Source organism: Acanthopagrus latus, chromosome 7 (assembly GCF_904848185.1).
Source record: "Acanthopagrus latus isolate v.2019 chromosome 7, fAcaLat1.1, whole genome shotgun sequence".
Lineage (NCBI taxonomy): Eukaryota > Metazoa > Chordata > Actinopteri > Spariformes > Sparidae > Acanthopagrus > Acanthopagrus latus.
Genome location: NC_051045.1, coordinates 20,971,332 through 21,111,331, shown reverse-complemented (window position 1 = coordinate 21,111,331; position 140,000 = coordinate 20,971,332). Strand labels below are relative to the sequence as shown.

The following is a 140,000-nucleotide window of genomic DNA, read 5'->3' as shown; positions in this document are numbered from 1 at the left end:
AGCTGACAGATGTGTGCCAGCTGTTTGCATAATAAATGAAGAAAATAACACACAAAATGCCAAGAGATTAAATACTCTTACTTCTATTTTCTTTACTTAACAGAAAAATAAAACCATACACCGTTTGCATTCAAGTTCCTCTCTTCTCCTGAACTCAGGCGAGCTTTATTGTCTTGTTAACTGAACGTTAGACACACTTCATTCAAAGTTGACATCAACAAAATAAAACTTGTCACGTCCCTGTTGTCAAACTACCTGCTGTCCGTCTTGGAGGCTGTGTTCAGTCCCAGTTGGTGTCCAACAGTGTTCAGTGTCACGTCAGGCTGCCACATCTGGTTGAGCTGGGCACCGTCGCCCAGGCTGTGTCCCCCTGTGATCTGAGGTCCTGCTGAAGACAAACTCCAGGGCCGCTGCCTCCACATCTAAATGGACGAATTAGCTGCCGGTAGTTTGCTACAGCCGAGGATTGCTAGCAGAGAGCAGCAGCTGTTGTTCCTCAGGTGATGAGCCGCCCCGTGTTTTCAAATTCTGGCCATATCCTACAAATTACACCATCAATCCTACAGAAAGGTAGCAACCCATCTGATACAGACCAATGTTATTTAACAAAACTGAGAGTCTACAGTTTCATTAGCAGAAGCTAACACACACTGGCGTCCTGCTAAAAATCGCCAATTGGCCCCATTCCCGCTTCCCACATGTGAGGTAGCCCATCTGTGATTTTTATCTGAAGCATTACGTTGTACATCACTGACGTCACGTTTCACATCACACTTGCGCTGGAAACAGTTAACAGAAGGGAAAACAACAACAGACCCATTGTTAAAGAAGCATCTGGAGCGTCAGAACCCCGCAAAATGACTCGTTTCACCATCAGAATTTGAGTCATTCATTCTAATAACATTTGGCAAGTCTAGAAAAACCGCAGTTAGCAGAAGTTAGCCAACAAAGCTGGGAAGTTGAGCTCTTTTGGCTTCAGAACGCCACTGAGCAGCTTTTATTGTAATGAACAGGGCTCCACCTCCAACGCTTCGATCAAAGCAGGCCTGAAGTCACACAAACCTGTATCTACTGCAGAGACTGATGACCAACAGACCCACGTCGCCATCCATCTGTAGTGTATTCAGCGAAAATCTCTGATACCTCAGATATAAAATATCACTCTCTGAGATCTTTCATCCATTTATTCTCAACATATCAAAAACATCCTGACACATGTTCCCGTAAAGGCAGCAGATTCTCTGATTCACACAAGCAACACCTTTTTCTACGTGAGCATTTTAACACCTCCGCTAATACCATCAAAGCCCTCTGTTGATCAGCGCACATCAACAAAATCATGTCATGTCAGAGCTTCCTGACCGCGTGTGTTTGTGTGTGTATCTATTTCTGTCGACAGTGGAAATGACGCACTTTGTTTATGTGTCATTTCACACCAACTCACCGAGGCCGTTCGAGTTCATGTCATCGATTTTCCTGGAAAGAAAAGAAATCATGTAAAAACTTCTAAAGTCACGAGGTATTTGTATTGGTACTCCAAATGTGTTTTCAGTAACTGATTGAATAAATCGTATGAAGGCTTTAAATTATTAATTTAGTTTGGCCCAAAGCTAAATTTGATAATTGTTGTGATTTTCTATTGGTGTGTTCTTGCTTCACTAATTGCTTATTTTTCACTGGAATGGGTTGAAATTTGTCCAACTGAGGATACTTTGCAACAACTGATATTATTTTCTTACACTGGAATGAAGAATCTTTCATTTTAAGAGAAATTGATATCCCCTCTAGTTTTCAGTTTCTTGCAACAGAGTGTTGATTCTATGTATTACTGACACAGTGCTATCACAGCCAGAAGCTACTTTACGTACCAACACCAGAGCACATAGTCATAATAGGTTCAGGCTCAAATTCTTCTTGGAGAAGTTTGAAAGTAAAGGTTCAGACATTTGCCCTAATGGTGTAACATTGTGTTGCGGTGCATCAGCCACTGTTGTGAACTCTGTCGTGTTTCCATACATCACCGCTCTGGCGGGTTTCACAGAGGATGTATTGGTTTTTTCACTCCCCCTGAATGTGAGCAAACAGACTGTTGCAAAATGGTGTGTGTGCCACTGGGAGAAAACAATCCACTGGAAAAATACTTTCAGGTTGAAAACACCCCTGGCTGCTGAGTAATTGTGTAACTGAGCTTAAACAAACCAAGTACATAAATGCAATAAAGTGAGCTGATCCACAGCGGCTGTGACCGACAGAGACAAACTGTCTGGGTATGATTGCGTCGTGATGAGACCAGACGAGCGTCACATGAAAAGAAGACGCCACTGGGATCATTTTGGAAAATCTTAACTGATCTTAACAATTGCTAATTGGCTGCTACGCGGCCTCTGCAGAGTTAACACCACAGATCTGAGACACTTTGGGATGAGGTGAGATGTCTGAAATGTACAAATAGATTCACGCCTCAAAGCTGTTTGGGGGAGGGATGATGTAAAGAGTGAAATACCAGATTCGACAGCAGCCGATCTGTGAGAATTTCGAGGAGCGGCTTTTAAGAAACAAGCACTTGAAGACGGAGGCGAGCGATGCCCCATCTGTGTGTTTCATGGAGAGGCTCAGTGGCAGCAGCAGCAGACAGAAACCAGACACAACCTGCTCACAGCAACGCTGTAATTTGTCGTAGCGTTCTTATGGTGATGTATGCTCAGTGGAGGACACATTCAAGAAGGGAATCTGCAGACAGTGTAACTTATTTTGAGTGAACAGCGCAGATATTGTTCTTTGGAGGTAGCCACAATCACACCCTCTACCAGGTCCTAATATTTAGCACAAAGTGGTTTCCTCCACAGTGAAATAAACAATCCGACGCTCTGCTCACAGCGAGTAGCCTGAAGCCGAAACAGCGCTCAGCTCCAAAGTGCCTGTTTGGCACGTTTCCCTCTCCTCTGCTGCTATTTGCAGTGTTGGCCACAGTGGCCGTCTCTGTTGTCAGACTGAAACCCCTGTGAACAATACAACACTCTTGTTTTGGTTTGAAGAACCCGAAATGTCACTGTGCTGGTCATATGTTTTCTTCTCCTGCAGTGCTAATGCGGTGCTGTTCAAGAGCACTCTCATTCCAAACGTACAGTGATGCATCAGGCAAACGAGCTAATGCTGAACTGCTTCCTGTTCTGTGCGTCAGGGCAAATTAACTTAAAGTGGCTGTAATCACATTTTTTCATATATCCCAGTGGATCACATGACTACTTTTATGGGCAATAATCGCTGGTTTTGATGAACCCACAGAGTAATCACACAACTCTGCAGGTTGCAGCTTTACTCTTTTTTCAGTTTCTTTCATTTTAATTTTTAAACACAACAGGCAGCTGTTTTTAAGCTCTGTATGTGAGCACCGGATGCCAGCTGGCTGATGATTGTACAGCCAACCTGAATTGGAGCCTGACTAACACTCTATTTTTGGGGCAGATGCCAATAATTATATTAGGATGTAAAAAATTCACATATCCACATATTGACCCATTTTCTATGTACACAGAATTTATACATGAACAGACATTTCATTGTTATCAAATCTTTGAGACAAAGATATGTAACAGAGAGAGGATCATTAGGAAGATCACTAGAAATGTAATAATTATTCAATGTTATTATAAATATTAAGCATCTTTTTCTGCATTTTAATTATTGCATTTAAAGATTGTCTTAATGTCGACATAAATGCAGATAGCAATATATATGTGATGGCATATACCAGTATCTGCTGTTACTATCAATATATTAGTTGGGCTCTGACCTTTACAAACTGAAGCAAGCGTCACTAGTCGTATCCTTTTCAGTAATTAGATGCTGGTATATTTTGTGATTTAAAGCCTTTCCCAGTTCAAAATGTCCCTCCCAGCAACTTTGACAGTAAGTGAAATAAAAAGGAAAGATGTTCACCTCAGGTATATAATGAATAAGTCTAGTGCTGCTACAACAGTCAATGGGTGAAATACAACACCGAACAAAAAAAAAAAAGACGATGAGACTGCTGAACAGTTTCTTCCTCGAGTCGAAGTGAAATCACTTGTCACTGCTGGTGAGATCAGCAGCAAATCTTCTCTCCTTATTTTGTCAAGTCGTGTCTTAGTCATCAGATTCATCGCTCAGCAACACTCCTATCCCCAAAGACAAACTTTAACTTTCCTACAAGCTTAGATAAAATCTAGGCCTCTTATACACCTGAAAACAGGTCTATGCAACCATCATTTATACATAAAATATATTATGCATCACATAATCGCTATTTCCTGTATGTCTAATATTGCAGGGCTGCTTTGGTCCCTGCTGTGTGCATTAGTGAGTAATTACAGGCTGCAGCCAAACTGTCCTGCCTCTATTTAAAAAAGGGAAAGTGAGTGCAAAGTAATGGAGCCATTTATGAACAGTTTGGACGGATATGAAGGGGAAATGAGTCAAATTGTTTGAACCCGCTAGCTGGCGAGTAAACAGAAAAGCTGCAGACATAAAGAAGAGTCATTTTCATCCTGGTGTAGAAGCAGCAAATGTTGTCTGGGACTCTGGCAACGTTCGAATGCTTTGTTGCTCTTTACTGTCGGGCCCAGAGCGCCTGGTGTCCACTCCGAGCCACGATTCTGTAATTACAAACAGTCCGCTTCGGTGCCAGGATGCAGACTGGCACTCATCACGACAGTCAATGTAAGCACCCACACTTTGGCCTTTGTGCCGTTACACGGCAGCCATCTTAGCTCCAAAGTCCTGCTCTGTGGATGTTGCTCAGTAACTTGTGTCTCTGTGCCAGCTGGCTGACTGGAATGCCACACATCTAACCATGGAGATTTTATGGAGGGAAACGCTGCGTGTCTGCGGCCAAAACTTGTTGAGTCCAGAGAGGATGCTTCACCAGACCTGGCCGGGTCCAGCAGTGTGTGGCTGTTGTGTGTGTGTGCGTGTGTGTGTGTGGTAGAGGGGCAAAATGGTCTTTGTGCTTCTTTTAAAATAGAATTCACCCAGTGCGACTTTTACACACCTGTCAGCCTTTTGTTGTCCCTGTCCCATCTTGTTAATACCATGTTTCAGGGCATGAAATTCAGAATAAACAGCAACTTACAAAGTTCAGTGTAGTTCATGAGGGAAGTTAAATATATTGTCTTTATCCTGTTTCCAATCCAGTTTATGTCAGTAAGTAGAAGCCATTTTGTTTCACATGACCTCCCAACATTTTAGAATCAGGGTTGTACATCATTGTGCAGTACCTCTTGTTGTCATAACGTTGAGATTCAGTTTTGTTGTCCTGTTTTATTTTGTAAGGTTCTTTCTTATGTGTCCTGTTGTGTTACTTCCTGTCTTTATCTCATTTTCCCTCCCTTGTGATTGTCCTGATTAGTTTCACCTGTTCAGCATCCTTCATTTTTAGTCCACATGCTTTCTCTATTTCTGATGTCGATTCTGTTCGTGCTTTGTTACGTTTTGAATGTTTTGTATTTCCTTAGTTCTTGTTTTTTTCTTCTGCCTGTTGTTTTTGCTGCCTGTTTTCTGTTATTGGCTTATATTATTAAGTTACTTTTTTGTCCGCATTTGGGTAGTTTTTTGCTACTATCCTAGGAATGTTTTGGGAATTGCTGGAAGTCTTTGGCATCATGTCATAAAGTTATTGTATAAAAGAGACATCATGGGCCAATAAAATGCAAGCGCCTGTTATTTTGTTCACTTATGTCAATACTAGGCTCAAGTAAGGAGCTGACTGCCCAATTATCAAGACTTTAATCAGCATTATGGTCATAAAATTGCAGCAATCTGTTTTTAAAACTCTTTCTGGCTCATCATCAGCGTCTGAGATAGAAATGATCCCATCTGTGATCACATGGTTAAAAATCATACTTTCTTTCCTGCTCACCTCTCTCCAACACATTACCTTGAAATTTGACACTTCCTCCACCAGTTGGTTAAAACATCCAATTTATCTGGCTCTGTGCTTATGTATCCAAGGATAAGTTGTGTGTGACAAAAAAGTTAAACAAACTGAATGCCCTTGCGATACAGTGCAATTCTCTTGATTATGCAATTTTCCAAGTGTACGCACAGCTTTCAGACTATTTTTGCATCTCTGAGTGATCCGCGGAGCTCGACTGCATAACACACGAGTCATTACCTCCTGAAGAAAAGCCTCACATTGTGTTGTTATTGTGTGCAGCGGTATATTTCAGACAAAACAGAAAAACTCACAATTGCATTTAAATTACAAGGTTCCTTTTTTCCTTGGTATCGTTTGTTATTCTCCGGCCCCCCGAGGCTCCTCCATGCCCACTTTTTTGGCATCTCTGTCCACCAGAGTGTAACAGCCAGCCATCCAGCCAATGAACCAGGAAGCCAGCTATCCTGCCCGCCTGCCAGCTCTCTCCTCTCAGGCCGACAGACAGCGGAGGAATGGGCTGGCCTCTAGAAGCTAATGGTTCATGCCCTCCTCCCAGGGCTGAAAATGAACTGGAATGTTGTTTACCTCAAACACACCAGGCCGCCGCGCATGGAAAAAAAAAAAGAAAAAAAAAAAAAGATCTCAATACAGAAGCTGAAGCCTGAGACTCAGGTAATTTTCTTGAAGGGTGAGGCATGCTGGGGCCTCGCAACAATCTCATTGATACCTTCAGATCATTTATTTGATTTTGTACCAATTTTTTACAGACAAAACAAAAGTAAACCAAGTGTGACAGCTTGAAAATAGATTCAAGTCTAACTCTGGGCTCAGTGTGTTGGCGTTGTCAGCAGCGACTTAGCCAAGCACTGTGAAAATGAAAAGATCAATTCCATTAAGTTAACACAGCCAACAGTGGAGTAGTTTTCGTGCTGCAGAACTCAAACATAACATATCTGCATTGGTGTATATTTATTCCTCTTTGCACCGTGTCCTGCTGAAGACAAAAACTGTATGTGCTCGGCGCCTCAAGTGACACGAACATAAAGCTCTGATTGACTTGAAATAATCGTCCTCACTTGTAACATTTTCTGTCTGTCTTTCAGAGAGGGCGCAGGTGGAGTGATCCTGGCGCCGCACATGACATTTGACTAAAACTTCTGGGTTGTCTTTTATTTTTCGAAGAACGTGGACATCTATCTTGACAACCTTACAATATCTGTCACTGAGGACAGGCGCCGTGACCCGGCAAACACATTAAAGGTGACGGAGGGGCCATCTCGGCGCCACCAGAGACATTAGATTTGGGTTCCTTGTCCAAAATTTGAATTGAAGGAGCCCCAAGTGGCATTATACGCCAACCGGGGGCATTTTCAGAAAGACTGTTGATGTCTGTGTTGATGTATTTAGTGCCTTTCAGTGTCTATCATGCAGTATGGCTCATGGTATTCACACATGGGGCCCGACGTAGCATTGAGAGCCCCGATCACGACTGAATAGGGAGACAATGAAGGTGAAGTGGGAGGTCCATTCAGGACCATTCAAAGGCCTCTCACAGCGCACACAAGGGTTTTGAGTTTGATGATGAATGTTGTCTTGGAGGTCAAAGGTCATTTGTAGGGCCACAGAGGCGCGTGTCAGAGCGGAGTCAAGGTCAAGATCAAGAGTGTTTATGTGTGACTTTGTTGTCGTCGGACGTTCAGAAAATATGGTAACACGAGAGTTGTATTTGTGAAGCTCCAAAATCATGAGCTTGCACAGTTATTACTCAGAGGTACAGCAGATTTGATGTTGCGGCAGGAAGCCAAGGAAGAGTGGTTAGTATTCTGTGAATGAATGTGAATATTCTCAGGGCTTAAAGAGGAAAAATTACAAGAAAAAACTCTCAAATTTACAAGAAAAAAAGGTCATTATTGTCTGAGATAATAAAGTCATGAGCTTTTGGGGAAAAAAAAAATATCAGAAATTCACAAGATAAACTTAGATCAAACTCATCACACCCCAGAGGCAAATGCTGGCCGTGTATTATACCAGCAGTCGATGACCTAATCAGATAATACTAATTAGACTTTTTCCTTCCTGATTTAATGATAAGGAAACTCTCTTGACTGCAGCCTAGAACAACTATACTAAATACTATACATACTAAAACATTGTCTGTGACCAGTAATGTCATCTCATCCAAACCAGTATGTTGCTGTCTTCTGTATAGGGCCAATTCAAGTCAAACGTAAGTGTTTGTTCTGGCCTGTGCCCCACCACCATGTTTCTGCACACCACCTGAAAATGTTTAAGCATCCCTGCTGTAAGACACCATCAAAACTCAGAATAATTCTGATCTCACTCAGATCAGAGACACTGGCTCGGCTGAGCTCTCCAGTCGAGGATCCAGAGGTTTTAGTGCAGGTCATGCTCCTAGACGTGGTTCTGTGTATACAAGACTAGACTGGGTTTCTGCAGACGTATTCTATATTTCCACATTGGCATACGGTCACTGCCAGACGAGGACATTTCCATCACACAGGTGCGTGGATGAGGCCAGTATCATTTGAGCTTTGGGTTTTTTGGGACTTACTGAACAAAGTACAAATGAAAACTCGATTTTGTCGCTTTTCAAGTTTTTGTTGTTTTCATTGTAACTTCCCTTGCAGTTGAAATTTTTACGCTTTTGGAAATCTGGCAAAGTCGTGGACCAAAAGAATCTTCCAATGCAATTTGTTAAAAACATATCTCTCACTGCGCTGAAAATGTGACTTTTAATAAGCCACAGAGAAAAGGCGATTTCAAGCAAGGATGATTTCTACGCCGAACAACAGTTAAATTGTTCGCTCGCTAACACAATTTCTTTCTGTCCTTCAGCTCTTTATCTTTTAAGTGCTCAATTAACTTTCAGGGTCTGATGTGTGCAAATGAGGTGGAAGTGAGTGAACAATGCAACACTTACCAGAGTAGAAACCCCCCCACCCCACAACTGTTCAGTCAGAGCTTGAAAGGGCAGCAGGTTGCGTACTTGTAGTACTCTGGCCGGCTCAACCAGGCATGCGGTGTATCGTCGGTGACCTTCAAAACCCCTCAGACCTACGTGAGACTATCCAGGATCTGGTGAACCTGCCTCCACTTCCCCTGTTGATGTCTGTGAATGTATGACCTTTCACAAAGCCTTTTCAGTAGGTCTGCTTTGCCCCCGGGTCATGAAACCTGTTAGTGTAGATGAACAGACTTTTCCAGGGTACAGACAGAACATCGCAAAATGACTTATTAAAGGCGCCCTTCAGATTGGCGGATGCCTCCGTAACAGGGTTCAGTCACAGGTCCTTCAGATCCATCACTGCCCAAGATGTCAATTGTAAAACAGTAGTAGCCCATGTCTATGCTAGCAGCCTCGTGGAGCTGTAATGCTCACTACAAGCATCGAGACAAAACAGTTGAATTAAAGGTTAATGGAGAGATGATCTTGTTATACTTAGGAAAGTTTGAGGATGACTGCCATCGTTGTTCCACACTTCAGGGCACTTCATCCTCAGTACGGTGGCTGTTTCAGGACGTATCAGCTCATCAGGTTCAACCATTGTCAGCTCAGCTTTTATTAGCATCGGCTATGTGTAGTCTGTTATCAAATGAACGTATCAGCACAATGAACGTACAATGCTAGTTGTGTAAAATTAGCATACCGAGGGTATTCTTTTGTTTAGCCATGCTACTCATACAGCTGCTAGCACTGCTAAAAAGCCAATTAGGCCTGAGCACATTTATCATCCTACTGTTACTCAAGGGGGAACATTGTACATTTTTAATCAACTAAGATGCTTCCAATCATTAAATAAATTCAGCTGTGTGTAGATGGTTGTACGGTTCAGTGGGTCCAGGGGCTCTGGAGCAGTCGGCGTTAGAAAAAGTTGAACTGGCGGTACGTTCCTAACATCAATAAGAAACAAACTGTCGCATGCATCCAAACACATTAGAGCACGTTAGAGCAGTGCGGTGTGGCATGTTCGCGGCGTGCCTGCATGTCACGGTAACCATGTAAATTGCAAGTGAAGCATAAATGTAGTGGAAAGACGCTGGGAAAATAGTGAGTGAATTTCTTGCTTGAACTTCTGATTTTGTGCTCGGGTGAGCATGTCTGGAGGCGGGGACGTGTGCGTGTGAGGCTGTGTGTGTGCGAATAAACCAGCACTTGCGAAGAAGATTTTGATGTTTTTTTATACAGCAAATGGCAGCACAGCAGTGCGTGTTGGTTAACTCGTGCCGCTTGCTGAGTTAAACACCCGCGCGCGCACACATTCACACACCCGCAAAAAAACATACACAAACAGCGAGGCGCCTGCATGAGGTAGCTTCAGTTGAGTCACAGTTGTCTTGTCACACCCCTCCTCGCTATGAACCTGTTTGACCCGGCCACACACACCTACACAAACAAAACACAACGCACCCCAGATGCAAACATGTATTTGTGTCCCCCAAAATGAAGTATGAAGGGAGATGAAACAACACACATTTCATCCTGACACGCGGTAAAAACACACACCTCTTTCCTTACCTCCTGAAGTGTAGACATTCACAGCCCTTGGTGACTCTGACAACAGGGCTCATCTGTCATCACACACACACACACACACACAAGTGGGGGAGAAAATAATGACCAGTGTGTGTGTGTGTGTGTGTGTGTGTGTATTTGTGTATGTGTGCGCGCGTGTGTGTGTGTGTGTGTGTGTGTGTGTGTGTGTGTGTGTGTGCAAACAGCATGCACATTCCTGGAGCCGCTGACCCGGGCTCTGTGGGTAACCATGACGACCACTGCTTCACCATGGAGACGACCGTTACTCCCTTCACTCGCCCTCCTCCTCCTCCTCCTCCTCCTCCTCCTCTCCTGCTCCCTACTCCCTCCCCCCCACCCCTCCCTCCTCTCCTCCCTCGGCGTCTCTCTCCATTCACCAATGAAATCAGTCGATTCTTAATACAGGAGCCAGGTGTTTTCTCTCCATCACTTTCCATCCCTCCTTGTCTTCCCCTTCAAGAGAGTATTGTTAGTAGCTGAGGCGTGATGTATCTCATTGCTTTGTGCCATATAGAGCTCCATTATTGTTCAAAACACATCAGTGAGCCTCGCCGCCGCAACCGTGCGAAGCATTCCTTCATTTCCGTGAACAAACACACACCGTAGTTTATTTTGACACTATCACAGCCGTGCTGCTGAGGACCAGATGTGTATTAATACACCGTTGACAAATGTGCTATTTATTCTCGCATGATGAAATAATTCTGTTTCCCGGCTGTTTTAGGAAATTGTTTGTATAATAAAAAAACAACATATATTTTTCAACTCTGTCTTTATATGTATGTCTTTCATAGTTACTTTGCTTGGAGCTACACAGCACAGAGAGGTTGGCAACATTGGAATGTGATGATAGTTTTGGTATCTTCATGGGATCTGTTAACAATAGGTGGATAAAGTATTGACTAGAACTAGACTCATTCTCACAGATGTTAAAATGATTTACATTCCCACAAAACTTCTCGACAACTTGTGTCAAAGTTGTGTCAAATTCTAACACATTGTCTCCACAAAAAACCTTTTCTTCCCTTTTTTCCCTTTACCACAGACAGCTGTAAGTTTCTCCACAAGAGTTTGATCAAAACAGACAGCGGGAATTATTATGCTCTGAGCATTGGCAGCGTCAGGTATCAGTCTGAGGTGACATTTGTAAACCACAACAAACACTTTCATGGTTACCAATCGGGCTGGTCTGTGATTCTCTATTCCGAAGAATAAAACAGGAACTCACTCAAAGGAAAAAGATGTGACAGTGATGAGTCAAACTTTCTCTTTGCGTTGTCGCTTTCTGTGAGACAACAAGTTTCCCTTTCAACTAATCCAAAGATAAAAAGGGTAAACAGAGTGTGTTAGCTCTCTATTGCAGCCCCTGTTCTTGTTTTAAGAGGTGTAATTTGGCTGTTTTTGCAGTCGTCTACCCTTTAATGTGATAAATCAATTGTTAGCCTCTAAGCAGCGGTCACACTTCTTCTCCAGATGGAAGTGGTGGGTCGAAAACATGATGACTTACTGGTTCCTCGCAGGGCTAATTGGTGTTCTGCTGTACCACTGGCAAGATAAGTGTACCTAGTAAGCTGGCCCGGTCGTGTTAGTCAGCTATAACTGGTACTCTACTGCTCTGCTGACTTCCACCTGATAGATCACAATTGCCCACAGTTTAGTTCAATAAAAGTTACTGGAGAGGGGAAGTAAATCCCTACCTTGCTAACTTTGGTTAGCAAACTTTTAAGCTTGCTACCTCAGCTCGAAAAATAACGCTGCATTTCCAGACAACTTTGAACTTGTTATGGTCGGCCAAGTTTTTTTTTTTTAATTAACTTTTGTCATCATGCACCTGGAAGGCTTAGAGATCAGATGTTGGAAATTTCCTCTCGGAAAAACTGAACTTGTACCATGGACTCCTGTCTCTGACTTCAAACCATTGATTCGTTCTTGACAGGTTTTACTGTGACAGAGAAGGTTGAATAAAAGTAAATGGCATTTGACAGCTAATGGCAGCAAAAAGATTGTATCGTCCTCTATTTTGCTTTTCTTTTCTTTTCTTTTTTTTTTTGCTTTTATTTGCTTTTGCTTTCCTCTCCACCTGTCCCTTTTCCTAAAGTACTGTCAAGATGGTCAAGAGTGCAAATTTGTGTGTCACCAAAACTGAGGCTCCACTTGCCCCCCTTGTGTAAATCCACTTATTGCAGCAATTCCATGGGAATCAATTGATTTCTCAACAAAATTGCACCATTTTCTCGCCTTATTCTAACCCAGAGCAGTTCATGTTTTTTTTTTCAAACAGGAAATTATAAATAAATAAAAAAAATAAAATCCTTTCCTTTATATGCAAAACATAGGCGATATACTTTCACAGTGGTTCTGAGTTGTACCTTGCAGGCTTAACATGGAGGAACAACAGCAACTGCACATCTGTAGATGACGACAGAGGATTGTGACTAAACTTTAGAGCCTCCAGATACACATACGGATTAGTGTCAAATTGATAGAAAATGAAGAAATGAGTGGAGACTCATATCAAATGCAAATGCTTTCATACAGGGTGCATAGGTCGCTGAATGGTGTGATGAATATAAAAATGATGTGAATAATATGTTACGGTCATCATAATCACCTCATCTTAAACCAACTGAGCAGCGGTTAAAGGTCTCGGAGCGACACGTTGGACAGGGCTCTCCACCACAGCCATTAAAATACCAAATGAGCTACTGTCTTTTGGAAGAATGATGTTCCTCCCCTCGGCAAAGATCCAAAGACTTGGAGAATCAATGTCAAGGAGCATTAAAGTGTTTCTATGGACCAGCACTTCATTAAGACACTTTTTGTGGATTTTTCCAGCCCGTCCTCATCAGAGAGCGGGAGGGATAAACTTTTGACTTTCACTCCATACATCTGAACTCAAACATCTGCACTTTATACTCCTTTCATTTCCCAAAACAGGCTTGTTACTTTAGTTGTGATGCATTTGATGATTTTTATTTTTATTTATCTTTGCATGCCGCCTTCCCAGAGTCACAAAACTGATTTCAGCCTGTCAGTCAGTTCATAAGTCCTGGATCTGGATCTGAAATAATAGCTTTTTCTGTGGTGCAGGGCCTACTGTAGTTATGGAAGTATATCGAAAATTTTCTGGCAATGGCCTGATATCAAACAGCGCTATAGAGATTGCCTCCAGCACAATATCAGGCACATTGCTGGGGAGCGTTTTGTGGATTCTGACGATACTACTTTCCCCGCACACGTACACAACCAGCCCACCCACACTTGGCTGTCACTACATCTTGAATCACGACTTCCCGGCCTCTCCACATTAACGTGACTGATCTGAGTTTTGTGGGCGGTAATGTCTGACCTTCACTCAGTGACGTTTCAGTCAAGATGTCCTGGAGGTCTGTCTGGCACAGACAGGGCCGACCGTCGAGGGCGGCTCATAGTCATATAGTTATCAGCAGAGTACATCCTTAGCAAATGTTAAATAAATGGGGAGAAAGAGAAGTCTTCCCTCAGCTGTCCCCTGAATTGAATTGGAGGGAAGAATGATGAGGCGCTGCTGTGTGCGTCTGCAGAGGTGAGCGCGGTCTCTCTTCACCTGCTGTTTCGCTGTGCTTTCAAAAAGTCAATTTTTCTGAAATTTAGAAAGGCAGACTCATTTTAAGATTGATGACTATGAATCCTTGAAATCTTATTAAGGGTACTGAATGGATTTTGTGGGCCTCAGGGTCAGAAAACTTGCACTACCAATAAAACACCACATAAAAAAACCCTTCAGATCGAAGAAAAAGCTGAAAATCTGAGGGTTTTTTCCCCCCGACAGCAGCAACAGAGAGGTCAAATCAACAACTCTGTTATTCAACCTGTTTACTTCTTTTGTTGTGGTACTTCTTCAAAATGTTGTTTCAGCAATTAATATTGCAGCTTTAAACAGCGGCGACTTCACAATGACGGATTCACTTTTCCATGGATGCGTTGAAATCCATTAGGACGGTGTCGTGTTCAGCTTTCACATGCTGTGTTGATATCTGGTGATATTGACACATCCTTCACACCTTTATGATGGTGCGACCTGGAAATGACACCGAATGTGTCAAAATGTGAACAAGCATCAGATGTCTCAGGATGGGTCAGTGGTTCAAGGCCAGTAACGTCACGAGTTGGATTCCAGCCCACTTCTTTTGTCTCATCTCATATCCTGCTCCAGATTGTTGCTTCACATCTGTGTTTGGCTCTGGTCTCTTTGCTGTATTCACATAGAATGAAGTCAATGCATAGAGTGGAATCTCAGCGTAAAGTGCTTAATTTTCCTGGCGGTCCAGAAAGGGTGTACCGTAGATAATGTTTTTTAAAATGGGACAAATGTTTCCCTTCTCAGTTTGTAATCTTGACATCACAAGTAATTATTCATGCAGGAAGCTGTCAAAACAGTAAAAAAAATACTTTGTGATCACAAGTCACCAAAAGTCAAGATGTTGAGACAAAGAAATTGCAAGAATAACACTGAAGTGATTGCACTTTGTGCCTGAGCAGCCGGTCACTCTCAGTTACGCTGTGTTCCATTTCCCCCTCAGAAGATGGAAGTCGGAGGCTGGTGATGAATCATACCCGCGGTGTGACAAGTTGGGATACGAGTTCTAGCCAGGTTAGGGATACAAACACCGAAGCAGCATGCCCTCAGGCAGAAGTTGGACAGGATAGGAATTCATATGAAGTAAATAAGACAGAAGTGCCGATGAACAGTATCACAGCTATTGACTCGTAAAGCTGCCATCTTGGATTTCGTGGTCGGTGGTTGGTGAGGTGCGTCCGACTTCAGGTGGGCGCTCCAGTTGAAAACGCTGACTAGGACCTGTCCTTGTCATTACACTGTTTCAGATGTCTGCTCTTTATCAGGCCGATGTGGTTAGTGTTGACACGGTCCACAGTGTGAGGTGAAGGTGAAGTCTCTGCAGCTCCAAATAAATGTGCGCAAAAGAAGATTTCCGTTGCGTTATTATCACCTGTTTTATTACTGATTGACAGGTGTCTCAGCCTGTCACACCGAGCCATCGGTGGTTGCTGCCTGATTGACGGGTGATTGATCCGAACCTCGAGGCTCCACCAGCATCACACATTTTGAATTTCCTTATATCTGTGGCGGCGCCTTGTCACAATCCAACTCAGAACGTCATTGCTTCTGTCAAGTTTGTTGATGTGGGTTTTTGTTTTTTGCTCCACTCGAGAGGATGAGCAATGTTTCTGAAGCAACTCTGACCATCTGTCACTGCAGGAAATTAAAAGCTTTTCCTGTCTGAGCGCTCATTGTCTTTTGTTTCATGAATGTATCACAATTTCTTTCCGATCACAGAATTTGAAATGCAGCGTAGGTGGCGGTTAGAAGCTTTTGTAACCGGCGTTGCTGTTGATGATTTCAAGGACTAGTTACCGTAATGTCTTGAAATGAATGAGTCATATGATAGCAACAAGTTGTTCTTCATCTTCAAATAATGAAATTCATTTGTGACATTGTGCCTCTGCTTCTTCCTGAGCAGCCGTTTCCACCTTCCTCCGCACTCAAACGGAGCCTCTATTAAAGCCGAAACACCCCGAAAAACAAAAGCACGTACAGCTATATATAGTGCGGTTGTGAAATTTGGGGATTCGAGGCAGCCCGTGCCGTCCTCATTCATATTATTGCAGAGCGGTGGCGTCATGCGCCAACAAAGGTGACACCACAGGTACTTAAGTCTTCCATCGCTGTGTTTTTTTTCCCCCTCTCCCTCCTGTCTCTCTTTTATCTCATCACCTCCAGTCCTCGTCTGCATTCATCTTCCCTGTCTGTTCATCTGCGCCGTTTCGCTCCTCATCACCTCCTCTTTTCATCTCCTGTCAAATGATCTCTGAGACCAGTTTGATCCCCAGACCAACTCCCTCCTCCTTCCCTCCCGTCGATCTGTCAGTCTCGCTCTATTCCTGATTGTCTCCCGTTTTCTTTCCTTTTTTTTCCTTCCACTCTCTCTCATTCTTATGCTCATCTGGCGGCCTGTTTCTCCTTCCTTCGTTTCCCTTTTGTTCCTGCTCTCCTGTCACCTGACGTGTCTTTTCCTCCTCTTCTGACCTTTCTATCCACTCCCATTCCTGTCTTCTTCCCGTTAATCCGACCTTCCCTTTTTCATTTCTCTCCCGTTGCTTTTTTTTTTTCACTCACATTAACATCCCTCCTGCGTCCCTTTCTGTGAAACTTCCACTTTTCTGTGTCGCGCTCTTCATCGCATGAGTTTCCGTGAGTTTTCTTTCTCCATTACGCGACTTCAACTTTCTCCTTCTCTCATCAGAGGTGACGGAAAAGCCACAACGATCGTATGTCAGCAGTTTGTAAATGCTCGTTTTTTCCGGCCCAAAATTCAAAGTGTGAAAATGCCTTTTTGACACTGTTGTCTGGGTTGTTGTGCACGATGCGGTCCTCATCGTCTCACTTTCCTTCCAACGACCTTCCGCACATTTTTTGGGGCTTGTAATTCTCTCCCTCGCTCTCCGCCTTCAAATGCCAGAACTATTTCTTTACCTCTTATCTATCATTTCCTTTTGTGCCTCTCCCTCGTATTGTCTTCTGCCATTAGCTTACCAGTCCGTCTCATCCCGCCTCTGTCAGCTTTCCTTTCAGGCTCTTTGACCCTCCTCCTCCACTTTCTCTGTTTCCGCTCTGTTCCTTTTCTCCTCACTTTCCCTCTCTTCTCATTGACATTTCTCTTTCTCGTGTCTCTTTCTTCCACTCTCTAGGTCTCTCTACCACCAGTCGCCCCCCCATCCCACTATCCCCCCCCACCTGTCTCACACACACACACACACATGCACACACACACACACACACACACACACACACACACACTCTCTCTCTTTCCTCATTCATATTCCACCTGTGTCAGTCTCCTTGGAGTTGCCTGAGGGAATCAAATCCACCTTCAAATTCATCTTTTTATTCTTCTTATTCCCACTTCGACTCAAGGTCTTATTCTTTTCTCTATTCTTCTCCTCTCTGTAGTTTTTTTTTTTCTGTTGTTGTTGTGAGTAAGTAAGCGTAATGGGGCTGTGTAGATTTACTTAAGTTTTTGTGTTGTTTATGCCGGCTCAAAAAAATATGAGAAAAGACTCACGCGAATGCTGTTAAGAGAGTGAAATCAGCAGACACACATCCGTGGATTTAACGTTGCATTATGCGTCTGAATTTCACCCGGAGACGTCTCACTAAAAGCAGAAGAGACAAGGACAAGTTGAATTGTGAGAGGGGGGGAAAAAAGAGAAAAGCACATGATGAAGAAAGAGGAAAATCCTGTCTAGTCTCTGTAGAGGACAGTCAAGGATGCTTGCAGCTTTAAAGGGTATCAGCAGTGTTATTTCATTATTTCCTTTTTTCCCATCAGCACTGGTACATACTTGTGTTGGCAGTAAAGAGGCAAAACAAAGCTTTAAGTGGAGTGAGAGGTAACCTTTTTACTTTGCAAGGTCTTGTTTTTTCAAAGGGCAATAGAAATATGTAATAATATTTATGGAGAGCCTCTACTGCAGGTTCCACATCTCACAGTCTTCATCAGCCAGTAGAGACAGCTCAAGTGTGATCACAGGACTTAACTGTGGAGCACTGGTCCTATTAACAGGTGGCAGTACAATATTACCGCTTTCTCCTATCACTTGGCTTCAGTCCTACATTCAGGTTAAGTGATGGAACCTGCGTGGGCTCTGAATGAAGATGTGATTGAAATCTTTAAAAGCTAGGTTACTTTTATATCCCAAACAAAGAAATGTTCAAGTTTATGCGTGTAAAAGCACGTCCTCACATGTGTTTTACTGTTTGAATTTATTGAATATCTCTGCTAGTGCAAGGGTTACAATTTTAAATTTGTTTCATGCCAACCCACCAGTATGATTTCCAGTATGAGAAAAATATGAGAAAAATATATAAAAGAGGTGGGAATCACAGAGAGGATAGGATAATATCCATGATATGTTGGCCAAAATAACAGTAAGTATTGAGATACAGCGATCAAGCGATAATCAATAGACTGCGAGACGATTGTGTAACTGTACATCATGATATATGTCTGGCAAAAGAATACAATATACTCATTAAATGACAGAGCGCAGTATTGTGAGTGTGTATTCATTCCATTAACTGAGAAGAAACAATGTGTCAAAGCTGCATAGTCTGAGTTTATTGCTTCTATATCACACAAACAGACTGCGAGTGTCATCAATCCAACATAAAAATAGCCATAAACTGGCATAAGGCCAAACTGCCAGGAAGCAGAAGAGTTATGGAGTTTAATTTTTTAAAGCAAAGATACAATGGCTTACTAAATTCTTTTCAATCTGTGTAAATCAAGATGTTAATTGAGTCATGAAATAGTGACTCCGGTCAGTCACATTGTGCCTGTAAGAATAAATAATAAATGTTTGAAAAAGTAAAAATCTGGCACCAGTGTATCGATAATTATATCACAAGAGAATGCAAGACCTTATATTCCTGTATCAATATTTTGTCCTAGCCCTAATCAATTATACTTTATGTCATCATAAAATCTATGTAAATCTGCCCATCCTAATGTATTTCACTTAATCAGGAACAAAAGCACCAGTTTGGGAAATATGTAGTATATATGTATATGTAGTATAAAATGTAAATACTTAAGAAAGAGACTTGTCTTATAGGAGAAGGAAGTTCACCAAAAGTATCAAACAAACCCCTGCACACTGTCTAATTTGCAGAAATACATGTACTTGCGACCTAACAGATGTGCCATAATCAGTAGGACGCGCCAAAGCACCCTACTGAGGCATCACACCAGTCTATTTAAATAGATTCAAACAGAAATACTCTGCTTGGAACAGTGACATTTGTCCCATATGGTTTTTTTCCACCAAAAAGTATAATTACCACATAAAAATTACCCTCATTAAAACACTCAAACATTTTTTTTTATTCTAATAAATTCCCAGAGCCCTGCTTTGTTAAACCATCTGTCCAAAATCTAAAGACTTCATTTACCATCATATATGACAAGAAGAGCAGCAGCAGCAGCAGCAGCAGCAGCAAAAAAAAAAAAAAAAAGCCAGAAACAGTAAATTTTCGACATTTTAGCTTGAAAATGACTAAAATCAATTACAAAGTCAGCTTTCTTGACTACTTCAATGATGTGCACTCTCAAAACTGAGAGTTCACTCCTTCAAACACAGCAGCACTCTGAAGATGTTCTCGTGCCTCTTTTGCTGCATCTAGTGATGCTACAAAATCCACACTCCTCTCAAAACATGTGCACTTTCATCTTGGCAACACAGGACAACTCAAAAAAAAATATTTTAGACAGGATGTGACTGTTTTTGTGAACTTCCTCGTTGTCTTAGGATCCATACCCTGCGGCCTTCATCAAGCTGAGTACCAAACAGGGAGGAAGAGGAATAGCACTTTCCACGTGGCTCTTAGCTCGCTCATGCCTTTTCACTTTTATGGCAGAGTGCTTTAAATCGATCATACCTGACTGGATCCATGCTGGCTCAGTTCCTGCTGTTTGACAAAGGAGGCAGGGAAAGCAAAATAAAGTGTCGACTTCACTACATGCAGTTCACCACGACTTCGTAGCAAACCAGCCTCATGAAAGAGACCAGGTGTATTTCTTCCGCTGTCTTGTGCTTGTTTATCACGATGTCCGGCTGGTCGGCTCTTTCACTCTTTCGCTCTGAGCTTTTCCCTTCTCAAAAGGAGTTGTTTTAACAGAAACTTTATTTAACTTTCTTTCTCAATTTCGATCTAATCCCCACAACTGACTCTATCACACGAGGCCCACTCTCTGTGGAGGTCTACGTCATCTGCTCCTAAGTCAGTAACTTTTCACGCTGTGAATCGCGGCCTCAGGGTGGTGAAAGTCAGCGCTCTGTAAGCTCTTATCTCTTGAATCACAGCGAGTGAAGTGCGCATGTACCACTTCTTATTAGGAGCTATGGCCCAAGATTTTTGTGCCCAGGGCCTATTGACAAGCTGCCACTGGCCGAAATGCTAGGATACCGTTATACTGCTGTGTTCGAAGCTGTGAGTTGTATAAACGTTGGCAGTCGGACAAAGTCTCATGATTGATCAGCGACAGTAAAGATAATGGCTAGTGAAAATCTGGAGGGACATCAGAACGTATTTCAGGGTACATCTAGCGTTAGCTACCGTTAGACAACAGCTAACAGTAGTGTTGTAGTGCATCCAGCACATCTTCAGTTTCAGGCTCAAATAAATTTAGAAATGATTTTGCTATTGCATCGTCACACTATCAAACATTAATATTAGGTTGTGGTTCGATACAAATGTTAGCTGTTCAGAAGATGGAGAAAGTGGTGGTATGATAACAGTTCATCAGATTTGTTACATTTACATTTGTGGCCTGGAACACAGCACTATGATATTTGAGCTTCCAATCAGAGGTATATTGGCCTTAACATTGGATTTAAAAAAATCCTGCCCCCCCCAAAAAAAAATCTTTGGATTTTAGACTGACAAAAGAAACAATTTGGGAATCCTTCATGTGCATTTCTTGCAGCTTTTTTTGTCCAACTTCTTTGATCAAAGGCAAGACTGCCGAGGGTGAAGTGCCTGTAAATGGCTGCACTAGACGGCGTTGCTCTGTTGAATTTCATAGGTATAGACATTATTGTGGGGAAGCTTTCAGGACCTTCCTCTCTAACTGAAGCTGTATCATCCTCATTGAAAGCAAGGAAGTCATTCAGTGCTGCTGGAGGCGAGGGTCTGTTGTGTTGCATTCTGCTCATCGTGGGGGAAAAGCACAACATTCTGTGGGCAGCAACGTGCTCAAGGCTGCTCTCCTCGTCTCTGAGCCACCTCTCTACAAACTCCAGCAACATGAACAGCTTACAGCAGGTCACACAAATAACAACATATTGTTCTTATTAGTAAAATGTGTAGTACTGAATTTTGGTTACAGTGTTATGTTATGTGTTACAGATATACACCATATTGCCAAAAGTATTCACTCACCCATCCAAATAATTGAAATCAGGTGTTCCAATCACTTCTAAGGCCACAGGTGCATAAAAGCAAGCACCTGGGTGTACAGACTGTTGCTACAAACATTTGTGAAAGAATGGGTCGCTCTCAGAAGCTTGGTGAACTCCACCGTGGTACTGTGATAGGATGCCACCTGTGCAACAAGTCCAGTTGTAAAATCTCCTCACTCCTAAATATTCCACAGTCAACGGTCAGTGGCAAGCGATTGGGAACGACAGCAACTGACAGAGGTTGCCAACTTTCTGCAGAGTCAATTGCTACAGACCTCCAAACTTCATGTGGCCTCCAGATTAGATCAGGAACAGTGCGTAGAGATATTCATGGAATGGGTTTCCATGGCTGAGCAGCTGCATCCAAACCATACATCAGCAAGTGCAATGCAAAGCGTCGGATGCAGTGGTGTAAAGCACGCTGCCACTGGACTCTAGAGCAGTGAAGATGAGTTATCCGGAGTGACAAATCACGCTTCTCCATCTGGCAATCTGATGGACGAGCCTGGGTTTGGCGGTTGCCAGGAGAACAGTACTTGTCTGACTGCATTGTGCCAAGTGTAAAGTTTAGTGGTGGATTGGTGTGGGGTTGTTTTTCAGGAGCTGGGCTTGGCCCCTTAGTTCCAGTGAAAGGAACTCACAATGCTTCAGCATACCAAGAGATATTGGACAATTCATGCTCCCAACTTTGTGGGAACAGTTTGGGAATGGCCCCTTCCTGTTCCAACATGACTGACTCTAAACTTGACTGGCCTGTGCAGAGTCCTGACCTCAACCTAACAGAACACCTTTGGGATGAATCAGAGTGGAGACTGAGAGCCCACCTAACATCAGTGTGTGACCTCACAAATGGGCTTCTGAAAGAATGGTCAAAAATTCCCATAAACACTCCTAAACCTTGTGGAAATCCTTCCCAGAAGAGTTGAAGGTGTTATAGCTGCAAATTGTGGACCAAAGTAATATTAATCCCTACAGATTAAAAATGGGACGTCACTTAAATTCATATGCAAGTCGAGGCAGGTGAGTGAATACTTTTGGCAATATAGTGTTCGTACATCCCACAACAATGGCTGCGATCCAAAGGTTTGTTTTTTGCCCCTTTGTTTGACGATTCCATTGTTGCCAGCGATAGTGAAGTGATCTTTATGAAAACGACCTGAAATCACACGTTGCATTCACACAGCGGTGGTGTTTTCAAATTTAGCTGGCTGAGCAGAGGCTGTGCTCCATCATTCCTCCCCCCTTCTCTCCCTCTCTCTGACAGGCTGGTGGGTCTCCTGTTGAGAGGTGACCTTTCTCCTGAAGGAGAGAGAGGGAGAGGGAGAGAGAGAGAGGCAGTAAATGAAGTGAGAGAGGTAGTGATGTGTGTGAATGAGTGAATGATAATTTACCGGGATAGAAAGATAATTGTTTGTGTGTTGTCGGATAGAGATGTGCTTGTGTATACACAGTATGTTAGGATTGGATGGTAGGATAAATGATTAAAGTGTGTGTGTGTGAGTGTGTGTGTGTGTGTGTGTGTGTGTGTGTGTGTGTGTGTGTGTGTGCTTGCGTGCGTGCGTGTGTTTGCGTCTGTTTTGTGACATGTGTGAAAGTGATTGTGTGTTAATGTGTTTATGTGTTGTTGTGTGTCGCACTTTCTAAAATGTGTGAGTGAGAAAGAGACAAAGAGGGTGTGATTGTGCATGTGTGTGCATACCATATGTCGTTGGCTTTGTGTGTGTGTGTGTGTGTGTGTGTGTGTGTGTGTGTGTGTGTGTGTGTGTATGTGTGCGTGTGTGTGCATGTGTGGTTGACTGATGGTAAATAAAGATATTTACAGCATTGTGTCTCCATGTGGTAACCATGACGACATCACAGTGGGAGAGGCTGTCTGTCTCAATGCATTATGACATCAACACACACACTCGCACACACACACTCTCTCTGTTAGTGATTACAGCTGGTAAACACACACATAGTTGCCGCCTGGTTACACACACACACACACACACACACACAAACCATGAATCTACCGCAAAACACACACATGATGCCAAGCTGCAGGTGTGTGGCCCTCGAGCCTGAGGAGAGGGAACACACGCACGTCTGTTAACCTCGCGCACACATACATAGAGATGAAGACACTCTCAAGTGGAGCAGGAAAAAAAACCTGTTACCAGTCAGAGGGAAGCGTGCCGGTCTCTGAAGTACCCTGTGAACACATTGTAGAGTGGTCATATGCTGTGTGTGTGTGTGTGTGTGTGTGTGTGAGTGTGAGTCTTTTTTTGTACATATTTGCAGAACATATTTCGTTTTACTTAAAACCGCCACACACATCTAAATGGTTACAAGCTCTTAAAATGAATCATATTCACACTTATTTAACTGTTTACCCATTTTTATTTATTTATTTTTTTTTACACTTTTTTCACTCTTTGGATTTAATAATGTCAAATTTTATATGGGGGGTAAAAGCCAGAGAATTTGTACATGCTTGTACTGCTCCAGAGGAGGAGGTCACAGGGAGGAGGAGGTCTACCAAATTTTCAGTCACATTACTGGGCAGTTAACATGCATAAAATTGCGCTCTGGATCTCAGATACAGATAATAATTGGATCCAACTAGAATATAACTCCTTTCATTCCTCGCCCTTAAAAGCCCCGGTGCGTAGCAGCCTTCTGTTTAACCTAGACAGTAGGACTCCTCTTACCCCGTAGTTATCACCACTTTGAAAGCGTGGCAACAAATCAGGCAACGACAGCTTCACCTGTGTGTGGAAATCAACTCATTAAACCAGCCAGGACTGATTCAAGATTCACCGCTTGGCACAAACAAGGTCTGACTTATGTGACGACCGCAGTCCACCTTCAACCTTTAAGTACTGATATCTTTAGGTTTCTCTGACTCTGTAACTTTGGTAATGCCCAAGCTTGGTGGAATGTTAGACATCTTTCTTTGCTCCAATACCAGAGATACTGATACTGACTCTGGGTTGAGCTGGTACAAGTTCAGAGCATGCGTATCATCGCAGTAATGTGTCAGTGTCCATAATCGTGATAAAGGGAAATCCTCATTGGGTAGCTGTGTCCACATCGTTCTGTGATACCAGGCCAGCCTCCTCTCTCCTGCCCTACACAGGCTGCTATCAAGTGTCCACAATGAGACCACAAGGCTAATATGACTACATTCATTAAATGCATATGGATACATCCACAGCCTGTACATCTCATATATCCAGCTCACATGTTTCATGGAACGTCATGATAAAGTCATTGTTTTACCCATTCATGGGTTCACTCATGAACGTGCCTGCAAAGTCAGCATGTCTTACATCTGTTACATTATTGATGTTTGGCTCAAACACGGTTCACAGTTTATTCACAGTGTTGACCTGATGTGGAACTTTTGATTTAAATATGCCGGCAATATTATCATCAACGTTTTGTTGCTGCTGTTTACATTCACCCCGACTCAAATGTAAAAATGGAACAGTGCATTCATTTTTAAATTTGCATCGGGGTGTTAATGTCTATACAGTATGTATTTGAATAATTGTATATATGTTCTCCTTCATATAAATATATGCATGTCCATGTTTCTTGCCCCATGTAACTACTTTTAAAGCCACATTCTGACTGATTTTGTGAGCACAGAACTATTACAGATTAATGGTCAGAACTATGAAAATAGAAATCGACATCGCAATAAACTAGAATTATCCATTAACGTCAGTTTGACAGGATCAAACAGTGAGGGTTTCATTATAGAGTAGCAGCATCGCTCAGCAATCAGATGCTGAACGCGGGGCAGAATCGGTCACATGAGAGATAGATATAGACTTTCTGCAGCGACAGTTTCTTTAATGAACCAGAGAGCCGAGCAGCAGCGACACATGAGTGTTTTAAATGAGAGGAGGCACAGCTCTCACCTTTAAAACAAACACCCCTCTCGCTCTTCTTACTTTGCCATCACTCTTGCTGTTGCACTTTCCACCTGTTGTTAAAGCAGTTGGATGCATTTTCAATGCACCTCGTAGCTTCACGCTAACTGAATTAGAGGCAGACAAATCGGGTTTAGAAGAACAAGAAATAAATCTCAGCACTTGATGTGGAAATATCCCCTGGCGTGCTGCGAACATCCCCGACTGATGATATCTAACAGTGTAAAATAATCTGAAAGAGGGATTTGCCTCTGATGATATTGAGGTAAAGACATGTTTCCAAATACTATCCATCACCTCGCCATGGGTGTGTGTGTGTGTGTGTGTGTCTGTGTGTGTGTGACAGAATGTGTGAGATACTGCAGGTGTGTGGGTGGCGGAGACAAGAATTGGATGGAGAGAGAGAGAATGAGAAAGTGAACAAGAGAGAGTGAGAGAGAGAGAGAGAGAGAGAGAGAGAGTGAGTGAATCATTCCCCGCGCAGACCACCTCGACAGCGTGATATCAGATGCATTATTTGATGATTGGATCGCTGGCTACAAAAGCTGATAGATCTCCGCCTGAAATTGATTTCTGTCTGGATGTGACTCTCTCTCTCTCTCTCTCAATCTCTCTCTCTCCCTCTCTCGCTCTCTCATGCGCACACACACACACACACACACACACACACACACACACACACACACACACACACACAGGCTATGAGACAGAAAGCCAGGGGAAACTAATTACCAGTTCACAGAGTGTCTCAGAAACCTGAACCTCAATGAAAACACCTGAAGGACTGGCAGGCTGGCAACTAGAGACAAAATAAATTGGGAAATTAATGTTCTATTATTGGACCGAGTGTGCGCGTGCGCGCGTGTGTGTGTGTGTGTGTGTGTGTGTGGGTGGGTGGGTGATGGTATTTCCACAGGGTCTGATGATTTGATTGCCGGTGACTTGGTCTTTTTCACAGGCAGTTTTATTAATACGCAAAACAATACAGTTGCTCTGTATATTGATGAGTCAACACTGAGTCTGTGAAGTTAAAGAATTCTGGTTGTTAACATTCAAAAATTTGATAAAATAATCAACTGAATGTGCAGAAATATTTTGATGTTATGACCTACAGTATATGTGTTGTTACCTAAAGAGACATCTACAGACGATGGCATGCTAAACTGACAGCCCTGTGCCAGCAGTGTCAACATCAACACTACCTGAATGTTCTGAACTCTGAGTCCGGACTGGCAGCTGCTCTGCTAAATGAGCTCACTCTCTAATGGCAGCCACAGCTAGCAGCAGTTAGCAGTTACTCTGGTGATATGCTGCCCACTATTGATATGGAAGGTTCTTACATATTGCACCTTTAAGATTGATTCAGATAAAGCAAATCAAAACAAACTGTAAAACTCATGAGGCTAATATTTTTCTGTTCAGGCTGTGCAGGATCAGATTTTCATGCCTTGAGCCTAATTTTAGCAATTATTGTTGTTTTATATGTAGCTGTGTGTGTTTGCACCCATATTAGACATGGTGTACTGGTGTGCAGCAGAACTCCATAATGCAGTATTTATATTTGAGTGTGGGTTTTACTGTGTTATATTCTTGTCATAAAGGTGATAACAGTGGCATGTGGGTGAAGTGAAGTGAGTTAAGTACGGCACCTAGGAATCGATCTTAATTTTCAGACTACTGGCTGCACTCCAGGCCTCATTGTCCAGCATTAGTGGCCGACTCCGCTAATACTCTCGAGGCTAAGGAGTATCAAATCCCTGCAGCCAGGTGACAAAATCTTGTGAAAAGCCTTGCCAGAGGAGAGGAGGCTGTTATAGCAGCGTATCAATGCCCATGGTTTTCCAAATAAGCTGGTCACGGCATAGGTAATACTGATAAAAGGATTTCTCGTTATGTCTGGGGGATTTAATTACCACTAAGCCTCGTGGCTGTACCAGCTGTGAAGAGGCCACAACATAGGCTGAATACCTTTGGTGTCAACACAAGAAAGGATGGAGGCCTCACCTGAACCCCGGTGAGCTTGAGTCGCTCCCCACATGTAGAACAAATGACAACCTGGAGCTGTTTTTAGTGAGAATCTCCCTACATTTAACCTTTTCTCAGATGTGCTCCCGATTGGTAATTAATCTCCCGATTTCACGGCATAGCGGCACTAGGCAACCCAGCCCAGAGACAGAGGTGAGCACAGCGCACACAAACGACCCAGCTCTCGTCCCTGTTCATCCCTCCGCTCTGCTCTGAAACAGAAGACATGGACATTTGCCTCCAGTCTCATTTGCTTGTTCTCTCTTCTCTTCTTTTGATTTTTAATATTCATTTATTTCACTGTGAGCTATTCAGACTTGTTTTACCAATACTTGTTTTACTTTCACATCTTCATATTAATTCTATTAATCTTTGCTGTTGGGTTCTATGGGGTGGGGCGTCGAGGGTAGGCCAGAAAATCCCCCTCTGTCTCACAGCCTAATGTTAGCAGAACCCTGCAAACTATTAAAAAACACTAAAAGGAGCCAACTCTTTGGGTGGAATTTAGGTGAAATAATATAATCTATGATTACAATGAACTTGTGGCTTTAGAGAAGCTCATCATCATGCTGCAAAACAGTGTAAATTGCCTCTCTGGGCAGGCTCAATATGATTTGCCCCACACAGAGCACCACAGGTATTAAGGTATTAAAAAAAAAGCGATGATGATGGTGATGAAGACCATTTTCCTTTTGACTTACTATTGACCTAAACACACTGTAAATCTTGGAGGTTTTAAGCTCGGGATGCGCTATAAATCGTCGGTATCGACCGATAAACGTTTTAAAATTGTGACCACCCCAGCAGATTGGAGGCAACTGGCCACTGCCTCCAGGATGCATAAAACCTGTCCAATCCTAGTAATCTGCTGGCTCTTTTTCACGTTACTTTGAAATTCCTTTCAGTTTCTGTCCGGTTTTGTCGCCATTATCTTAATAACTCTGCAGTTTTGTCTCTGCTACATTGCTAGAAATTACTTTTTGTTGCATTTGTTACCTTTATATTCATCTTTATTAAATAAATTCTTTTTATTCAGTTAATCCCTTATATGTGCTTCCCTTAGTTGTTGAAGTGTTAGAGCCAGCCATAAGAACCATGAAATGTCAGAATCGGCCCAGAATGAACATTTCTGCAGAGATGACTCTTCTGTTATGCACACCCGACAAACTGTTGACTAAATCGCTTTCTTAGCTTGCCCAGTGTACGTGTACATTTTGAAAAGCATTGTACGTCTGCATCTGCCAGTGGGCCATCGCTATACGAGTAGACACAATATGTTTGTTCCTCTGCAGGATGGACTTGATGATCTCTCCCTGTGGAAAAATATCGTCATGTAGGCAAAAAAGAAAAATCCAGTGTTGCGCATCCCTAATTCTGACTGGTCAGACAAAATAAGTTCATTTAGGTCATAACTTCCTGCTTACTTTACTGACAGTGGCAACATTTGTTAGTTGCAGCCTTATTTTTTTATTAAGGAAAAAGTCAGATGGAGCAAATCTTGCAAGCAGCCTGAGTTCGAGTGAATTTAAACGCACGTCACCTCCTGCTGCATCTCTGCCTCTGAGTAACATAAGTGGTCACAGTGATGTTGTTACTGGTATGTGTGTGTGTGTGTGTGTGTGTGTGTGTGTGTGTGTGTGTGTGTGTGTGTGTGTGTGTGTGTGTGTGTGTGCGTGGGTTGGGGGGTTACCTCTCTGTCAGAACTCTTCTGTCACACTCGGTAATGATCAAAGCCCTCTGTGGGACCCCCTACCGTACACACTCACAGCCAACCAGCCAACTGGACAGGAATTGCTCAGCCATGCAGCCTGCGCTCCACACGGCTCATACAGGATCTCGCTCACACACACACACACACACACACTTATGCATACACACATACATGCACACGATTCCTCTCCGGTTTTCCGTGTCTTTCATCCCTCCGGTTCCTTCTTTTTTCTTTACATCGTGCTGTGTGTTTCGCCGCCTTTTCAGCTTCAGTTTCCAGTTAAAAGTCCTCTGTCTAGTGTATCCCCTCTTGTTGTCTCCCTCTTTCCTCCTGCAGGCTCATTGTTACACACCGTTCTTTCCTTATACTTCTCGTGCTGGTGTGCCGTTTCTTTTCCTAAATTCATTCTTTGCTCAGTTTGCTGTCAGCGCCAAAGTCTGAGAGAAGATTTTATTGTTTCGCTTTCTTTCAGTTCACTGATATTATTGTAATGAAAGCCCTCTCTCCATCATTTCTGGTATAGCCTCCCGTCTATCCTCGATTATTCACATTCCTGCCTTTCTGCCCTCAGCATGCAACCCAATTGCCAGAATAAATGTTTGTTTTGGTGTTTCTACAAACTACGGATGTGTTAATCACATCATATATTTCTTTATGTTTCAATTTTCAATTTCATGCTGCTGCAACACTGTGGTTGAGGTCGGGTTGGGTTGTGGCAATAAGAACAACTTCGATAGTGTTAGTGACATCATGTTTTGGATTGAAATAAAAATGTATTGGCCCATGTACATGTACATGTAATCTGAATATGACAAATATTCTATAAAATGTTGATATGATATGTATGATACGTACAAATATTTGTGGTTTGCAGAAACCTACAATACCAACAATTTTTTCAAACCTTTCCTCATCAGAAAATCTGGGGGCCACCTTTAACATTTATATTAATTAATACAGCTGCAAAGGAGGAGTGAGGAGAAATAGTATAGAAATGGTGAAGGGTTGTCAAGTTAACAGAGCGCAGGGCTTTCCTTCAGGAGACCGCTGTTTGATGTGATGTTACGTCATGTACATAACATACTTTAAGGTACCAGGGTAATAGATACATGTGTAACAGAGCAAACCGCCATGATTTCCTAAACCTAACCATGAAATGTTCTTATCTAAACCTAACCAAACCACAACAGTACAGCAAAGGTCTGGTACACGTTTATATTTCGGCAGACGCTGACAATTGACTTGTTCAGTCGTTTTGCTGTTAACGCTGTTGTTTTTGGGGTTTTTTTCTGGCAACTACAGTACTGGCTGCAGCATACTTCTCTCACAAATATGAAAACGGGACACAGAGGCAGGCAGCTTTAATGAGCAAATGTGACAGTAAGAAATCCAACAATCTGAAAAGTAAAAAACAAAAGACAGGCCAAAGTCCAAGGAAAAACTATAGAGAATTACAAAACGGAGAACAAACCAGAAAACCACGAGGAACAAATCAGCAACATGGAACACAAAAGGACCGGGGAACAGGTGGAGGAGCACAGGAGATGCATGGACAAAAGCAGGATGACAACAGGACTATATCTTCTATCAACAAAATTCAAATCTAACTACGTTACAATCATGCCAACAAGTAGATATCAAATAAGTTGGATATAACACGCTGTCTGAATGTCTATCAAACGTGATGTGAGTATGAGGTTCAATTAGGGAAAACAAAAAAACACTGTTGTTTGGTTTGCCATTGTTGAAAACAAAGGCTTAATCACACGAAGTTTGATGTTTCAGCCTGTTCCTCGCTTGCAAAATTTAATTTATACTTCAAAACATACTTACATAATTAACTTGCAGTAATTAATTGTTCACAGCATTGGGTTGCTTGGTTTCTTTTTCTTTCTCTCTCTCTCTCTCTCATGTCATAACAACACAGGACTAATACAACACATTATTTCTTATTTCTTCTTTTCTTCCTTCCCTCTCTTCTTTGCTCCTTTAATCTTTCCAGTGGTCCGCTCCATCAAAGGCAGATCAGATTTGATAGATTTGTTTTTTAACAAATGTCTTTTTTTTTTTTTTTTCCTTTCAGTGTCTCCACAGGAACCCCAGCTTCAACACGGTCTTCAAAGGATAACATAAGCCTGACTTTCACAAACAAAATGTTGCCATCGCTTAATTATCACTCTCTGAGAACTTCGAAAGACTCACACTGTGGCACGGGTTCTTCTCAGGGTTGTATTTTATTTTGTTAACAGGTTACAACCCCAGTGAAGAACTACCTGCTGTCTGACTGTCGTCCCTGCGATTATGGTTGAACCCCTCCCTCCCCTCATCACGAACCACTGATTCACGTTACATCTCTTTCGTTTTTAAGGGAGAGCGTGCATCCCACCTCCCTCTGCATCCACATCCCCTCCTCCAGGCCCTGCGACAGCCCACAGAGCAGGGAAACAGGAAATGGAGCAGAGAGACGCGACAGCCCAGCACGAGACTGGAACCAAACCCTCCCACACACACAACACACACACACACACACACAGACACAGACACACACATACAGTAATACACCAAACCACAGGAAGCCCCATTTGATTTCTAACTTGTCGTCCTCCAGAGATGCTTTTCTGCTTTGCTCACAACTGATCATTCCCCACATGTCCAACAGGGTATAGTTTTAAATAGGTTATAAATGCTTTCGGATGCAAAGTCAGGAGATATTTTTGACCTCTTTGGTGGAAACCTATTAGCTACAGTGCTTTCACAGCTCATAAACATGTTGGTTTTTTTTTCCAGCATTTGCCCCCAACCTTGTGTTTGCAATGTTGTGGGGGCTGCAGCCAACTCAGTTGCAACTTACTGCTGTGTGTTAGCAGTATTAGCAGTGAGCTAACGATTTGAACAGGTTAATTTATCAAAGCGTCTGATGATAACATATAATCACTGACAACTACCAAGCTAACTAGCTCCTGTAAGCTGGCAAAGTAAGCGAAAGTTGAAAGAATTATAGCCGGCTCCACTTGTGTGAAGTGAAGTCAAACAAGGTGTTCAAATACATACCTTGCATAAACATTATCAAATTGGCTCTGTTGAAGGGGAAATCCAACTGTTTTACATGTCAAAGTCTGTTTTGTAGAGTGCTATATGTGGATGGAAAATATCTTGTTTGAATCCTTTTGGGGCTCCAGAGGAGTGAACCCACCCGACCTCTGCAGCCCACTCCCATCTCTCTGCTGCAGGCTAACAGCTTGAGGCTGTATTAGCTACCAGCATTACATATCACAATCTCTGGCAGAACTGTCGGTGGTGAAGTTGTGCCGTGGGTAACGTACAGTAGCTGCCAGGTTTGACAAGGAAGGAAAGTGTGTGGAATAAAGAAGTCAGCATCTCTCTTTATTGTCTGCCAGACTTGTGTTATACTGCAGAAGTGCTCTTTTAAAAACATAGGCTAGTAGGTAACATTTTTGCACGAAAATATATAAAAACAACCAGACCGTATACAGAGTTTGTTGGATGGTGTACTTACATCATCCCAAATGTTTCCAACAATGTTCCAACCTTGAGAAATCCATAATTTTATTTTTTTTAAATTATTAGTTATTATTATTTTAATATCTTTTGGTGGTTCAGGTTTTTGGTTGAGTTATATCATATTTTATTTTGTAGATTCTGTCCTTGCGGATGTTCCATTAGTTAATCATTTCCTGTGTGTTTAATCTGTGTTTTCCCTGGTTCATCTGCATTTGCTTGTGTCACCTTTGTATGTAGCCAACTGGTTTGTTTTGGTGCTAAGCTCTCTGATATTCCTTTTCTTGAGTTTTCTATGTGTGGATCTCACTTTTTATTGCTGTTCTGGTGAAACATGACAAACAACAGATCATACATTACACATTGAGAAAGGAATTTGGCTAATTAGCTAGCTAACTAGCCACATAATTGTTTATGCTGCATATATTTGTATCACCTATATGTCACCTATAGACTAGACTGACTGTCAGATAAATTTTCATCTTTAATGGTGGTAGTCAAAAGAGGTCATGTTGCTTTTGGGTTTTTTGCTTTTCATTTATTGTGTTATGTAACATTTTTGTCCATGTAGAAGGTCTTCAGAGTGAAAAAGCCAAAAGTCTACACCAAAGTTACTTTTTCCCACAGAGAACTCTGCTCCTGCACTGCCTGAAACGTCTGGTTTGGAGCTGAGCCTTTATTTCCATAACTTGTGTCCGTCGCTATGTAACAGAATTTATGTTGATATTTATTTTCATATATGTATATATTATAAAATACATTCCAGTCTATCAGCAGACATACAGTTGCGTTATTTTCGATCACACTACACTGCACGCCATGACCCACCCTACTCCTGCATCCTACATCCTGCACGTAATGTTATGTGCACGTGCAGCTCTCACCATAGATCAAACAGAGGCGAGATGTCTCCCTCTGTAGCTAAAACAGAGTGTTCAAGACACAGTGTGAATAGAGGTGCTGCAGCGATGCACCATGTGAGAAAAATCATTAGCTTTTTTTTAATTAAAGTAGTTAAATCTATTCTACTAGGACCCCCAAACTAAAGTATGAATGTGGAAATTAGCATAATATGATCTCTTTAACAATGGAGAGTACTTCGTGATTTCGTCAAACTCTATCTCTTGTTTTCATCGTTTTGAACGAGCGACCCCAACTACAAAATGCTCACATCAGCTCCTCACAACAACACTTTCCTCGGCAGGTTATGTTTGGAGGTCCTACGTGAGGCCATGTTATCCTCATCAAACGCAGATCACTGTGGGCTGTACAATCTCATTTCATTTGACTTCAGATGGGAGCAGATTCAAATTTGATCGTGCCATATCAAATCTATTGGCGCTGCAGTTTTCTCTGCCACTGGAATCGGTGCATCACTCTGCCTTGAGACACTGCCAACCCACCTGAAAGAATCTCATTAGCATTGGTTTCAGCTGAGGCTCGTCTGATGTCTGACAGACTACATGCTGTTTCAGAGGCTTCTCGCTGCTGACGATTTTGGGGGGGAACCAGTGCTGTGCAGGTAATAAGAGGATGAGCAGGGATTCTGAAATAAAAATAGCCTCGTTTAAATGAACGCGTGGCATTTTCTCACTCACTTGTTAACCAAGACAAAATGGGAAAAAATGATGCACTAAACTGCCTGTTAAATAAGCGGCACCAAATGCTCCGCAGCAGACACAGGTACTACCCCCAAAACCTAAATCAGACCCCAGGACAGGACCACTAACCTCGGTCATTCCCAGATTACTATACTATAGCTGGCTGGGGCTGACTGTGCACTGCACCCAGAACAAAGCGGAGAGAAAGACAGTGAGGATAAAAGAGCAAAGCGAGAAACCCAGAGAGGACGATTTTGAAAAAACCTGCTTGTCATCGGCTCTGCGGAGCTGAAATCCCCTCTCTCAGCTCTCTGGCTGGTGAACAAGCAGGGAGCCACAATGGCCAGCAGATTCCCCTGGATTTGGAGCACAAAGGGTGGGCAGTCGTCCACCCAATAACCCTCAAAAAACCCCCACCACCCTGCCACATGCATCCCTCCTCTCATCGCCCTCCGTGCACATGGCCCTCCATTCTATCTGACTGTCGATGGCTGATGCAGTCGCCGGATTCAGTGTGTGCACATACTTGCCCAACAAATCATGGAGATTTTGGCCAACCGTCACTGTCATGCACAAGCAAGAATGTCATAGTTGGAGTAATTGGAGTTTTGCTGCAGGCAAACACACACACACACACACACACACACACACACACACACATTTGTGTCACTGTTTGTGTGAGGACAAGGACAGTGCTTGCCTAGGTGTTAATCCGAGTTCAAATCGTGACCATCATTTCACCCTGAGATCAACTTGCTTAAATACCAATGAGGGTAGTGAAAACACACTGACTTTCCATCAGCTGCGTATGTGTGTGTAAAGTTTAAAACCCTGAATAAGAGTGCGGCTTTGTCCCGGGCTCATTAAAAGTTACCTGCTGCGTCACAGGTGGACCCAGCAGAGGAGGGCCTGTGACCCATTTCCAGTCCTCACCCTTCGCTTAAGAAACTGTCGGCTTCAAGTTTATTGCAGCCAGGTGTTTAGTGCACTTGAGTTTGGCATAATCATTAGGTTGGTCTCAGACAATTAAACAATGAGACGATTAAGCTCAATTAATGACTAATGTCTAATGTCTCAGGCGCTGTTACGATCCTGCCTGAAGCGAAGGTACGGCGATGGCAGCAGGTGGCTGAGTGTAGCACAGCAATGGAGCACCCACTTAGCCAAGTAACAACTACCAACTGTGTGTGTGTGTGTGTGTGTGTGTGTGTGTGTGTGTGTGTGTGTGTGTGTGTGTGTCTGCATTTCTATGAGAGTGAGCCAAAGCCTGACTCTAATCACCAGGATTGTGCCACTTGTGACTGCCATGACAGTGAAAGTAATTGCAGCAGCATTTGGCTCCAGTGCTAATAGAAGTGTGATGAGAAGCCGGGCGGCCGCTGGGACCAATCGCCTCTTCAGAAATGGACATCAGAAGGTCTTTAATACGACTCAACCATGGGTTTAAAAAAAAAAAAAAAAAAGTAATTGCCGTTTTGATGTTTTATTTTCTTCTCTGCACTGAAAGTTCATTTGTGAGGAAAAGGTACAGAGGAGGGCAAATGTTTCCAAGAAGACAGAATAAGGGATTTATTAAAGGAGAGGGTCCAGGTCTAATGTAAAAGAGCATTTAGTAGAAGTGACGTAATTACGTGACGTGAACATCATCGAAAAGCTGCAAACCCCCGCGATGGAGCCATGAGGGAGACCGCAAAAAAATCATACTAGTTTCAAAAATCCTACAGTTGTAAGTATTTTACTAATATGTAAATTTACGTTACAGTAAGAGATTGCACCTTGTGCATTGGAAGCACTTATTTTAACAGAAGATGTCTGTTTTGTATACTTACCTCTGTAAAACAGGAAGCACACATTTCACTTTTTAACATTTTATTTATTCATTTTTACAGAAGTTGTAGCATATTCCTTTTGTGAAGCTAAAGAACTTGTTTAACTCATCAATGTTTTGTAAGTCTGAGCCATGTGTTTATTAAGGTCTGAAATAAAACAAGATGAGAACTTAAATATTCCCAGCACGTTCTGTGATGTAGTATGCCTGCGTATCATAGGAAGTAATAAGAAATGACTCTTTACATTTAGGTAGTGGCCTAGTGAGAACAGGGTGATGGGGGAATCACTTTTATTTTCTCTTTTTAATCAAACCACAGTTTTTGCAATTTCCCACAATTTTTACAAGTTAACGCAATTTCATCGCATAAAGTTGCATAAATATCACACATATTCCATTGCATTTTTTAAGAAAACGTGCTGCATAATCAAGGATTTTTGCCCGCAACCATCACAAAAAAACTCAGCATTTTTCTGGAGGGACTGAGACCAGGATAAGTGGAAGTGGAAAATGAGTAGATGGAATGGAAGACGATTCCTGTGGTTTTGTATTTTTTAACTATGAATCTTGTATATGCTACATCAAAGCCAACAATTTCCTGAGGCACAGGTGTCAGGTAGCCTCCATTTTTGCTTCCATTTATTTCAGTGCTGTCTGATCAGTTTCAGTTCATCCACAAACTGGTTTTAATTTTGTTAGTTTCATTATTCCTTTGTGGTAAAGCAGTTAAAAGGATCATTCTGGAAAGTGTGACAACATCAACATCATCTCGAAGTCGGCTGCTGAACAGCAACCTTTAATCGGCAAATCTGTCTGAAATCAACAGGATCTGTGTACAAATAGCAGATAGCCTTCAGTGCATGTCCTAAGAATTACACCACTTGTTTTTTTTACAGACACCTGGGAGATAATTCCGTCCATTTTGTCTTGTCTAAAGCCGGTGTTTCTGTTTCAGGAGACCTATGTTCATTTTCAGCCAACACAGGCAAACTTTCATGGGATGTCAGTCCGTGAACGTGGCGACCAAAAACAGGTATTTTAAGATAAAACACTGATGTTTACCGAACCCTAACCATGGGGTTTTTGTGTGTAAATACAAGCAAAGCATGAGCACAGCGTTGTGTAAAGCAAAGAGATACATAAAAAATTCAACCTAACCAAACATGAAGTTGCAACGTAAAGAAATGCTCAGTTTGAATTAACGTGTGGTTTGCAGAAACATACTTAGCTAACATTTATTCTGCCAACTGGGTCAGTTATGAGGACCATTCTGTAAATAGAACATAAAACATCTCAAAGTCGACTGCTGAACAGTGACCTTTACACAGAAAGAAGCAAATTGGCCTCTGAGATCAGCCAGGTCTCATCAGTCTGCATATAAAAAATGAGTTGCGTGCAGTGCATATGACCACCTCTGCAGAGAGAAGATCCGCGGTCAGCGGGCTATCGCCATCATTGTATGAAAAATAGACATGTAACAGTCGCAGTTTGGTTAATGTTAGGCAACAAAGCTACTTGGATCTGTAACTTAAATGAAAAATAACTTATGGTGATAATGTTAGCATGGACTTAAGAGCTGCATTCAGATGTATTGTTGAGTCCCCTCAGCTCAGACCCTGGCCCAATATGAGCCCTGGGCTTCATCTTCTGGGGATAATAAATGTCTGTACCAAATTTCATGCAGATCCCTCCAGAAGTTGTAAAGATATTACAGTTTCTCTGATCTTCAGCGTGACATCTCGAGGACGTTTCAAGCCTCCGCATGTTCATAATCATGCCATTCAGAACTGGACAATTACAAATTATTGCCTTCACCAAACAGCAACCCAAACAAATGGGTCAGTTGTCAAAAAGACGAATCGTATCAATAAGAATTTCCTTTGCATTAAATATGTGTCAAGATCAGATGTATATTTCTTGTGTCCCTGACCAGATCATGATAAAACTGTGCAATTAAATTTTGCACTGAGTAGGTTGTTTTTGCTGATATATGGTTTTTACCTGAGCGTGACACAGCAGCGGTCCAGGAAATATTTCCACTGCTCAGTCGCGCCTCAGGGATTTTATATACACCAGTTTCAAGCAGCTCCAAACATTCAATCAGTCCTAAACCCACAGGTTAACCCAGAAATGTCACACAATTTGTTATTACTGCAGTATTATCAATCAAAAAGTCGAAGGGTGCAAGCTGTTTATAGACATTTTTTACTATCAATCCCAACTTTCCTTTTTTACAGCTGCCCGCTTCAAGGCTGTCTAAGCGGGGACGATCCGCCCGGCATCTCATTTTGCCCTGAAGAGACGGCGACGAGAGGATCAGCGGCTCAGCTGACCCACAAAAGGTTAAAAATCTGATTTTCTGCTCTCTTGTAAATGTAACCAGTGACTCATACCGCGCTGCCTTTCAAACCTGGCTCCCACTTCCAAACAGTTTCTGGGCAAATGACCAATGCTATCAAAGAAAAAAGCTTTGATTCCCATGGCATATTTATTGATCATAACACTGCCTTTTGATATGTGCTGCTAGAAGGGGTGCTCTCCCCTGAATATCAATGAAGTCCCACTGACAGGCAGATAGAGTTGGAATATCATCAAGGGCCTATTCATATTTCATATTTCATGTTTTCTATTGCAGCCTATTCTCTTCTGTTGTGTTCAATTCTGCCTCGCACTTTTCATTTTCTGCTGTGTTCCCCCCCCTTGTGCACCCATTTCAATCTTTCCTCACTTTTCCTCCTCGCTCACCTCCTCTTACCCCACTAATGTTGTGTGTGTAATCACGGAGCGTGCCTCAGTCAGGTAAAGGCACCCGGAGATTGTAGGAAACATAAAAACCTAATTCTCCTTGTTCTTTTTTCAAGGGATCAAACGCCTAACGCAATGATCAAATGGCACATAATTTCTTTTTTTCTCGCTACCGTGTTTTTTTTTCCTTCTCATTATCATTCTGGTCTTCCACTAATAATGGTTTGAATGAGAACATATGCAACCATGGAGCCTCACCAGCTAAAGGTTTTACTTTTCTCAGTTCAGGATGTCGGATTGCTGCACTAAAAAAAAAAAAAGGAAAAATATCCATAGGTCCATATGTAAGTCCGTATTGTATAAAATGACATTATATGTATTCTCTTACTGTAAACTTGGTCTAATCACTATAAAAATGCTATGAAAGTGTCAAAACAACCAATCTAAGGGAAATATGCGCACAGCCCTTTTACACAAGCCTTTAAACAAGCCAACAGTATGTCTTTGAGGTTGTGATGTCACGACTATCTAGTCATTTCCTCTAAGCCACACCCATAGCTGATGCTAAAACATAAGGGGCGGAGGCTGCTCAGGCCTCTGAGAGCTGACCAATCATAGCAGATTGGGTTTTTTTTTTTTTGCGGGGGGGTTCTTAAAGAACAGAGCGTTCAGACAGAGGATGAATAGCAGCGCTGAATTCACAGACGGTACATGTTTTTTAACATTACACCATGCCAACATTTTAATAGACACACAAAACCTGACAATTAGCACAATATGGGACCTTTGAAATAAGCAGGTCAAGTAGTTGCTCCTCACTTTTGAAGCACACAGGACACTTTTATTAAAATGTATCTTTTAAACGATTTGAACTGACCTTCCTCTCCTTCTCAGAGGATCACTTTGTATGATGACTTGAAGAGAGAAATCCATACACCATGCACACTTTCTGTTCTGTGCTCTACTCAGACGTGGGAGAATTTCTCTTTTACAGATACAGAGGAATTAAAATTCACATAATTTCCAGGTTGACTACAGTTTGATTACAGCTGTAAAATCTCAGTTACGCTCCACCGCTGCCTGATGCATCATCTTTACAGTACAGAGTGGCCCTCCTGCACATTATGGCACTTGCCAGTGTGTGTGCACAAACTAATGAGTCCTGTTCAGAGTCATTTACATTTATAAACTCAAAACTGAAAATGTATGAAAATGAGAAAAATAACCAGGCCTGCTTTATACTGTACATATTTGATCCTGAGAGTGGCAGTCCTTCTTTTTTATTTGCCATCCGAGAGGCATGACTCTGGAGATGGCAATGTCTGTCAGTTGGCCTAACACTTTGGTCCAGACTGAAATATCTCAACACTACTTGATGGATTGCAATGAAATTTGGGGCAGACATTTACGGTCCCCAAAGGATGAAGCCTAATGACTTTGGTGATACCCTGACTTCTCCCCTTGCACCAGCAAGTCAAAGTTTTCACTTACGTTGTGAAATATCTCAACATCTACTTGATGGATTGCCACAAACTTTTGCACAGACATTCATTGTTCCCCGACAACAAGTTCTCCAAATGAAACGACAAAGAAAAAAAGAAAACACAGTTTTCCCATGGCCTCTAGAAACAACACATAAGGAGGTTTTCTGATGTGACGTCCCTGTCAGCAGGATGACATTATCTGTCTGTGCCTTCCAAAACACTTACAAATCACTGTTTTGTAAAGTTGTCTATTCCTGCTTTAAGAAAACACATGCAAAGATCAGCCCATTTTCACCACATCATTGAAAAGCCCAGTGTGATGTTGCAAAGAATCAGATCAGGGATCACTGTTACAGTACTGTAGCTGCAGTTACATCATTTACTAATTTACTCAATCTGATTGAATTGATTCTGATTATGACTTAATGTTTACATGGATGCTGAATAAAGTGATCCGATAAGATGTGTCTTTACAAGCCAAAAAATGATTTAATCAGAATTTACAGTAACTTGATCCCTTTCTGCTGCAAAGCATCTAATCTAACTGAAATATGGGCACTGGGCACTTTATCATCAGTTAGCATACTTTTAATGACAGAGCAATCACTAAGTTTATATTTTATTCTTGTCATAGTCCTATGAATTCATATATGTTTAAATTTAGGCGATGAGGAAACAGTGGGGTTGCTGGGGTCTGTCCCTCCCCTCAAACTCATTCACGTCACCTGATGTTACCCGTATGTGGTTAAAAATGTGCAGAGTTAATACATTTATTTCAAACAGAGAGAAACAATCTAATTAAGCATTTCCATGGATATTCGTTGCTAATATTCGTTGCTGATCTCCTGATCAGATTATCAAGGTTTACATCACTTCTCTCAATCCAATTAAATATCATGAGATGGTAACATGAGGCATTTTTCTTTCTCTGAATCTTGAGTCCATGTAAACACGGCAAGTGACTGATATCTTATTTGCGCCATGCTCCTCCTATTTGCACTTGTTCCGGGACCGAGTGTTTTGTTATAATAAACCCAGGTAAAGGCCACTTCAGCGTGTCTATTACTGCTCTTGAGTGATGTTTAGGTCTTAAGATGCCTGAAGCCTTTCAGTGGTGCTGAATAGCTTATTTTTGTGTGCAGAAGACACTGCAGTGCCTCTCCATCCATCCATCCATCCATCCATCCATCCATCCATCCATCCATCCATCCATCCATCTTCTTCCTCTATCCGGGGCCAGGTCGTGGAGGCAGCTGTCTGAGCAGGGACACCCAGACTTCCCTCTCCCTGCAGAGCCTCTCCATAATTTGAAATCAGATCTGCTACAGCTTGTTCACCAATTCAGCACTGAGCAGGTCAGAAGTCATTGTATATTTAATTCATTTGATAACCTTGGTGTTTGAAGGTTCAACACATCGTCTGTGCATCAGTTATGAGGGTTAAAGTTACTGTGAGCGGCCATTATGGCTCAGTGGGTCCAAAAGACGTACAAACCCATTGAGGTATAAAATAACATCACGAGAGGCCACACTCATCTGATCCTGTCTTCACACAGGATTTTCTCAGGCGTTGCCTTTTTTAAAGACTCTCCTCATCTCTATCAAACATTTTCTATCAGAACTCAAAACCTGAATACTTGTTGTTTTCTTGATGGAGTAAACATGATGCACTTTAAAGTGAGTGAAAAACATTGGTATCAGTTTCAGCCTTCAAAACCGAGATGAGTTGACCTGTAACCTCAGTTTCCCTCTCTTTCATCCCCCCCCCTTCTGCTAACACTTGGATCAATAAACACCATTTGCAATAATCCTGTTTGCTGTAACCCTCCTCGGAGTATCAGATGGATTGGTTACCACGATCCATTCCCTGCCAGAATCGCACAACATCCATGAATGATGATGAATGAATACCATCCGCCCACCGTGGCCATTATATAGCCCAAAATAAGTCATTAAGTTGGGTGTCTGTATTTTTGTGTACAGTGTGTCGTCAGAGATGGACCGTCTGATACAAACTACTGTTTATGCAGTGAAAACATCCTGTTTCCTTTTGGACATTGCCTGAGATCCAAGAGCTGTTTGTCGGGAGTCCAGCTTAATGACTTTATCAGAGTTCATCATCATCATCATCATCATCATCATAATGACTTTTTACCACTTTAACAAAAGTAAATGTAGATTTTTCAGAGCAAAATGTGTCCATACCCTTTATGCAGTTAGATTTTCACCACTTTTCAATTGATAATCAACATAAAAGATGATGGAGACTGAAAATGTAGAGGGACATTGGGCCAGTTCAAGGTAAAACATACTGCATAACCCAACACCAGCATTCAACCACCTCCTTACTAACATTACCATTTGATTACATCCAGTACGTTTCACTGCCAGCTGAAACAAATGAGTCCAAGATGTATGTTGATATTTTAGAGTCAATTTGCTTATCGTATTATCTATGACCGTCAGACAGTAATGTTAACTAGGAGGTGGTTGAATGCTAGCATTAGCTGGTGTCCAACAGAAGGGAATGTGTTATCAAATTTGTTGTATTACCTTGAACGACTTGTTTCCCTCCAGATTTGTACAATTTATTGTCTTTTCAGTTGCTGATAATGCAGTGAAATAATATTAATTCATGAGATTTCCTGTGTTGATAGAACTCACAACCTGGAACACAGTGGTGCGACATTTGAGGCCTCCCACCCTGAGCATGATGTCAGAGGAAAATGGCCGCCATGTGAATACGGTCTATCAAGCAGCTAAAGAGCTGGATATGTCCCTCAGGAGTTGCTGAAGACCACTAACAGCTAAAAACAGAGTGAATATCGGACCATCAGTGGCCAGATACAAAACTGCAAACGAGTGCTAATGTTTGCCCCTCGCCTGCTGGATGTCTGATGACAAGTTCACTAAATCAACTTACAAAGTGACAAAAATGTCAGTGTTGTGTTCACAGCTTGCGTCTGCTGACCTCAAGTGGCCACAAAAATCTGCCATTGCAGGTTTGACAAATGACAAACAGCACACAGGCCTGTGTGACGTGATCTTCATAAAGTCAAAGCTCATGGAATTACTGAATCTTCTGAACTTGTGCTCAGGTAATTACACATTACGCCCCCCGGTAACATTCTGACCTGCCCTGCAGCATTTAAACACTCGGAGGTGTTTTATTGGCCGGCGTCCCACCTGTCTGGTGTTGTGAGCATCTTAAAACAAACAGCACTGCTTTTTCCGACCGCGACTCGAGCCGCGTGTGCTGTGTCACCTCTCAGTCTTCTTTATAGTCCCATCCGTCTTCCCTTCACTCTATTTAACTCCAGTTTATTGAACTTTATTGAAGCAGGCAGTTCAGAACAAACCCATCTGACTTTAATGGCCTCGAGAGGAGCAAATGATCCTTAGCAGTGGTTTTCGCATTTTAATTTTATTGTAATCAGGAACGAGGACGGAGGGGGGGGGCGGGCTGAGGCTGCCGCGACGTCTCCTCTCGTCAGACACCTCGTTCTCTGTCTCTCTTTTGCATCTCCTCCTCCCTCCCTCCATCCATCCATCCATCGCCCCTTTCTTTTTCTCACCCCTCTGTCCTTGCCTCTGTCTTTCACGTCTTGGCCCTCCTCTCTGCTTCTCTTCCTCTCTTGTGTCCTCTGTCACCTCCTTGATCTCCCCTCTTCCTCTCTTCCTCCTTCACTCACCTCCCTCCCCCTCTTCACCTCCTCACTCACCCCCTTCTTCTTCTACCATCAATCCTGTCTTCCACCCCCCACCCCCCTGCCTGACGCTCCCACCTTCACCACCTCCTCCTCCTCCTCCTCCTCCTCCTCTTCTGCCCGGCATGACGTGGGACCAGATCAAGGAACTGTGTTGCCGGGAGTAACGGGGATTGAGAGCGACGCGTTGGAATGCAACTCCAGCCGAGCCCCTGAGAACAGGAGGAGGAGGAGGACGAGGAGGAGGAGGAGGAGGTGGAGGAAGGGGAGATTGAGAGCAAGTATTTCCACTTCATCCCTGTGAAGTGTTCTCTCGCTTATCCTCTCTTTTTCTCGTCATTCTCTCCTCTTTCTGCCCCCCCTGTCTTTCTTGTCTGGAGACATTTTGGACTGCTTCCCTTTCCTTTGCCCTCCTCTCTCGCTGAAATGAGGCTGTTGTGCTCCGTCTTAACTCCATCTTTTTGCAGCCCCTGTCCCTTCCTTATCTCCTCTCTGACTTCATTCACCTGTCTCCTCACTCATCTATTTTTTCTTTTTTTCACCTTCCACCACATGCTTTAACTCGACTTGGCTTCTGCCTTTCTTTATTTTTCTCCACTTTCTTGCCTGACTTTGGGTTTGGTGTTTATCGGCCGTCGGTCAGGCTGTTACAGCCAGCCGTCTGTTTGTCTGGCTGCTCGCAGTGTAAATGCCAGTGAAAGCGACAGGGGGAGAAGAGAGAGAGAGAGGGCAAACACACGGAGATGCAGATGGACACACACACACACACGCATTGTCACACAGCTCCACACACACACACACACACACACACACACACACACACACTCTCTCTCTCTCTCTCTACTTTATCAGCAGAATGAAAGTGCTTTCTGGCGGTATTTGAATGAGACAGAAAAGAGCCCTATTCAGCCCCTGTGCCCGGCTTTTATTAACACTGCGCGTCACTGAGGCGACATAAGCCTCCCCTCCCTCACACCCTCTCTGTCTGTCTCCACACACATACACACACACACACACACACACACACACACACACACACACTCACATGCAAGCAGAGGGAGGTCTCCTGTTCAGGTATGATGATGCCCCCTCCTTGCTTTTTTTTTTTTTTTCTTCCTCTTCTTCTCCTCCTGTCCCTTTTCTCTCATCCCTCTTTTTTTTCATTGGCTCCTCCTCACTCAGGGGCTTTTGTTACCTCACCCCCTCTTCCTCCTCCTCCTCCTCCTTCTCTCCTTTTCCACCACACCTCCTTCCCTCCCTCCACTCTCTCTCTCTCTCTCTCTCTCTCTCTCTCTCTCTCTCTCTCTCTCTCTCTCTGCCGGTTTGCTTCTGCCGCTGAATGGAAATACGCACAGATGCGTAAAGGGGCGATCAAACTCCACATATCCACCGGAGGCAGCGGCGGCGGCGGCAGCATCACCGACCCCCTTCTCTCAGGACAAGAGGACTGATCAGGGGACAGACTACTATTTTGTGGACAACTGCTCAGGCCTCAAGCAGAAGCGAGCACAAGCCTGGAAGCCCACCTGTTTGAACCCTGTTCGCTCGGATCGCCCGGCGGGGCTGAGGAGCTCCAGCAGCCCGGCCCGGCTGTAGGACGCAGGGAGAGGAGGGACCCGCGGTGTCCCGGCTCGGATGCATGGATGCTCCCTTCTTTTTCTTCCTTTTCTTCTTCTTTTTCTTTTTTTTCTTTTTTACTAGCTGCTGTGTCTCGTCTGTGTCGATCCAGAAATAGTAGCAGCCAGTCTAGAGGTTGGGTGAGGGAGCGTCTGACGCGGTTTATTTGCGGTAGTTGTTGTTTTCAGGGGCGATTTTTTTTTTTTTTTTTTTTGCCTGTTTTGTCTGATTATTATTATTTATTCAGTTTTGTAGAGGGTTTTTTTTGTTTTGTTTTTTGTGCGTGCGTCTCACTAGTCATTTCTATTTTGAGTTTCCAGCTTTGATGCCACTTAGTCTGCTGGAGTCGCACTAATTAGCGCCTTGATTGACAGCTCGGTAATTGGATTTATTTCATATCCGCTCCTTGAAGTTGTGAAGCCTCTTAAGGAGCGACAGGAATGGTTTCACAGGCTTTATTTCTGTAGGAAACAATAATAACATACCTGCTGCAGACTTGTAGGGATACTGGGGGGAGTTTATGCTAATTCTAATGCGGCCACTTTTACCAAATTCTCGGTCCCTTTTTCCAAGTCGTTCCTGGAGCTGTGGGGCCCAACAGTGCGGGACAGATCAGGAGCTTGTGACTATTTTATTTTTTTTTTACTTAAAATGTTCTCCCTCACTGCAGAAACGTCCCTCTAAATGAGTCTCAATCTGTTCTATAATCTACTTTTTTAAATCTTGTGATTCAGGAATATTCCAGAAAAAAAGGGTCCGTGTCCTGCAGAGGGAGGAGGATGTCCACACTCTTGATTAAAGGAAAGCAAGTTGTTTGTCCTGTGAAACATGTGGAATCACCGCTCTCTGTCAGGTGGTTAAGAAATTAGTTTGGTTTAAAAAAAGAAAAGAAAAAAAAAGAAACTGTTAATCTGGTTGAGTTTGCAGCATGTGGTCCCTCTCATCCATCCAGGAGGACAACAGGTGCCACAGAAGCCCACTGGTGGAGCAAATTATTTAAAGGAATTTTGTTTTTAATTCAGTCCCTAACAACTAGATTTACTCTGGAACAAAATGTCTCATTTGACGATTCTTTTTTTTTTATTATTTGCTGCGCAGCTGGGATCTTTTCACACAGAAAGAAAAGTCACAGCTGAAGAGGACAGTCGTGTTCGAACCTGAACGACTTATTAAAAAAGAAAAAACCCTGACATTGCCTATAAAATTTAGAACATGCGCCAAGCTCATCGAGTCAGTGCATGCCTCAAAATAAATTGGACTAAAATCAATTTATAAATGATGATTCTTTTGCATTTTCTACAAACTTTTTAACATTTCTTGTCTTCAGCTGTCCACGCGAGTGTTTCATTTCCTCCTCATTTTTTGAAGGTCTAGACATCCACCAGGGGAACAGGTATGTGGACTGTAGATGACAGCACTTTTTCTGCTGTGTATAATTTGTATCCCATGAAAAACTAAAGGCAGATGAAGTGATGTAGCAGCGATATAAAACTACACATGGCAGAAAAATGACGGACCTATGCTGTAGCCCACCATCCTGACAGGGACTTTCTGCGACTGTACCATCTAAAAGACTAGAGTAAGACGGTTAAGGAATTCAAAAATCTTGCACGTCATTTGTTGGGGATAGTTCAGTCTGATCATCAAGAGCCGACAGCTGCACAGTCAGAAATCCAGCTGCCTCTGAGATGACGATGTGGGGATAAAAAGCCCATTTCTGTTCTTTCTGTGTGGATGTCACACCTGTTGCCACACCTCAACACCGGCTGGCATTACCCATCCTTCATGCTTTCCCTCTGACTCACACAGTGTGTTCTCTGATCAGTCTTTGATCCAGTATACCAGTATACCCAGTATACAGGGAACAGTGTCGTCTTCTATTTGCTCTCTGTCGTCCTCTTTTCACCTGCTGTTACCCTGTTTTCTAGTTTTGCAGGCCCTCTGGGATTTTTATCTCAATGTCTTTCCATCTATCATCTGATCCTGTGTGTGCGTGTGTGCGTGTGTCTGTCCTTGTTCTCAAAATCCAGTCTTCCCAATGCCCAGTGCGCTGTATGGCTTTTTATTCCTATCTGACTGTACTGATGGTTCATATAGGGATGGAAGCCATGCACCGCGCTGGGAGCACAGCGCACTAGACCATGGACTCAAGCCCTGTCACCCTACATACACACACTTACACACACACTCGCATCAACTATATGTATAAACACACTCTCAAGAGCCCACATGCTCACAGGAGGCAATAAATGCATGCGCACAGGCAGGAGACCGTGAAGCGAAAACCTGTCACACAGTCACACGGAAATATGGATGCACATGCACTGCACACATAAACATACATTCATTTATGTGTACGCATGCAATAGGTATGCATATGTGTGGTGAATGCTTTATACACACACACATACAGACAAACACACACACACACACACACTGAGGACAGAAATGGTCCCCTCGGTCCCATCAGGCCCCAACTGCAGTGAGTCAGTCTGAAGCTGTCTGACTGTATCAGCTGACAGACGGCTCTCTGAAGTGAAACACGCACATCTGCCACAGAATCCCAACGTGATCGATACGGATCACATCAAAGCAAAATGAAAATTAAATTGAACTGAAATAAACAGAATTGACTCAGATTGAAGAGGCACAACTCGTTTCACACAGCCCCCTTTGCAGGATGACAAAATAAAAGAATTCGTTCAGTCACGGTATTTTAATTCATTCTTATTCAGGGTCCCAGTGGGGTGGAGAGAGTATCCCAGCATGCACTGGGTGGAAGGAAATGGCTGACACACCGAGAGAAGACTACGGCCACATTCTCACGTCTGAGTCTGAGTCTGAGTCCTCCTGACATTATTGTGAGGAAACCTACGCCAATGCGATGTGAATCAAACTGAAAATCATTTTGTAAGTGAGGCGAGACTGACACATTGTGAAGCTCCAGTTATAAAAAGCCTCAAAACTAAACAATATATTCATTATACCTTCATAACAGAGTAGAATCACATCAGTGGAGACACTTGTCACAGCAGCAAAGGACGCATTATCCATGGAAAACAAAGAAACAGACTGGAACAAAACAAAAAAGTGAAACATCACACTTTTGTCATAGTGTGAAATGGCCGTAAAATAGAATTGAAATAGAAATGGAGACTTGAATCTGTTAAATCTGCTTCGGATGATCTGAAATAGGTGAAAACTTATAGCAACTAATCTGTTTGTGACTACTTATGGCTACTTTTGCCAGATCTGCCCAGCCAATGTTGACTAATGGTCTCATGTGCACTCTGTGGATCCATTCACCATCATACATTTACATTCAGGGCATTTAGCAGACACTTTTGTCCAAAGCTACTTACAATAAGTACATTTGTCACAAGAAAGAAACCATATATCACAACAACATATCACTTTCGATAAAGTAAAAAAGAAAAAATAGGAAAAAATGTCAAGCCCTCATCTGAGCACAATCATCAGACCATCATACCATCACACTAAGTAAATATGTGTCCAAATATGTCCATACATTTGATATTCTTTTCTCAAATGTCTCAGTTATTTTCAGCACATTCCTCAAGGCACACTGACATTCATTTATATTACAACATGATCAGTGCAACAAATCACTGATATATGACTAATATGAGGCTCCATAAATACTTTGTCAGAGACCAAACTTGACTGTGGTTCTGACCTTCGGTAAAGGACTCTACTGGTGGTTTTACATTTAGATAAAGCTTGCATCACACTGTAAATATGGCAACACCATTTTTCAAAGATCTGAATATTTTTTTTAACCTTCAGTTCTTCTCCCATCATTCCCTCTGTTCAAGACGCTTTTTGTCCAAAGTGACTTACAGTAATTCATACATACACTGCTGGTGGTAGCTGCCATGCAAGGTGCCGACCAGCACATCAGCACGAACTCCTGAAGGAAATCCAACACTTTGAACATTAAGTCCAATTGATCTCTGTCGAAAACACATTATGATAAAGATTATAATAATGCGGTCATGCAGGTGAAAGGTCAGACTGATTTTTAAAAGATGGGCTGAAATTAGGAAAATGGCATGTTCAGGTGCACGAAGGGAACCCGCAAAACTGAGTTTATTGCATAGGCTTAAAATGGTTTGCAGGAATGGTAGACATATATGATTAGTGAAAAATCTTTTATGGGCTTTTAATGCCAGCGGTCTTTGGCAGTGTGGATGTATGGACAGTTTTGTGACTGCTGGCCTCATTTTGTATGCATATGTCTGAATGCTTCAAAAACACAAACAAACAGACCCTATTGTTGCCAGACAGCTGTGTAGCCGCCCACCATGACTGTCTCTTTTATGAAACCCCATGAATGTGGTTATTAATGTGTCACTGCAAACACAGTAACAGCTCAAGATGACATTTTTAATATCTGGAGTGTGTGGAGCTGGAACACAGACAATGGCTTCCTCAGTGGCACGCCACATGTGAATACTTCCAGCTAAGCTCCACATACAGCACAACACCGCCGCCTAGCGTCCAAATTGTGGTATTACACCGCTCAAGAACACGCCACATTATATGTGAGGCTGCCCCTTCGATTTGGACAGCGGCAGGGATAAGAAATAAAGGTTTGTGTCCGCTTTACGGTTAGTATAGCTGCTGGGGGTCTGTGAAGGTACATTTTGCCGCTTGGCTCTACTGCAATTAACTGCGGAGAAGAAGACGAAGGAGCGGACGTGACGTCAGAGTCCGGCCCACCACAACAACCGGAGTCTGTCTGTCTCCCGTGTTATGAAAGCTGCTGAGTGAAATGTTGAATAACTGCAGCTTCCTCGCCTTTACACAGCACCATGTGCAGAGCTGAGGGACTTCCGCCGGTCTAGTTTTGCCCAAACGACATTTGAAGAAATAAATTCAGCTTTTTAAAAGTTTGAGAAAGGAGAAAGAGGCGACATGGCAAAGCGCAGAGAGTGTGCAGTGAGTGAGGCCGACGGTGTTACAAAGAAACTGAAGCAGGTGCTGAAAGAGAAGAGCAGCGGAGCGAAAGCTAGAGCGAAGAAGAAAGATTCAGGTATGAAAAGTCCTGCTCTTTACTAAAAAAATAATTGCTAATATATGATTTCCCTCCCTTTTTGCAGCATAGTATGTGTTCGCCTCCAGAAATGAAAGGGGACCCCACATTTAGCTTGCTAAGTGCAGTAGTAACTATATGTATGTGACTAAGTTCCCCTGAGTTTGTGAATTTATAAACTTACTTAGTTTGAATAAGAACACACTTTATAACTCCTTCTAAGTGCATTCTGTTAGATTGTTTGTATGTGACTGTAACGCTAATATCAATATAGACTAGAGTTATCACATGAACATGGAGCCCACACTCTCATTATAATTTATGTTGGTCGTGTTGGTTCAGTGATACAGATCATTGACCGTCACATCAGCCATAAACTGATATATTTTCTCAATATCTTGATATATTGTGACAAACATAGTTTAATCCAGTACTTGTTGTTTTTGTAACCAACCTGTCATACATCAGCTGTCATCAGACAAGTCCTCACACATGCAAAAACACAACCCCTTGTTTTTTTTGTTTTGTTTTTTTTTAAACACGGTTTATCGGAATGATTAATTTAGTTGACAACATATTGTGAGATAATAACCTGTATAAATATATAATCACCGAACACTTCTGACAGTTCAGGAGAGAATTCACCTTAATAAGGCCTCATCATGTGGTGTTCATCTTTGTAAATTGCTTCAGTGGTGGAAAATGTGCACATTTTCAGTGTTGTTTCAGTTGTGTTTATACGAATATGGCTTGCTTTGTTATTGTTGCCACCAAATGCAGAGTGCAGGTGCCTGTACGGGTGATGTGCCAGGTCACTGGAGTGGATCTGCTGGCCCAGATACACATCTGTGCTCCACTTCATCAAAACATCAGCACCAGCATTATGCAAATATGTTCTTTCTGTTGTGTCTGAACTGCAGCATTACTGATACCAAGATGCATGCTCAACAAATGAGGATGTGGTTGAGATGATCGGTAGCCTGCCTTTCATGTTTTTTGATAAGTGATTCATTAAGTATGACTCACATAAACTGCTTTGCTTCCTTTTGTGAAGGAGACCTCAAACACCAGCGCTGTTTTGTTTGATTTCTTTGTATTAGTGTTTACCACTCCTTGGCTTTTAATCTAGAAAATAATCTTTGATCCTGTGACCTCTCACCAGAAACTCTAAAGCTATAGCTCCTTCCTCCATGGACTAAAAGCAGCACCACTTCACTATTTCTAAACACATTTCTTCTTGATTGTTTCCCCAGGGCTCACAATATAAAATGGCAAGGTGGTCTGTGATAGGGGTCTTGCTTGCTCGGGGGTCTTGGTGATTAAACTCCTGGTTTGCATTAATGTGGTTGAGCTTTAATGCTTTTAAATATAGCAGCTTTAAATTACAACAGTTTCAACTGTAAAAGGCAAAACAAGTGGAAGGATGACAATGAAAGATCTGTCTTTTTTCTCACAGCAGCTTTAAACCATTTCCCTCCATCTGTCTCCCCAGGTAATGGCATCACAGGGGAAGAGGAGAAGCTCGAGAAGAAGGTCAAACCCAAACCACGGTCCTCCACAAAACAAGCAACGTCCACAAAGACCACTACTGCCAAAACCAGTAAATACTTCCAGTCACCAGTGAAGGAGGAGGCGACTGATAGTGAGGATGATTTTGACATGGTGACGTCACCACCACCGAGGGTTAGAGTGAACGCCAAGAAAACCGAGAAAGAACATGAAGAAGAAGAGGAGGAGGAGGACAGTGAAGAGGATGATGACGATGATTGGGAGGAAGTGGAAGGTAAGTGAGGGATTAGTAGAAAACTGCACAACACATTTCTATCTGTTGGGATAGAATGTCATGGGAGAATATTGTTTTCATGAGGGGTATGGCATATTTGGAGGAAATAGGGAAACAGAAGTGAAATCACTGAGTGTGTTTTGTGATGATCAGAGCTGGCAGAGCCGCTGGGTCCAGTAGAGCCACCAGAACCTGTCCTGCCCTCTCATTCGGTTGAGATAGAGATCGAGACCCCAGAAGTCAGAAAAAAGTAAGTGGACGTTTATGCCTGTTTTATATACTGAAGATACATATTAAAGATTATTTTGCAAAAGGTTTAATCATTATTTTATTTTTATGACTTAACCCTTATAATCATAATTTTGTGCTGGCCAGGAAAAAGAGGAAGGCAGAGTTTGAGTCGTATCTGCGGCGGATGATGAACCGATACCAGAAGGACCTGCTAATAGACACACACAAGGTGAAAACACACAGATTGCACCCAGCTGTTCTTGACGCTCTTTCCAAATCCCGTGTCTGATTTGAAGTCACCACTCTGGGATTTCTGTCATTACAAACCTCTAATTGGTCTCTCAGGTCCACCTCATGTGCCTGATAGCTGGCGGGATGTTCCGCAACCGTCTGTGCAGTGAACCAGACCTGCTGGCCATCACTCTGTCGCTGCTGCCCGCCCACTACGGCACGGTCGCTAAGGAACGTATCGACCAGAACTACCTCTCCGGACTGCTCAAGTGGTGCGTGCTTGTAAAATATGAAATCTGACTTGTTTGGTGGTGCCTGAATCTCCAGAGTCTCTAATCTCAACTTATCAGTTATGATTAACTAGGTGTAAGCGCCACTGTGTTTATTATTTTCAGTTTTCCTCTCTACTCTTCCCTTCTAGGTTCAGAGCAACGTTCACCCTCAACCCCAGTCTTCCCCATGAGGAGCGTCAGGACCCCCGCGCTCTGCTGGAGAGACGGCTGGCCAGCCTGTCAGCCAGAAACCACCAGGAAATGACTCATGTTGGTATTTTGGCATAAGTGTAGTCCATCTCATGAGTTGAAATGATATGTTGGTGAATGATATTAATTCAAAGGACAGCAGATTTAAATTAGCTATAAGATATCTCTGGTACAATGCATCAAATGGAAATATTTATGTTTAATATCGTACATAGTCCCTCTGTAGATTAAATAATTGAAATGACTCACACACTCCTGTGTGTTTTGTGTTTCTTGCAGCTGTTCCTGTTGGTCCTGAGGTCTCTGCAGCTCTTCTGCAGATTGGTTCTTTCTTTGCAGCCGATTCCTTTCAAACCCCCTCCAGCCAAGGTATACTGACAGTCTGTTACTGAGCCCTTTAGATGATGGTGACATAATTACAGCAGCCACACTGTCAAGGGCTGGAATCTGTACAAATGTAATTCATACAGCGTTAATGTCAACAAAACAAAGCAAAAAGATGTAATTGAAATCAAATTTATGTTATTTTTTCACATTTATCCATACATTTTACCAAATTGTTTTGCCCATTGATCCCTGACTTTTAGCTATGTTACCAAGGTGTTTTACCCATTTGTCAGTTACTTTTAGTCAATAGTTCTCTGCTAGCTTGCTAACTAGTTTTCATACATTATCTCAAATGTGACCGAAGTGTTCATAAGACACAGCTGACTCCATATGTGGGTATTTTCTCCTTATTCAGACTGTAATTCCTATTCTTTTAAATTATTTGTAATACTACGATATTTACACTTTGCCTAATGCCCGGAATGGATATCAGTGGTCTGCACTCTTTAGAGGTTATGTCTGTTAAATGTTTCAGGATTCAGTTAAAAAAAAGCTGATCAGTGGAGGGACAAAAATAACCTCCTACAAACTATTATGTCTTCTTACATTATGTCTGTATACCACAGGCTGATTACGCATTATTGGCTCGTACTTGTGTTCTTATTCACATAATTTGACTCCCCTTTTTGCCTTTCTCCAGGGCAAAGGGGCAAAAATATCTGCTGGTGCTAGAAAGGGCAACACAACACAAGATGCCTCCAAGACCAGCTCCCCTGAGCAGAAGGTCTCTCCTGGCACCAAGAGACCAGCAGGAGGAGGGAAAACCAAGGGAGAAAGAGGAGGCAAGAAAGCAAAGAGGAATGAAATGAAGGAGGAGGATAAAGAGGATGAGGAGAAGATTATAATATCAGGAGGGCAGAGACCAAAGAACTCAAAACGCCGCAGCATTGCCTCAAAGGTCAGCTACAAGGAGGAGAGCAACAGTGAAGTGGAGGAGCTTAGCGATGACGAAGAATTTCAGGTGACCAGTGATGAGGAGGACAGTGCAGATTCAGAGAGTGGGGCTAAATCTACAAAGAAGAAGGGAAAGGGGAAGGGTAAAGCCAAAGAGACCAAGAGCAAGAGAACCGCAGCTCCCAAGAGAAGAAGTGGTGGAGGGAAAACACAGGTCAAGGAGGAGGAAGAGGAGTGGGAGGATGAGGAGGAACAAGAAGATGAGGGAGAACGAACGACGAGCAATGGAACAAAAGGAAGGAGTGGGAAAAAGAAGGAGGGACCTGGAGCAGATGAGTGGTTGGAGGTGTATCTGGACAAAAGTTCCTCCTGGGTATGCGTGGATGTCGAGCATGGTGTCGGGATGCCTCACCTCTGCTCCCAGAATGCAACAGCGCCTCTGACGTATGTGGTGTCGGTGGATGGGGACGGGTTTTTGAAGGACCTAGGTAAGAAGTACGATCCCACCTGGATGACGTCGTCCAGGAAGAGGCGGGTGGATGAAGAATGGTGGGAGGAAACACTCGAACCTTTTCTGGGACCCGAGTACGACAGGGACCTAAAAGAGGACAAGGAGGTGAGATGACCCCTGACATGTAGTCATGCAGACAGACACATTTAGAAATACATTTGGACTTTTTTTCTTCAGTGTTTTTGCAGTAATCACAGCGAAAATGATAATTTTATTGTGCTGTATGCATTTCCAGATCAACATATGGGTGAGATCAGGGTATAATCTGATCCAAAGCAGGAAAACATTTGATCTCCTTGCCTACTTAAGTGAAAATGACAACTAATTTCAGTGCATAAAACATATTTTTCAAGTTCTCTATTTGTGCACAAGCAGCTTCTTAGACTGTTGTTCTTCTTAGACCTGGTTTAACATTATACATTTAATATCAAGCATCTTCTCTCTGTGTTTTCCCTATATTTGGCTTCCTAGCTCCAGAACAAGCTGATGAACAAACCACTGCCCATCTCAGTTGGGGAGTATAAGAACCACCCGCTGTACGCCTTAAGGAGACACCTCCTGAAATATGAAGCTATCTATCCTTCAACAGCCACTGTACTGGGATACTGCAGGGGAGAGCCGGTGTACTCCAGGTCAGTAGTAAATCAATATACATTTAGGTGAATAACTTGACACTGCATGACATGCCATGTTACCTGGGAATGCTGATTTGTAAAATACTATGAGAAGGAAAGTTTCAGACCTCTTATTGGTACTGAAGTCAGTGGCTGTGTCCTAGTTCAGAGTTCAGAATTACTCGAACACACAACAGATGTAAACTCTGCAGCCTGGAGGATCCCGCAGGTCGTTGTCAGAGGTGTTTTAACAGTGTGTTTGTGCCTTGTACATCACCAATGAGAAATATAGCCGATGCCTCAGTCAAATTAATCATGTTGAGAAAAAAGCACCTGAATGTTGCATGAGTTTCGATCTTTGGGAGGTTAGATCAGCTCATTGTGTGATTGATTGGATGTGTGCGCTGGAACATCAGCGGAACGCAGCTAATGTTGACCTGCTTTGAACATCATCGTCCACTTGATGGTGCTGTTTGATTACTGAAACCATCTTGTGATTGAAGCTGTTGTATTTCACACCTAACTGATCGCTATCTGCAGATGGAAACATCTACCTTTGTTGTTGATTGTTGGTGTTTTTTGTAGGCACTGTTCACACTTAATGAAATTAAATGAAAGACATCTTTAAATACAACCACAAGACCTTGAGTCAGTTCAGGGCTAAAGCAAAGAGCAGAATATTACATTCTAGAACAAAAAATGAGAATATCAGCATGATATATGAAACAGTTTCTTGCTATTCTTATTATGTCTAAATCGTCTCTCCATTTAGGGATTGTGTGCACACCCTCCACTCCAGAGACACGTGGCTCAAAGAAGCACGAACTGTCAGACTAGGAGAGGAGCCGTACAAGGTAAGGGAGAGTACTACTCTCAAATGTCTTTTTTCTTTCTCTTGTTTTTTCTTCCTCTTCCATCCATAAATTCTATTCGTACAGTTTGCGTCTGCGTTGGCGTTTGTTCCCTTCAAACTCAATCCCGTCTAGACTCTGCTGACACATTTGATTTACATGATTCTTTGGCTGATGGTTAAGAAAAAAAAGAGGAACAACTTCAGGCACCATTGAATGAAAACTCGGTTACAATCTACTCATTTTAATGTAATAAACCACCACTCCTCCATCATTGATTTCCTCCTAAGATTAAGTGGATGAGCTCTGGTTGATTTGAGCTGTGAAAATGACAATCGACGTACAATCACCAGAGTATAATTTGTAGGCAAAAAATTGCGCTGAGTGTTCAACAGAGCAGGTTTTAAGTCACTTTGTAGCGTATTATTTAGTTTCAAGAGGAAACGTACTTGTCTTTCTGCATTGTAGAGACAGATTTTCAGACATGCAGCTCATGATATGCAGCACTTCCCTCTAGTGGTCAACTATATTTTCTCTCACACAGATCAGGTAGTTCTTTTGCATATCATTCAATCTTAATAGCAGGGCACAGATACTATTGCCCCTGGATCTAAAACTTGAATGCGTGAATTGTTTATGATTCAAATAAACCAGCTACACACTGAACAACATAAAAATTCAAATCACTGTGTTCGGTTGTTGTATGATTTGAACTGAGCAGATTAATAAAACGGTGTGTGTGTGTGTGTGTGTGTGTGTGTGTGTGTGTGTGTGTAACCATGCCTCTGTGCTGGTTTCTTTCAGATGGTGAAGGGTTTCTCTAATCGTTCCCGTAAGGCCAGGATGGCGTCTGAGACAAAGAATGAGAATGACCTGGCTCTGTTTGGAGAATGGCAGACAGAAGAATACCAGCCACCTTTAGCTGTGGATGGGAAGGTAACTGTCTCATAACTGTAAGGAACTGAGGTCATTGTGGTGGAAAACATTAGGATGCAGCAAACGAAATGGAGCAAACATTTCATAAACAACCAGTACATTTAGAAGGCACTGTGAACGCATTCCAAGGAATCAGAGACTAATAGTGACTCATGCACATCACACCAAGTTACCAAAGCTGAAAGTTTTACAACAAATCTTTTTTTTTTTTTACATGTTTTCTCTGTTTCCTTCAGGTTCCCCGTAATGACTACGGTAATGTCTACCTCTTTAAGCCCTGTATGTTGCCGGTGGGCTGTGTTCACCTCAAGCTGCCCAACCTGCACCGCGTGGCCAGGAAGCTGGACCTCGACGCCGCCCCCGCAGTTACAGGCTTTGACTTCCATGGAGGATACTCACATGCTGTGTAAGACAACACTGAGTGAACCCCCAGCTGGGAAGGGATCAGTTATACAAAAGAAAGTAGATGAATGTCATCAGTACAGGAGCCTGTCAGTGGCTTTTGTTTCAGAGTTTAGCTGCACTGTAGTCAAGTCATTGTGTCTGACTTGTTTTTACTGCAAATAGTAGTTGATTTAATTTGATGTTGGACAAGAAATTCTGTTACAGTTACAGCTGATTTGTTTGGTGTTGTTTTCTTTGCTGTTACAATAGTTCCGTTACGTACTCAGGAAAATTCCCTTTTGTCATTCTTTCTATTTGTTCTGCTGCATAGTTTGGTGTGAATATTCAAAATGATCAGTCAAACACCTCAAAGTAAGTCTATAGCTACCTCTTTTACCACTAAGAAAGTCAGAAAATCTCGTGAATGATGATAAAACCATTGTGTGTTTCAGGACTGATGGTTACATTGTGTGTGAGGAGCATGAGGAGATTCTCCGAGCAGCCTGGGTGGAAGATCAAGAGCTTCAGAAACAGAGGGAGAAAGAGGTGTGTGTGTGTGTGTGTGTGTCTGTGTGTGTGTGTCTGTCTGTGTCTGTGTCTCATTTAATGACATGCATGACTGAATTTTCATTGAAGGTGAGAGTGTAAGTTATCATGAGTCTGCTAACTTTCCAGTTATTAAAGCCTGTTTGACACTTTTTCTTCACTTCATTCCAGAAAAGAGAAAAGAGGGCAACCTCTAACTGGACTCTGCTGGTGAAGGGGCTCCTGATCAGAGAACGGCTTAAACAACGCTACAGCAAGAAGAACCAGGGTTTGGGCAGCCTCGCTCAAGGAGAGACTGGTGGGCTTTCATCTGACGAGGAGGTGGTTGAGGGCAGAAGTCCTGGAGCTAAGACTGCCTCTGAAACCCTGGCCATGTCCTGGCCCCAAAACAGACAAGCAGAGGAGGAAGGAGGGGGCGTCAGCGGACTGAAGAAGAAGACAACAACAAAAAGGGAAAAGAAAGGACAAGAGAAACATTTGTTCCCCTTTGAGAAAGTGTGATGTCGACAATCCAAAACCACACTACGGTTGATAACACTCTGCTCTCAAAAAAGTACATGGCTGACTGCTCCTTATATTTGCTCTGGAAGATGTTCATATACCATGATGGTAGAATGAAGTGCGTCTCGGGTGGAAGAGATTTGAAATTGATTTTTGCAAGTTTGGTCAACACTGATACCTTTCAGTGTAACACTATAAGCAGGGGAGGAAGACTGAAAGAAAGAGGAAAGAAGGCAGCTTCCCTGAAGATTGATCCATTCCTTCCAGTCGTGGTGATTGATGCATTAAACCAGCTCATATGCTGTTTTGTCAGCTTTTTGTATAAAAGCTCAACGGATATTCATTATATAGGAAGACGTGTTGACACACGTGCTCTTGTGCAGAACAGAACCGAGTTAAAGAGAAGAAACTCTATATGAATGCGAGAACAGGGAAGTTTTCTTACAGTTTCATGTATGTATAAATGTGACGTAAAGACACGCTGCTGAACTCCTGTGACACGTTTAGCCCTCGTGCAAGTATTAAATCAGCTGAATGCTCCTGATCTCGACTAGTTCAATGCTGGTTTGAGCTTGCTGGTCATGGTTTCCATTTCAGTTGAGCACACAGAATGGCACACACAGCTTTTGTCGACTCAAACTGATGGATTGTGTCACGAGTAAACACAGATACCCCATGTACAAACAACACTACAAACAATAGAGCTAATAAACTTATTTCCCATGGCTTGTAGTGGCCAAATGGAGATGGAAAACTGCCAGCCCTTAGAAAGCTGTGAAACGATCTCTGCTACCAGCTACCGTCTCATTTCATCCCATTCCTTTAAAGCAGGTTCGCCTGACTGGACATTGTGACTGGCTCAACTGTTCACCATGTAACCTGACCCCATGAAAAAAGAAACTTGTACGAATGTTGTCAGGTGAAAACTTTGTATCTCCTGGTTGTTATGTTTTCAACAAACACAGCCTTGTCTGTAGCCACAGTGCTGTGTTGAGTCGATTGCAGCAGTTTTGGGTATTAAATGTTGAGTTTAACACACGAAATCACTAAACCGCAGATAAGAAGTTCCTAATTGATTCCACGCACACACATTCTTGATAAATACAGTTACTTAACTCAGGCTGCAACTTCTTATTCTGTCAGTCTCTGTATCTATTTCACATTTATGTCTGTAAACGTGTTAAGATGATCACTGTAGTTAGAATGGTAAACAATTTCTATGAATTATATTTTCCTAAGAAATATAAGTAAAAATACAAGTAAAAAAGCAAAGCAACCTAAATGAATGTTGTAGTCTATCTTTTTAAGTAGTTTTTGCTATCTGTGTTTGCTTTTAATCCATGTATTGGACTTCTTATAAAACACAATTTTAGGATGATCAAGTCGAGCATAAAAAAATAGTAAAAATCTTGATTTAAAATTAACCAAGTGTCCAAATCATCAACAGTCACAGGTTCAGAACAAAAATAATGTTCAGCAGGGCTTTAATTCTCTCTGCTTTCACATTTCCTTCCTCATTTGACCATGAGGGGATTTTTTTTACTTGTGCTGATCTGAAGGCCACCAAAACAGATTACCCAGTGTCCTTTGCAGGAGTCAAGGACGCACACAACCAGTTCTCTAAACATGATTTCCATCTACTACTTTAACACTTGCATCAACGTGTGTGTGTGTGTGTGTGGGTACATCTGCACGTTTTTTCAGGCAACATTAATCATGCTACATGAAGTCCTACTGATTTTCGACTAGATTTGAACATGTAAAGAACATTTCATAGGCATTCCTCACTCTGAAAGTTCACAGAGAATGTTTTGAATATTTTTATATGTAATTGTGTATCAGTAAGAACTGACAGAGCTGCTGTGAACTTTACATTTTGCATTAGTTGCATCTTCCTCCTCAGAAATTCAAGACCAATTACCAACGCATTAACCCAAGGGGATCAACCCTCTACTTCACTCATGCACAGAGAGGGTAATGCATTGTTTATAAAGCTATCGGTCCTACAGCGTCTGAGATGAAGCACTTTGAGTTTCCATCCAGTTGTAGAGCTGCAGCACATACAGTTACAGTCCAACCTGGGCAAATTATGGGCAAGGGAAAGTACAGCAGACTTTGAATTTCATGACTAAAATGTTCCCTTAAATGTTGAAGTTGCTTTAAGAAATTTACACTAACCCACATGTGAGGTAAAAAGTAACTATTCTACAACACTGGCAAATACATTATTTGATAAAGATTTTAAAAACTTCTGCAGCCCTCAAAATGCTGTTGTTGAAGGGGTTTCGGGTGTGCCATTTTAGAAAGAGAAAATGTTGCAACATTCACACAATGATGAAATATAATGGGATGTCTGTAGTGTGGGGAAATGGCACTGGGGAAGAAGAGACTTTGCAAACATTTTTCCTTCTGTGTTTTGCTGTTTGGGCGTGTGTATGCATACAATACACCCCAAAAGTAAGCATGGCCATAAACTGATTTAAAAACCCGATTTGTCGGCAACTAATTGATGATGAATCCTGGTTGATTTAGGTGAAATGAAATGTGAAATGAAACCCGGAACCTGAAACCATTTAGGGTGCTGCAGCATCTTGTAGTAATGCGTATGCACTAATGGACAGCGCTAATGCATTTACTCCAACTGCTGCATCTTTTCCTCGAGCAGAGAGGGGAGGCTGCCATGAGGGAGGCGGAAGTGACATCAGAGATAAGTACCGTCTATCTTCCGCCTACCAGCCAAGCGAACAGAGAGTAATATCGCTCTTTGGGTTTCCCCACACTAAAACCACTTCTGACTGTCAACACAGGCAGAGTTGACGCCGCTCCGAGAGGTAAATACCGCCGACTTTAACTAGTGTGAATTATTGCAGCAGTTGTTTAAATGTGCTTGTTTACTCCCGAGCTCCAGCGGGCCTTGTTTACATCTCAATCCCCGGACTAGAGTGGATGAGAGGCGTAGGCACAGCGGGAGGGAGCGATAAGGGGGTGGCTAACCTGGCTAGCTCGTATGTTGCAAATTCGTGTTGGAGGACAAAATTGGCGTGTTCTTGGGAACTTTTGCAAGCTTGTTCTGGGAGCATTCAATAATTTAACTCGCAAAGCACGTCGGTTTTACATGCCGTTACTACGCTGCTGAGTACAACAGCCAGCACGCTAGCCAGGGGAGCTAATCCGGCTAACGGTAAATTAGCCTGCCGTTCTGTGTCTGACTTCACAGCCGAACGTCGCGTTAAATAAGTTTATTTGACGCCGGACCAAAATACTGACTTCCAGCAACAACCAAGTCTTTATTTTTACGCTGGGTAATCTCTTCCCTAACCTCCTACTTCCCATCCCCCAAGACGTGTTATCAGACCTATGCTGAGTCGCTGTGATACATTAGCCTAGCAAGATGTGTGTCACCTAGTTTCTGCCTATTTTTAGCCCGGACCGGGCGGAATGCATGCATTCGTCTGTCGCTGGGCTGGCACCGGGGCCGGCTGGCAGGCTTTCCCCGCTAACCTTGTTTACTATTCAGGTGGATGGCGGACAACAGACGGCTTTGGTCTTGTTTCGCTTGGCTCTAGAAACAAATCACACGTAGAAATAAGCCTTCTTATGGCCCGTGGGGTGTAAAAGTTTGTTTGATTCTTTAACTAACGCATGCTGGTGGGTAGACACGGTTTGGCAGGGAGAAAACACACGCATGTAACCCATCCATGGAAAAAAAAGGCACAAAATAGACTTTGATTAAATGGTGTGTGCAAGGGGAACCCCATTCTGACAAGGGCAAACAAATTTGGCATGGCAGTGATGCTGCATAGCATTGCCTGGGAACTGACTTTCCACTGTGCAGTTTTTACATGCGAAGGAATTTGATTGCTCTGCCAAAAGGCTGGATAATGTCAGGGTTAAACAAGGCAAAACATGTCACACAAGCTGTTTTACAGATATAAAACGTCATGCTGTGAGGTTGATGTGAAAGGGCATTTTATTGAATCCCTAAAATTATGACATTTGTAGACAAAACACATGCAGTGATGTATTTTCCAACCCATTTTTTATTATCATCCTGTTATGCAGCTTTGCTGTTGTGTGCTTGTAGTTCTCTTGGTTTTTATTCCAGCTGTCTCAAAGAGGCGTTCTCTTCCCGTTTTGTGCCCCAGTGTTACTGCACAGAGTTAGCTTCAGCTTTGGTTGGTCTGTTTCCCTCATCCCCGAAGCTAAAGCATCTTCAGCTAATCCTGTAAACCGCGACATTAAGCCTTAACCCAGGCCTTGTGTCCTTCACGTGTTATACAGATCTACACTACAGTGGGGTTGAAAAATACAGGCTATGTGGGGAAGTGCACAATTAAAATCATGCCTTTGTCAAGTTCAGTCCGAAGCTGGAGACAGACACAAAGAGCAGAAATGGGGCAGAAAGAGATCCGCACAGAGAAAGTACTGGAACTAATTGTTCATAGCAGCGAAATGCAGAAATTCAGATGCAGAGTAGGCTCAGTGGAGCTATGATCTGTTATACCGTGCAGGCTGGGCGGAAAGGACTGTGGACCTAAATCAGTCACAGCCCATGGTCTTAATATCAAGGCTACACTGCAAAGATTAACTGTTTTTTTTAACAGAACAGTGTCTAGTAGATAAATCAAATTCAGGAAGCACTTCCTTTGTAAATACTAGATTCCGCTTGGTTTAAGGAATTTGACATAATCTATAATGAATGCCAACTGCTTAATAGAAAAGTTAGCTAAAAGTTTTGGCAACAACTGACTGGTTGCCTGTGTAGCCCAACTACAGAATATGATTTGCAATTAGATTATGTGTAAGAAGACTCACATTTCTAATATTGCAGCAGAATGATTTGTGTTGGTGTTTTTTCTTCCCTGAATGGGTGTGTTATCTATGGGCAGAACAGGAAACAAATGTTGTCCCCTACACAGTGCCTGGTGGCTTAAATAAGAGACATCCTAGACTCCACTGACCACCCGTTGTGGTAGAAATCATAGCTTTTTTAATATATTTTTAATAAAAGAATACTGTTGTTATTTGATAGCCAGTGCTGAAGGGAACAACTTTGTTGGGAGTTGTTAGTTCTGGCTAAAAGTAAGAGCAATGGCCAACAGCTACACTTTTTGAAATATAACCTGCCCTGTGAAATTAAAATGGTTGGAGTGAAACTTTAAATGTGTTAAGGAAAATAGCTAAGAGACTGTTGTCAATGACTGTCCAGAGTCTGTAAGCAAGGAGTTCTGCTGTTCTGAGTGGCTTTAGTCAGCAAACTGGTGTTTTCACCCACAGACCACAGGGACAAATACATTTTAAAATTCAGCAGCTTCCAAACCACGTCTAGTCGAAGAGTTTAATAACACACCTCCAAAAAAGTGGTCCCAAATGTGTTTAATTGAGTCTGATGCAGTCTTTGTATTCTCTGGTAGTCAGCATTGTTAATTATATAGATATAGTTCAATAGACTAATAATGTAATATATCAAGAAAACATTATGTGATGCAGTACTGTGGTCATGATCTAAAGAAGTAATGAAATTAGGTCATCTTAGTTGTATATTGTATGCCTTAGCAGATTTATTTTTTGCAGTCGGACATGGAGCTTTGGTATGTTGCAAACATCAGGAACGCAGCGGCCAATTTTCAGGGGGTCACTGAGAATCTGTGGCCCCAGTTTCTGAGGTGTGTACTACACTGTTGGCACCAGTCTGCCCTAGTTGGCTGTTTTTCGGCCACTTAAGAAGCCACACGCAGAAGGTATATAGAATGGTAGGGTGCCATTTGTAACTTTTGATCTGAAATATTCTTGATCAGAATTATAGACATTACAAAGCCAAAATGGTAGACAAACATTTCCTTATCATAAAAATGATTAGTATACCCGCAGTCCTGAATCTTCTGGTTATCCTTTTTGAATGACGAATACAAACTGCCGCTACCTGCTGATAAGGAGTCCTTCCATGCAGGTACAGAATGTAAAGGCTAATTGGCTGCTGTTGTATTCTTTGCAGTGGTCTCAAGTGCAGTATTTCAGACACGCGTGACAATGTGGTGTCAGCACTTAGCCTTCAGTGCAGTTTTGGTGTGTCTGGAGCTGTAGAATCTCAACCCCCACTGATGATGACATCACAAAGTAGTATAGATATATAAATGATTTGTAATATTTTATTTTAGATGTCATTAAGTGTTGAAGAAAAATTGTGGCTTGGCCTAGACTTTTGGAAAAAAAATGCACAAGTTGGATAGTTGGCGCTGTAAGAAATTTTGTACACTGGGGTTTTCTGTGTGAAGAGTAGCTCCTGTCCTCAGCAGACCCAAATAACCTCCCCAGCCGTGGTGTTGCAGATGGCTGGGCTCCCAGTCAGAGACTGATTTAGAGATGTTTTTTCCCCCCCTAATAGGGACATTGTTACACTGAGTAATTATTGGTGTTTCTGTTCAACAATACACAACTTTTGGGAAGTGAGTGGACATTTTCTTTCAGTATAATGGAGGCTAACCAGCTGAGAATAGTTTGGGGACTCATTGTGTTGTTTTGGATTGCTGAAACTGTGTACAAGGGATGTTCTGTAAATACATTTTCATCTTGTCAGCCAAACGCACAAGGTATTGCTCAAAAATTCCTTGTGAGAATGCTTTTATCACTGAGATAATTAAGTAATTAAGTAAGAGTAACTACAGTGATTGTTTGTTGTTTATAACAAACAGATTTCTTTTGTTCTAAATTGTGTCAATGACATTTGGTAGTTATGTCACCTTTTATGTCAGTCGCTTTAAAACTATTTACTATAGATAAAATCAGGAACCAAAAATCTTTTGAATATGGACTGCTGGTCTAACAAGTCCTAGATATCACATTTGGCTCTATAAAATTGTGTTGGGCTTTTTCCCTCTTTTTTTTGATATTTTATAGAACAAATAATTAAATGAGAAAATAATCCTGAGATTAATCCACAATTGATTTATCAATTGTTTTGATTTTTTTCAGCCTTTGCTGGGTCATCATTTTCATACATAACATAACGAGTTTATGACACTGCTTGCATTAGCTTTTGCAACTATTGAGATCTTATTTGGGATGATTACAGAAACTTCAGAGAAAATATAGAGATTTTTAAGTTAGATTTAAACAGTTTATCTCGAAAGATATGCACTGCACTGAAGTTAATGTTTTTAAGAGTTACTTATGATTATTAAAAAAAAGAATATTCAGGAATTAAAGACAGCTTTGATTGCTTAAACATGTTTCCCTCTTCTTTGTCCCTGTTTTTCTCCTTCCTCATTCTTTTCCTCTTCTCTCCTCCTCCTCAGTCTATTTTCTTCTCTTCAGATCACCCTGTAACCAGCTTTCCAAATGAGTGACGGGGAGTGTGACTTCTTCTGCTTCTTCCGCTGCTGCTGAGCGCGGCCTCTACGCGCCACAGACAGACGGGAAAGCAGTGTCTAGGGGACCAGGGGCGCTAGCAGGTGGAAAGAGGTGTGGGAGGAGACACTGAGAGGTGGAGCGTTCAGCAAGCCATTTTAGCAAATAGGAACACCAGTATCCGACAGGTAGGCCAGCCGTCTACCTGTCCGGGTGATTGATTCAATCGACTGGATGTCTGTGGACATGAACAGCCAGGCGTCGGACAGTAATGAGGAAGACTTTGGAGTGAACTCTGAAGAAGAGGAGGATGAGGACGATGGGGGAGATGAGGAGGATCAGGGCGACATTGCCAGCTACTATGAGGGTGTGGCCAGTGATGTGGAGCAACAGGGTGCTGACTCCTTCGACCCAGAGGAGTACCTGTTCACCTGTCTGACATACAAAGAGAGTCAGAGGGTGCTGACGGAGGAGGTTAACACTGTGGCTGCTGCACTGAAGGTGAGTTTGTTTCTGAAGCTAGGTTGTGTGATGCTGCACGTCATTGCCAGTTTGACCAAACTCCGGTTTTGAGATGAAAAAGGGAGTCTGTTTTAAGGGGGAAAATGTTTTTTTTCTATGTTTGTGTGTGCGTGCAGTTTTTGGCTTTTTTTGGGAACCAGACTGACAATAAACTGCAGGGTTAATCCATCAACAGATTTGTCTGACACATAAATGTCAATTGAATTGAAAGAGATAATTTGGGGGATATAAACACACATTTCCTCTGAGAATTTAATTATTTAAAATCTTTTTCTTTAAAAGCTTCTTTTTATAGAATCATTATCTTTTAACAGTATTTTCCATATTGGAAAACATATGTGCCGAAACAGATCTGTGATAGGCCAGTATCAGCCTGCCACAGATCTGTCAGTCAGGCTCTACTAGAAATGTTCTCATGTCCTTCGAAACAGACCTCACTTTCAAACTTGACAGGACACCAATACACACAACTTAAAAATAACCACACAAATGCACTTTTGACTCTGGAAAACGGTGCAAAGACTAGATGTTCTGGTTACTCTGCATGTTCTAAGCAGGTTCAACTTGTATTCTGTTGCCTACTGATCTTTGTCACTAGCATTAAAGTGTTGGGCTGAACACATATCTTTGTTGTTCCTGACATGTTTTTTTCTTCTTTAATAGCACTTCTCTTCACAACAGCTTAGTAATGCTAATAAAATTACTGCAAAAGTAATCAATGGATAAAATCTAAGGGGATAGAACGTGGGCTTCATTTCACTTTGTTTGGGAATACTTACTCTTTGTCGACAGTAGAATGAATAACAGATGTGGTTGGCAGGACAAAACAAGAGCAAAAAATGTGTTCAACTTCTGTCGCAGGTTGTGATTTAGCCCTAAACATGGTGTCTATTTTTGAGCCATTAGGATGTGGTGCTGTTAACCAAATCATCACCAAGTAATTTGTACTGATGATCACTACCTGAAAATGAAGTGATGTGGCAACAAGAAAAGTCTTTTAAAATATTACCTCTTTCCTCCCCAAACAGAAAAGAGATAAAGATGCATTTTGATGAGTGACATCAAACCATTTTCTCCTTTTCTTGTGTATATTAAATGTTCAAACGTATACAAAAAAATAGCGTGCATGGCTTCACTTTGTTGACTGAGGTTATGGCTGTATAAAAATGATCCGCCTGAAACAGTTGCAGTGAGTTTGCTCTCATAGAAGGCTAATTGTGATCTCTGACAGTTTACATTGTTCTGAGTACAAACATTAATGTTAATGCATTCTTTCAGTGACAGTGAAGGAGGTTGACGAATGGTGAACATGAATATCATCCTGAATACGGCCCTTCATACCTCGTCATGAGCAGTTTACTCTGCAGTAACTTTGCTGAGTCTGCATGTTTATTGCAGTAAGACCTTATTTCACACTCTGTTACACACAATCACACCTGAAACCTGCACCGCCGCAACCACAGTCTTCTGTTAGCAACTCCTAGAGGAGCAGGTGTGTTGATGGCATAAGGTGAAGGAGGACTCAGTCATCTTACCTTATTTAAATTGTCGACTTGTAGGCACGTGTAATGTCAATGACTCACAGCAGCCATATACGTCCAGCTTGTGGTGCAAAGTGATACGCTAAAGTAATCCTAGACATCTTCCTATGTACAGTAACCATCCTGCCTCATCTAATATTCACTGTACAGTAACAGCTGAGAGAATCCATCAAGTCATCAGCTTGGAAAGCACCGAGTGACTACATTTCACATTTCCAGACTGAATCTTTAAGTTTGGTATGATATAACAGCCTGAAGCGACATCTTTACATTTATTTTGGTGTCACTACAATGATCAGTAAAATGAACGTCCTCCATTCACAACAGTATAACAGAAAAGAGCTAGCAAATCCTCTTCGTGTTTGAGAAGCTGTTTTTGTTCTTTGCTTAATTACGAGTTTCCATAGATTTATATTATTTTGGTGAAACAATTCATCAAACAGTTGTTTCAGTTCTGCTGGGTTTGAACTCTCCTCCATATTTGGTTGTATTTTCTTGCTAGGTTTCTTCTGTAGCCAAAATAAAAAATGCAAAGTAAACTTTGTGTTATCAGTGTTTACAGCAGGGTCATGATCATGAAGCATTTCCTTCTCATGAGCAGCAGGGTCTGCTTATTATCTATTCCTGTAATAACAAGCAAACTGGGGATATGAGTGCTGGGTGTCATTACAGATTAGCTGACTCTCAAAACAGCTGCGTCACTCATGTGTCACTGAAGCAACATTTCATTGCTTTGAAGTACGATTGAAGCAACTTTTCAGTACTTGCTCTCTTTCTGTCTCTTTCTCTTAGGTTTTACCAGCGGTAGCAAAACTGATCCTGGTGCATTTTAGCTGGCAGGTTACACAAATACTGGAGAGGTACATCTCCTCTACTCCATCCTTGCTCCTTCCTTTTTCATTCTCATTCTTGCACTCTTTTCACAAAAACTTACCCCCCCTTTCCTTTCCCTCCATCATTTTTACACTCACAAAAGTCCATTCTTGCATTCTCAGGTTCTTTCTCTCTACCTCTCATTCCTTTGCACTGTAGTTTAAATGTTTCTGTCTTTAAACCTGAAATGACCAATGGTTCTGTCCATGACCTCTACAGATATAAGTCCAACTCCTCTCTGCTGATGTCAGACGCTCTTGTCCAGCCTAGCAGCACCTGCAGAACAGTCACTGTGAGTAATGTCATAAGCATTGAGACTTTGAGCAGAAACTTTGTGCAAAATTCAGAATTCAAAAACAGTTTGATGTTTATTGAGCACCAGTGCAGTTTTGTGTTTGATGATGTGTTTGTGATTGATGTGTTTCAGGCCCCTCAGTCCCTCCAGTGTGGTGTGTGTCTACAGGTTGTACGGAGAGACTCCCTGCTGGCACTGCCCTGCCAGCACTCCTTCTGCAAAGCATGCTGGGAGCAGCACTGCACTGTCCTGGTCAAAGATGGCATAGGAGTGGGTGAGTAGTGAGAGAGTGTGTGTTGTGTGTAGTCATCAAAGCTGGTATTGGAGTGCATGAGTCACACTTCGTTTGATGTGATCTCCCGTGTGTCTGTGTGTGCGTGTGTGCGTGTACGTGTCAGCTCAGGGTTTCATCACAGTTTCAGCCTTTGATCCTTTTTTGAAGATAATTTTTGCCTGTGTTCTCGTTAGAGCAGCAGTGTCAGCAGATGAGCTCCATCAGTAACTTAATGATGTTTAATGAATGTTTAAATGACAGAAGACACCAGAGATCCTTACTGGTTGTTTGTGGCCCACTCCATACGTGTTTATGTGTATGTGTAACTTTTGAAGATAAGGGAGATATAATATAAGGTTTTGATGACTCCCATCTGGTGTAAACTCCTGTGGGGAGGCACGCTCCCACTTTTGATTATTTGTGTGCATGTCTGTGTGTGTGCTTGTGTCAGCAGGAGCGCAGATGGGTGTGTGGGTGTGTTCACGGATCAGCTCAAAGTTTTTGTACAGTACACTGTATGTGTGTCGTAAAGTGCATACAGACTCCCTGTGCTTTTGGCGTGGGAGCACACGTGCATCTTTATTTCTGTGTGCGCATATTTGTATGCAGTTGTGTCTTTGAGCAACTTTCCTACAGTCTTCATTGGTCCGTGTAACATAGTCCTTCTGGGCCTGATGAGTGTTTCACTATCAGCTGTACAAAGGACACGTTTATGATGACGGATGACCTCAGTCTAGTTTCTGGGTCACTGTAACTAGAAACCAAACAGAACTGCAGGGCGAGAACTCTCAGTCCTGGATGAAGATAAATTGTTGAGATAAGTTTATGTGTTTGTAAAGAAACGCATTAGGTGCAGTAGCAGCCTTTGTTCAGCAGTGTATGTAGACTACTTGTTGCTTCTCTCACTATAACCTGCGAATGATTCAGGATTCCTCTTGATACGTGTGTGTGTGTGTGTGTGTGTGTGTGTGTGTGTGTATTCAGGTATCTCATGTATGGCTCAGGACTGTTCCCTGCAGATGCCAGAAGACTTTGTCCTGCCGCTGCTGCCAGCAGAGGAACTGAAGGACAAATACAGACGCTACCTCTTCAGAGACTATGTCGAGGTGTGTGTGTGCGCTGAGTCTGTTTGCTCAGGTATACGTGTATTAGATAAGACGTCACCGGCATGTGGAAAGGGAGTGAGAAGGAGAGGAAATATTCAAAGAGCCCTTGTGCTTTTTTTTTTTTTCCTTTCAGGAATGAATCTTTGAATCTCCTTCACACCGTTTTTAAATCGGAATCCATTCTCACATTGTTTTGTCACTCTCTTCACAGTCTCTCTAGCCAGCTGGGTTTCCATCTATATACTTGTGCAAATCATTTAATATCTCAAATTGTTCTCTTAAAGGATCCATCTCTGAAATAGCGAAAAACACTTTTTGAACTCCCACTTTGTGAACTTTATTCATTTAGGTTTTGAAAAAGCTGTCTGAGATTTCTGCTTGCAACTGAGGAAAATTGAATTATTTGAAATATTACTCATAAAAATTCAATAGCAGCACTCTTTTCTAGAAACACTGTCCCTGGTAATACACACAATACAATGTCAAGTTCCCATCAGCCCACCCAATTCCTCTAATTTTTTTCTTGGGTTAACGGCCCGTTAAAACTGACCTCCCTGTTAAAGAAAATTGAACAGAGCTGAAATCTTTTAGCAAGTGTCATCAATAGAAGGAGAGTTATCATTACAATCATTATCATGATGCATCCGATCGTTTTGACATTCTTAATGTTATTTAATCTCCCTGTTACTCTCTCTGTACTGCAGAGTCACTTCCAGTTGCAGTTGTGTCCAGGTGCGGACTGTCCAATTGTCATCAAGGTGCAGGAGCCCCGGGCACGCAGGGTGCAGTGTAGCCGCTGCAGTGAAGTCTTCTGGTAGGACACTCATTTCTTAACTATGGTTAGAATTGTGTTGACTCCCTCCTGGCTTTGTGTCAAGGTTTTATCCAATTATCTCGCTGACTCTGACTTTGGATGTGTATTTGTTTCCCTAAACCACTCATCGGGTTATTCAGTTTCCTTTTTGACAGAATTTGAATTCCTTGTGTAGTCTTTTTTTCAATCAACCCAGAAAGCTACATTCTTTGACAAAGTGGATGTTTTCGGAAAAGGTGAAAGAGAAAAGCTCATATGATTCACAGATGGCCACACATATAGTGTGATTAAGTAAATTAAAAGCTTTTTATATACAAAGTTCCCTTGGTTATCCAGGATCTTTAAGTGGCCTACGTTGTTAACCTGATACCAGTCCATAAATGATGTCAGAATATGTCTAGAATTTGTCCTGAGTGACTTGTACATCTGATGCTAGTCCATTAAAACTATTCATCCTGCCTACAAAATGTTAAAGTAGCTGAATATCAGGTCAGTCTTTTATTATTCCACATGGAAAAATTTGGCTTGCAGCCTGGCAGCAACAAGCACACTAAACCAAATAAATCTTTCAATATAATTTTATATGCTTTAGAGCTTTAGGAGGCTTAAACTGGTCAGTTACTGTTAATGTTGTATGTTATGTGCTTGGTAACTGTAGAGTCCTTATATTTTCTTTCTCTTTTTCTCTTACTCAGTTTTAAATGCCGTCAGATGTATCACGCACCCACAGACTGCGCAACGATCCGAAAATGGCTGACCAAATGTGCAGATGACTCGGAGACAGCTAACTATATCAGTGCACACACTAAAGATGTAAGACGGATCTACACATGTACACATGCTGTCATGAACATAGACCACAACTGTTTTTTCAGCATATTTGCTCACATACTGTAGTTTTGTTCACTCACATGGCGATAGAAGATCTCACAGTTTGAAAACACAAGTACACATTACTTATTATCTGTTTGACAGTGCTGAAGCTATCACTCTTCCTCAACTAATTACCCTCATTCTCCTCTAGTGTCCGAAGTGCAATATCTGCATCGAGAAGAACGGAGGGTGCAATCACATGGTGAGTCAGAGCTGAAAATCGCGCTTTAGCAGAACATGGGAATGCTAAAAATATATCCAGAGAGCTAGTCTTCCACTTTAATAGTTTGACACTTGATTATATCACTTTTGAACATATACATATTTATGCATCATCTTTTACATTTCATAGCCTCTATGTGTGACACAGCAGCCGTGTTAAATCTAGCACTCTGTGGTTTTGTGTAAAAACATTCAGCTGCTGATTTGCTCAGATTTATTTGAAGTCAACGTGTGACTCATGGCTGTTCTGTCAGGTTTCTGCTTCACTAATTTGACTTCCTTCTTTTGTCTTTATTTTAGCAATGCTCCAAGTGCAAACATGGTGAGTAGCTTGTCTCAGTGTGATCCACTGATGCATGAAATCCTTCTGTAAGACACTTTGCATTCAGCTATTGGCACCATGTGTGACACAAAAACTAGCCATCAGCCATATCTACAAGATAAGACTGAGAAACCTTAAGATAAACTTATGAAGCTACAGTTCAAGAATTGTTTTTCACTTTGTTCCCACCAGTCATTCCTCTTAAATGGAAAATACACTACCAACCACAGTAAATCTCTGTCATATCTGTCATTAGACAAAAATACCTGAGCTGAACCTTTAAGCTGATTTATGATACAAGTTGGTAAACTCCACTGTCTCATACTGTACATTTTATGTGATGCATAAGTGTGGAGTCCATCATGTGTGTTTTGTGTCTTCTGACAGACTTCTGCTGGATGTGTCTTGGTGACTGGAAGACTCACGGCAGTGAATACTACGAGTGCAGCCGCTACAAAGAAAACCCTGATATAGTCAACCAGAGCCAGCAGGCTCAGGCCAGAGAGGCCCTCAAGAAATACCTCTTCTACTTCGAGAGGGTGAGTTCTTTGTTACATGTAAAAACAAGGTGCAAAACTGCTTGACAAAAGTAAAGTTTAAAAAAAAGTTAAAAACTTTACAAACTCAAATGCTGAGACTGGTGGAGGCATCTGCAGAGCCCATGTGGAATTCAAAGTGCCAATCCCTGCTTTACATGAACTAAAACCAGATGACACATTTCATCTTTCGGATTTGAGGGAGATTAATTTCCAACAGTTTCTCTCCTGCACTCTTGTATAAGAATTTGAACAGATATTTGTGTCAGACAAGCCATCCCATACTGTTTTGAAGAAGCTAACCAACAGAACAGTTTATTAACACACAAGTTCCGTACCAACATAATCCTATTTATACAAAGTAAATATTTCCTTTTGTCTTTAATTCTTTTTTTTTTTTTATTGTATTTTTTTTTTTTCGATCTTTATCCCACCAGTGGGAGAATCACAACAAGTCTCTGCAGTTGGAGGCTCAGACATACCAGAGGATCCAGGAGAAGATCCAGGAGAGAGTGATGAACAACCTGGGAACCTGGATCGACTGGCAGTACCTGCATAATGCTGCCAAGCTACTGGCTAAGGTACTGACACACACCGAACTGCAACAGTGTGTGTTGGTGTGCATTCACATGTAGTAGGTGAGGGATGTGAGGAAGAAATTAAATAGGTAAATTCAGAGAGAGTAAAAGATGGACAGAAAGACAGGCACACAAAAATATAAAATCATGAAATCTTTGTTTGAGATTTATTCAGGAAACTTTGCATTCAAACTGCAATCTATGAATTTACTGTGTACGAAAACTACATGACAAGTTTAACATTGACTTAGAAAACCTACACATCTGAGAATAGAAAGAACAGTGAGCCTGATGGGTAACTTGCAGCTGCAAACACAGAAAGAGCATGCAGTGTCGGTGAGAGGAAACCTTTGTTCATCAGTCTTATCACATCTCTTCCATGTTGTGAAAACTTACTTCTTAGGTTAAATATTATCCATTTAGTCTCATGCAGATCCATGAAGCAGTAGTTTAAAGTTCATATCGACTCATTTTCACAGTGTCTTTCTTAATTTCTACACAGCATGACTTTTAGCAAGCATTTTCCAAACATTCCTCAATTTGTTCAACATCACGAGTGCCTCTTGTTTTTTTTCTTTTGTTTCCAGTGTCGCTACACGCTGCAGTATACGTATCCTTACGCCTATTACATGGAGTCCGGCCCACGCAAGAAACTGGTGAGGATCAAACATGTCTCCCAGCCCATCCTTTACTCCTAACTTCTAACTCTCCTCCTAACTCTAACTTCTCCTAACCTTCCAACTCTTCCCCACCTGTACCTTTTTATAGTTTTGATCCAGTGATGTAATTGTGTCTTCAAGAGGGGAAAGTGATTACCTGACTTTTCTGTTTTTTCGTTGTCTGCAGTTTGAGTACCAGCAGGCCCAGCTGGAAGCAGAGATAGAAAACCTGTCGTGGAAGGTGGAGCGGGCTGACACCTACGAGAGAGGAGTGGTGGGAGGCGAGGGGGAGCTCAGCGCCAGTGACAGAGGGGTAAGAGCTATCAAATGGACTGATTGATTGAGCCATTCATGCAGCCCTCAGGGTGATTTTTAACAACTTTCCTGATCCTATGACAGTTCATCTAGCACCATCATCAGGTCAAACATATAATTTGTCCAACACTTTACTTAATGACTAGCTACCTGCCAAACTAAACTGCCATGGGTCTCAGCTCTACTTCATATTTAGTGCTATACATAGCAAGTTAATATGGTCAACATTATACCTGCTAAACATCAGCTTGTTCACAATGTGATTGTGAGGAATTTAGCATGCTTAAGTTAGCATTTAACCCCAAAACTTTTAACAGTGCTGTAGACATCATCCTATCATATGTTATCTTATTAACTTATTATGTTATTATCTTATTATGTTATCTTAGTCACTTCATTTTCCAAAGGTTAGTTTGAAATACAAAAAAGAAATCCAAACAAGGTGTCTGAAATAATAATATTTTATTTTTTGTTTGTTTTCTCTTAGGATCTTGAGAATCAGATGCACATTGCTGAGCAGAGGCGACGCACGCTGCTGAAGGATTTCCACGACACCTGAAGCTCCATCGCGACTGCAAAGCACCAGCATCTCTCTCCTCTCTTTACTTCCTTCCTTTTTCTTCCTCGCCCTCCTTCCTCTGCTTCCTTCCATGGCCCATCCTTCGGTGCAGTCACATCTGACCCCTTCTTTCTGCTTCCCTACACTCGCTCATTTGCTTCCTCCTATCTGTCATTCCCTCCTCTCACTCCCATAATGCTGCAGGGTCACAGAATGGCACGATTGTATCTCCCTTCCCTCTTCTCATTCTCATTGCACCTCATATACATGTTTTGGCTTCAGAGCATCACATCCAACGTGGTTACACCTGTTGCAGCTATTCAGATCTGATCATAAGGTGAAAACAGTGGATATTGTTTGATTTCACTTCAGACATCTAGAGACTGACATGAGCAGCTCAAAGCAACATGTCGCCTCTTGAAAAGAGTGTAAGAGCTGTTATTCTCCCAACTTTATCCCTGTGGTGCTTGAATGATCATGAGTAAGTGAAATAACACTGTTATGGATGGAAAACTTTTGTTATCAATCAGACTAGGAAGATGTGGGAGATGGAATAAACTGTCATTAAGGAGAATGTTTGCTGATTGTGGATTTGTATTTTGTGGTTTCACATAGACCATAATGGCTACCAGGCTGTTTCTGGCAGTTGTTCCCATGGTACTTACTGTTGGCCAGAACACGTGCAAAGTTTCACACATTTTAAATTACTTCTCCTAAGCAAAAGGTTAACATTACAAGAACTGAATACGGCAAAAGTGATGATGTAGTTTTGGAAGGATTTATGGAAGAAGCTGTTTTGTTTCCAGCAGCTATTGCGAAACCTGGAAACTATGCCAGCAAGTGTAGTGTGATACTGCAAGATGAAAAGTGGCATTGCCCTGGCTCTGTTGGAACAAACTTTATTTTCAACTAGTACAAATACAACTTGACTTGCCAATGAACTCTTCTCAGCAGCAGACTATGAGGATCTTTAATTGTAAACGTCCTATATTTAGATAATATATTCTCCCATAAAATGTGTATATGGTGTGTTTACTGTGGGAAAATGGTGAACTCACAGTCCCACATACTCCTCAAAATACTTGAAAAAAAGAGAGTACAATATTTTGCTACATATGATGCATGTTCATGTACACATAATAGTTAAGAATAAGATGAATGTGTGTTTGGAAGACAACTTTTTTAAAGACCTTGTTGCCGCTCTTTCACAATAAACACACCTTCCTCCGTTGCTTGCTTTAGTACCAAACTGGACCTGCTGCAGCCAATACAGTCATCACATAGTTGCCAATCTTTATGGTCCAAGTAAAACTACTGAATTCTTGTCTTTTTGCATTCTCCTGCAGGTGTTGTTGCTTGATCGTGTTCAGCTAATGTAGATAAGCCAGACCCTCGCCAGAACAAAATAACATTTGCACCTCCACTGATCAGATGATGAAGTTGTTTGAAGCAGCAAGTGTAATCTCAGCCATTCACGCACACTACAGCACCACCTCTCGACATAGCATTTGCACGCACATACCACAATACACATCGACACACTCGCGCTCAAACACTCCACTGCAGAATATAAACATTAACCGTTTACTGTCTCCTCCCCCCCATCTCGTGCTCTTCTTCTTCTCCTCTTTATTTAAATCCATCCCCACACTTCTTTTTGCTCTTGATTTTCTCTTTTCTTCCTGCTCACATTTTCACTTTTCTTCTGGAAAATGGCTGTTGATAGATAGATCGTTTAAAAAAAAAAAAAAAAATGGGGAAAAAAATAACAAAATACAAAAAAATTGTTGTAATTTTCAACGGTTGTACATTAATACAGAAATAGAGTTACTGAGAGTTTTTAAAACCGAACCTCGTCTCTTGTGTGTTCATTACACACACACAAACATACACAAAAGGAAGTGCTAAACAGAATTTTACCAAAATTTCAGTGGCTAGCAGTCGAGTAAAAAAATTGTCCTGCTTAAATCTAATCGTGGTGTTTTTTGCCATATTACAAGAAGAAAATGTGATTAGTTAATAATTCTATTGGTTAAATGTTTCAACAGGAGGTTCCCGTTTCAGTTGAGTTTTTGACTCCAACATTTGAGGAATAACATCTTAGAATGAGGAACATAACCACGTAGAGACTTATTACTGCAGATGAAAATACAACTGAAACATACAAAGCCAACCTTGTTTTCGTAGGCATTTTTTTAAATGTATAGTCCATATTGTGTTCATGTATTGATAAGGAAAGAATTCTTTAAAATTATTATAGTTTACATCATACTGTCCTGCTGTCTAACACATACAGTAAGTACTCAATGTGCTTCCCATCGATTAGATTTGGACTTCTGTCTGTCTGTACATGTATAAACTGTAGGTGTTCTATAAATAGTACTCCAAACATTCAGACTAATTTTAATGTGTCCCAACAGTTGCTGCAGTGTTGATGCATGCTGCACAAACCCAGGCCACCTCTGACCTTATCAGATTGGCACCACCTTGTGTCGCGCAGGGCCCTGGGTGTCTGCCACAGCCTAATATAGTTAGGCATCATAACGTGCCAAGACAGTATTAACTGCTCTGCCTGACCTTATGTGTTTGACCCACTTATACCTTAAGGCAGCAGCATGGCTTGTAGGGAAGGAATTGCACCCTCAAGTGTTTATTCCAAAACAGGGCAGGCAGGCACTTCCTGTTATCAAACATCTCTGTGGGCTGCAGGATGTTTTGAAGCCACTATGATATGGGCTGTGTTTAGACAGTTGCCTTTGTGTGAAATCAGTCAATCTCCAGCAACAGCCCATCATAACATGTAATGAAAGAATCAAAAGAATGTAAATCAGTTGCTGTTTGGATGTTAGGACACTAATGTGTTGCAAAGCATTTGTAGCATGCTAACTAGCCACAAATTATTCACCAGGGCTTTGAGTTTCTAGTCAGAATGACCGCAAGCTGCACAGCTAACTGAGCTAACCAGCTAACAATAGCTACAGGTGATAGCGGTTAGCAGTTACTTTGATATGCTGCCCCCTGTTTGGTCGAGTTAGAGCTTAAAACTGAGAATTGTGCTGAGAAGTTTTATTTTATTTTATTTGTGTGATTTTAAAATGGTCTAACTTTTTTTTTTATTACATGCGTATCATAATAAAAACAGTTTTCTTTAAATAACAAGAAAATAAAAAATAAGGGGGCGGGTCGGCCAGCCGGACGTGACGTCAGTGTCGGAAACGCTGTCACACGGGAGTAATGCACGTGTCGACGGGTGCTGCTGTAAGAAGAACATGAAAGCGCAGCTCAGACTGGCAGAAAGGCCCGAGAAAGGACAAAACAAAACAAAGTGTTCATACTGACACTTTCTGGTCGGTTTCTGTCGCTAACACAGTCAGACAACGGGAGTCTTCCCGGCAGCAGGACGACGGTGACTGACCCAGAGGGAGAGCGACGCTCCGGGCTGAAGGAGAAAGTTCTCGGTCTCTGTTCCCGGGCCTGTGCGTGTTTGTGTACACTGTCTGCACGCTGCCGCAGCCGCGTGTTAGGTTTATTGCTTATTAAAGACTGAAGCACTGATAAGTGGTACTTGGACGTCATGGCGGACTATCTGATCAGCGGGCAGACCAGTTACATCCCCGACGACGGGCTGACGGGACAGCAGCTGTTCAACGGAGGAGACGGGCTCACGTACAAGTAAAGACACCGCGAGCACCCCCAGTCCCCTGACCCGGGCTGCCCGGGCCGCACACAGCAACACCTTCAACAAGCGACTAGTTTGGTCATTTAGCTTTGTATGCTCACAGTAGCCCCTGTGTTTAGCTCGTTTCCACTGCTTTAATGTCAACTCACAGATGTACGCTAGTAGTTAGCTACAAAGTGTGTCAGCTAACAACTCGTGTTGGTGCCACAGTCAGACCGAGCTAACGTTATACACTATCTGTTATAAAGTCATTTAAGATGATATATCTATAGTACATGAATGGATCACGATACATTTCCTCAAAGTCAATAGCAAAGTGGCAGCTGAGCCTGGGTCCATGTATCGGTTCAGCCTGTTTACGGGATGGATCGATCCATTATCTGTTCGAAGAGACTTGTAGCTGTAGTACTTTTAAAATGGATAACTAGTCCCTAGAGAAGGTCAAGCTCCAACACACTGGAGCCTACATTTCCCACAGTGCACCCAACATCACGTCTCATTGTGACATAACCAAGGTTATTTGTCCAAACTTTAGCAAACTCCTACAGTTTTACAGAAGACATCAGACAACTGGCCGCACAGGTTGAACAACACCCATCATGTCAAGTAAACTCAACTCAACTCAACTAAGTCAGTGGAGTGCCCAGCACACATTTCCACTAGAAGCTGCAAGAGCCCAAAGTGGTGTCTTAATGAAATAAGATGAAGACTAGTATGCAATTTATAAGATGAAACCTTTCTGCTATAAGATGTTGCATAATGATATAAAAAGCCATGAGTAGAAGTTCCCTGGTCAGTCCACCGTTCAGTGTCAAAGTTCATACAACTGTTACTCCTGTGTTTATATTAACTGGGTGATCACATTTGGCAGCAGCACACACAAGACAAACATGGTTGTGTTTTAACCATCAGTGACCGATTTGATGTTTACTCTCTGAATTGGTTATCATCTTTTAAATTACGCATTGCATTGCCAACCCACAAGGTTTTCTAGAAAGTGAAGTAACAAACAGTGAGTGTGTGTCTGTAGTCTGAATGACAGCTTCTTGGAAATGAAAGCGAGTACACATTCCTCGTGTACATACGCTGGCCTCAAATTTAGGCCCTGACTTACATGGTTTGTGTTGTTATTGGGAACTGTGTGAACCCTGGCTATATTTAGATCATCTGCCTGGTAGTCCTTTATACAACAAAGCACAGATAGTAATTACATGTACTGACTCAATGTTGACACCCTGCCTTGTAAAATAATATTGGATAATATCTTTGAATGGATTGTGACATCAGTCAGGATTGGACAATATGGCATCCCAATTGGTGCTTTCTCAGAATATTAACACACAGTGAGGTTATTGATAAATAATGACATGGCCAACCTAAAGCATAATGAACCCAGGAATGAGACTAATCATCCATCTTTCTGTAGAATTGTCTACTTCAGCTTGATTTAACAGATGGGCTTGAACACTCTTGACAGTGTATTAAGACATTGTAATGGCTGACAGTCACTCGTCTCACATGGCAGCACAACCTATTTTGGCCCCACGCTCACTCATGACACATAGATCAACAGGCATGGCATTCAAGAGGTTCTCTTCAAAAATATTTCACACATGCACTCGAACTGTAACGTGACACCTTTTGAAGATTCCCAAGAAAGAAATGTTGGTCCTGGTGTGCCTGTTCGAAGTAGTTTAAGTTACAGTTTTCCTGGAATTTCTTCCTTTTTCTATTTCTGAACTGGGAAATATTCACCTAAAGAGCTTACTGTCTTTACTGTTACACACGTGAAGTACATACATGTTTTATTAGGCACATGTTTACTCATTGCGCTGTAAATAGTGTCAGCTCTCTAAACTGAACAGTTGGTAAAAATCTGGTGTTGATTTGAAAAATTGAATTCTCCATTGTGAAATGTTCCAGATTATGACTTGAAATTGTTGCCATCCTAATTAGATTTTTCTTTTTTTCATTCAGCGACTTCCTGATTCTGCCAGGCTACATCGACTTTACATCGGAGCAAGTGGTAGGTTGTGATGAGGGACAAATATTTACCAACATAAAAAAATCTGATTAACGCTGCTGTTGTGGTATTAAACTAATCTGGAATGATGCCCGGGGTGAGAGTCAGGATTATCAGCCGTGTTCCTCCCATCACAAATGTTCCTTTGAATTAGGCTCATAATGCCAGAACAGTAAATAATGGCTTCCCAGAATTTATAGTTGATCCTGGTGTTTTCATTTTAAAGCACATCTTTATAACTTTTGCTGAAAGCTGCTTTGATATATCATCCTGCCCAGGACCTGACCTCAGCGCTCACCAAACAGATCACCATGAAAACTCCCTTTGTCTCCTCTCCCATGGACACCGTTACAGAGGCCAACATGGCCATCGCCATGGCAGTAAGTAAGACACATGAACACACAGTTTCCTTTATTATTTCCCGCAGAGTTTTCCTGCTGTGTATTATATTAGCATGCCATAACACTCACTCACACACTGGTGTATTGTCTCCTCCAGCTAACGGGTGGTATCGGCTTCATCCACCACAACTGCACTCCAGAGTTCCAAGCCAATGAAGTCCGCAAAGTCAAGGTAGTGATGATGGTGTTAGTTATTCTTTTTACTCCTTCATCACTACTTCCATATAGCTCTTATTTGTTTTTTATCATTCGTTCTTCAGTATCTGGAGTCTTTCATGTGATTATGTTTTCCTTTTTTCTTCATTTAATTTTTTTATTCCCTGTCGTCTCTCATCAGCTTCTCTTTGTCTTTGTTTTTCTCAATTTTTATTTGCTGATGTCACTTTGAAAGATATAGAAGCATGTTTCTTCCTTGAATCCCTTGCCCCTCTCCTCTAGACTGTAGGCAATAAAACACTTACATATTCCCTTATTTTTTTTCTTTATTCAATACCTCACTCAAATAACAGGTTTGAGGACAGAGGATGTCATACACTGTACAGATTGTCCACTGAGACAGTGTGATTTAAGATTTTGGGCTAAATAAATAAAACATTTTTACTGACAGTTTTGCACAACAATTTGCACTTATGGTGAAAAATACTTACCGATGTGCATTTTTCTTTCTTAGACAGTCATAGCCCCCATTATCCACCCGCCCTCCAGCAATCCTCTCCCTGCCCATAACAACAAAATCATGATAAATAATACAGATAATAAGAACTCTAGTTGAATAAATAACATTAATACACAGCAAATTTGAACTTTTCCAATTTGTTTTCATATTCTTTATCAAACCGTCGCTTACTGAATCCCATAAACCCTTCTCCCTTCTGTTACTCTCCCTTTTTTGTCCCGTGATATTCCTTTTGATACGCCCCTCGTCCTTCTCCTGCCCCTCCTTATTTTCCTCACGCCCTTCCGTCCCTCCCTCCCCTAGCGTTATGAGCAGGGCTTCATCACGGACCCTGTGGTGATGAGCCCCAACGAGAGGGTACGGGACGTGTTCCAGGCCAAGGCTCGCTACGGCTTCTGCGGAATCCCCATCACAGACGACGGCAAAATGGGCAGCAAGCTGGTGGGCATCATCTCTTCTAGAGACATCGACTTCCTGAAGGAGGAGGATCATGACCTGCCACTGAGTGAGGTGAGTGGACTTGAGACAAAAGACAGAGGCAACTAAGTACTGTGATCTTAAAACTTTATTCATTTATGTTCTCTGTCATTATTTTGACAGGTGATGACAAAGCTAGAGGACCTTGTGGTCGCCCCTGCTGGAGTGACACTTAAAGAAGCTAATGAAATCCTCCAGAGGAGTAAGAAAGGTGAGGAGGAAGTAAACTTTATTTTCTAAAGAATTATTCATGACTCATATGATTAAAACATTTTATTTTAAAAATAATTTCAGTCAAAGAAATATGGTATGAAACCTATATGTAGGCGCAAATGTACATGTGTAACCTCACCTGTCCTCCTGCAGGTAAACTGCCCATAGTGAATGAGGAGGGCTCCCTGGTGTCCATCATTGCCCGCACAGACCTGAAGAAGAACAGAGACTTCCCTCTGGCCTCCAAAGACTCCCGCAAACAGCTGCTATGTGGCGCCGCCATCGGAACTCACAATGACGACAAATATCGGTTGGACCTGCTGGCGCAGAGCGGCGTGGACGTGGTTGTACTGGTAAGGAGAGTTTTGCTACAGGTTTTACAGGTAGAGACTGTTCTTTATCGTCGAAGACCAGCTCACCTTTGTTACTAAGGAATCAGTACTGGAGCTGCTCGTGGAGAACAGACTGACAGTGGGCTCTTCCACAGATTTGTAATGGGTTAGCTCCACTTACTGTAGTAGTAGTAGTAGTAGTAGTAGTAGTAGTAGTAGTAGCAGCTGAACATTTTTTGTGGTGCTCTAGTACATGACTTACTGAATATCAAAATCAACAAGGCAAAATTTGGACACTTGCATTGTCCTCCACTAATCCTGTTAGTTCAAGAGGATCTTGATGTTGTCTACCAGCTGTGATGTGTACATATCCAGACGAAAGATGTTTTGTAAATAGCAATGTTATGTGTTGCTTCTGCACCTCCAGGACTCGTCTCAGGGCAACTCAATCTTCCAGATCAACATGATCAAATACATCAAAGAAAAGTATCCAAACCTACAGGTCATCGGAGGCAACGGTAACTTAACTTTACCTTTATGTCGGTATTCCATGTTTCCATGTGTGTATGCACAGACTGACAAGCTAATGATTAATCAAACTCATGTCATTAGTAAAAAAGAGGAGGGACAGATAAGTTTGTCATCAGAAGGATAATGATGATGTTCCTTCAGTGTGTGCATCTCTAACAACCTCTCTGTCTCCCTCTGTCTGCTGAAGTGGTGACTGCAGCTCAGGCTAAGAACCTCATCGATGCAGGAGTGGACGCTCTGAGAGTGGGGATGGGCAGCGGCTCCATCTGCATCACACAGGAAGGTGAGCGACAGACCGGCAAACTCAACAAACACCACCTGCGTTGCTCCCAACCATGATGTGGTTATTGAATCTGTCTGTCAAAGGGGGAAAAGGAAACTCGTAGTGAAGTGATGTACAGTTTGTCTTTTTGACTTTGGTTCAGCAGCTGAAAGCTATTTGTCTGTGTTGCTTGACTGATTCTCACATATGGACCAGACTACATGATATCAGCTCAGTAACGGCACCACAATAATCATGGTTCAACAATTTGTTGTTATATCCTGTGGTGTGTTTTAGCAAAAGGACTCCTCTGGAGGCTCTGATGGAAAGATGAGCATGTCAGTCATTCATTCCTTCTCTTGTATAGTTTTGCTTCTCTGATTTTCTCTGGGTGCTGTGTCTGTGTGTGTTGACATTTCTGAACCCGAAAAGCCTGATCTGCTGTGACCACTTGGAAAGACAAACTGTAATTGGTTAGATTGTGCAGTTATGGTTGTGGTGAGTCAGTTCCCAGGTTTAGGTTCCCTTAACTTGTTTTGATGTGAAAACCAGTTTGGCCTGTAAATCTAAATCATGATTTATTTCAGAGGTATACAATAGATATTGTTTGTCTTTGTGTTTCTCGTTGTTTCCGACTTGTCTCTTCATTTTGTCCAAGATTCTCTTTTTAATCATCACAAATATTTGTTCTAGTTAATTTTGTGTTGCTTACCGTTTTGTTTTGTTTTTTCATTTTTGTTTGTCATCTTCATCTTGTTGTCTGCCTCCGCCTCTACTTTCTCTTCCTTCCCACCCCGGTGTTCGTATGGTGTGTATTTGTGTGTGTCCACGTCCAGCTCCCCTCAGTATTCCACCAGCAATAAAGCTCCACAGCCCCAAAACCCCAACCACTGTTACAGGATACTCCAGTAAGTTCCCCCCCGCCAACTTTGGCTTGTGCTGGGCTCCCATTGGCTCCACTATCACAGTGTGACCGCCCCCCTCCCCAACTTCACAGCCTGCTGCATCGATTGGTTAACAGCTTTGCATCAGTAGACATAGCAGAGTTAGTGGTTGTAGGTTTTCGGTTTGGTTTGAGGGGTTTTGGGGTTTTGCTTGTTCCTGTGTCCTCACTAATCTGTCAATCATTTTCACCATCACTACCATCGTGTCAGCCAATCACAGCATTCATCCATTTCTAACACACAGCATTGGAGCAGATGTAATGTAGCTCACAGCCACAGGCTGTCTCTGTTCAGCAGAGGTGGGAAACCTGGTGAGCTGGTTGAGACCACGCTACATTTCAGGCAGTGACTTTGTTTCAAGCCTTTTATAGAATCATAATAAATCATTTCTATCAAGGTAGGGTTCAACACGAACTTGTAAGAAGAATATTCTGAAGGCTTGTTATCAAACTGAGAGGACTGCACTGAAGATATTTTAATAGACCCAGAGAGCTGCAGAGATTCAGACTCTGAGTGTCTTTGACAAATCTTGTGTGTCTCTCAAATCAGACTTGAGTGTCCACACTACAATTAGCAAGTGATCAGATTTTTGGATCCAGACATCACCAACATATCTTCAGACAGTTTATTTCAGCGTGACTGTCTGCAGACTTTTGCTCTCCATGTTGTCTTGCATACTGCTCTGCAAGTAGCACTAAGGATTCTGCTCAGCTGCACCAAGCCGCATGGATGCACTTCATCTCTCTGGATTTGATGTTCCCGTTAGGTGTCCCGCGGCGAGTGACACAAAACACACTGTCAGATCTGATATGAGTGGTCCAAGTTGCCAGATTGAGATGCATCTGTATGAATCTGATTTGAATTTTTTTACCAGCCACCTCCGCATCTTTAATGTGGTTTTTTTTGCCACCCAAACTTCCTTAAATAAATGTGTGGATTTGCCCAAAAATGTATTTGGGCTGGTGGTCTGAACATAGCCTTTGTGATCAACTCATGATTTTGTATTTGGTCCGTTAGTGGGTGTGCCACCTTTTTGTTACAATGTGGTTTCCACTGACTGCAGCCAAAGGCCAGTAATTGGTTGCCAGTTTCTCACAATAGTTGCCAATGGCAACCTGGCAACTGTTTACTGCAAGCCCTTCAAGGATGAATCGGCCTTGATAAATGTAGTCTTAGTTCAGCTTATTGTGCCATATTCTAATCTCTGTCAACACATCACATTCACTCTGCATTCAGACATGCAGTTGCATGCCTGCACAGAGCTGATGTTAAAATGTGCTGCCAGCTGTGTGTTCTGCACACACACGAGAAACCTTTTGATTTGTAGCATGGCTGTATGAGACGATGTTTCAGTGCTCAGCTGCTGTGTATAGTTTGAGCAGCTGAGAAAGGATGAAGTGTTTCTATTCCCTCCAGTTTGTTGTTTTGTTTTTTTCATTACGTTTTCATACACGAAACTCATGCAACAGCAAATTCTCTAAATATAATTATGAAACGTAGATTACACTCCAGTTTCCCTTCAATTATTGTTCGATATCACTTTTACAATCCTAAAGATTTTTATGAAATCTGACCAATCTTTGACTCCATTTATGGCTGGATGTTTTTATTTAGCAGTTGTCATTCACTGTATTTCCATTCTGTAATACTTCTCTGTACTGTAGATTTCACTGATATTGGTCCACAGTTTCAGCACTGGTTTCATATTGCAGGCTGCTGTTTCCCTACAACATGAGTTTGCTTGGTTACGCTGTAACAAATATGCCCCCAAAACTGAGTTTTATTCTGTGATGACAGACTGAAATCATAGGATTCTTTTTAAATATATTATACACAGAGCTCCTTTACATGTCCAGTCTTGGGTCATGGCCATCAGTACATAGCAGGATAATTAGGGTTAGATTGGTAAGTACCGTGCAGCCCACAGTTCCCAAGAAGCAGAACAACTAGTAGTGTAAAAAGGAACTGGAATGTTTCTCTCTTTTGCACCTAGTATAACCGACCGTCATTGTCCTTAACTTAATGATGTGAAAGATTAGTTATAAACTTAGAGATGAATCGATTGATTAGCAGTGCTCAGGTGAACAGACTACTTGTGTTAAACGAGTCTGTTGTGGCGTCTCAGTGCAGTGTTCTAATAATCTGCTGATGTGACAAGTTTAACTTCCCTATTCTGTTTTCTTAAACAAACATGATAAGAGTCATGTTTCCACCCTCTTGGCTCATTCACTGTGTGTGATGTTGTTTTTAACATCATTTGAATGACAGGGACTTTCCACCATGCATGCCCATCAAGACTGAACACAGTTGGGACATTTTTGATGTCAGTTCATCCAGTTATGAGCCAGCCGATGTTTCCTGGATCCAAAGGCCATTAATATTTATGTGAAATTCATACTTAGCCAACACTCGATAAGAGGGGTGCAAGAATCAGAGCCACATTCCTGAAAACATTTAATGATGATATGGAATAATTGGCTGGTAAAAATGAAAACACCAATATTTCAATCCACCACTATGTAAATCTTTGTCATGAGCTGTGTGAGCATCCTGCAAACTCTTTCAGGTGAAGGACTGGTACAAGATTTTAGAGCTAGCAGTCATGAGAATAGAAAAATGAAGGCTAACTTCTACGACTGCGCTCGTTTTCTCACATCATTTAATCTTCCTCCATCTCTTCTCTTCCTCCTGTCAGTGCTGGCGTGCGGCAGACCCCAGGCCACAGCTGTCTATAAAGTATCAGAGTACGCCAGGCGTTTCGGCGTGCCCGTCATCGCTGATGGCGGCATACAGACTGTCGGCCACATTGCCAAAGCCCTGGCACTGGGAGCGTCCACAGGTATGGAGAACCACAAGCTAATTGCAATCCCCCTCTATTGTATTGATTTGAGTTAAAAACTGAAATTAAACTATTTTATTTCAGGTTTGACTACACAATCCATTTTTATAACTAAGATTAGTTTCCAGCCTTTTGCTTAACTTCCACTTATTACCTACTCTTTTTCTTTTCCCAGTAATGATGGGCTCTCTGCTGGCTGCCACCAGTGAAGCCCCTGGTGAATATTTCTTCTCTGATGGCATCCGGCTGAAGAAGTACCGTGGCATGGGTTCCCTGGATGCCATGGACAAAAACCTGGGCTCCCAGACCAGATACTTCAGGTACAGAACCACAGAAAACCGACTGCATTGTTGAGATTGAGCAGGGTTTATAGCGAGGTTACAGCAGCCTAGAAGTGACTGAACATCTGCAGGTTAAATCACACCAATCCAAGGGTCTCATTTGTACCCTGAAAGAGAAGAAAAAAGAACGCTGGTTCCCTCCTACACAATATAACCTTGTCTCGTCAGCATGCCTTCAGTCAAGCGTTTGCCAGTTTTTCCCAGATGACAACACATCTTCCTTTTTCGGTTTTCAGTGGTTTTAAGTGCGTTGGAGATAACTTCCTCATGGGTTGGTGGTAGGAAGTGATGATCCCATTAGAAAAGAACAATGGCAGACATTTTACTCAATATGAATGTTTAATCTTTATTTTACACACACGGAGAAGGGAAAGAGTGTCAAAAAGACAAAGTGTTTAAATTTATTCAACTTATAATAGTTCAGATCTTTCGCCACAAGGTGGCATCACACTGACATTTAAAGTGCACACTCTTTGTCACTCATCTCTTTCCTCCCACCTCTCCCCCCACAGTGAGTGTGATAAGATTAAAGTTGCTCAGGGTGTTTCTGGAGCAGTGCAGGACAAAGGCTCCATCCACAAGTTCGTTCCGTACCTTTTGGCCGGTATTCAGCACTCGTGTCAGGACATCGGAGCCAAGAGTCTAACACAGCTCAGGTAAAACCCAGGCAGACACAGACTGATCTGTATCTGCATTCACTCAGACATTTATGGGCAAACAGAAAAAAAAAGATCTATGGAAATATGCACAGAATGTGATGGGATATTATTTTGATACAAGACCTCAAGCTGGCCTTCAGAATAAAGGTGGAGGGTTATAATTATGTGACAATACTGTATTTGTTGTTAAGACTATAAAGACTCATAACTTCAACCTCCACCATAGCACTTTCCTACTCACTTGTTACTCTATATTCTTCGGTTGTGCTTGTGTTGAACTGTATTTCTTCCTCTTGATACCTGCTATGGTGGCTAACAGCTCATCCTCTCTCCTGGCAGAGCCATGATGTACTCTGGAGATCTGAAATTTGAAAAGAGAACAGCGTCTGCTCAGATGGAAGGTGGAGTCCACAGCCTGCACAGGTACACGGGCAATGTAACACACTCAACTTAAAAAATGATTCAACCTTGTTTTTCTGTTTGGCTTCCTATTTCATCTTTAAAGCTCAGTTTATAGTTTCACGTCTCGCACCCGGTCAAACCAGACTTCCTCTTTAGCGCGTCCATTGTGTCTTAACAGGAAACCTCAGGGAGCCACATGGATCACAGTGTGATGCTCTCCTCGCTGACTCTCTTCTTTCTCCCACAGTTATGAGAAACGTCTGTTTTAAGAAGAAGCAGCCAGCCAATCAGCCTGCAGATGGGGAATCCTTCAAACAGACACATTATGCAAACACACTACTGAACTTGCTAGGCCCTCTTCCGTTTAAACTTGACATGCGCACCACTAAGTTCTCATACAAATTCAAAGATAAACACACACATCCACACTGTACTCTTCCAAGGATCCATCGGTCTTCCTGCCAGTGTCATCTATGCATCATCTGTGTTAAGTATAGCTGTTTGTGTGCGTGTGTGACGGAGGGGAACTGAGCATTTATCAATCAGTGCACGTGTGATTGAGTCCTCCAATGCCTTTCATGTTGTGATTAAAAAAAAAATGTCTGGTATGTCCATTTGAAAGCAAAAAAGTTGTCCAACAATAAAGCTTATGTGTTTTTCCACGAGCCATTGTCATCTGTTTCTAAAGGTTTGTGATGATCTTCCATCAAACTACTAGATCCAGTGTTTCAGAGAAAAACTTAACAGGATTCTCAAGACAATGTGGAGACAATTTCTCAGCTGATGCAAGTTAATGTTGGTGGATTCTCATGTTACCTGCAGAGGGGAAGCAAATCCTGAGATAACGTGCTGCAGCTTGTCTTACGAGAAACAGTCACCTCAACAACCACACGTTTCTGTTGACCTGAAAGAGAAAAACCCATCGTTTAACTTCCAGTCTGTGGGGAGATGTGACTACAGTACATGTCATTTGATAATCATTTGGGCACTGATTAGACGCAGTGATGGAATATGATGAAGTACATTTACTCAAGTAGAAATTTCATGTAGTTGGACTTGAGTAATTTCCTTTTCTACTAATGTCTAATGTACTCCGCTCCATTTATCCAATAATTAATTTAATACCAAAGTGCTTTTGTATGTTAATGTGTTTTATAAGCAATCAGTTAAAAATAAACAACTAGAAAAATAACATTGGACCAGCATATATATAGATATTTGCAACACAATATATGTATAATTTACTTGTACTTGTGTCTTAAATACACCTTTACTTCCAGAAAATGACTTGTAATACTTCAGTCTATTTAATATCAGGTATTTTTAGACATTTTCACTTTTACCAAAAGAATATTTTTTCACAATATCTTATCTTTATTATCTATATATCGTTTACTGAAGTATGTCTTTTGGATAGCCTACAACACTGATTAAACATTAAGTATTCCTAAAGACAGACCAAACAAATACAGCACTAACTTCTTCACAGTTTCAGACAAACTACAGGTAGCTTTGGGTCAAAACCTACAAATACTGTAAAGATAAACGCTTCATTGTTTTAGGTCCCATAATTTCCCATTTTCATGAAAAAAAATATTTTGGAAGTAATCATAATTTGTGTTGAGATATTTCAGAAAAAGCTGCAAAAACTGACAGATCGTTTTAAGCCCAGTTAACAATTACTGTTCTCCAGTTAGTAACAGTTGACGGAGGCCTCAGAGTACAGCTGGATAGGGTGAAAATATTTAATTAATGTCACCATTGCATTTCCCCAGTTGATTACTCACACAAAGGCGATTATTTTTCTTAGTTTTCAAAAACTTTAAATAAGACTTTTGCACCTATTTGCATACATACGTTTACATTTTTCAGTTAAAACCTCAAATTAGTAAAGACTGTCAGCAACTGTAAAAAAAAAAATATTTCAGCATATTTTGAAGAGTAAAATGATTTATAAATCAGGCTGTGGATGATAGACTGTGTGTAGATAAGTGGATTTATGTTATCGCTACCTACATGGAGATTTTTGTCTCAAAGTCAAAGATAAACGGCCTTTAAAGGTGCATTATGTGACTTTTTTACTGGCCTTTAGACGAAGAGAGCTCCTGATAAACAGAATAGCAGCCACATGTTAACATCTGTAGTTGTAAACCTTAGAGCAAAGCGGGCCTCTACTCTGAGTTATGGTAGGGTGAGAACAAAAACAGCACCTGACCCATCGAGAGTTCAATAATATAGAATAATGACAAAAATTGTCACTAAAAAAATGCACATTTAATGATATGTCATTTTAAATTCATTATACCTTTAGACAAAGTGGTGAATTGGGTAAATGTTTTAAATAGGCATCCCCATGAAATGTCCCAATTACTTATTTTTGGTTTTACAACATTTCTAATATTATAAAGTTTAAATGTGTCCAATTAGCTTAATTTGTATAAACATTCCAGAACAGAAATCTGATCATACCTAAATTTGTATTTTGGATGTTTTTTTTTCTGCTAAAAAGAATAAATACATCAATGCTAGACTATGCCTCAGTTTATTTTTTAACAAAACATTGATCTTTAACTATGACAAATGTTTTACACTGAAAACAGTGAAATTACTTGCATGTGTTTGATTTATTAATTTATTTTTGCTTTTAAAAAACTCATCAAATTGTTTGGATTGTAGTTCAGCGATGAGTTTGGAATGATTCTCATTTCTTTTTACTTGAGAGACGCAGTTGTTTGTTTGCCAGTCTACTCAGTCCCAACACGCTGCATAACTGCTGAGCTGTTAATATTTAAAGTACCTTCAAGGACAAAGCGTGGGAGTGACGGCCAGGTTTCCTCCATCGGACGACAAGCGGCCACCTTCTCTCCACCTTACATGACCTTGCCTTCCTCCTGCCTGCTGGAGGAGGTCTCCGGGGAGGATCAGGTGCTCCGTGGCAGAATCCACCGGACTTTCCAGGCCTGAAACCCAGACGGGCCGATGGGACTCCTGCAGTCACCCTCTGTTGGTCACACCTGTCTCACATCATCCATCATGTGGCTGCAGATGTTTCTAATTAACACACAGGGAGGGAGTCACATTGCAGAATCAATTAGCTCGACGGAAAGATCAGGGTTTTACATGTGATTCATGGAATAAAGTTACCACCACCACTGACACATTTACAATTTTCAAAGTGTCAAGTGTGCGTACAACTCCTGTTTCAAGTTATTCACATTTCAATGATAAGCAGGTCCTTACTTATGACTGAAATGCAGCTGAAACCAAAGTTCTGCAATCTACATGTCTAAAAACTCACTTTTCAACCAGATTAAACCCATTTTATTTCTTTTCACATGCAAGTCACCAAATTGAAACGTACTTGGACGCACTGCCGTCACCATCATGATCAGTGTGAAGTGTCAAGAACAGTATTACAACTATTTCTATACCCGTACTACTAAAACTACTACTGCTGCCAGTTGTAAGGGGTGGTTTACATTCACTTTACATTCAACAATAAAAACAATTAAATTATACATATTTTAATTAAGAAACACTGTTAAACCATCACAGTACAGCCTTTTTCTTTATGTGCATCATTTACACCCTGTCCATCAGTGCCAAGCACAGACATTCACTACGACCTGTCTACATCACAATTATTAATTTCATCAGTGCTGTACGCCAGACTACGTCAGTATAATATTTGCATTATATCGTATTATTTGTCTATATATTATAATTTGTTCCTATTTATTAATTCTGCGAGTTGTGGCCAGAGCAAGATCTAAACACAGAAGTGGCTTTTAGTCAACACACAGCACAGCGCTGGAACAAACTGCTTGATAGTCTCAGGAATGTAAAAACCCTGGCAGAGTTAATTCCACATCACAAACAAATTGTTTTCAAGTGATTTTCAGTAAATGTCTTGAAAAAACAATCATTATTAATGTTTTTAATTAATTAATTAATATGGACCTTTCCTCATATTTGTATATATATGTTTGTCTTTTATTCTGCTCTTTTTAAATTGTGCTAATTTGGATTTGAATCAGCTGGGTTTTTTTTATTTTGAATTGGTGTGTGTTAACTTTGTCTTTCAAAAATAATTATAATACACCTACACATCCGTTCATAGGAACGTGTAGTTTGCTCTAGGACTTCTTACCTTTTTATTTTATTGTTTATTTTTTACTGTTATTATAGTAAATGGTTATGTTGAACTGTCCTCCAGCTGTTCCCCTGTTAATAATAACAGAGGAAAGGTAATAAAGGAATTTCTGATTCTGATATAGGGAATAAAGTCCCCCCAAGAATTATCATATAATTAATATGATCAGTATGATTTCACACTCACCTCCGATGCCATCTTGCCACACACAGATCTTTTTTATATGTCCGGCGTAGAGATGGAATCTGTCATCTTTGCTCATAGCGCTGAAAAAGGACATGTAGGCAAAATCTCTCTTATTAGAAACAGTGTCAGTTTTCATGCAAACAGATTTTTTTTTATTTCTAAGGGTTGAATATTTTCAGTTACACCTGTCATACACTGGGATGTTTTGTCATTTGTTTCTGTTTTTAAATGTCAGAACCTCAACAGGTACAAAACAAACACAATATATAAACATGTATAAAATAACTGTTGACTGAATTGATCCTTTATGAAATGTACATTGCTTTTAATCTTGATGTGAACGAGGACAGTCATGTTAGAACTGTGAAAGGGCCACACTTAGAAAAGAGACCGGTCACTTCCAGCTCAGTCAAGCTGTTCATACGTACAACAATGAATGATTTTACTGTGAGATATTCAAACAGGAGAATATAACAATCATATATAATAATAATAATTGTATATATAATCAGTACTGGTTGAATTAATAAACTGAGAGAGATGAGAAATGCAACTTCACATGACACCTGACTGCTTCTCTCCCTCACAAAGAAAGGAGCTGAGGGCCGCCGGGTGAAAAGCAGGATGGCAGCTGTTTGCCTGTGTCCAGCCGGGGAGAGGAGCTGAGGAGGGGAGTGGAGAAAGGAAGGAAAGGAGGAGTTTTGTGTGATCGGGAGAAGTGAAAGTGAAATGAATCTCTAGAGTATTTAAAGAGGAAGTTTGGACTGAGAGCTGTTGGCAGACGGGTCCACAGAGGAGGACACACACACACTGCTCTGGGATGTTGGTGAGAATCCTTTTATACTATTTTTTTTTCAAACTGTGTCATAACCGTGAATCATTCTTTGTGATTCTTGAAGTGTTCCTGGCAGCTCCTGGTTCACTTTCACTTTGCTTTCTCTCTGCTGTGTCCCCACTCCTCCCTCTCTGTCTCTCTCCTTCTTTGACTTATTACTTTTAATCTTTGTCCTCACATTCCTCTCATAAAATGTCTTTCACGGCTCATCTTGAATGTGTTTGTTTCCATTTTTTTGTCTTCCGGGCTTTCTTATTAATCTTGAAGTCCAGATGACAAAGTGAAAGCAAGCCTCTGTTATATCTATTTCACCAACTGCCTCTTTTCTTTCAGGGTCTAGTTCCCATTTTTTTTTTTCAGGGTTTCTGAAGCTTTTCAGGACATGAGTAATGGATGCAGCCTTCAGTCGGGGTGTAAAAAAAAAAAAAAAAAAAAAAAGCAATTTTAAACTCTACAGGGAGAGTCCTACCGCGTGAATCTCTTCCTTAATTTTTTCTCTACAGCTCGCTCCTTCCCTTTATCGCTCTATCAGCTCTTCCTTGTCGGGCTGACCTCTCGTGCCTCGTCTGGCTCGCTTGGCTTTCCTTTCAGTTGATAACCAACAGGTTTTTCAAGATGAAGTGTGATACTGTAAGTGATAGGTGTGCATTCCCTGCTGCAGTATGAACTTGTAGAAAAGTTGATGTTTTTCATTTGGGGAAATCTTTCAAAATCTTCCTTTAGACTTTCTCAAAATGTTATTGTTTTCTTATGTCAAATTTATTTGGTTTAAGTTTCCTAGATTTCTTTTTTTTTTTTTTTGTATTCCTGTATCATAAAAGAAGCTGTAAGTTGTAGGCATGTTAGTGTAGATCAGGCTGATAATGATAACAGTTTTTGACTTTTAAGGGGGTTTGATCCTTAAAACCCGTCCTTGGAGATTAATCTGCTCACTATTCTAAGCTTTTATTTAGTTGCAGAATTTAGGAAGATGGTTTTACAGTGGATGTATTTACAGTTTACTCAAATACAGAAACTGTGAGCTGCAGGGTCTGATTTGCTTAAATTTACGTTGCAAAGGCCCAAAATCAAAAATATGGGATGGGTTGTTTTTGTCTTGTTTTAGGTTACACCAAAATCCTACTCTACTGTAACCCTGTTGAAACAAGGAGTAAAAGTTAAGAGTTAGTTTTTGATAAATCACAAATTCAGCTAAATTCAAAACAGCAAATTAATTAATTTTCCAAACTGTTCCACTCATCCGATTTGACATTTTCCCCAGTGTACGGATTAGCTCAGCACTATATTCACATTACATATATTTATAAGTCAAAGCTTTTGATTTTCCTTTCAGTTCAAATGTCAAACCACATCTTACAGAGTCTCAGTCTTCACACTATGTGAATCATTACGGGCTGTTTTGAGATGAGGTCGTATCAGCACTGAGAAACCGGAGAGGACAGAACAAAAGTGAGCCAGAGGAAGTCGAGGTGTTTTTACTGCCGTAATTATGTCACTGAACTTTCTGAGTCCCACATTGGAAACAACGCTCATCTGCAGGTCGTCTGAATAATGTAACGGATGGTTAAGCTGCACTGAGAGGAGGAACGTGGCATTTATATACAACTTAACTATGGTTTGTGATGAGTCGAGGACAAATGTAAGATGTTATGGACTGCTGCAGAAAATTGGGTTTAAAGGCTCAGTCTACCCAAATTACAGAAGGGTTGAGGATAGGGAGGGTTAGGTTTCAAAATAAAAAGGTTAAAAGATATCCACTTTTCTTCTTAACGCACGCTGCTTGTTTTCATTACTTTGAAAAGCTGTGACAAACACAACTCTTCAATTTATAATAATCGTAAAAATGATAGTTTATCAAGCTTTGGTTAAAAGTGATTACACTGTGAGCTTCTGGAAGCATTTATTACTCAATTGTTAATTGTAAAGTTGCAAATTATGCTTATTAACTTTTACAATTGCTTATAAATGGTTTAGGAATTTCAGTTTGATAGCAGTGACAAAACCAATAAATCAACATTCAATCAACTATAAATTGACCACTCATCAATGATGGCTGCGATATAACGTCACCGAAACTGTTTCTTTCATATTAAACCTGATTGTTTTGGTCGATCAGGCCTACCGAGGCAATCCGACTGCTCCCTTGTTAACGACTGTGTCTTTTTCTTTCAGCCGTGTTGACCCGACCAGACCCGAGTGCGGACCAGAAGCTTGTCTTTGTGGGTGGGATTGTAACGGAACCCATAATGCAGCTGTGATTCTGAGCTCCAGCTGGTTATGGGGTCCGTTTCCATCCCACAATGCACAGCACATCCTGGTCAGACCGACACCGAGCGCCTCGTCAGGAAGAAGACACTTGAGCGCAAACGCTTTATCACATCCTCACTTTTATATTTCGTGGCCTCAGTTTGAAATTGAAAACTTTATTGTTCCATCAATGAAATAAAAAAAGTTAAAACAATGAATGTAAAACAGTAACACACTTGTAACAGTATATAACAGTATAAAAGTATCTACAATAAAACTTAACATCTCAGCTGACAGAGCCAAAAGTATAAAACCAAAGTCTCAGTTCTGATTCATACAAGCAAAGTCTAACTGCTCACAAGGTGGACTCAGTTTTGTTTCTCACAAACCAACATGGAAAGTGAAACCAACACCAGCATAGTCTGTGTTTAATGCTCTGCTGTGAACATGTACAGGATATAACCGGGTGCACTGGGTGAAGTGTGATGCAGAAGGTGTTTTTCCTCAATGACACGTTTTCTCCCGGATTGCTGACGACCGTGAACGCAACCGGGAATTTCGTGTCAGCCAAGAATGACTCCTGGATCAGCGCGGGAAATCGTATGGTTTATACGTTTTAATTTACTGACACATTTTTTGCTGTGTTTAGTATTTCTGAATGGATGTTTGTGCTGCATGCGTGTTGACTAGGACCGGCAAGAGAGCACACATTACACCAAGCTTAAAAGTTTCTCTGCGGTGGCTGCATGTCTGCTACTGAGCTGATGTGTATTTTATGTTCCTAAATGGCCTTTGTTCTGTCCATGACTATCTGTATTTGGGTTACTGATTGCCTTGTGAATGAGAAGTGCTATCCAAATAAAGTCAGACTGACTGGCTGAATGAATATTTCTGAAACCCTCTGAATTTTACTGCGCGGATTATTCTTACAATGTGCATCACATACCGTATTTATGACCTGTGCTACACACAGGAATCCACTGAAGAGCAGTGTTTTTTTTCTACTGAAGTGTTACAGAGGTGTACATATATATATATAGGTTTCTTTGGTTTCCTCTCCTTCTGAGAGGACATACTTAGTCAGTACTTTCCTACAGCAGAAAGCAGCAGCTGTCGGTGTGATTGGTTTTACTTTTGCAGAGGAGTGTGGTTCAGTGTTCACACCAACAGATTCAGGTGGTAGAAGAAGAAGTGCGTCCGTCCACACATGACTTTGGGACTCATACGTCTCCTGCCATGTTAACTGAAGGTTATGTCCACACCATAAATTCATATATTTAGCCAATATGACTCAGATCTGATGTTCTGATTCACACAGAGATTTTCTTAAGCACATTTTGAGTCATATAAAAGGGTAACAGGGGTGTCATGATTTTCCTGATCTATTATTTGATTTGACTTTCATTTTATCAAACCTGTCTGAACTAAATCTTAAAGTGAATCAGTCAAGGATTTTTTGACAGTGTTATCAGTTTAGTTCAGTACTCGTCAATGATGCATTTGATTGTGAACATTCACTTAGATCAATTCTCCATTTAAAAATTGTGACACCCATAATATGTAAGAATACATCTTTATATTATTGGTTAGAATTTCGCTATGCTATACGTTACTTTTAATAAGAGTAAACATCCACCAATTCACGGTCCAGAGAGCCAGTTTAATTTATAGTTATAAATGCTTTGACTTTTGTTTTGAAAATGTGTATTGCCAGGAGGTTTGTGTTTTGGACGTGTTCATTTGCCTGCTGGTGGGTTTGTCACCAGGACGACACCAAAGCAACCAAACAGATTTCCACAAATCCTGGATAGACGGTATGTCTCGGCCCAGAACAGACCCCCATTAATGTTTGGCTGAAGGAATGGATCTAGGATCTGGTTCAGTTTCCTTAACATGTGAGATAAGACGTCATGAGTTTAAATCTTGGTTAAGCACTTATGGATGGTTTAAAACTTTGGGCTCTCGAGTTTGATACTGGATTGTACTCAATTGATTGGTCCTTGGTTGAGATGTGTGCTCTGAGTGCCAGTCTAGTTTTCATTTTGCATGGGGAAAATAAATAAATAAATAAAAAAATTACGTTTCACCAAATATTTCTAGAAGTGTTAAAATAGTGCTACAGTTGGCTGTCATCGTGCAGTGTTCATGTCTTCTTTTAGTGTTTTGTCATCGTGCCTTTATTTTGTCAGTTCACGTTGGTGTTGTTCAAGGGTTAACCAGGGCGTGTAGTGTAACGGAGACCTGTGTGAGCAGAGTCGAGGTTAAAGCTGAGATGCTTTCAGTGACTTTTCTTTCCTTACAGTTTTTAAAGAATATGGTAAAAACAAAAATGAATGTGGGCTTAGGCACTCGTCAGCTGGCGGGAGAGAGAGCCTGAATTGCTCCCCCCACCTCACTAACCCTGCGGCACATCGTCATCACTCACACAGGAAGCGCCAGTCACAGACCTGACGATGGTGAAGGTGAAGGTAACCTAGAGAGTATTGTGTCCACGAGTTCAATGTGTCTCTCGTGGTTTTCTCGGTTGAGCCGTTCATGCATGGCAACCAGCTGGTTCATTAGATTGTTCTGCATCTCCTTCTCGTGGTCCATCAGCCTCTGTAGCCGGGCGTCCTCCTGCGCCTGCATGGCGGCGTCCATCTCTCGGAGCTGGGCGACTGTCGCAGACACCAGCGTGGTGACGCTGTCCATCATTGAGGCTTTCTTCCTCTTTGCTGGGACTTTGTGCACTAGGAAAAAGAGAGCAAATTCGTCAGTAAGTGCAAGAACAGCAGCTGTTTTTATACTGGGCAGCAAGCCGCCAATTTGGCCGTCCTTTTAGCCGCTAGGTCCGCAGATTTAGACAGAGGGCGGTAAATTGAGGGTCTGTTTTGGTCCGCTAATTTGCCGCCTCGGAGGGTACACTTATTTCCGCCTCGACTGCTATCTAAATCCGAGGCGTCAATGTGACGGTAATTGTGTGAGATGGGCGGAGGTGTCGATGACCTGCACTGTTGTGCGACTTACAGCCGGGGAGTTTTAAAACCAGGAAACAGCTGATTACAGCAGTCAGAACCCCAACGCTAAGAACCCAGTTCTAAACTCCAATGGGGTGCACTGTAAAGCTTTTATTTTTGAAGACAAATTCATTGTCACTGTTCACTGCCCAACTTCGTGCTTCACATCACATGTTTACCTACCCCAGTGGCGGCTTTTGGAAAAGGAGGAATATTACACCTCTGTTTTGGACAGACAGGGCAGCACGTTGCCGCCTTTTCTATCTAAAGAGGCTAGTGACACCTTTTCCATTACTAGTGTTCAACAAGAGTTTAAGACTTGTAATCATTTAAATACACAGGCTGTGATTGAAATCTTATGTGACATCAGTAAACAGCAGGAAGCATTCATGCGTTTACCTGACTGGTCTGTGCGTTTCCTCCACTGGTGGTCAGTTTGATGGTCTGACAGTGAAGATGAAAAAGGAGTTAAACATAAAGAGACAGTCATGTTTTTGTGTGCTAATACTTGACCACTGTGTGCACTATGACGAAATCTGGATAAAAACTAGGGAGGCACCGATATGTTGGCCAAACATCTGCATCAGCCTGTGTTCACCTTACGACCCGCTGTGGCCGATTTGCAAATAAGATGCCAAGGCCCAACAGTAGTAGCTGATGTTTATCTGTTGTGTACCTACAATAGCTCAGGGCCTGGCAGATGTATCGGCTGGTCAATATTTGCCTATAAAAGGATGTATCTGAATACACGTTGTCCAGTGCGCACTGATGTGAAATGAACTGAAATGTTATTCTTTAGTGCACTGTTATTTTCGACAATAAAGCTGATCACTGGAAAATATCCTGCCTCTGTAACATACCTTTGTCACATGTGTCTGATAACCACATTTTAGGGATCAATGCTGAAAATGTGTGTAAACAGGCTGGAATTTCTCTACGCCCTCTTATCAGAATCTGCATCGGCCCAGAACGCTGAGTGTTGTTTTGGGCTCTTGTACTGGCATTGACGATACAGATTTTACCCAATCGGTGCATCCCTAGTCAAAAACACTTCAGTCTTCATTGCTAAATATCAAAAAAGATGAAAGTAGCATGCACGCGCACACACACACACACACACACACACACACACACACACACACACCTTTCTTAAGGACAAAGCGTGGTGACGTCAATCAGAGCAATGACTTGTGTATGCCACGGTCATCCCTTTGGATAATTAGCCATATACAACATATGACTTTGGTTTAGCACCACTATATTAATCACTCTTCTCAAATATCAGCTTCAAGCTTCACCTGAAGAGGAGGAACATCATTGAGCAGAACGTCATATTAAATTGGGGGTTATTTCAAAGTTAAAGCTAACAAACCATGTGATCGCTACCTCACATAGTGAAAAAAAAAAAATATGGGAGCATTCACAGGTACAGTTGGGAGAAAAGTTGCTGCTTCTACTCTTTAACATTAGTATTTGTTACATTATTTCATTACATGAACATTATAAATAACAGCTCACAATATTAGAATTTTAGAGTGTATCTTTACACATGACAATGGGAGGACACACTGACAAATCATCCTGTGCCCTAATCCTAATCAGAGGGCATTTAAAACAGTATCTTAGGCGTACTAACAGGCATTTGTTTTTGCTGTATTTTAAACATAGCACTGAATGTGCAGTTTCCCCTGACACACCGTTTGCAGGCCTGCACGCAGGAGACGGTGCAGTAAACAACGCTGAGCCACCACAGCCTCTCTTACATAAAACAGCTCTGACGACGGATTGGAAAGGACTCTGAACCTGGACGTGGATTTGTTCCAAGCCTCGGATTTGACGAACTGCTGTCAAACCAACCAGGTCTTGGCGGTCATCCAGGCATCCTCACACATGAACAGCAGACACACACACACACACACACACACACACACACACACACACACACACACACACACACACACTTACTGATGATGGGCTCTGTGGCTTCTGATGGGCTGTACTGCTCGTCCTCGTCGTCCTCAGCCTCCACCGGCTCCAAACGCTTGTTCATCTCCGACTCTTCGACCTCGTCCCAGAGGCTGACTACGACCTCATCGTGCTTCTCACAGATGCCCGACGGAGAAGGAGGAGGAAGAGGCGGCGGTGGGGAAGAGGGCGCGGAGGGGGGTGAGGGACTCCGCTTTCGTTTCGCCGGGTTGCTGGAGGAGGCCTTCCCGAAAGCCCGGTGGCACTGCTCATACAACGGCCAGTCGACGCGGTCGGCACCGCAGCGGATCTTCTGCTGGTGATACTTGGAGTACTGCTTCCTCAGCGCCTTCAGTTTGCTGATCACCTGCATGTGAGTCCTGTACACCCCCCTGTCCGCCAGCAGTTTGGTCATCCTGCTGTAAACTGCAGAGTCCTTCACCGTGCCCGTGATCTGGTGACGGATCGCCTCCGACGCCCGGATGGTCAAAAGTTCTTTGATTTCGTTCTCCTGCCAGTTGTGCATCACAGCTATCGTGCAAAACTGTATCGATGGATCGTTTCAACTTATTACAAACAGCTCCCTTGTATCTTTGCGCTTGGTACGTCACTTTTCTGCGCCGGAACAAGACGGGCTCGGAATTAGCGTATATCCGCTAGCTCGCATTACAACTGCGGACGTGTTCTGGGGCCATGACACAGTTTCGGTGCGTAAACCCGACAAGAATGTCACAAAATGGGACCGTTTGGCGACGTGACCTCCTTATCGGTTGTTGTTATCACGAACAAACACCCCCCACCCGCATTCACCGAGGCTCGCCCTACTCCGCTTCTGATTGGCTCGTGTTTATTACCTCGTCGGTAAGGTTAGGGCGAGCCAATCAAAACGCAGGCTAGGGCAGGTCCTCGCGGAACGTAAATCAATCATTCCTTTCAAATTAGTTTTAAACATAACAATGTTGAGATTGTATTATTTTACGATTAATTATACCACAACAAGGCATAGTCATATTAAAGCACTGCAATAAAACAAATGCTATTTTATTTCACGATCACACACTACAAATTCTGAAGTCTGATCTCAGTGTGTGAGCGCTGAACTTTTCAGTTTCCCACATCACACCTGTGTTAGTTTGCATATTGAACCACAGTAGTTGTGATGTTACGAAGTTAGCGTGTGCTTACACCAAGTTCAAGTTCAGACAAACCTCCACCTTCAACGGATTCATTTATGAACAGCCTTCTAGTATAAAACTGTATACCGGAAAGTTCAGTGTACAGTTTATAAATATTTGCTCTGCAGGGAGCAAATATTTATATTTGGAAACTGGAATCAGTGTGACTGCTTTCTGTTGATAAACCAATAAAATAACTGTAACTCCAGCTCTATATACTGCCCTGTCTACATGGATGTGGGATATACTTTTGGCTTTTTTTCCCCCTTCTTCCCTTTTTTTTTTTTTTTTTTTAACTTAAATGTCCTCCATTTATGCTAAAATATTTTGGTTGGATGATTATGAAAAACCTTGGTTGGGCTTTGGGAAGGAAACCTCTCCTTTCTCGTTGCATGTTTTGTTTGACAAACTTGGGACAGAAGGCAGTATACAGTACGTCTTGTTTGAGACGAGCTGCAAAATATCCTGCAATTTTGTGATTAAATTAAATATCTGACAGCTGCAACTGTCAGACATTTAAAACCCACAAGGGAAGGTCACTTTCTGTGCCATTATTATTGTGAGTAGAAGCAGTTGTGCCTATATTACTTGTGGCACAGCACACAATTGACATGACATTTAATGTTGCATGTACACAACATGGCCATATGTACGAGGACATTAAACCACCCATATGCTGGAGATCTTATTCCAAAACCATGGGTCATAACAGCAGGGCTTCTGTGAAGACGGTCACTGATGTCCTGTAGTGAACTTCATCATTCTTTCAGACAGCAAGTCATCAGAACAGGTTGACTAGTATTTAGATGGCCTTCCGTTTAATTTTACTAAAATCTGTATAATAATAATAATAATAATAATAATAATAATAATAATAATAATTTCCCATCAAAGATCTGCTTGTAAGGTAAACAAACACATTAGACATGTTTTTTCTCCTCATTTGGCCATATACTGATGATTGCAGTTACTCTGCCACACAGTAGAGGGCGCTATTAGCAGTAGGTCCAACACGGAAATTCACCTCGGAAGAAACACGAATTACATGTCAGTGGTTCCGCCGAGCAAAAACAGCCGATGCGGTCCTCCTTTACAGCCAATATCTGACATCGACCAGCGATCAGTCGTTCGGCTGGAAACTTACATGTAACACGGCCGTGTTGAAGCTTAGCACAGCCCGCACCAGCACCGACCAGCGTGACGGCGTTTGGACAGAAGATATGAGCAGGGTGTGGATGTGTTGATAGCCTGGTAGTCAGCTCACCTGTCAGTGTCTGGAGTGGGGATGGAGAACATCGAGGAGTCTTCGCCCCTCCGGATCACTCCCACCGTCCGGGCGCTGAGCTCCGCACTCCGGGGGAAGCGCGAAAATGTCTCCGACTCGAGCCGGGAGAACGGCGAGAGGATATTCCCCGACCCGGAGAAGCTTTGGTTCAAGGAGAGCAGCTCTAAAAATCTGCGTAACAGGGACTTCTTGTCGCCGACCACGATGCTCAACACGCTGTATGCGGACGGGCAGGTTGGTTTGGCTGATAACCTGCGGGGTCTGTCATCTCTTTAACGTCGTTAATGCTCATTTCGCGGTGTTTTATGCAGCAAGCTAGCACAAGTGTCGCTACCATGAGGGGCTCTCAGCTGGAGAAGCCCGTGTTGGGGACGGTCACGTGTTGCTAGTAACACAGCCGGTGTTAGTCTACATTTTATTCATCCACTGAGCAGAATGGGTCTCTGTTGAGCTGCTGAAGGTGTTTGCTAATATTTGATCCAGCGCAGTGATATTTAAAAGAAACGTGACTCGGCCAATAGGAGCTGAGGACGGAGGGGGACCATCTGCTGCGTCCACTCAACCATTCAACTGGCTCTGATCAGTGACACCTGAAGCCTTAACACGAATATGTCTGATTGATGCCCAAATATCCTGAGCTGCTCAGCCTCATTCGCTGGCTTTGCCCCATCATGATCGACCAGACACTATGAGCCTGCGGCAGCAATCATTAACCCACGAGTGGCCGTGTTATGTGGGTCAGACAGAGGCGCGCAGCTGCACGCTGGTTAGGCCTCTTCAGTGGCTCGTTAGACAAGATTTGATGGCGATAATGTCAGAGAGAAAAATGACCTGTACACGTGCATCTTTCTGCCCCCACAGCTGGCACGTTACACCTGTGGGCGTGTTCCTGCATGCTGGTGTAGGAGGAAGTTCATCAATTATTTTTATGTTTCATTATGAACTTGAATGGGGTTTTGAAGTACATCTGATACTGTCCTAACAGTGTCATGCGTGAGTGTTATGTTTTTAATCCATATCTTAAAGGTGCCAATATAGGAGAAGAGGCCACCTGTCAAATTCATATTCAAAACAGCAGGCATCATATGACCAGATTACCCGCTAACTGCTGCTATATGTAGCCACCCTTAGCTAGTAAACTGAGTTAGCCGTGCAGCTAGTGATATGGATGGGAGCTTGGAGAACCAGGGACGTGTTAATATTTAATCCACTAGGGTAGGAGCTTTGGACCAGGATGGGCACGGCCTAACTGGTTAACAAGCTTACTTTAGTAGATATATTGCAACATAATACACAGATATACTGTAAAAAAAAGTCTATTTATTCATATTCTGTTAAATTTTAATTAATAATGAAATGTTTTCAACTAAAATTCTTACACAGAGCCCCTTAAGGTAAGAGCAAAAAAAAAATTAAAATTCAACCCTAAAACAAACAATTTTACTGTTTCTTAGTAATGAACAATATACTAGTTGCAAATGTCAAAATGCCAATTTCACAATACTAGTTTAGCTTTTTAGTTAACAATATTAACTGAAGTATTATACTCAGTTTAGATGCGTATGTAATGACCTGAATTTCAGTATTTTTCTCTCATGTATTACTCATCTTGCATACTCTCACATACTTTGGTCCATGCGTTTGTGTGTATGAGTCTCTAATCAATCCTTCAATTTATCCAGGTCCCACCAGCAGTGATGTCCAGGGTCCTGTCGCTCCGTGGCAGTGGGGTCCTCCCTGTGGCTGGCGGGGAGGTCATGTGCGAGGGGCTGAGGGTGAGGGTGGATCGGGCCGCAGCCTTCAGGGCCGTCCTGGCAGGAGGGGCCACAGAGTACCTGAAGCCCTCCAGTCAGAGGCAAGGCTGTGTGGTGCTGAACTGCCCTGCGTTGCATCCTAAACCCAGCACACCCACCCCTGATACACTGACTTTGGGCCAGCTGAGGACGGTTCTGTTGGCTGACCACATGGGGGAGCTGTTGAGGAGACAGGGGTGAGTCCGTGGGTTCACTCTAGTGGACATAGCTGCTGTTTTGACACCCACAGGTTTTTGGAGAGCAAAAATCAAGTTTAAAGTTGGTATTTTTCAGAATATGCTGACATGTTTAATCATCAAAAAAAAAGATGAGTTGTTTAAAATATACTTGTTTGTTGCAGCCAGAGACTGATAATGCTGTTGTGAATGGTACATATCTTGTCATCTTTCTCAGGTTCGCAGTGTCCTATTGCCCCACGCTTCCTGAAGACAGCGACATCATCACCTTTCTCCGATCTCTGGGAATTGATTGGCCAACAGCCCCAGCCAACTGGACCAACAAGGAGCGAGAGGAGAAGATTCAGGAGGCGCTGGAGAACTCCACCTACAGAGAGAGGGAATCAGAAAGAGGCAGGAGAACCAGCGGAGGAGGAGGGAGGAAGGCAGAGGAGGGGGAGAACGAGGGAGCGCTCCGGGTTAACCTGAAACGAGTGTTCCAGGAGGAGGGGCTGCTGGGATACGACCCCAGCCTTGGTACCTGCACAGGTTAGGCCACAAAGGTTTTTTTATATTAATTAATTTTGACTATTCAATGCTTGGTCATTTTTACTGTGTATAAGTCTTCAGTGTTCTAGTTGCAGGGCACATAATGAGAACAATAACTTGGCTGACTGTGACAAAATTATGTCACTTTGGCAAGTACACACACAACTGAACCCTCAGCAGAGCAGCCTCCTTACATTCTAAACAAAATAGAGACAGGGACACAACACATGGTAACAGATGCCATTACATGTGTTATTTTATGGCAATGTTATTCTTAAAAATGTGTCCAAATATTCCATTCAGTAGCCTAATACAAAAACGTTTGTCTACAAATACATCCTTCCCCCTCCCTATGGGTGCTGCCATTGATGTCTGACGTCAGAAAACTGCTTTTACACAAAGTTGGGTTTGATGGATTCGCCCTGACTTTACAGAACTTCCACAGGGAAGTTTTAATGGACAGATATGAGCGCAAGATCTCTCAAAACATTGAACTACTCCTTAAATAAATTGGCAGTGTTGCATGTGTTACTATACCTTTTAGTGAAGAAAAGATCTGTAGGTTAACAGATAGTTGGTACTGAATAGTTCCTGGTAAGACATTGTTGGTGTCTGTTTCAGTTCACAGCGACAGTGTTTCCCACTTGGCCCAACTGGACCTCGCCACAGCCGACTGCTCAGTGAGACACACACGCACGCACAATCCAGCAGTATACAATGCAACATCAACAATTTCTCATTAAAAACAGACAAAAAAGCACTGATTTGTATATCCTTGCTGCCTCCTTTTTAGGTAGCCATGGCAACTGCGTTACATGTGACTTCCTGTCAGGATGAGTTCCGCCAGCAGCAGATAGCGGTGCTGTGGAGAGCCACTGGAGCGACACATACACAGGTAATCACAGACACTCGCACACACAATCATGTATTGCATTGTGTCCCTATTTTTACCGGTTCTGCTGTGTGTCTGCAGAGACATCTGGTGTGTGGGCCTGTGAAGACACCTGGTTCTCACCTCAGTGCTGCACAGTACCTGCAGTAAGACGCATCACTTGTCTACAGGATTGTCTCTTTTCTTGCTTCTCATCATTACAGTCCTTCTGTTTTTTTTTTTGTTTTTTGGTGTGTCTCCACTTTCTTTCCTGCACGTCCTCCTCCCCCCTCTCTTCTCTGCTTCCACTCGCCCTCTGCACGTCTCCACCAGACAGATGGTTTTTAACACAAACGTCACTCTAGCGAGGATCTTCCCTGCGCTGTAAAATGCAGTTCTAATTAAAATAAATTAAAAGAACGCTAGTGGGCGTTGATGTTGCTTTTCTTCCTCTCTGTGTTGAGGCTGTGTATTTTTAGCGCAGCTGTCTGTGCAACTGAGGCTTCTACTGTTTCTTTCTCCTCTCCTCAAGGCTGAGAAGAGGCCAGATGAAGGAGGCGTCAGAGATGAAGTATGGAGATCAAGTAGAAGGTGTGTGTAAACATAAATAAGTGTGTGTATTTATGTGGACTGTCATTGTAATCGTATGCTCCTGGCTGTTATAAATAACCTTTAGATGAAGTGATTAACTGGAGTGAAACACCTCCTGCTCATCCTCTTGTAGGTCAGACGTGGGATGACATCATCAGGGTCATGACCTCTGCCACTGTCAGATTTGAGCTGCTGTCAACTGTCCACACAAGTCCTGTAAGTCATCATGTGCCACGTGTGTCGCATTGAATAAATAAGACGACTGTGTTTGACTTGATGAGGTTGTCTGTCATCAGTTTCTGTGTGAACCAAGAGGTGATCATGACTGTCTCCTCTTGTTAATAGTAGAGTCAGAATGATTGATGGCTGTCTGTTTAGGTGACATTGGACGTCCAGAGGGAAGGAGGCGTGTCCACCAAAGGTCCCAGAGGAGGGGTGTTCGTGATGTACAACTGTGCCAGACTGCACACTCTGTTCGACAGCTACGAGAGAGGAGTGGAGAAGGGTGAGAGTTGTGATCCGCCAGATATTCTTGTTTCATTTTGCTGATCAACATCACAAACAACCAATAATTTAGACCGCTGTGGCCTGGCACTCCTGCACTACTGCTCACACTTCTAACCGTGACTGCAGTGCACCTGCACAAACAACCTTAGCCAGAGCCAAGCAAAGTCCAAGTTTGTTTTGGTTGTCACACTACTCAGAGTTTTTAATATTATATCAGTTTATAACACAGAGTGTGGCCTTATAAGAGAAGAGACTTTTGAAGTTGGGGACACACAACGGCCTGATGCAACGGCATGCATGCAGTGCTTTAACATACACACGGAGAACTTAAGTTCTCAGAGGAACAACTCAATATGTCTATAGTACTGATTTGTAACAAGTTGAATTCTGTGAATCAGCATCTGGTCTGACTGTTTATCTACAGGTCTGTACCCAGAAATCCCTGAAGGCTCCCAGCTAGACTTCTCTGCTCTGAAAGAAGAGGTACCACTTTATTCTCTTGTAGGCTGTGTTTGGATTTTTCTTTGTTTTAAGTTGTCTCTGTTAGACTACACACTCTCCTCACAGCAAGACTTCAGTGTTAATCCTCTCGTGCAATCTCTGTGTTTTGACCAGGGCGAGTGGCTTCTCCTGTTCAATTACCTCATTACGTTCTCTGAGCTGTTGGACCAATCAGGACAAGCGATAGACTGTGAAGGGGGAGGGGCCAGAGTCAATATTAAGACTGAACAGGTGAGAGCGTTGACATGAACTTATTATTGCTCAGTGGGCACCTTCAGTAGAAATTATTAATGTTGTTAAGCTGTTTTTTCCAACTCGTGAACATATTTGTGTTTCTCAGATCTGTAAATTCCTCGTGTCCCTCAGTAAAGACTTCAGCTCATACTACAACAGAGTCCATGTGCTGGGGGTGAGGATCTATTTACTTTATATATTCATACATGTTTATAAATAAAGTAGGTCTTGTGTACAGTTTATCTATAAATGTATTCATTTATTAACCGAAGACAAATTATTAGCAAAGAAAAATGTTAACTCCAACAGTGAGTTTTTGTGGATGAATGTGTGTTCCCTTAATGTTGCACGACAGGTTAGTGTGTTAATGACCCATTGCCCTGTCTGGTGACTTTTGGGCGCTAGCAGAATGCGATTACTGACTAAAAACCACAGTTCAGTCGGGGGTTAGCAACATTTTCATCGTTTGTGTCTCTCCCTTTATCTCCAGGAGCCGTTGCCTCATCTCTTCAACCAGATGTTTAGTCGTCTGTATCTGTTAAGAGCCTTGAGAGAGCTCTACCACAGCGCTCTGGACACCCTTAACCTCCCCCCCATCAGGCAACTATAGCCTCGACATGGCTTACACATCCTGTGCTCACTGTTAGCCCTACCTCCCCACCTACCCCACAAATACTCACCTATGTTTTACAAGTGTAGCCTCATCACGTACACACTTCCTTTAGCAATTAAAGTTGGCCCTACCAAGTCACATCGCAATGTTTCCCTCTCTTTGGCAGTGTTATGCTACAGCTGGAGACTGTCACAGCAATTATGATATACAGTTTTACCCACCCACTATGTAGCTTCTTAAGCTCATTGTCAGTCTGATAACTTACAGCTGGAGATACCGGAATATTTAAAGAATATAATTAACCAAAAATGATGTAATGTGACATCATTAAACATTTGGGGAGCCATTTTTGTCTCACTGAGTATAAGTGGAAAGGCTGAGAGCATGTTGATGTCTTACAGTAAATATGAAGCCATCACAAGCAGCTGGTTAGCTTAGCTTAGCATAGAGACCAGAAGCATGGCGAATTAGCTAGCGAGGCTCTGTCCCATGGTAACAAACCCCAGAGACTTTGGGATGTTGAGTAATAGTGCAACCCCCGTTAAACAATGAAAATGGGCCCAATCTGTGTCTGAACTACTCCAGTCATGTGACCATACAGTATACTTATATGCCCTTTGAGCTTTAAACTATGATTTTGGTGCCAAGTAGTCTGGACATTGCATTTAATCTGTAATTAGTCGTTTTAAACTTCAGAAATTTCCCCTTTTTTCCCACATTACGGCCCTGCTAAATGTCACGAACAGACTCCACCGTTTGCAAAACATTGAAGTGTCTTAGTCACTGCCTGCAGACATTTTTTGAAGCCTTGATCAACTGTGAGTCCCATTTCATGGATGTTACCCACCTTGTATTTATCAATTCCACATTAATATTTATTGTCAGTTTAAAAAAAAGAGACCTGTACAGAATATATATTCTGCATATGAGTCTTAATTGCTGTGTTCATATTATTATACAGAGACCTTTAATTAGTTATCCTGCTTGACAAATCATAAATGTTCAGTATCAACCAACATGTATCAAATGTAACAGGTGTTCATAAGTTATTGGCAAATGCCACACATTAGCAGCATTAAGGGCATTGTGCCACAACGTTGGGAAATGCATGAAATGGCATGAAAATAATATATATTAAGAGTTTTATGCCAAAAATGTTATTTATAAATTTTGGTATGGGAAAATAATGACCTTAAATGTGTTGCCATTTCAGTTAACTGCTGTCTTAAAATGTGCCATAGCTAGTTTTTACTTTCTACTCCACACTGTTTTGTAAGTTGGTGTAGTTTTTTCTTTTCTTTTCTTGTCTTTTTTCAGTGAATATTTCACTTTGGAACAAACAGTTAATGTGCACAAGTATCAAATATCTTACAAAATCACTGCATGAAATGTTTGATCCTTGCAAATGTTGCTTGTCCCTGATCGTCTGTGGATTATTTTAATGTTTTTTTTGTTTTGTTTTGTTTTTTTTTACAATTTATGGGATGTTTTTAAAATGCTGATTTATTTACAGTGACTGTCTTGTTAACCACCGCTCTAATTACCACAGTATTAAAGCAGTAGAGATGCAGAATGAGGGACTTCCATTTTTTTCCTTTCTTCTACTGTCTCACCCTATCTGTAAACAGATGTACTGTCTATAATAGATATGGTATGTTCCATATGTGTTCTCTTGCTGCCATGTTTTTCTCCCCTCAGGCCTCAACATCTCTGACCTTCTCCTCCCATCTCTCATTTTTTTCTATCTCCCATATCTCCACTTAGTGCCCCTATATCTCTTAATTCTATGCTGTCAATGTATCATATACTCACATATAGAGCAGAAATTGGCCTGTCCTAATTTTAGTGCCACTGGTTTTGGAAGTTCAAGCACTTTTCCACCCATTTACATTTTACAGAAACTAAGAATCTTGCAACCCAATCGCCAGGATAAATTTTGGCAATGTACGTTTCTAGGTTTAATTTCTAATTTTGTGTAGTGAAAACACTGTGTTTAGGTTATGCTTTGGTTTAGGCACAAGAAAACAGTTGGTCAGCATGTTTTTGTTCAGCACAAACTGGCTGGAAATCGTCCCCAGGTTTCCTTAAAAATATCCAGCTGTGGCATGTTTTCAAATATTCCAATGCTGTGGCCCCTTGTTGAAAATGATACTGTTGTTTCACACTTACTGATGTTGAAACAAAGTCTTGAGCTGTGGTCACTGGCTTGGCAGCCTTTTCGCCTGTAACTGCACCTCCTGATAGTAAATTCAGGTCATTAACATGACCTTGAGAATCTGGTTTGGAGAAACATTTGCTGCCAACAGTTTATCCCGGTGACTGGACTGAATCTTTACATGACATTTTACAGCCGGAAACCGAACAGCTTCACGATGACTCACATGGTTTTAGCAGTAGTGTCAGGAGTCCAAAAATAATGAGTCTAACCCATAAGAACGTAGACCCATTTTAGGACTTTTATCGTGGACATTTAAAGATCTTAGGAGTGTTTGTTACAAGTGTGTCACCATGGGTTGCTCTGGGTGAAGAGAGTAATAAACTTATCTTGTTTTCATTTGTGAAAAAAGAAGAATTCTGTAAATGAAAGCAAATAAAAATCAGTCTTGCAACGATGCACAAGCTTACTCAACTTAACAGGACACTCCATCTTATCCTCAACCATCTCTACATACAGTGCATCTCTGACTCAAGTGTATTCACCCATCTAAATGTAAAGAATACTGTCAAACTCTCCTGCACACATCTGTCAGCCCACAGTTTCTGTGTCCTTCCTGTCTGCAGCATTAAAATAACCATGATACTGTCCCACTGTGTATTTGTCTCTTCAAGAAACATGAACATACTTATTCTGTTGTTCTATAGATAAATTCCATCATGCTCCCCTACCACAGACTGCCCCCAGGCTACCAGAGGTCCAGTAATGACCCACACGCTGCACATATATATAGTATATGCTGTTCACAGTGATTCATCACTGGAGATACAACCTTGGTAATGTGACGTGCCATTTGTCTTTGCCCTTTTTCACAGTTAACATCCCTTCCTCTCGCTTGGATTCCTGTTTCCATCCCCCTTTCCTGCCGATCATCACTTCCTTCTTTTGGACCTCATTTATAAAATTGAAGGCACTGACTTGCTTCTTGAAAACCTGAGTTTAATTCTGAATTCAATTCATTTCTGTTCATTTAACAGGCTGTGAGTTTTGTAGATAGTGATGATTTTATTTGCTCTCATGCAAGGATTATACAGTGTAGACCAGGATTAACTGAGAGACAGTTTTGATAATTTATAAATGAGGCCCTCTGCTGACTGTAAATACACATGAACGCTGGATTAGTGTTCTGAATTCAGACTCCTTACTGCCTTTTTCCTCCCATCTCTTCCTGTATCTCTACAAAAACTCTCATTCCATCCTTGTTTTTGTGAGTAAACCAGTATGAAAACAGTTGGCTCTGCTGCTGCGTTTATGAAACATACGCTGTTTGTATTTGTGCTGCCATCCGTGGCAAGACTGTTGTTTCTCCTCGTACTACTTTTCATGCTTAAGTCTTCTATCATGACTCATTTTCCTTTCCTTTGTGTTTATGTTCATTTTCGTATCATTTCATTTCTTCACACTATTTCTTCCCTCGCTTGCTCCCTTATTGCTCCCTATTTGCATTCAGTCAGTGACAAAGACAGAATGAAAGAAAAACGAGAGGAAGCTGAAAGCAGCTTCTTTCCCCAGGTAGCAACGCTCCATAAGATCTGTTTTGTTTTGTATTGATGCTCCTATGTAGCCTAAACGAGCTTAAGCTAAATTTAGTTTTGCCAACTGATTTGTAAAATGACTAAATTAATCTTGAATCTTGAAATAACTGGTTCATGTTTCAGAATGCCTGCATTTCCCCTCCCTCACTGCTTCTATCTAAAGTTTGGTGCCATTATAATGTTCTATGTGGGACAAATCACACATATGCTCACAGCGCTGATTCAGTTAACGTCAGGTTTCTTAAAGCTGCAATATGTAATACCTATATAAGACTTTTTAGTTCAAAATATAATAATTATCAACAGAATGTGAAGAAATTTCAGTTTTGACAAAGACAGGCTGCTGACTGAGAGTCAGCTAAGGAACAACAGACATGCGGCTGACAGAGCGAACAAGCTTATGGCAGCCAGTAGTACCATAGAACGTGACAGAGAGACATGTACTAAGCAGAAGTTAGGAGTTTCTCTGGTGACATGGTGCTCCCGTTTGAGTGGCCTCTGACTGGGGGTCCGTACATATTATATTTTGGTGATATACAGCATGTGTTTATTTAACTTGTATTCATTTTTGTCTCCAAAATGTGAAAAATGTAAAACCCAGAGAAATACGATGATTGGCTGCGACAGCTCTTTAAGGCAGCATGATCAGCATCAGTCATTCTTTCTATCCTTACTTCAACATGTCTAATCTTCTCTCGCTCTCTCTCTCTGTCACACACACACACACACATGCAGACACACCGAGCAGTGCCTCACAACCCTTTCCCTTCTTTACACTAAGTCAAATCTGTGCTTTCCAAGCTACGCTATTTGTACCCCAGGCGCCTGCTGATTTTGTTGATCTGAAACATTTTGGGCTTTTTCTGTGCTGTTGGTCTGAAACAAAGGAGTCAGAGGCACAGTGACATGTAATGGCAGGAATAATTGGTTCTGTTTTAATTAACTGAGTGGCACAGACAAATCAGTTGATTGCCTTAATAATAATGCTATTAGTGGAGAATTTCACCATGGTTAAGGTCACCAGCCGCGATTAGCATGTAACACAGATAGGAGACTGCGCAGGCAATTAGTGGAATCTCGAAATTTCATGGAGAGAAGATGGTAACTGAGCGTCACTGGCTCATCTCGACAATAATCCTGCTGCACGGCCGATTCTTAATTAGCTCAACTAAACAATGATGGAATTAAAGTTTTAATTATCCGTTAAAAAAATTATCATTACAAGCAACTTAAAATAATAGTGAGGGTGATAGTGGCACAGTGGTGTCTTTCCTGAAATGGTCATGAATAAGCATGATAGATGTCAAATGCTGTGTGTGTGTGTGTGTGTGTGTGTGTGTGTGTGTGTGTGTGTGTGTGTGTGTGTGTGTGTGTGTGTGTGTCTGTGACATATTTAAGTAGACATAGTGTCAGTAGAAATAAATTTTCCACAAACAGACCTCCACTTAAATTACTTTGATTACCTTATTTGTCCGTCTGCTAAAAAACTGCATCTCACATATTCCACTAAATATTCAACTAGAATGGCACACAGTTGAGCGCATACCTTTTATTTGGATCTGCATTAGAGTGTACACCAGCCACCTTTATTTTCATCAAGGTCCATGTATTATTACCTGAGGAATATGAAAAAATGTGTGAAAACACCCTGTCTCGCTGTTGTTAGGGAAAGTGAGAAAAAAAGGTCTGTTTTATCCGGATCCCGACCAGAAGTTAATGGGATTTATTCTGGGACAAAACCATCCAGGTTTTGTGGAAAAGTTCAGTAGTTTTGTTGTAAACATGCTGACAGTCCAACAGACAAACAGACAAGCAGACAAACAGACAAACAGACAAGGGCCGGGGGAACAAAAGCACCTGTCCTTCATATGCACCTGTGTAGCTATACGTTTATATTTCAGTGTCTCTCTGTTATCAGTATGTTTGCAGATGTCTTTTCAAAAATGAGGGGAAAGGAATTCACCGGATTCGAGGCTTTTTCAAAGGCAAGATACCTTCCACCTGCTCTGGCTGTCAGCTTCTTCTTCCAGCATTTCATCCTGGATGCTGTCAAGAGTGAGAGATGGTCCACGCCCACGCAGTAATGATCCTCCTGCCAACACAGCACACATGAAGAAACTGACTGTTTCACAAAAGCCAACCTGAGGCATGGAGCCGTTTGGGGACTTGCAGAAAAAAGCACAAGCATAACTAGTCAACATTTAGATTTAATTTGACATAATGGTATAAACTCCTGACATTTACAGCCCTAAATGATGACAGCCCAGTGAGTGACACCCGATAAATGTAGTGAGCGCACACTGCAGATTAATGATGTGTTTCCTTCTTCCCACCACCTGTCCTGACCTGCAGTAATGAGCTGCAGTCAGCTCTGTCTGTCTGTTAGAGGCGGTGTAGTTCACAATTCAGGCACAAACACACACTAACACACGCACAATCACAATCACAAACACATACATTTATTTTTTCATATGTGTAATTCTTTCATATGCAATATTTGCACCCACATTTAGAAGCACATATGCAGACATATACAGACATGCTCTCATCCTTTTTAACCATTTCCTCTCTCCTCTGTGCTGCTACACACACACACACACACACACACACAAACAGTTTTCTGGCGGATGCAGTTGGAGACAGGTCTCAAAGGGAGTGTGTTCAGGGTGCTGCGTGTGTGTGCGTGCACGCGTGCGTGTTTGTGTACATGCACAAATGCATGACTCAGGTGATAAAGAGGTCAGATCTGTCAGATCTTCTTATTTGGGGAATCAGCTGCTCCTGGGGTCTGTTGTGTGCTTAGCAAGAGCATCAACACAGCTGTTCCCAGAGCTCCTCACTCACTGTTTCTGCATCCTTACATAAGATATAGTCAGATACATGTTTCTTTCTGAATATGTAATAATCAAGCATGACTGCACTGCAATTGCCCTCAGTGCATTTTGCTTCTGTCGTTCACATATGCCTTTGTGCATTTTTTTGCATATTACACAATATGTCAGCAAGCATCACGTGCAGTGCATGCATGCCTTATGTCGATGTATTCAACCTGTTCTTGCTGTTTGTTGGCCTCATTTTGTCAGGTGTGCATCATCTCTGGGTGGTTGATCTCCCCAAATGTTCACAATAAACAAACCAACAGCATGTAATGCAGTGATGTAATGTGTCCACAGTGCACAGTGTCTGCCACAAGGTGGCAATCTTCAGACGGGTTTGTAACAGGACTGACACTGAGCCCTGAACCCAGCCAGACACACTGCAAAAAAAGCCAATTTGTGGCATTCTTTTAAACACTTTGTTTCTGTCAGCATGGTCAGATTATGTTTTAAATGTAAACACATGTTCTTTGAAATACATTTAAAACACACCGGTTCATTCCACTAATTTTATTATGAGAAAAATGTTTTTTTTTTAAAAACTGTTTAAATTATCATTATTTTCGTTTTGTAGAGTCTAAAATACAGTAAGATTCTGATTCTGAACTCATTTTTTTGGTGCTCAGCTTTTCAAACATGAGGAACTGCTGGCTACCAGATGCCAACATCTGTCTCCTCATTCCAGTTTACCCTTTAGTTTTAGGGTTGTTTCTTGTTTTGTGTTATGTCATCAGTACTAATTAACTATATAACAGCTGTCTCAAAAGAGCTCCATCAACTCTTCTTTCAATTGTTGTAAGGTTGTAATTTTCTCCATGTTGGGAATACACCTCAACTAACACGTTCACGTTCAGGTGTTTTATGTCAGAAAACTGAAGAAAAGATGAATGCCATTTATAAATAGAGCTGTCGGGGGCCATGAGTGACAAGCTGAAGCAATTAGTCTTTGGTCATTCTTTAAAAAGATAATCAATAATGAACTAATTCAGAAGTTATGAAAGACAGTCAAAGAATTTGAAGCTGTGATTCCCTTATGCTTTGTGACATTACAACAAAAAAGAAGCTCTTCAATGCAACTCTTTGTGCTAGAACTAAGATACATGTCCACAGGGGTGTATTTTGGGGCTGGATTGGACTTGATTTGAGGAACACCACTTGTGTGTTATCTGCTTCAATATTTCAAACCAGACATACAGTAGCTGTTCCTTTGGAAACTTTCCCTTCTATTGAAAAAATCTACCTGAAACAGTTTTTTTTGGGGAGTTTCTGGAGATGGCGAGTCACGCTGTATGCCCCTGATTTGCATTAAGTAATGTAAACCTAAACTTTATGCAAATGCTACTCAACGCAGCCAATGGTGATTTGCATTCCTGCTTACATAGACATAAATGAGAAGTGTAGAAAGGTCTAGTCATGTGGACATTGAACACAAGCTCAGAGCTGAGTTGACCACCTGATGAAGACTGCCAGGCTATTTCACTTGGCTTCAACTAATAATTGTTTACATTATTGATTCATCTGCTGATTATTTTTATGATTAATCATTTAATTGCTAGTCTATAAAATGTCACAATATCATGACAAATGCTCATTGCAATTTTTCCAGCGCCCAAGGTGATGTCTTTAAATGACTTCTTTTGTCCAACCAATAGTCCAAAGTTAGACTCAAAAATTTAAAATGAGCTGCTTTAAGCTGCTGGAAGAAGCTAACGTTAGACTTTCCAACTTGAAAAATGACTGCAACGATTAGCAAAATAATTTGCAACTAATTTGTTTTCAATCAGTTGATCAACTAATCATTGCAGCTTTACATTTTTTGCTCTGTTGAATTTATACTTCCCCTCTATTACCGAAAAAAGAGAAACTTGGTTTTCAACATTGATCAGTATGCTGTTAAAGTTCTGGATGGCTTTGTTCTCACCTCAGCAAACACAGCAAACAGCCGTTAACACGTTAACGCGCCTGACTTTACAGAAGGCTCTTCAGACATGCTCGATGTGAGTGCACCTTCAGACTAAGCGCAAGACAAATTACAAAGAATGTTTTTTTGCAGTGCAGTCAGGGCAGGTCCAGGAGGCTTTATCCTTTTCATCTCCCTCACCGCCAATCAGAAACTCCCCTTTTACTAGACCCCCGCTTGCTTGTCAATCACTCCCCTCGGGCGATAGGTTGGAGCGAGACAAAAGAGGGAGGAGAGCGAGAGAAAGGGAGAGAGGATAAAACAGGAGTGGGGGGGGGGTTGGATGTGAGAGTGGTTGGACGACACGGAGATGGGATGTTTAGAGAGAGCGGAGCATGTAGAGTAATCGCTAAGAGTGGATCCACTGTCTTGAACAGAAATGAATGAATGGGGTCAGGGACGCCCCTGAGAATAAAGAGAGAGAGAGAGAGAGAGAGAGAGAGAGAGAGAGAGAGAGAGAGAGAGAGAGAGAGAGAGAGAGAGAGAGAGAAGGCTTGATAGAATAAGAGAAAGGGGGATAACAGAAAGTAGGATGGAGTGAATGCATGAGGTGGAAATGGACTGAGAGCGACAGGAATCAAAGAACAGCAAGAAACAGAGAGTAAACATGGAAATGAGGAAAGAAAGTGTGCAAGATGGAGAGGAAAAGAAGAGGTGGCAGGAATACAGCAAATAATGGAAGGGTGAGAGAGCATTACACAAAGTGTAACTGGGCAGAAAAAAGAAAGGGAGAGGAGATTAAAAAAGGAAGAGAGGGAGGGGAGGACAGTTTAGAGAGAGAGAGAATAGAAAGACTGAGGGAGCATGTCAGTAAAACAGAGAGAAGAGTGAGTACAGAGGGAAGATGAGAGGCAGAGAGAAAGAAAGACAGATAAAGTGATCTGCAAGTAGGAATGAGCCTCTGGTTCTAGAAATATTTTCAACAATGAGAATATCCTTGTTGAAATTTCCATTGAATTAAATCTTCAGCATATCTAAAACAGATAATAACTCTGCAGTCTCTTGAATAATTATTATAGGTTTGTGCGAGGGTCATCCATTTTAATCACTTCAGCTGAGAAATCATGTATTTTCCACCAGTTTTGCTGCTGAAGCTTGGTCTCTGGGGACTTGGAGGGGCTCACCTTCATTTGCTACATGGATGGCAAACCCTGGCCTGCACTTGCTGCTCCCCATCACGCCACCATTTTGATCACCCATCAACAAGCTGTACCTCAGCCAAACTGCCCTGTCCTAACCACACCCCTCCCTCCGTGCCCTATCCTTAACAACCCCAAAACCCCTGCACCTGACCCCAACCTCACCCTCATCGCTTTGTCTTCTCCTTTTTTCCCATCTGATGCAGGAAAGACTGCATGAAAAATATACAGTCAGATTCATGAAAGGTTGGGGCCATTGTTTATTCTCTCACTCAAAAGGTCTAAACAGAATCTTTGTTTAATCACTGGAGAAGTTTTCTGTTGAATCGTACTCATCCCTGTGCACCAAAGAGCTACATCTCTGGGTCGTACCTCGCTTAACCCATGCATGAATATAAATGTAGCAGATCAGTACCGCTATGCTACTCTATCTATATTACAGCAATTTCTTCTGGTCCTCCATCAGTCAGTCAAATGATGTCTATTGAACTTAGTGTGCATGTGTGAGGCTACACTCTTAGGCATCTGTGATACCTGATATAACACCTGCTATTAACGTGCAATGTGTATTATCTGGTTAATTACATCTCATCACGGACCTTTGCATTCACATTAATGATCAAATCTGGTAGCGGAGCTGGCAGACCTGTCGACAGACATGCTGCTGTATGGGCTGCAGCTTTCTATTGAGGTTGCTTGAGATGGAGATGGAGACGGAGTTAGGTCTGTGAATTAACATCTGTTTTTTTCCTCATTTAGAAAAGATACAGCCCCAGATGCCATATTAATAGCAGCTGTTACTGATGTCTGTGAAGGAGAATATGGGTGTCTTTTCAGCAGTGCTGTGTTTGACAGGTATTTCAGTAAGTGTGTCTGTTTTCCTGTCTTCATGGGTGTGCATATATATTGTGTGTGTGTGTTTGTAAAACACAGACATTCAAGAAGGTAGCAGACCAAATATAAGAGAAAAGAAATAATGGCCATTCAGTACAGTGGGTTGGAAACATCCATTCCCTCTGATCTCAAACAGCAGCAGATTTATTTCCTCTATCCAGGCGAGGAGAGACGCAGCTGGGTGTGACGTCCTCTTCATCTAACCGTCTGACGTATTCACGTCAACAGATACAACATATAACTCAAGACTGAACATAGCTCATATCTTGACAACGGTGAAGATGCTCTATTCTGAGCTGTCTCCGTCCTACATAAGCCAAATATTTCCTTACTGAGTCATCAGGAAAGCTGAGAGAAACAGGAGGATGCTGAAAAGGCATGTGGTCAACCACTGTCATTACACTTTACATAATAAATGTAGCTATGACTTGGGATTTTCTTGATTCGCATCTTGAGCCATCCCAACTGGGGCCTAAATTGGAGAGAGATATCAAAATGCAAGTGGTAGTACATTGATGACTACAAGATGAGAGATACTGAGTGTTTCTCAGTCTGTAAGTCAGCATTTGAGGGTTCACAAAGACTCATGAGAGGAGAATCTGATGTGAGCTTGCAATTTTGATGATGCCCACACTTGTTTCGGAGTCAGCTCTCTTAATTTTCTCCATCTGTTTTGGCTTCTGAGCACAAGAGATCACCAGAGGTCACTTGCCATTTCTGACCAGAAAGCTGCAGGAGGACACACTAACATCCAGATGTCCAGGGCACGTCTGTGTCAGAGTTAACATCTGGACGAGGAAATAACATGAAACATAAACACTACTAAATACTCCTTTGTATGTCTATGTAGGACAGTGTGTCACTTATATATTCATGCTTTTATGCCTTATTGTTTCTTCTAAGGTTTCAATTATCGTGGCTGTTCAGATCTGCAATCCATTTGCCATCGGGTGTTTTTGCAAACCACAGGTTCAATGCTCACACTTTATCTTTCAACTTTGCATTTCAACATGTTCTGGCTTAAATCACCCAGCTTTCTCGCCACAAACACAACTGCAAAATATCCAAACTTAAGATTTAAATATACCCATGTCATGTTTTGTCGTCAAAAAACAACTGCAAAAAGTCACAATGTCTCGTTACAAATGCCACATTTTGTTGCACTAAGGAAAACTAGAAAATGTGCTGATTCTCGAACAGTGAGACTGGAGCTGTCCTTGAACAGTGATATTGGTTAGTCTTGAAGCGATCTCAAACAGTGATGTTTGTTGTATGTGTTCTACCGAACAGCGGCATCGGTGCTGGACAGAACCGTACGATGCCAACATTTTAATCTTCCGACTGGGCTAAGATCTGCACTGTAGATTGAAGCTCAGCCAAATTCTGTTGATCCAGCTGATCCTCTCACCGCTGCCTAATTTATTCATAAAGGTACATTGGATTTGTGCCGTGCCTATTCTGAAAATAGTGTCACTGTGAATGTAACTACAGCTTATAATTACTCTCAGATAGAAGGGATTCTTGTTTTGTGCATGAATGTATTCAGAAGTTCATCTGCAGTTAATGAGGCTTCAGCTTGTCTGAGTTGGTACAAAATTCCCCTCTTTGTGTTTGCCTGATGAGCTGCAGTGGAGGGAGAGCAACACTGGAAAACATCCCCTTGATTTGTCTAACTTGTAACCCTGCAGCCTAAAATTAGCTTCAGATGAAACGATTTTTAACACAACTGCACCTGCGGATTTTGTACTCCACTTCAATTCAAGGTTAGGCAAGGGATCATTTAGGCAGTATGAAAGGGAGGAATGTGTGCAGCAGGAAAAATCTGGAGAATCTAGGTGGTACTGGTGTGTTGGGGGAGTATTTTCAACTACAGCATTACACATTTGGTGCATGAGCGAGTTATGTATGGCTGCAGGATGGTGTGTGTGGGAGTGACTCATGGGATTGGTTGATGATAAGAAAAATATAGAATATCGCCAGCTTTGTTCTGTCACATAGAAATACCCCTGCCTTGAATATTAATGATGGATTTTCTTCTCCAAAAGAATGAAATACAAAGCACAATACTTTACTTTTTAAAAATGATTAAAATTACATAAATTCCTGTTCCCTGGTTACAAAGACAAAATCTATGACTATTCAAGTATTTTTTTTTAAATCTTACATTTAGCTCTTAAACATAAAATGTCTCCTACTTGACTGTAAAGACCATTCTCGTTTAATTCTTAATGTTTATATGAGTGTAGTGTTCCTTTAATAGGCAGGTATTCCAGTGTGCTGGTAGGGAGTTGTTTGGTGTGCTGATGCACAGGAGCATGGGCCGGCCTGCACGACACACAATCTTCCACCAACAGCAATTTCTTAAATTTCTGTGAACAAGAGTACAAGGATTGGTGGAAACAGCACTACACTTAAATTGATTTCGTGCGAGGATGAGAGCGAGACTGAGGGCAAGCTGCGGATATCTCTGGGGCCGCCAGTGTGGAATAATCTGTCTGCAGCAGAAACTCAGCAATCTGCTGGATTCAACATGTGGAGTATTTTGTGAACCGTGCCTCTTCAATTAATTTTCCAAAACAGTTGTAAATGCGCCTGTCAAGTGCAGCCGCGGTGTTAGTGACAGGCAGGAGATGAGGGGGGGGTGTTTGGTCATGACAAGGATGGAGGAGGGGAAGCTGGGTACTAGAGGCAGGGCCTGTGTCATGCAATAATTGAATAAATTGAGAATTGAATTGAATTAAATAGTATAAATTAGGAATCTGGGTATACCTAATTGCTGTGAACTGTGGCTGCTTGCCCAAGGCTGTGTGGTTTGTAGTTGACATGGGGGCTGGGTGGAGGAGAGGCAGTGATTCTCCGCCCTTGGGAGAAATTATTCTGCAGTGTTTTTGTTCTTTTATAAGCATCAAAAGGCAAAGAAAACAGCCTGTCACCCATTCATTGTAGAGTAAATGAGGGTTAAAGGAACAATCCACACTTCAGCTGTGACACCTCATATCTCTCTGCCTTTTCTGTTTTTTTGTGGCGTGTTTTCACAGACAACACGATGTTGCTTGATATAAAGAATATTACTAGTACAGCCGCAGTTTGGTAAAAGGAAAAGATTCCAGCACCCGCAAAAAAATTAGATATGACCCTCCAAATCCAAGAGCAGGGCTTTTCTAGGGATGCCATTTTGCACTGACGTTTAACAATCATACAGGGAAAAAATCCATCATAAAACCAATTTCTGCACCAACAGGAATGACATATAGGCCAGAACTGACCGGAGACATGAGGAGAGGCAGATGGTTTAAAGCATGTGGAGAGCCTGACGTTTTCAAGAATTGTCGTTTCTTCTTTGTCATTATGGCCTCATTAATCTATGCATAAACCAACCTAATGTCACAGAAGTAGAATTGAATTTGTGCAGATTATTTAACTGCAGCAGAAGTTCAGAAGCCAAACAGAATTAAGCCGATTAAACAATGTTTGGTGACTTCTTTAAGCATAAAAATATAAATACACAGCGATAGTCTCTGAACTTTGAAGACATAATTGTGTCGGCCTTTCACCTGCTCATGATGTCTATGGAGCAGCTGTTCTCTTCACAGCTGTTAACTGAACAGGAGACCAGATTTCAGACCCGTCTGATTTCATCCTCAAGAGGGAATGTTTGGCAAAAGATTTGCTCCTGTGTCCGCATCATCACAACTATATGGAACACATCAGCGAGTGCCTGATTTAAAGAAATACTTGGAAAGTGACTTAACAAACCATCCACGTATAACCTATGACCACTGGCTAACTCTAATTAACAGGAGTACAGTGCCACCAGCCTGTGGGTAAATTAACCTCTTACTAAGGCAAGTCACCTTCAGTGCTGTCATTTGCTCTTCTTTCAATGAGCCGTACCCTCCAGGTCTGAGTTATAATAGAAATACATGACCAGTCGTCCCTAATTTTCACCATGTGCCTCGTCACAGAATATCTATTACACTGTAGCATTAATATTTACTGTACAATGACACATTAAATAAGCAGTGTTTTGTGATTTATTCCATCATGCTATAATGTGCCCTTTTTTTTTTTTTTTTTTTTACATTTTGGCCAAAACAGCTCAAAGTGTCTTAAAATCTAAAATGTATCCTTTGCAATACGTGTGTGTGTGTGTGTGTGTGTGTGCATGCACACATGCGTGTGTATCTTTGGGGCATCAGTTAACTGGGTCCCTCCCTCCCACAGCGGAGATGGTCAGATTTAATCTGATAAACTCTCGATGCAACAGCTGTCACCCAGACCCGGCCTGTCTCTGACCCAATCTCCCTGCCTAACCTCCCTCTCTCTCTCTCTCTGCCCCTCTCGCTCTCCATTTCCAGCTTAATGCATCTCTATATCTCTTTTCTGTGTCCGGGCCCCTTTCACTGTGTCACTGTGTGCATGTGAGTGTACTTAGGAAAAGACACATAAGTATAACCCCAAGTGTGCAGGCAGCCACACACACACACACACACACACATGCACGTACGCGCACACACACACACGCACACGTACTGTCCATTATCCTTCTCAGTCCCTAATTCAGCAGCTTTAGATCTGGTTCGATAAAGCTTTCTTTTTAACAAAGAAAAACACACATACACACACACACACACACTGACCTGCTGTGTGTGTGTGCATCTATTGCCAGTTTGTTTTTTAGCAGATGCTCTAACAGAGATTGAATTATGAGAGTGCCACTCATACAGCATCCTGCTGAAGGACACTTTGACAGCTGATAAACACAACATTCAGTGGTGTGGTGAGTGAACCTTTGACCTTTTCGTTAGCGCATGGTGTCACTGGGTAGAACTGCCTCCCCATTCTCCCAGTAAGCTTTTTACTTATCTCTGCTGTTGGATTATAGTGGCATTAAGTCGTCTATGGCTGTTACAAGATGGATGAGGAGGTTTTGTTCTGCGACAGAAAGCCACAAATCTCAGCATCAGTAGGACACTAGTAGGGATTCACAAACCTATATGTGTATGTTTACTGCGATTCTGTACTATGGGATGGTGTTTTTAAGGTTTTTTACTGACCTACAAACGAGAAGGTTTCAGTAACTTTACAAAACTGCATTCTTGAATTGGCCAATGGCTGTTGTTGTTGTGCCTGGTTATGTAGTTATGGTTTGTGTCCCCAAGTTAAAAAATGAATCTCCACGCTCAAATATCAGCTAACAACAACATGAGGAATTTTGATGTACTATCATCCAAACAGATACAGTCTCTCTGGGTAACTACAAGTAAAATGTGATTCAATGACTTTATCAATACTAATCACAACCACTAATACAATACTAATCTATTTATCAATTTATTTTAATCACTTGTGTTTTTGCATCCCTGGATAATAAACACCTAACAGTTTATTATTATCTTATATTTATTTTATTTGATATTATTTTACAAAAAATATAACTGAAGGAGGCATAGTTTGTACATTGAGTTGTGTTTTACAGTATGGCTCAACAATATGCAAAAAGGAAACAATGATAATATCACAACTGTTTTAACAGATATAACATCGCATACAGGGAAATACTGGAAATCACCCTCTGAATCAAAGTAGACAAGGCAGTTGGAGATCTTCAGGACACCACCAAAGTGTTAAGCTACAGTGAATATCAGAAGACTAGCAGCATGTTACCCCATTTGACTGCTTTTCCACTGATGTAGCTGCCTGTATGAACTTTAAATTAGCATATGACCTGGCTGTGCATTTCATTAAGCTATGAAATTCCATTTAGCCTAATTTCTCTCTGGTTCACTTGGACGCTACAAAATCTCTCAGTGTCCCAACCCATCTTCAAATTGTCGAATCAAGTCCTTTTATTGTGCTGTATCTCTAAAAATGCACAGGCGGGCCCCCTGCCAACAAACACACACACACACACACACACACACACACACACACACACACACACACACACACACACACACACACACACACACACACACACACACACACACACAATCACTCCAACATGCAAGCTGGCATGCACATATGCTAATGCACTTGTTTTTTTTTCCATCTCTTTTGCCATCACACACACACACGCACACTCTCCTATCAAAGTGCATATCCCGCATTAGTGATTGGGAAGAAGCAGCAGGGAGTCGGGGGTGTGTGAGAGAGTGTAATGAACCCCCATCGAGCTGAAAGAACTCCACAGTATGTGCGTGCGAACGGAGGAAGTTTCTGATATCGGCCTGAAATAGTGCGATAAAGTACAGTTCTCACCAAGCTCACACACACCCTTACTGACTTAACCCTTACTTCAGGATGAAGTTACAGTACATCGTATTTCTTCAGTAAAACATACTTAAACTGGAGGAAGAGTGGGGGACATAAAGGACACGAAGGGCAGCACACTATAAGATGCAGTTGTGTCCAAAAAAGAAAGATGGATGAGTGAGAATGCAAAGCGAAACCAAAACTGAAATTATTTGGTTCTTTCTTCACTGTTACTTGATAAAATAAATGTAACTCAGCAAGAGCCAAGTGGCAGCACACATGTGACAGACAATGCTGAAATATCCTTGGCCAGAGTGACACAATGCAAATATGAAGAATGTCTGTTCAGGAGTCCTGGTTACATCAGTCAGGAGCAGCAGGGGCCAACCTTCTCCCTGCAGGGTGCAGACGGAGACATGCCAAGTGTGGTCTGACGATGTGACCGTCAAGTTTCACTTGAACTAGGACAAGAATAAATCCTGCCTGTTAATGGATGTCTGCTCTTATACACAAGCTCCCTCTCAAGATCCGTCTCTAATGTCTACTCACACAAATACAGTGACGGCCCTTAGGGCTTTAGAAAACATCATTGGCATTTTGTTAGTTATGTTTTTAAGTCTTATTGAAGTTCCCAATGTCCACTGGCAAGACTGCAACAAATTATTGTTTTCAATTATCAATCAATCTGCTGATTATTCTCAGAATAAATAATTTAGTCTTTGAAATGTCTAAAAAAAAAAGAGAACACAATTCTCTTGCATTTCAGTGTATAAAAACAAATAGAGAAATAGATCATTTAACTGTGTTTACTTCCAACTGGTTTCTTTACAGTTTTTTTCAGTCGCTAACAAGCACTCACCCATACTTCTGATACTTTTTCTAAACTCTTAACACAGACTCACACCTACAAAGCACAATTGGCCAAATGGATAATTTTCTTCTCAAAAACACATATTGTTAAATATATACTAACTCTTCATTTCAAAATAGAACACACCTTTCTCTGTACAAACTAACTTTACCAAAACACTGGAAATCTGACCCACAATGACATTATGTTGTCAAAGAATAACACTTGTTTTCACTTCAGAAGGTACATGCAGTCAGTCAAAGTACACCAGGCTTCAAAACACTGGCTATTGTTGATATTACTGCATAGACTTGTGTTTGTTTCAGTTTTACAGATATTTGCATGTAAAACATGCAATACAACATTTCTACACTAAATTTCCTGGTTGGGAACTGTATGTAAAAGCATTCCACTAAAAACCAAATCATTTTTTTATTCATTTACTGTTTACTACAAGAGGTACAGTAGATATAGGTACTGTTTACAGTGGGATAGAACAGAACACTTTTACAGTACTGCTTACAGTAAAGTGAACAAAATATCCATGAAACACAAAAGAACATTCTGAAAAAGAAAAAAAATGCAAAAAGCTCAAAATAATAAAAGCACAACATTTCTAAAGTAATTATCTAATCTCTGCGGTCTTCAGGGTTAGGCCACATGTTTTCATCAACATCGCATCTGATATTATCCAAGGCAATGCACCTGGGATAAAAGCGTTTAGTATGACGGATCCACCCTTGGCAGTTATCAGCTGTGATTTCCCTGCAGCCAGCATCCATGGCTTCAAGGAGGGACATCTGGTCATGTGGCTGATGGTCATAAACCTTCCACCTCCAAGCAGAAAAGAACTCCTCTATGGGGTTGAGGAAAGGTGAATAGGGTGGAAGGAACAGACGCACTAGTCTTGGGTGGGCTTCAAACCATGCTGTAATTGCTTGGGAATGATGGAATGCCACATTGTCCCAGATGATCACAAAGGTCCTCATGTTTTCACCTTCTTGATTCTGCTGTGGGATGAGGTGATGGTGGAGATCATCAAGAAAGGCAAGGAGGCGCTCTGTATTGTAGGGTCCAACCTGACATCTGTGAAGCAGCAATCCTGCGTTTGAAATCGCCGCACACATTGTTATGTTTGCCCCTCTCTGTCCTGGCACATCAGCTGTGGCCCTTTGTCCAATAACATTTCGTCCACGACGACGCCTTTTGGCCAGATTGAATCCCACCTCATCAAGGTAGATGAACTCATGAGGTGCCTGGTTGGCCTCCAATTCCATAACTCTCTGAAACAAAGTTTCAAATGCAAATCATGTCATTACTGTACACCATACTATGCTGTAACCAATTACAGTGCTGTACTGTCTAGGTTACCTGCTTGCAAAGTGCAAAGCTTTTAGAATTGAAGATTGAATTGAATATTCACTATACCTGGATGTATTGTTGCCGTAGCTCTTTGACTCTTTCACTATTCCTCTCAAAGGGAACAGTGTAGAGCTGCTTCATCCGCACTCTGTGTTTGGATAATGTCCGTGCAATTGTTGTGAGGCTGATACTGTCAACATTTTCAAACATGTCATTGTCTTCTACAATCCGAGTTTGCAGTTCATGGAGTTTTATTGCATTATTTGCAACTACCATTTCCACAATGGCAAGCTCTTGATCATTATTGAGGAGCTTTCCTCTTCCCCCAGAGGGAGGAAGACGTTGCATCCTTTAGAGGGACAAAAAATTCTATGTTAGCGTTTCTGTATGGCCTTACTGTATTGACATGTCAAGTGAGAATACAAATAATCCATGTAAAATGCAATACATACCTGTTGGTTTGTCGAAAAATGCGTACAATGGAGGCAACTGTTGACCGCCTCACATTGGGCTGCACTCTGACATGGTCAATGATAGTGGCACGAATTTCATCACTGACTACCGTTCTTGTAGCCCTTGGAATGCCACCACCACGCATTCTTATACCCCTACCTTGCCCTCTCCTTGGGCCTGCTCCTACACCTGCCCCCCTCACTACACCTCTCACTGCACCTGCCCCCCTCACTACACCTCTCACTACACCTGCACCTCTCCTTCGTACTCTTCCTCGTCCAGACATTACAATGTTTTTCTTTTTACTGCTTCCAAGAGAAATCACTCCTCAAAGTCCTCCTTTTATAGTTATCAATGCAGCTGAAATCATTGGAATCAGCTGTAGTTGGCCCAATTTACCCCACATAAATCAGCTGTGTGTCAATTATTCAATTGCTAGTTCATTATCAGCTGAGATATATTGTTTTTGAACTTATATCAGTGCAGAAGTAGAGGATTTTATACTGTATCTAAGGTTTGGAGTATTGTTTTTGCTATTGTGGCATGTTGTGTGTTAACATTTGTAAATAATACAAAAACAATCCATAATTTTGTTGGGAGGTATCGCGTGTCTCTTAAGAAAATGTAAGCATTGTGGAAATGTGTTCACTGACTGCATATTGTGTGAAAACGACATGAAATGTGTGAATGGTATGGCCACAGAAGTCCAATGCTGTGCTAATTGTGTTTAGAGCTTCGAAAATGTGTTAACTGATTGGACAAACGCTTGTTAGTCACTGAAAAAAACTGTAACTTTCAGGAGAGAGCCAAGGGGAAAGGCAGTTTCACAGTCAGGCAAGACTAATCATAACGCAAATTAAACTTTGTCTTTTAAAATATCTTGACAGTGAACACCTCTGCCAGAGTCAGGTAGATGGATTTTACAATAACTCCCATAATCGTGCTAACTTACATCTTCTGTTTTGTTCTGATTGAGGGACCCCTAGCAGCACACACACACACACACACACACACACACACACACACACACACACACACACACACACACACACACACACACACGCAGGCACTCCTCACCTTTCTATATTAGCCTCTTTCCCAGCCCAGCTCATTTCATTGCTTGCTTAACCAGGACATAATTTCCTCCTCAGGACTGGGGCTCAGGGATGTTATTACACCTGCCACAGTTTGTACACATCCATTTACACCAGAGGACACAGCAGGACTTCAGCATGAATCCAACTGTAAGCACTGATTCATCTGCTCCGCTGCTCATAATGAGCAGTGAGTCATATGCCTCTTTACTGTACGACACATCGCATATTCTGTACATCCACCTAGTTTCTGCAGTTATTTATAGGGCAGCGGACTGCTGGCTACAAGCCTGTGTCCCATATAGAAAGATCAGTATTAAGCTCATTTCTGTAATCAGTTCAATTTGAATGATTTAATACTTGCTAATTTTAATGCAAGATTATTTCATTGAAAATATTGGGCACATACTGGCCTTGTCACTTTTCTTTGATTTTTCACTCAGAGAGGGCCAACATTTATTGATTTCTGTACTCGCTATTCCACATTGTTGTTGTTGTCCTGACACAGCAAACCAATCTCACAACACTAGCAGCAACAAAGGCCAAATGATCAAATTCTTCACACCTCCTCACGCTTTAAATGACCTTTCTTGAACACATGGCAAATGCTGCAGCTCATGCCCAATCCTGCACACATTTCTGTGCCCGTGTGAGAGGGAAACAACAGGTCAGACTCTAATCCAAACACAAAAACCTGAAGACTTGACACGAGGAGAAGAGAAAAATAAAAGGCAAACACAAAACCAACAGTCACCCATTTTCACACCATCTTAAATCAGTTTTAACCATCATGTTATAGGCCAGGAGTCTGAAAGAAGAATATTGATAACATTCGGCATGTAATCTCCCCCTTCCATTGCAGTCATGTTACAACACCGCTGTCGTTCCAATCATCTGCTCCCCCAAGTTGTTGCCAGTTTGTGCACTAGCTAATGTTGCTAATGCCGTATGTTATAGTATGTTGTGTGTATACTGTATAAATCAACTATTCTTACGCTTTTTATCCATAAACTGGCAACTACTGAAACTGCTTGCTGACAAAACACAGATACCAAGTGATCGCAACAACCTCATACTTTTGGCTGACAAACCTCGTTAGAAGCTGGAACCACTGTCAGAATTCTCTAGACAAGAAGACTGAGCTACGGAGGATATATTCTTATGCGATCTGACTTATAACCCAGGACATGCCTTGTCCAACACATGGTAAGTATGCCCAAAAACACAACTTTTTTGTCTATTTTACACTAACTGAGATCAGCTTACATTGATCACACTTCTTTTTCAAAACCACTGGAGTCTACTCCACTTAATATCCTGTCTTTGTGCTAACCAGCCGAAGTGTCACCTCAAAAACTACTACTACAGTTGAAAACACTCAACCATGGCCCGATGACGGTCAACAGGGGACAGACTAATCGGTGTGCTGTCATGAAGTGTTTCATCCGTGCACGTAAAATACGACTGACCAAAACTGAGTAGGATGAAGGGACTAGATCTGAGTTGAAAGGCTGGACAAAAGATGACATAAAAAGGGTTACCCAGACAACCCTTCCTCACATATGGAGATGGTGAGGGTGGTTAGCACCTTTTATTCTCAACATTTCATGTGATAAAAGGTGGAGAATGAGAGATAAATGAGGCCACTTTCCATCCATATTTCCAGGAGAGCTCATTTCTGTGACAACGCCCGCATTCATCAGCCAGAGAGGGTTTGACGATAACGTGATAATCTTTGGGTTCCCACCAAATTCCTGCTGAATGTGCGTATGATAAGTGGCTGCGTGGTGTAATGGGGCTAAAATGTAAATGTGGAAATGTAAATGCACTTGAATGCCTTGGAGTCTAGAGATACCTATAGAGAATACAAGATGAGATGTTCCCGCCGCTCTCCTCTCTCTTCTGTTCTGCTCTAATGCACGTCTCAAGGCCTTGCCATGTTCACTGATTCAGTGATTATGTTACGAAGATAAGGCCACTTCTTCTATAGCCCTATAAGGTTGGCTCTGCACATAGAGAGAACACTGGCTTCAATTAGACTGTCAACAGAATGATTGGCAGATATATGTAAATTGTCTACTATAATTGCAATAATAGATGACTATTACAATAGTTTGGGTTTAAAAGCACAGGTGCAACTAAAAGACGGTTAGAGGGTTGTCAGTTTTTTACTGAATGGCTGCCTGTCAATGGCAGCTGAGTAAAAGAGACTTCCCACTCGCGCTCCTCAAGACGACTGTCTGATCCGTGTCAAAAAGACTTTAACATCAGATTTATATTTTATGTTTGTGTCAGAAAAGCTGAAGAGCTTTCCTTCCATTTCTGGACACAAGGGAGGGAAAATAAAACTGGAAGGTGCAATGAAATGTCCTAACATCAAAACTCAAGACTGAATTTGAATTGACTGCAATACCCAGGGCAATTAGTTTTTTATCTGAAGCAGCTTCTCCAGATGTCTCCTCCACTGAAATCTAACTTTTTACTGCACACCAGTGGGAGTGCAGTGAAAGACTATTGCATACCCTGACTGCAGCTCAGAGAGGAGCTGCTTGCAAACCAGTATTCTACTTCTGATCCTGCAATTCAGTCAGTTAGTGAGGTGGGCAACGTACACCTCAGACTGATTACTGCTGCGCAAAGTGTACATCATAAAATACTTCATTGATGCCAGAGGGGAAAAAAAAATAGGGTGTGTCAAAATGTATAAAAAGGAATTGTTGCACAAAAGAAAAAAAATGTCATAGAAGTGATTAAAGTGATATCTCAGAGAAAGTAAAATAAATCTATGCTTTTGATGCCAACTGTGGTGAACCCTCTGTCATGAACCCTGGCAATAGATTAATTACAAATCATTTAAACATTGCAGATGTTTGACCTGGCATGAAATGGAGCCAATCCTAACAAGTTAAGTGTGAGATGGTGTTTGACTGACCGAAATGTTTCGAAGTTTTGAAGCTTCTACTTGAGGGAAGGAGATGTTTTGAAAATGAGGCAAAGACTGATACAGAGGGTAAGAAATTGAGCCCCTGTATGGAATTTAAGTAAGTCTCAAAGTCTCCTGCAGATAAAGCCAGCAAGGAAAGCATATCTCTATCCTCTCCCTCTCCTCTGATGCCACCTTTAAGCTAAAACGTTTACATTTTTGCTGAACTAGCAATAAACAAAACAAAACAAAAAACCCCCCCCACAATTTCCAAGAACCCAAAGTAACCTATTCAAACTACTTCTTTTCTTCAACTAACCATCACAAACCTAAAGACTCTTCATTTACTATCAGAAATGACAAAGAAAAGCAGCATATCCTTATATTGAAGAAGTTCCATCAAATGTCTGACATTTTAGTTTAAAAAATTACCTGAAAGCTGAATTGATTATAAAAAGAAGTTTGTCTTAATTTCCTTCTGATCTGCTAATTAATCATTTGAATTTTGTTTGCAGCTTTAAATTACTTTTCACTTTCCATCGATCCAAAAATATGTTTTCTGCTATATGATGAGCATTACTGCCTAATGAGGCCACTAGCATGACTATAGATTTTCCTCTTCTTTAGAAAATGTATCATACTATGTTTCTGTAACCAGATTTCCAGTAATCCTGCAGTAATCCAATTACACAAAATGAGTGACTTCCTAATTCTGTCCAGTTAGAGTACAGAGTCATCCAGCTGGATTAAATACTGGTCCAATGCAATCTGATTACCGCCTATGGCCTTTTGTCAAACCATGCACGTAAAATTAGATTGTTAAAGTGGGGTTACCTCTTATTCCCTGTGCGCTACTGTAATCCTATTGCAGGTAATCAGGAGCCTAACTTTTTCAATACTCTGCTGTAATAGGACACAGCTCTCCCTCCTGGATTCAATATTGATCCAATTTGGTGTGATTTCCATCTGAGCTCTGGCTGCAGACTGACTCGCCTGTTGCCAAACACACAGACTGGGGTGATGGAGGAACCAGAGCCAGAGCTGCACAAAGCTATGCTGATCTGAATACGAATGCAGCTTGACTCGAGTCCAGACTGAGGCAGATCGAAGTTGAACGGGATCCAGTGATGAGTGGTACTTAGAGTCAGATTACAGATTTGGTTTAGAGGTTGATTACCAGGTTGGTCGTCTATTTGGTGTCTCTCTTTGTCTTTACTGTGTGTGCTGCAGTGAGAGGGATGTGAAGCTATGTTGAGTGGAATCCAGACTGGGCATGGCAGAGAGAAATGATGCCCTGGTCCAAAAGTGGAAGAGAAAGAGAGAGAGAGATTTGATGATTCATAGAAACTGATAGAAGAGGTTAAAACAAACCACTTTGTGTATCTGCATTTTTTTCTATCATGAACAGAAGCTGGCTTTTGTTGACTATGAGTTTGGGACTACAACACGATGAAAAGTGAATAGAAAACATGTCATTTCTGTGCAATTATTTGCTATGAATTGAGGGTAGGAGGTAATAAATAGAAAAAGACAGATTTTGACACAAGGGACAACCCCACAGTAATCAGGGGAACCGAGGCAGGTTTATTTATAGCGCAGCTTTTATTTACAACACATCTGAAAACGCTTCAGAAGCGCAAAGCACTGAAATCATACACATAAAATCACTGCAAATTTTTAGCTCTGTTTTTTCCTAACCATAAAATCCCAAGACCAAGCTGCTTCTTCTTTTACCCAGATCTATGAATTATGTCTTTGTAGATGTTCCTTATATTCGAGGAGCTGTGCAGAAAATCAAACTGCATCACTGTCATAAGCACAATTGCAGTAAAGACATCCTTGTTGAGTGTTGTTGCTCTGTCCAACATGGAGGTCTGTCCCTGTAACCATGTGTTAGTAATTTACAACCAATCTGGGACCCTGGATGTCCTGCTGGCTCAGTGCGCCACGAAGCCTGCCACATATTCACAGTGCTGTCGATTGGAACTGGTTTCATGGAAAATGTCATGTACCTTCCAAATACCTCTCCCCCTTCTTTCTTGTGGTATAATTAGATCTCTCTTGTTGAATTTACTGAACAATGAACACGCGTAATAATCACTACAGAACGTTAAATCTATGAATACAAATTACGTAGAGGTAACATAAAAGTCATTTGTGCCACAAATCCACTATGGGTCGACTTACTTTACTTCAGCATTTCCATTTACTGGCATTTAATATTTCTACTCCGCTACATTTATTTGATAATTCAGTCACAAATGTCTTGGCATATTCAGATTATTCAGAGTTTATAGGCTCTTATTTGCAATGTGTTGCACGAGAGCTAAAGTAGCACAATTGTGTTTATTCTACCAGAAATCTGACAGAAAAATCACAGCTGCCAATTAGCGAAAAAAAGTATCTGACTGATAATCAGCCAGGCTGATAATAGGGCTCCCTAATATTCATCCATCCTGCAAACCTTCTCTTTCTACAGCACTTTTAAAGGGCAAGTACTTGCATCAGCACCAAGATTTGGCACAAATGTGGTGCTGAGAGGTGAATCACAACATTAGCACTGGATTTCACAAATGGTATTACTGGATAATATTCCCATTGTTATATTTTGTGTTTCCAGTGCTAATTTTGAACTTTTTGTTCATATTGTGTCATCACCATCTGGCTGTCTGAGGAGTAAAGAGCTCTCTTTGGAATGCCTCCTCGTTGTTACTTAAATAATTTTCTTTTCTTCTCAGAGAGGTTTCCTTGTTTTCTAGAGAGCTGGGTTGGCAACCATAGCTGTGGGAGTCTGAAGCCCATTGAAACACTGCATGGGCGGTACAAATAAAACTGAGTTGGCTGTCCTGCCTTTGGCTTTGCATCTGTTATTTCTCAGCCATCACTGTTTAAAACTGACACGAGCAAAAAACGGAGATGTATCTTTGTAAACAGTCATGAGTTTCGATTATACAGTAACAATCTAACCATTTCACAACTGATGTGATCATATGAATACAGCCATTGAATTGAACTGAATTGCATTGAAAGCATTATTAAAATTGGATTTGGTTTGAGCGTCTAAAAATCCATCTGTGCTCACAGGCTGTTTTGGACTAATTCCAGTCAACGCATTACACAAACTGGACATGGCCTCAGTTGGCTCCTTTTACTAAACAGTTATTGAAATCTGTCCAGTTAGGTAAGTTTGCATCATTTGACCTGTCGCCCTCCAGTCTAAGCTGACTGAGATCAGCAGTTTTTGTACGTCAGTTCCTTGAACGCTCGGGAGTTACATGTCTTTACACAAACACATTTACCTTTAATTACATACACTTGCAAAACACTCTAAAAGCTGCTTCTTCTTTTCTCCAGATCTATGAATCGTACATCTACTGTAAGAAAAGTACTTGCATATGCATTGTTATGCAGATATGCTGTTGTAAAAAGGCCATCATGTCTCTGAAGATATTCCTTATATTTGCAAACCTGTGCAGAGTATCAAACTGCATCACTGTCACGAGCATAATTGCAGTAAAGACATCCTTGTTCAGTGTCGTTGCTCTGTCCAACATAAAGGTCTGTCCCTGTAACCATGTGTTACAACCAGTGTGGGTCCCTGGATGTCCTGCTGGCTCAGTGTGACACGATGCCTGCCACATATCTGTGAATATGTGGCAGGCATTGTGTCCCACTGAGGGAAAACTATTTACTGCTACTACTACGACTACTACTACCACCACACTTCATAAGCTGTTCCTAAAGATTTTCCATCTCGACAACATCTTTGATCTGCTGCCTTTCTATCATCAGCACCATGCCCCCTAAACATTTAGACCATGTCTGATGTGTCAATTGAAAATATGGCAAAGCCCAGCACAAGTTGCTGTGGATTACGATTGTTGTTGCCCATGAGCCCTGAATCTGCAGAGAAAGCACCACACTGTAAAGCCTCTCATGTGACCGGTCTAATTCTTAATACACTTTTTTTCTAAACAGGTGAAGAATATTTGTCTTTACAGAAGATGATGATGTGAAATCTAAATAAAATTGGGCTGATCATCAGGCTGATGGATTGATGAGGTGACTGATTACCTTACGAGAGAAAAAAAACAACCCTGAGACGAAGAGGAAAAACTTTAGAAAAAAGCCAGCGATTATTAGGAGGACCTGGGTTTGAAACTTTTGAGAGCTTGCAGAGATTTGCAGGAAGAGGTTTTGCTGATCAAGCGTGCTCTTTTTTTAGCAGCAGCTTATCTCTATACAACACATTCACACCTGGCAGGTGCCCAGACTCTGGAGCAACCTCAGAGAAAACACAGAAACCATTTCAAATCCATTTTGAGAACTAATAAGAGATACATTTTTCTGCCTTATGGCTTTCTTTGGCATTATGATTTTCTTTGAAAGACACAGTATACTAGACAGCTCTGCATGTAAGCAAGTTTATCTAAAAAATCACGATGATGATCATGAGGGATCTGCTGCGTTACACAGCACTTCGCTGAAAACCCACTAGAACAGAAACCCTTGAGTGGAAAAAAAAACCAAATCAGCAGGAGGGTAATAAAAGTTTTAAAAAATCCATTGTTGTTAAATCCACAATTGCTTTTTACAGCCAACATGGATCCAAGCTCAACCACAGCTTCTGTTCTCGGGGAGCAGCAGACAACTACTCACAGCCACCTTTCAAGCCTGAAGGGGGTGAGCGTTAGTGCTCAAACCAAAAGACATTTTCTCAACATCAGAGTAGCATCTCTGCGTGCCTGTGTTATTGGCGTTGCACAGTGTTGCCAGAGCCCCTGCAGTGCTGTGGTCGTAAGCTGGCGGGGCAGCAAACAGATGTGAAGCCTGAAAGTGATGCTAATGGTCTCTGCCCTCGTCTCTGATCCCTCTTAGCGTGCTCCCCTACTCTGAATCACAAATGTATAATAATTATTTTAGCCTGATAATGCTAACAACAAATACAGCAGACCCTCTCTATTTATTATCTGTATATGTCATGTGCTGCTGGTACAAATGTGTCAATGAGTTTAAAGACCTCTACCATGTGCAATTTAATTACGTAGGAACATGATTTTTTTTTTCTTCAATTTTGCAACTTAGCAATTCATTTTTAATGTGACGTTTTGTGTCGAGGGCATTTCACTGCCCTGATGAAACTAATTATCCCCTCTCTATGTGTCACATTTACAGCTTGGCATGATGTGGAATATCTGTTCCTCCATTATGCATGTTGTGGTGTGATGCTATGTTTAGTACACAATCACAGGGAGGAAAGCTGTGGCTTCAGGGAGCGGTTGTGCATTTGTGTAGCGAGCCAGCGTGGCGGTTAGGAAGTGTCTTTGCCCTCGAAATGTAAAGCAGGCAAAGAAAGAATAACAAGCCCGGATATTTATATCTGCTGCACAGTTTCAGCCTCATACATGCCATCTTTTCTCCGCTAACTTCCTTCCCTGTCAACGTCCTTTATTCATTCCCCTTTTTTCTCCACAACCTTTGTCTCTCATCCTATTTTTTCCCCCCCTCTTTATGTACTCTTCCTCAGCTTACCTCCACATCCCTGTATCCACACATGCCCCCCGCTCTTTCTCCTCTCACACACTCCTCTTATTCTCTCTCTCTATCTCTCTCTCTCTTTTTATTCTGTGATTTAGGTCACTGACTGACTAAAAGACTACACACAGCTGGCCTATAAACCGTTCTGCCCTCCTCTCCGGTCCCCCATCCCTCACACACACATCACACACACACACACACACACACACACAGTATGATGAATCTCAATCTGGCTCTGGTACTAACTGACAGTGTCCTGAAATGCTTTTGTTTGTTTGGTGCGTCCCGCTGTCCGTCTATGCTGAACTCTCTGTATTGATTTCTTCACCTGCATCTGACTTCCACCTCATTTTCTCTAACTTTAAAAAACAATTTTAAAAAAATCCTTCACTCTCTCCTGTTCTCTGCCTTTACTTTCTTTATGTCTGCTCCTCCGTCATCAGTCTTTTCATAAACAAAACTCTGTGACCTGAATAGAAATACAGTAGGAGTGTGTCATCCCCCAAAGATCTCAGCTGGGGTTGTTTGATCTTTGGATGTCAGCACCACTTACTTCC

General features: G+C 41.7%; 6 protein-coding genes and 2 long non-coding RNA genes across 12 annotated transcripts in view; 5 read left to right on the top strand and 3 right to left on the bottom strand.

The window, feature by feature from the left end:
* Nucleotides 1-37,127, top strand: part of LOC119022203 — a 48,914-nt gene extending 11,787 nt beyond the window's left edge. Inside the window, exon 4 of one of the 5 annotated variants that reach the window (XR_005075859.1) lies at nucleotides 37,054-37,127. This is a non-coding gene — a long non-coding RNA (uncharacterized LOC119022203). Of the gene's footprint in view, nucleotides 1-4,801; nucleotides 5,680-10,654; nucleotides 11,177-31,233; nucleotides 31,361-31,399; nucleotides 32,585-37,053 lie in introns of those variants that run through there. The other 4 variants (XR_005075856.1, XR_005075858.1, XR_005075854.1 and 1 more) reach the window with 4 other exon arrangements.
* A 13,239-nt stretch (nucleotides 37,128-50,366) lies between these two features.
* xpc (xeroderma pigmentosum, complementation group C) lies at nucleotides 50,367-60,339 on the top strand. Its single transcript, XM_037105406.1, has 14 exons — nucleotides 50,367-50,706; nucleotides 52,199-52,489; nucleotides 52,643-52,739; nucleotides 52,865-52,949; nucleotides 53,066-53,223; nucleotides 53,373-53,493; nucleotides 53,713-53,802; nucleotides 54,461-55,330; nucleotides 55,697-55,857; nucleotides 56,612-56,693; nucleotides 57,495-57,626; nucleotides 57,863-58,032; nucleotides 58,463-58,556; nucleotides 58,728-60,339. Exons 1-14 carry the CDS (start codon nucleotides 50,589-50,591, stop codon nucleotides 59,055-59,057), a joined length of 2,799 nt encoding a protein of 932 aa, XP_036961301.1. The 5' UTR covers nucleotides 50,367-50,588; the 3' UTR covers nucleotides 59,058-60,339.
* A 1,392-nt stretch (nucleotides 60,340-61,731) lies between these two features.
* arih2 (ariadne homolog 2 (Drosophila)) lies at nucleotides 61,732-78,066 on the top strand. Its single transcript, XM_037105047.1, has 15 exons — nucleotides 61,732-61,888; nucleotides 66,353-66,905; nucleotides 69,260-69,327; nucleotides 69,560-69,632; nucleotides 69,768-69,909; nucleotides 70,894-71,015; nucleotides 71,720-71,829; nucleotides 72,525-72,642; nucleotides 72,854-72,904; nucleotides 73,225-73,246; nucleotides 73,634-73,785; nucleotides 74,220-74,363; nucleotides 74,948-75,016; nucleotides 75,207-75,332; nucleotides 75,822-78,066. Exons 2-15 carry the CDS (start codon nucleotides 66,639-66,641, stop codon nucleotides 75,891-75,893), a joined length of 1,536 nt encoding a protein of 511 aa, XP_036960942.1. The 5' UTR covers nucleotides 61,732-61,888; nucleotides 66,353-66,638; the 3' UTR covers nucleotides 75,894-78,066.
* A 1,401-nt stretch (nucleotides 78,067-79,467) lies between these two features.
* On the top strand, nucleotides 79,468-90,337 carry impdh2 (IMP (inosine 5'-monophosphate) dehydrogenase 2). Its single transcript, XM_037105046.1, has 14 exons — nucleotides 79,468-79,565; nucleotides 81,550-81,598; nucleotides 81,874-81,975; nucleotides 82,094-82,168; nucleotides 82,976-83,182; nucleotides 83,273-83,360; nucleotides 83,516-83,715; nucleotides 84,122-84,212; nucleotides 84,413-84,508; nucleotides 88,127-88,270; nucleotides 88,446-88,590; nucleotides 89,124-89,267; nucleotides 89,610-89,693; nucleotides 89,920-90,337. Exons 1-14 carry the CDS (start codon nucleotides 79,468-79,470, stop codon nucleotides 89,939-89,941), a joined length of 1,545 nt encoding a protein of 514 aa, XP_036960941.1. The 3' UTR covers nucleotides 89,942-90,337.
* A 6,878-nt stretch (nucleotides 90,338-97,215) lies between these two features.
* Nucleotides 97,216-104,631, bottom strand: LOC119023254. Its single transcript, XM_037105048.1, has 4 exons — nucleotides 104,494-104,631; nucleotides 102,055-102,598; nucleotides 100,489-100,533; nucleotides 97,216-99,822 (listed from the first exon to the last, which is right to left on the bottom strand). Exons 2-4 carry the CDS (start codon nucleotides 102,578-102,580, stop codon nucleotides 99,533-99,535), a joined length of 861 nt encoding a protein of 286 aa, XP_036960943.1. The 5' UTR covers nucleotides 102,581-102,598; nucleotides 104,494-104,631; the 3' UTR covers nucleotides 97,216-99,532.
* On the top strand, nucleotides 103,522-111,925 carry dalrd3 (DALR anticodon binding domain containing 3). Its single transcript, XM_037105045.1, has 13 exons — nucleotides 103,522-104,748; nucleotides 106,197-106,504; nucleotides 106,722-107,032; nucleotides 107,654-107,712; nucleotides 107,826-107,927; nucleotides 108,006-108,070; nucleotides 108,436-108,494; nucleotides 108,628-108,710; nucleotides 108,873-108,999; nucleotides 109,426-109,484; nucleotides 109,617-109,733; nucleotides 109,843-109,911; nucleotides 110,227-111,925. The coding sequence occupies exons 1-13, from the start codon at nucleotides 104,515-104,517 to the stop codon at nucleotides 110,344-110,346; spliced, it is 1,713 nt and encodes a 570-aa protein (XP_036960940.1). The 5' UTR covers nucleotides 103,522-104,514; the 3' UTR covers nucleotides 110,347-111,925.
* On the bottom strand, nucleotides 106,349-107,711 carry LOC119023255. Its single transcript, XR_005076213.1, has 3 exons — nucleotides 107,570-107,711; nucleotides 106,656-106,871; nucleotides 106,349-106,487 (listed from the first exon to the last, which is right to left on the bottom strand). It is a non-coding gene; the product is annotated as an uncharacterized LOC119023255 (long non-coding RNA).
* A 16,129-nt stretch (nucleotides 111,926-128,054) lies between the features above and the next one.
* Nucleotides 128,055-129,946, bottom strand: LOC119022224. The gene is made up of 2 exons (XM_037102842.1): nucleotides 129,502-129,946; nucleotides 128,055-129,356 (listed from the first exon to the last, which is right to left on the bottom strand). Exons 1-2 carry the CDS (start codon nucleotides 129,781-129,783, stop codon nucleotides 128,703-128,705), a joined length of 936 nt encoding a protein of 311 aa, XP_036958737.1. The 5' UTR covers nucleotides 129,784-129,946; the 3' UTR covers nucleotides 128,055-128,702.
* Between the last annotated feature and the right edge of the window lie 10,054 nt (nucleotides 129,947-140,000).

Coding starts and splice junctions, on each gene's coding strand:
- xpc (XM_037105406.1), top strand. CDS start 50,589: ATGGCAAAGCGCAGAGAGTGTGCAGTGAGTGAGGCCGACGGTGTTACA. Junction 53,803..54,460: donor TCAAACCCCCTCCAGCCAAG/GTATACTGACAG, acceptor GCCTTTCTCCAG/GGCAAAGGGGCAAAAATATC. Junction 56,694..57,494: donor TAGGAGAGGAGCCGTACAAG/GTAAGGGAGAGT, acceptor GGTTTCTTTCAG/ATGGTGAAGGGTTTCTCTAA.
- arih2 (XM_037105047.1), top strand. CDS start 66,639: ATGTCTGTGGACATGAACAGCCAGGCGTCGGACAGTAATGAGGAAGAC. Junction 66,906..69,259: donor CTGTGGCTGCTGCACTGAAG/GTGAGTTTGTTT, acceptor TCTTTCTCTTAG/GTTTTACCAGCGGTAGCAAA. Junction 75,333..75,821: donor TCAGCGCCAGTGACAGAGGG/GTAAGAGCTATC, acceptor GTTTTCTCTTAG/GATCTTGAGAATCAGATGCA.
- impdh2 (XM_037105046.1), top strand. CDS start 79,468: ATGGCGGACTATCTGATCAGCGGGCAGACCAGTTACATCCCCGACGAC. Junction 82,169..82,975: donor ATGAAGTCCGCAAAGTCAAG/GTAGTGATGATG, acceptor TCCCTCCCCTAG/CGTTATGAGCAGGGCTTCAT. Junction 89,268..89,609: donor AAGAGTCTAACACAGCTCAG/GTAAAACCCAGG, acceptor CTCTCCTGGCAG/AGCCATGATGTACTCTGGAG.
- LOC119023254 (XM_037105048.1), bottom strand. CDS start 102,580: ATGCACAACTGGCAGGAGAACGAAATCAAAGAACTTTTGACCATCCGG. Junction 100,534..102,054: donor AGCCACAGAGCCCATCATCA/GTAAGTGTGTGT, acceptor CTTCACTGTCAG/ACCATCAAACTGACCACCAG. Junction 99,823..100,488: donor GAAACGCACAGACCAGTCAG/GTAAACGCATGA, acceptor TCTTTTTCCTAG/TGCACAAAGTCCCAGCAAAG.
- dalrd3 (XM_037105045.1), top strand. CDS start 104,515: ATGGAGAACATCGAGGAGTCTTCGCCCCTCCGGATCACTCCCACCGTC. Junction 108,495..108,627: donor GTATGGAGATCAAGTAGAAG/GTGTGTGTAAAC, acceptor ATCCTCTTGTAG/GTCAGACGTGGGATGACATC. Junction 109,000..109,425: donor CGAGAGAGGAGTGGAGAAGG/GTGAGAGTTGTG, acceptor GTTTATCTACAG/GTCTGTACCCAGAAATCCCT.
- LOC119022224 (XM_037102842.1), bottom strand. CDS start 129,783: ATGCAACGTCTTCCTCCCTCTGGGGGAAGAGGAAAGCTCCTCAATAAT. Junction 129,357..129,501: donor TACGGCAACAATACATCCAG/GTATAGTGAATA, acceptor ACTTTGTTTCAG/AGAGTTATGGAATTGGAGGC.